General features: G+C 38.4%; 3 protein-coding genes across 3 annotated transcripts; 2 read left to right on the top strand and 1 right to left on the bottom strand.

Moving 5' to 3' along the window:
* Window positions 1–10052: 10052 nt before the first annotated feature.
* CISD1 (CDGSH iron sulfur domain 1) lies at window positions 10053–33570 on the bottom strand. Its single transcript, XM_031956962.1, has 3 exons — window positions 33319–33570; window positions 26916–27121; window positions 10053–12470 (listed from the first exon to the last, which is right to left on the bottom strand). The coding sequence occupies exons 1-3, from the start codon at window positions 33347–33349 to the stop codon at window positions 12381–12383; spliced, it is 327 nt and encodes a 108-aa protein (XP_031812822.1). The 5' UTR covers window positions 33350–33570; the 3' UTR covers window positions 10053–12380.
* Window positions 33571–41881: 8311 nt separating this feature from the next.
* IPMK (inositol polyphosphate multikinase) lies at window positions 41882–112940 on the top strand. Its single transcript, XM_031956963.1, has 6 exons — window positions 41882–42353; window positions 69346–69431; window positions 81681–81777; window positions 97756–97928; window positions 107666–107747; window positions 109693–112940. The coding sequence occupies exons 1-6, from the start codon at window positions 42197–42199 to the stop codon at window positions 110313–110315; spliced, it is 1218 nt and encodes a 405-aa protein (XP_031812823.1). The 5' UTR covers window positions 41882–42196; the 3' UTR covers window positions 110316–112940.
* LOC100913212 (transcription initiation factor TFIID subunit 7-like) lies at window positions 43877–68487 on the top strand. The gene is given in 4 exon segments (XM_031953243.1): window positions 43877–43932; window positions 67163–67254; window positions 67571–68080; window positions 68083–68487. Coding segments are annotated over 4 exon segments (918 nt in total). The 3' UTR covers window positions 68343–68487.
* Window positions 112941–144179: the final 31239 nt, after the last annotated feature.

The following is a 144179-nucleotide window of genomic DNA, read 5'->3' on the forward strand; positions in this document are numbered from 1 at the left end:
GGTCCCTGTTCTTATTTCCTTTCCACAACACCATGCCCATATCTACAATAGGAATGGCTATATTTGTTCCTTTGTATTTCTGCAGCATGAAAAATCCTTGCTTAGAAAAAAAAAACTCATAGGCTTGCCCTAGTTACCATTTTTCAGCCAACACAGGGAAGACGTGATGTTCAGGTTCCTTTTTGCTTTCTTTTCCCACCTTCTATACTTCATGACATGTCTCTTTCTCTAGTATGACTATACTGTGGTTGTACAACAGATAATAAAGGATTAGAAAACAAATATTTGCTATTAACATGTAAAAACAAACAAATAAACAAAACAAAAACAGTTGTCTTTAGTGATATGCCTGCCAAGAGCATCACAGAATATAAACTCATTTGAAAACTCCTAAGGAGGATGGTGGAAGATTATGAAACGGAGATACATTAGAGGCAAAACCATTTCAGAGAAAATAAAATGAGCAAACTGATCTCAAGGGCAGTTAAGTGGATGTTAAACAACAAAAAACACCAAAAATGGAAAAGATCTTCACAGATTTTAATAACAAGTTATTTTCATCAAGGAAAACAAAGTCCACACACTTAGACTTTAACATCAGTCTGCCCCGTGTTTAATTAATAGAAGGTAGAAATGACAACAAGGAGAACAAAGAAAGCAGTTACTTTAAATGTACCTGAAGGAAATTTGTGTTGAAGACATCCCAGTCTTAACAGGGATTAGTTCAAGGTATTTGAAGGAGGGAATAATATGAGATATAGAATATCTGATCTTATTTATTCCAAGAAAAATAAGTGGAAAAGAATATTAACTACCAGCCTCTATGGCTACTTTTTGGTCAGGTGTGTATGTGTGTGTGTGTGTGTGTGTGTGTATTTGTTGTTATTAAATATACTTGTTTATCAGTACATACATCTTGAATTTAAAAAGGACAATAAGGGATGGTCATATGGCTTGCCTTTGGCAAATTGAAAATTTTCTTTTAATGATCACAAACTTTTCATTGAAATAAAGGCTCATCTGGGGGAGGGGGTGGGGGGGAAGAGAGGAAAAATTGGAACATGAGGTTTGGCAATTGTCAATGCTGTAAAGTTACCCATACATATAACCTGTAAATAAAAGGCTATTAAATTAAAAAAAAGAAAGAAAGAAAGGCTCATTTTTTAAAATAGTATTTTATTTTTCCAAATCCATGTAAAGATAGTTTTTTTTTTAACATAGTTTTCAACATTCGTTTTTGGTAAGACTTTGTGTTCCAAATTTTACTCCCTCCTTCTCTTGCCCTCCTCCCCCAAAGACAACAAGCAATCTGATAAATTACATATGTGCAAATATTTTCATATTTGTCATGTTGTACAAGAAAAATCAGACCAGAAGGGAAAAAAGAAAAAACATAAGAAAAAAAACCAAGCAAATAAATAAACAAAAGGTGAAAACATTATGCTTTGATCCACATTTTAGTCTCTCTCCATTGTTCCCTTTCTAATTGTGGATGGCATTTTCCACCCTAAGTCTATTGGAATTAAGGCTCATTTTTAAAAAAAAAATGCCAGTATTCTTCCAGTAGTTTTTGTATGGCTATGACTCATGAAGCACTAGAATCTTGGAATAATTAAAAGTCATTCTCATCGAAAGGGTAATAGAGACATGCATAGGGGACAAGAAACAGACTGTAACATCACAAACAAAGAACTCTTATAGGAAAACAGAGCATTCAAAGAAATATATAATCAAAAAGACTCAGCTGATCTACTGGCGAGAAACAGGGAAACCTAATAGACAGATTCCTGCCATAAGAAGAAAATGAGGAAGCTCTCTAGTGAACTGGGCAGACCCACGGTAATGATGTTATGTGAGGACATGGGTAAAGGGGTGTATGGGATGTGCAGACCTAGACAGATCTGCATCAGGATCCAGTGAGATCACAATTCCACTGACAAGTTAGATTACCGGAGTATTTGAGACTATAGACAAATTTTGCCCTAATGCAATACAATTGTGTTCATTTAATTTAAGTTAAAAGGAAATGACTCTTGTAGGAATAGAAATTTAGTGGTCTCTCATTCCCATGATATTTAGTGACTGGAAAAAATCCTTAAATCTTTTCCATAATTAACCCTATAATTTAATTATATGTGTTGTCTGCACTGCTATAGGAAGCGATGATTAGGTAGCCTAGCTTGATGCGTTTTCTCAAGTGTTTTTATCATTTCCCTTGCCTCTTCCCCACTCCCCCAACCATTTTGTGTCTGTGGACAAGTTGTTTTCCCTCAGCAGTCTACACAGGGGCATACTGGAGCCTGTTAGAACTGGCTCATGAGATCATTGTACATGGCAACAATATTATGATGATCAATTCTGATGGACGTGACTCTTTGCAACAATGAGATGATTGAAGCCAGTTTCAATGATCTCATGATGAAGAGAGCCACTCTTTTTGTTATTGTTCATTTGCATATTCTTTTTTTTTTATCTGATTTTTCTTGTGCAACAAGAGAACTGTATAAATATGTTTACATATATTGGATTTAGCACATATTTTAACCTGTATAACATATATTGGATTGCTTGCCATCTAGGCTACGGAGTGGGGGAAAGGAGGGGAAAATTTGGAACATAAGGCTATTCGAGGGTCAATGTTGACAAATTATCTGTGTATATGCTTTGAAAATAAAAAGCTCTAATTAAAAAAAAAAACTGCCTCATGAGAGTAAATCCTTGCAATTGTAGTATAAGTATCTAGCTTGGAAATCAGCAAATACTACAAATCAGGACTTGATTTATTCTTTTTAATTGTCTGGACTTAAGAATGTGATGGAGAAAATGTTAACAAAAAATTAAATTAAAAAGTAAATGTCCAGTATTGAGAACATAATATGTAAGTTTGCTTTATCTCTGGTAGACCTTTTCTTCTCTCTTATAAGAGGAGGAGGAGGAAGATAATGATGATGATGACACAAGGAGACCGAAAGGCAGTTGCGTTCTTTGACCTCCCTCCTTTTCCCTCTGCCTCCAATTTATTTCATTCCCAGTCCACAAGCAAAACCTGTGTCAGTACAGGCTGCTTTGCATCTCCTTCAGATGTTCTGAATCACAGCTGTGGGGGCTCTCGGAGAACTGCCCTGCCCTTCATCCTTAACAGCATTCTAGTTGAAATATAATTGGGATTAGATGACCACATCAAGGTCCCTTCAATTCTGATATGTTATGAGACTCTCTGTGTGATTCTGAAGAAGTCAATTCCTTTTTCTGCGCTCAGTGTCATCTTGTGAAAATAAAGTGGTTAGTCAAGCTGATTGGTCAAGTCTCCGGTAGCTCAGATACTTGTGTGTTGTGCTATAACTGACTTCTGTTCTAAAAAGGAAGTTGGGATAGCCCCCAAGGCCTCTGTGATCCAGTCCTTCACCTCCATGATCTTGGTCATACCCAAATGAAGAATGGGTGACTTGAAACAAACGGAGAGCTGTATGCACTGTTGTCTAACTGAGCCCCAAATCAGCATTCATTTCCTGGCTGAGAGAAGGTGTTCATTTACACACAAAGCACCTTGATTTGTACCAGAGCTTATCTAACCATGGAAGACCTAAGAGAAAACAGCTTTTTAATATACTGTGCATACCCTTTGATCCAGCAGTGTCTTGATTGGGCCTGTATCCCAAAGAGATCATAAAAAAGGAGAAAGGACCCACAAGGGCAAAAATGTTTGCAGCAGCTCTTTTTATAGTGACAAGGAACTGGGAGCTGCTGAACAACTAATGATATATGAATGTTATGGAATATTATTGTTCTATAAGAAACTAGATGGCGCAGTGGATAGAGCCCCAGCCCTGAAGTCAGGAGGACCTGAGTTCAAATTTGACCTCAGAGACTTAACACTTCCTAGCTGTGTGGCCAATTGCCTCAGCAAAAAGAAAAAAGAAAGAAAGAAAGAAAAGAAATGATCAGTAGGATGATTTCAAAGAGGCCTGGAGAGACTTACATGAACCAATGCTGATTGAAAGGAGCAGAACCAGGAGATCATTGTACATGACAACAACATTATGAAATGATCAGTTGTGATGGACTTGGCTCTTTTCAACAGTGAGGTGATTCAGGCCAGTTCCAATAGACTTGGGATGGAGAGAGCCATCTGCCTCCAGAGGGAGGACTGAAAGGACAACTGAATGTGGATCACAACATAGTATTTGTACCTTGTTGTTTGTTTGTTTGTTTGCTTGTTTTTTCTCATGTTTTCCCCTTTTTGATCTGATTTTTTTTCTTGTGCAGCCTGATAAGTATGGAAAGATATTTAGAAAAACTGCGTGTTTAACCTATATTAGATTGCTTGTTGTCTAGGGGAGGAGAAAACTTTGGAACATAAGGGTTTGCAAAGATGAATGCTGAACACTATCATATATATATATATATGTGTGTGTGTGTGTGTGTGTGTGTGTGTGTGTGTATGAAAACAGGTTTCAAATATTCTCTCTCCAGATTTTCCTTCCAGACCCACTTAACTTTCTCAAAAGAGTCACAAACTGAGCTCTAAGACAACCATTCCTTTCTTCTGTTTTTGTTTTATGAGAGAGGGGAAGGGAGAGAGAGAGGGAAAAGAGGGAGGGAGAGCGGAAGGGACGGGAAGCAGGGAAAGAGGCAGAGAAGGAGAGAGGGAAAGAGAAGTGGAAGGAGGCGGGGAGGAAGAGAGAGAGGGAGGAAAGGGGAGAGGAAAGGAGGCAGGGAAGGAGAGAAGGAGGGAGCGCGGCTGGAAGATTCCGATTGATAAACGAGTTCAGCTTCTCTTTTGCAACATCCAGTCTATTTCCCACGGGAGACAGTGCGCCGAGGGTGGGCTTGGCTTGGAGCTTGGCGAGCCCATTTCTCTTCCTCTCCCTTCCCCCCTCCCCCTTTCTCCCTCTCCACCCCCTTCCCCCTCTCCCTCTCCACCCCCTTCCCCGAGCCCCGTGGGCCCGGGCTCTCAGATTTCCCGGCTTCTCTCCGATCGGACGGAGGACGGCAGAGGCGGCTCGGGGAGGGGGATCTGTCGGAGTGGGGCCGGCCGCTGGGCCCTGCTTCTCCTCGCTCCCCCCCCCGCCCCCGGCGCGGCTCTCCAGTCTTATCTCCCGTCAGCCCCCGCGGACAGCTCTCCGGGTGCGATCTGTCCCTTAGAATGCGGCTGCTGGAGAGCAGGACCAGGGGATGGGGTGAGGACTGTTAATCTCCCCCCCTCCCCCCTTCCTTCTTTAGAGGTGGGCACTTAGTCCAGGCTTCTGGACTGTCTGAGAACGGAGTCCCGGAGAGAAAAGCCGGCTCTCGGGCTGCAGCTTTTCCAGCTGGGACCGCCTGACCCTCAGTGGGGGTTTTCATGATAAAAGAAAACTATTACTATTTTCTCTCCATCTCACACAGATGAAGAACCGAGGTTAAAAAAAAAAAAAAAAAAAGCTGGGGACACTTGCCCAGGGTCACTTAGCCACTAAGTGTTTGAGGCTGGATTTGAACTCAGGGCCTCTTGACTCCGGGCCTAGCATTGTGGCCTTACCCCGTGGCCCAAATTTAGACTTCTAGAGTTCAAATTAAGTCTTGATACATCTTGGGTGGATGATCCTGGGCAAGTTCTTAGTCTCAGACAACGGGCTTCAGGGGATAAATTGCAAATGCACATGGGGGAGGGAGCTTTCTGCTTCCATAAGCCCCAGGGCTTGTGATGGATGGAGTCTAGATTGACATCTGGAACCCCCAGCAGGGAAAGATTGGGACTTGCCCGGGATCACGTGGGTTGTAAATTGCACAGGATAACCTTAGAACTCAGGTAGCAGTGGAGAGAGCATCTGGCCTGGAGACAGGAAGGCTTCTCCTCTTCCTGAGTCCAAATCCAGCTTTTTACTGGCTGTGTGACCCCGGGTCAGTCATTTTACTGTTTCCCTCAGTTGCCTCTCCTGTAAAATGAGCTGGAGAATAGACTTGTGATGGAGAGTTTTCTACATCCAGAGAGAGAACTGAATGTGGATCACAACATAGTATTTTTACTTTTTTTTATTGTTGCTATTTGTTTGCTTGCTTGGTTTTTTTCTCTCATTTTTCTCCCTTTTGGATCTGATTTTTCTTGTGCATCACAATCCATGCGGAAATAGGTTTAGAAGAATTGAACAAGTTGCATCTAATACTGAATTACTTCCCCCTAGGGAAGGGGGAAAGGGAGGAGAGAGGGAGAAAAATTCAGAATACAAGATTTTGCAAGGATGCATGTTGAAAACTGTCTCTGCATGCATTTGGAAAATAAAAGGCTATTATTATACAAAAAAACCCAAATAAATCAGCAAAATGATGCAAAAAAAAAAAAAAAATTGGAGAAGGAAATGCAAAAATGCAAATGCAAACCTCTCCAGTATCTTTACCAAAAAAAGACCTGATGAGGTCATGGCTGAAAAGTACTGATAGATCTTAATCTCCAAAGCCAGCTAACATTTTCATCCTTCCATGCTGCTTCTTGGTGACTAGTTTAGATGCTAACCACTGAGAAAGTTGATAGAACAGCCATCGATAAAGACTTTTATCTCCTGCAAAAGAAGGCAAGATTTCCAGGGCAGGTAGGTGGGAGAATGGCCAGAGCTTTAGGCCTAGGAATTAGGAAAACCTAAGTTCAGATCCTGTCTTAGCATACACTAACTATGTGACTCTGGATAAGTCATTGAAGCTCTCATGTTTCTTCATCTGTAAAATAAGGATTAAAATAGCCTCTACCTCCTAGGGTTGTTGTGTAGATACAATGAGACATTTATAAAGAGCTTGCCAAACCTTAAAACATTATGTATGCTATTATTAGTATGTTGTTGTTGATAATGATGATGATAAATGGTTGAGTAACTCCTGCTCTAGGCCTTAGTGATTAGTCCCTCAGACCGCACAGCAGGTCCTGGAGGTTACTAGGACAATTTGGGGATGAACTGTGTGTGCTAATAATTTCCATCTTCAGGACTGAGCGCTGTCCACCAGGTGGCGCAACTGGCCAGGCTCCAACCCGCAAATAAACTCTTGGAACCTGGACCATTAGGATGGTTGATGTGGGAACCACATTGCTGGGACAGCTCAATAGTTAAACTGGCTGAAATCCAGAAGGATGGCCCAAAAGCTGTTACTCATCTTCCCTTTGGACTCACAGAGCCCCTTTTCTGATCCTCCCATCTCATGAGTTATTGAACAGGACAGTCATTTAACATATTTTAGAAACAGAATTAAGGCAGCTCAGATCTAGAAGGGCCAAAAGGCTCATCTAGCCTCTTCTCCAAGACTTCCATTACTGTTGAGGACATCTATTCTTCTCATGAAGGCCAGAATCAGATTTGGGACGACCAGAATTAGGAACGGACTGTAAAGTTCCACTTCCTCACCCTACAGATGAAGCATCTGAAGGCCAGGGCTTAAATAATCTGCCCCAACACCATAGAGCTCAGAAGTGGAAGAACTGATATTTGAACCCAGCTCTTCCAACTCCAAGACCAGTGGTGTGCTTCCTTTTACCACAGTGGCAAGTCTCTTGGCAATGAAAGGCTGGTCACTGGACAGAGCTAGAAGTAGCCATCTTTTCATCTTCAGCTGTGGTAAATGTCAGTTGTAGTGGAGGTTGACTGCTGGGTGGGACTGACATGTTCCTGGAACACTAGCAGGGTGGCTTAATGGGGAAAAAGTGTTTCCCCTGAAGGTGTAGAAGGCAGCCTTTAAATTTTCAATCATAGGACAAAGTTCTATTGGTCTTACCCTCCTATTAACTCCTCTAGGTTAGTGAGTGGTCAACAAATTGTAGTCTAAATCTTTCTAGGGTGGTGTAATCTGCCTAATGCTGTGCTGGCAGAGCTGAGTCTGCTTGATTCCTAAGTTGATTACCTGGTAGCCTTCCACTGATTTTGAAAAATATCCCATTCTCTCTAATGGATACAGCTGTTGTATTATATGTCAATGTCAGGTTATGAAGATGATTGTGAGAGGGCTGATGGGAGATTTCTATTATCTAATGATATTGATTATGTAGAAGATCAGACTTAAAAAGAATAAACCAAACTGAATTATCTCTGGGTTCATCTTTCCAGATAAGTTACTTTTTCAGGAAGGCAGGGAAAAAAAAGTTTGAATAGCCAGGATGAGAAGGGATTTTTCCTATTTTCCCTGTACAAAGGGAAGGGGGAATGGAACAATTAAATGTTTATTATACCAGACACTTTGCAAATATCTTCTCATTTGATATCACTGTATGATTATTTGAAATATTCAAAATCATAGAGAATTTAGAAGACTGAATACAGAGCACTGATGTCTCAAAGTCATCAAATTAGAATCTTATTCCAAATTTTAATTCTGAGCCAGGAAACAGTGGACAAGAGATCTGGGTCTGGAATCAGGAAGATCTTAATTCAAATCTGGTCTCAGACATTAGCTGGACAAGTCACTCACCTGCTGTTTTACTTTTCACATTTGTAAAATGGGAGGCACCTACCTTCCAAGGTTATTGTGTCAAATGATACCTGAACCTATATAGCTCAGCATACATTAGAACACAAATGGTGCCTAATAAATGTTTATTTCCTTCTTTTGGTCCCATGTGACTTAGTCTCACAGAAGAGGCCTGGAGTCGTTAAGCAGCTTATTCAAATGTCACAGAGCTAACCAGGATAGGCCTGGGACTGGTACACTTTAACTTCATACTTTGCACTATAATAATTGTGCTGTTTTGCTTTTACAACTACCCTTAAAAGGAAATACCATTATCTTTTCATAAATGAGGAAGTCCAGGGTCACTGAAGTCAGGTCTTCTCCAAATTTTACCCATTGCACCACTTTGCTGCCTTCAAACGGGATCAAGGGGATCTTTGATCCCAGAATGGAAACTTTCATCTCAATTTCATTTTTTTTAAACCTAGTTAACATAGTATCCAATCATCCTATCACTAGTGAAAATAGCTTTGATTCCCAACTCCACCAAGAGGCTAAATTTAGAGAAGGAAAACTCCACATAGTACATGAACACCAAGTCAGCAACTGCTCGCTGCAGTTAGGAAAGTGGCAAAATTTTCCACTCCCAAACAAGTTTATAAAATGACTGGTGCATGCTTACCCCAGGAAATCTATCTTCCTTTCTGATGACCTTGAAACTTCAAGTCAAGGCAAGCTGGAGGTACAGGCTGTTTATATATGCTACTAAAATGACTCAAAGCTGAAACGTATTATATTTGAAAATAATAATAGCTGCCATTTTCCTGGTGCTTTGGAGGTTTGCAAAACACTTTGACAGAATAACTCCAAAATCAATGAAATTTTAAGGTAGCATAACTTTTGGGTCTTTGTGTAATATCTCATTTGAATTTCACAACCACCTCTGGGCAGGATTTGAACCTGTCTTCCTGACTCCAAAACCAGAACTGTTGTCTCTCAATATATAAATGTTAGTTTAATCAAGATCCCAAAACTCCTATTTTTGCAAAGGATCAACCATGCTTGTTTTCAACCTAGCACTAAATGCCTACAGCTAACAGGAAAAAAAGAGAAGAATTTGACCTGAGCCTTTGGGACTTGGAATGTTCATAATCTGTTAGGGCCTGTGGACTCCCCTTTGGCATCTAATGAGATTCTGAACCCATTTTCAGAATTGTTTTTAAATTTACAAAGTTAGATGGAATTACAAAGGAAGCTAATTATATTAAATATAATTATATAAATTAAATACATATTACATGCTATATATTAATTTCTATGTCAATTTTATATTATAGACTATGTGTGTATATATGGGGGAGAAGGGAAGAGATTGAAAAATTGAGACAATGTTTGTGAGTGAACTCAAGGTAAATTATTCCTATTATAGAGAAAATGATTAAAGAGGAGAAACTGTTTTCCTAATGATAAGCTATCAACAAAAGCCTTTTGGAACCCGTTTCTACATTCAATTTCTAGGAAGGAAAGGAGGAAAAGAATCAAGATGCCTCCTCCTCACATGTGATACTGTGCATGTGAATTCCCATCAACATTGATGCCATCTCAGCCAGTTCTCCAGTTCCTAAGTAAGCAAAGAAAGAAACACAATATTTCACAGAATGAAGTAACTTTAGTTCAAAATCTTATAACAAAATGTGAACATGCCCTTGAAAGTACATTTAGCATATTATATTGCTACTATCAATGACCTGTGATCAAGAGCAGATTAAAAAACCCCTCCTCTTTCTACTCAACAGGTATTCTGAGAACTATGACAGAATTATTCTTCGGTAAAATTGTAAAAACACCTGTCTGACCAAAGTCACAGTGTAGGACACTTCCAAGTTAAAACCACAGACAACTGAATTAAGCTATACTCAATTTAGGGGTATATGTTCATTCATAATTTGGGGATTTAATCCAAGAAGAGCCGATTTCTTGGATGAGGTTTTCTGATTAAAGACAACTTGTAAGCCTTTTAAAGATCACTGCTGCCTCTACTGAACTCACTTCTAGGAAAAACACAAAATTGATCAAAGAAAATCTAACTCATGGGAAAAGTGTTATGGGAAGCTATGCTGGATTTCCATGTATTACACAGGCTATGTTTAAGGACATTAGATCAAGATGGCTATTCTGCATGCATATTGCAGTGTGTATAATACTGCTTGTATCAGTAGCAAATAGCTCCAGTGAGGCAACAGAGCGACATCTGTCTTCATCACGGTATTCATGATAGTGAGCTGGTCACTCACTGGCCCTTAGTAAATATCAATTCAAGACACTTCAAATCACAGAGAAATACTTCACTTAAGAATCCAATTCTATCAGGAGGAATGGCTAAAAGTCACTTTTCTGCCTCTATCATGGATTTGGTCAGTTCAGATTAAGTTCTGACATTTGGAATTAGCACGTTTTCTGAACCAGGTTTACGTGAAACTTGTTTCTCTCTTGTCTTCAAACATTTATATTTCATATGTGGCATCTTCTCAAACTCCTCCAATTAATAATGTCAGTAAACTCCTAATTTCCTTTATTTAAATACACTGATCCAGAAAATTCTCATCTGTCTACTTTAGATCTTTGGGAAAAAATCTCAAACTCTGTTATTTAAGATAAGAAAGAACTAGTTTTAACACTTGTATTATTAATAGTTATTTTCAATTTCCTATTTTCTCTCTCTCCTCCAAGAATCTGAAATGTTTTTCTTTGGTCTATGTCACAAAAATCTTATTATTCTGAGTTTCTGCCTCTTTTGAAATTAAGAAAAAAAACCCCACACAGTTAGAAGAATATGATTTAATGCCTATTTTCCTCTTCAAATAAACGTCCTTAACATCAGCCACATGTGAAACATGCCTTGCATCTCAACAGAGTAGATGTAGACTTCAGGTACTGAATGAGGCATACATTGTCTACACGTGGCAAATTTACTGACTCGTTTGACCTGATGACCTATGTATTACAAGGGAGGGTTCCAATGGAGGTATGAGAGTGCATGTGTCACTGAATCACAATGATATTAAATAGGACCATCAGTAGAGCAATGAAAATTCCCCTCAATTATCTAGATGGATGCTCTCCCCATTCCCAGCAGCAAGGGCCTTTCAATGCTCTGCTTTAACCAACAAGCAAGAGGTTATGAAAGAAGAGATACTGACCTCCCTTTCTAGCCCATCTGTCCTCCCCGACTACAGTTTTCAACAGCAGCTTGTAGGCAAAAAAAAACAACACCTTGACATTTCAAGGAATCTTAGTGCTTGCTCAACTATTTTGCATCTAGTAATTTTGGATAAACATTTCCAGGATTGGTTTCTGCCTCCTAAATATATGAAGTATTGATTTGAGAGGAAATCAGCAAGGACATGAATTAAATCATCTCAAAGATCCCTGTAAATCTGTCTCTCCATTCCTTGAAGACAGTCCAATTTATGTGCAAACATTAATAAAAATGGAAGTATCTTTTAGATCATCAACTCTGCAAATAAATTTTAAATTTCCTCATCTATTGTGTGCCGAGTAAAAAGCCAAATTTTCAACCAGCCACGTCAGGCCTTCTAAGTTTTAAACAAAAACTATACTCTTTTTGGAAGGACCTTTGTGACGAATCTGTTTATGGCATGCAATTACAATTTGCATATACATGATTTTGAAAATAATTTAATATATTAACATCAACATACAGATCCAAGAAAATCCTGTCATTATTAGAAATTGAAGAAACCGATGAACACAATCCCTACAAGACAGAAGAACAACCCACAGGCCAGAAGGATGATTTACAGCGAGGGTCACCATGGTGTTTGGACAGGTAGTAAGGCAGAGGGTACATCAATGAAAGCCTTAGCTTATTGGGGGAAAGGGAACTGGACAGAAGCAAGAGAATTCCTTATAAAAACAATCAACAACAGGACAAAGTAGTCTCCGCTGGCTACCGATCACGCCTCCTTCTTCTTGATGATCAGTGGTCCCACATTGTCTCCAGTTTCTTCATTGTGTTTTGTGTGGGCACCATCACAATATGGGAACTAGAAAGGAGAGAGAGAAAGAGAGAGATGAATGCATGGTGATTGTGGGATCAATTAAAATGATAATCCCAGCTGACAGCTGTGGGCACTTTCCTGTATTATTATTATTACTTTATAATTCACATATTATATTTAACATCTACTGGTCATCCTGCCATTTAGGGGAGGGTGGGGGGGGTAAGAGGTGAAAAATTGGAACAAGAGGTTTGGCAATTGTTAATGCTGTAAAGTTACCCATGTATATATCCTGTAAATAAAAGGCTATTAAATAAAAAAAAAAATTATATATATATATATATATATATATATATATATAAAATTCACATATTATTTCATTTGATGCCCATTAGGAGAATAGGCAGATCAAATTCAAAACTCAGCTCAGTCGCTTAATAGTTCTTTGACCCTGCACAATTATAATCTTTCACCTTCTCAGTTTCCTTATTTGGAAAATGGACAACAAAAACTAGTATTGTTCTTAGTTTATCTTTTGAGGTATCTGTTCACATACAACATTTTTATTATCGTGACGTGTTCAGGAAAGGACTTAAGTTTTCAACCACTGAACTTTATCATATTAAATGCAGGTCACCAAGAATACTTATTGCTTGGTTTTAGAGCAAAGAGGAAACTTAGGCTATTTAGTCCAGCCAGAGCCCTACTGCAGATGATGTGACTTACGGGAGTTCACTTAATGAGAGACAAGATTGAGATATGGCCCAGGTCCACTATCGCCAATTCTAGACCTGTTTCCCATGACCCAGTGAGAAAAAGCACCCAAGCTCCAGCTCAGACCTCAATCTCTGATAGGCACCTCACGGAGTTAAATGTAGAGAGAGCCAGTTGATGAAATCCTCAAAGTAAGCCCACAACTGAGAAGAGGAAGACATTTCACTCTGCCCTTCCATCATGGCAAAGAAACATGATGAAAAACAAATCAAACTCTGCTCCCTCTCACAGGAGTCACAGAGGTCAGGCCCAGCAACTCCAAATGAGACCCTTTTACATTCACATCATCAGTGGCTCCAATTTTATAAAAGGGTAGGAAAGAAGGATGCATACAATCCTCTCACCCAAATGGAAATGAAAAGGGTGCTCATCAACTAAGGAATGATCAAACAAATTATGTTATTTATGAATATGATGGAATATAATCACACAATTAAAAAATATATAAAGTGGTTTCAGAGAAACTTGGGGAGCCTTGGTTGAGTAAGCAATAAGGAATTGCAATTAGAAACTGTGTCATATAGACAAACAATTCTGAAAGACTCAAATGCTATGATAAACTTAATGACCAGCCGCAATTCTAAAGGGCTTTTGACACTGACAGTGAAGTAATGGACTCAAGGTACAGATTGAAACATATTTTTTTTGGATATGTCCAATGTGGAAATCTGTTTTGTCTGCCATTGCATATTTGTTTAAAGGGTTTTCTTTTTTCTTTTTTTTCTCCTTCTTCAAAGAAGAAGGTAAAAAGAAAAAAATAGGATTTTATTAACTCAAAAAAAAAAAAAAAAAGAATGCTAGCATGCCTGGGATTCAATGATTTAGAGGGTTAAGCCCAAAACAACAGTTATAAAACTTACAAATTAATAAACATTTATTAACAGCCTCTTATATGATGGACACAGAAGCAGATCTTAAGGGAACAAAAGCAAAACCACAGATCCCTGCCTTCAAATAGCTGACATTCTGCTGGGGGAGGAGAAGAGGGGTAAAAACTGAATGCATGATTGGCCAACTTAATGTTTTCTGTAGAACACATTTGCTCTCCTAACTCCATGACACATCATAAGTTGCATGTACTATGTTGGAATGTACTTTCTCTCCCCTCTATTTCCTTAAAAAAAATTAATTTGTATTTTTTCCCCTCAATTACTTGTAAGCAAAAATTTTTAATGTGCTCATTTAAAAAAAACTGAATTCCATATCCCTTCCCTTCCTCTACAGTTTGATAGATTATACATGTGCAGTTATATAAACCATCCGTATTAGCCATGTTGCAAAAGAAAAAAAAAAAGGAAAAAAACAAATCAAAATTAACATCCCAACCAACCACTCAAAAATAATAAAGTTAAGTTTAAAAAGTGCTTCAATCTACATTGATTCCATCAGTTCTTTCTTTGAAGGCAGATGATATTTTTCATCATAAGTACTTCAGAATTGTCTTGGATTCTCATATGGCTGAGAATAGCCAAGTCATTCACAACTGATCATCCTTACAATATAGCTGTTACTGTGGACTGGTTCTGTTCACTTCACTTTGCATCATTCATGTGAATCTTCCCAGATTTTTCTGAAAGAATTCCACTGGTCACTTATGTACAATAGTATTTCAACACAATCATGTACCACAACTTGTTCACTCCAATGGGTGGGCATCCCTTTATTTTCTAATTCCTTACCACAACATAAAGAGCCAATAAATATTTTTGTATATATTGGTCCTTTTCCTGTTAACTTTGCGGGATACAGATCTAATAGTGCTATTGCTGAATCAAATGGTATGCTGAGTTTTATTCTCATTTGAGCATAGTTCAAAATGCTTTTCAGAGATTAGAAGGGAAGCAATAAACTGGGAAAATATTTTTACAGTCAAAGGTTCTGATAAAGGCCTCATTTCCAAAATATATAGAGAATTAACTCTAATTTATAAAAAATCAAGCCATTCTCCAATTGAAAAATGGTCAAAGGATATGAACAGACAATTCTCAGATGAAGAAATTGAAACTATTTCTAGTCATATGAAAAGATGCTCCAAGTCATTATTAATCAGAGAAATGCAAATTAAGACAACTCTAAGATACCACTACACACCTGTCAGATTGGCTAAGATGACAGGAAAAAATAATGATGATTGTTGGAGGGGATGCGGGAAAACTGGGACATTGATGCATTGTTGGTGGAGTTGTGAACGAATCCAACCATTTTGGAGAGTAGTTTGGAACTATGCTCAAAAAGTTATCAAACTGTGCATACCCTTTGATCCAGCAGTGTTACTACTGGGATTATATCCCAAAGAGATTATAAAGAAGGGAAAGGGACCTGTATGTGCACGAATGTTTGTGGCAGCCCTTTTTGTAGTGGCTAGAAACTGGAAACTGAATGGATGTCCATCAGTTGGAGAATGGCTGAATAAATTGTGGTATATGAAAATTATGGAATATTACTGTTCTGTAAGAAATGACCAACAGGATGATTTCAGAAAGGCCTGGAGAGACTTACACGAACTGATGCTGAGTGAAATGAGCAGGACCAGGAGATCATTATATACTTCAACAACAATACTATATGATGACCAGTTCTGATGGACCTGGCCATCCTCAGCAATGAGATCAACCAAATCATTTCCAATGGAGCAGTAATGAACTGAACCAGCTATGCCCAGAGAAAGAACTCTGGGTGATGACTAAAAACCATTACATTGAATTCCCAATCCCTATATTTATGCCCACCTGCATTTTTGATTTCCTTCACAAGCTAATTGTACAATATTTCAGAGTCTGATTCTTTTTGTACAGCAAAATAACGGTTTGGTCATGTATACTTATTGTGTATCTAATTTATATTTTAATATATTTAACATCTACTGGTCATCCTGCCATCTGGGGGAGGGGGTGGGGGGTAAGAGGTGAAAAATTGGAACAAGAGGTTTGGCAATTGTTAATGCTGTAAAGTTACCCATACATATAACCTGTAAATAAAAGGCTATTAAATAAAAAAAACAAAAAACAAAAACAAAAAAAAAAAGCTTTTCAGAATAGATGGTTCAGTTTACAACTCTACCAACATTGCATTAGTGTCCCTATTTTTCCATTTGTCATTTTCTTTTCCTATTATATTAGTAACTGATAAAGAGTGAGGTGGTATCACAAGTTTTAATTTGCACCTCTCTAATCAATCATGATTTAGAGCATTCTTTCACATGACTAAAGATAGTGCAGTCTTCTTCTCAGAATTGCCTGCTCATTTCCCCTTATTTTTTTTTGCTTTCCTTCTGATTGTGGGTACATTGGTTTTGTTTATGCAAAATCTTTTACATTTGATATAACCAAAATTATCCATCTTACATTAATGTTCTCTATCTCATTTGGACAAAAATAATTCCTTTATCTAGATACAATCTGTGAAATATCTCATGGTTCCTTATTTTTCTTATCACCCTTTAAATTTAAAGAATGGACTCATTTTGATCATATTTTGGTATAAAAGATGTTTGTCTATGCCTAGTTTCTGCTCAACCATTTTCCAGTTTTCCCAGTAATTTTTCCTCAGTGATTTCTTGTCCTCAAAACTTGAGTCTTTGCATTTGTCAAGCATTAGATTAATAAGGTATTCTATTATTGAGAACTGTATATCTAATCTATTCCAGTAACCCACCACATTAATTCTTGCTAGCATCAGAGTGTTTTGATGATTATTGCTTTGTAATATAATTTGAATTCCAGAACTGCTAGACCACTTTCCTTTACACATTTTTTTCAATGATTCCCTTAATATTTTTGACCTTTTGTTGTTCCATATGAATTTTTTTATTTTTTCTCATCCTATGAAATAGTATTTTGATAGTTTAAGTGGAATAACACTAACGTGAATTAATTTAGGTAAAACTGTCATTTATATCATATTGGCTTGGCTCCCAAGTACTTTATATTGTCTACAATTATTTTAAATGGAATTTCTTTTTTATTTCTTGATGCTGTTTATATGGGTTTATTTTATATCCTGCAATTTTGCTGGAGTTGTTAATCACTTCAACTAATTTTTTAGTTGACTCTCTAGGATTCTCTAATTATATTATTATTCCTTCAATTATATATATATATATATATATATTATATTCCTTCAATTTCTTTTTCTTGTCTTATTACTCTACCTTCCATTTCTAGAATAATACTGAATAGTGGTAACTACAATGGGTATCGTTGTTTCACCCCTTATATTACTGGAAAGAGTTCTAAGGCTTCTACTTTATTTCCCCATTATATATAATACTTGCTGATGGTTTTAGATAATTATTACTATCAATCTTGGAACTCTTTAAAAGAAAGCTCCATTTGTTTCTATGTGTTCTACTATTTTAAATAGGAACGAGAATTTTATTTTATCAAAAGCTTTTTCTGTATCTATCAAGGTAATCATGCTATCTATTGGTTTTGTTATTGATATGGTCAGTTATGACAATAGTTTTTCCAATTTTGAACCAGTCCTACATTCCTGGTATAAATCCCAATGGGACATAGCAATATTCTGGCTAGTGTTTCATTTAAAACTTTTGCATTAATATTCACTAGGGAATTTAGTCTATTCTGTTCTTACTCTTTTGGTTTTGGGTATCAGCACCACATTTATGTTGTAAAAGAAATTGGGTAGGACTCCTTGTCTATTTTTTTCCAAATAGTTTATATAGTATTGAAATTCTTTAAATGTTTGGTAGAATTCACGTGAATCCATTTGGTGCTGAGAATTTTTTCTTAGCTCGTTTACAGCTCATTTCTAAAAGAGAGTTATTTAAATAATCTATTTTCTCTACAATTAATCTGGGCAAATTAATATTTTTTTAAATATTCACCGATTTAATTTAGATTGTTATAATTATTGGCATATGACAGAGCAAAATAATTCCTAATAATTGCTTTAATTTCATCTTCATCAGTAATGTATTATTCTTTTCATTTTTTGATACTGACAATTTAGTTTTCTTCTTTCTTGTTTTTAATTGAATTAACCAATAGTTTTATCTATTTTACTTAGATTTTTCCCCTTCATAAAATCAGTTCTTAGTTTTTAAATTTTTTATTAGTTCAATGGTTTTCTTACTTCATTTTTATTAATCTCTCCTTTGATTTTCCAGGATTTCCATTTCTGTGTTTAATTGGGAAATTAAGTTTTTTTTAAATTGTCTGTCCAAACCATTGATCAACTGTTCTTTCTCTATTTTATTGATATAAGCATTTAGAAATTTAATTTTTCCCCTAAAACTTTGACTACATCCCATAAATTTAGGTATGATGTCTCATTGCTGTTATTCTCTTTAATTATTGCTTCTATGATTTCCATTTCCTATCAAGATCCAGCTCCAGGCTCCCTCCAACACCAGGCTTTGCCAATTCTCTAATTATTAGCATTATCCCCAACTGAACTATTTTATATTTATCTGTTTCCCCAAACAGAATATTAAATTCCTTAAGGGAGAAACTGGTTCATTTCTGTATTTGTTCAGAGCATCCAGCCCAGAGCCTGGCACATGACAAGTGCTGGACAAATATTTGTTGAATTAAATGAAAATATCCAAACACAAAGTATATCCTAAATAAATAGTAAAGTCACATAGTAGGAGCTAACAAGTTGATAGGATATCATAGGTGGCAGCTAAGCTGGGCTTGAAGGGAGGTATGGACACTTAAGAAGTGGAAGAAAAGACAAGTGTGAAGGAGAGAAAGCATTAGAAATGAACAAATTGAGTTAGCATCGGGCAATTCTTTGATTTCTAGCCCATTTATGGGCTGTATGGTTTTCTTAATCTTCCAGGAACATTTCAAATTAAACCAAGTTAAACTATCAGTATCCCACTGGGAAAACCTCAAGCTGGAAATGAAAAGGAAGATGCTGACATTCACATCAATGAAGTGTGTTCTTTACCCAGGCTAACCCGTGGGTGTTTCTTAATATAGTACTAAGGGTTGCTTGACCATATGTTAAAGGGCAGGGTCATTGGGGTTCAGCTTCAGACAGAAACGGACATGATATTTAATCATTTTCCAGACATGGTTTTGGTTATTGCTGGGCTCAGTTTGTGGAGGTAGGCTAATGAAATTCAGAAAGAGGAAGATAATTCAGAAGGGTTCCTTTGTCAAAGTGCTCAAAAACTGTTAGCATTTTGTTAGTGAAAATGACACTCAAGAAGCATTTACAATCTGCCATTTCTTTTTTAACTCAACAGCTGTATATCAAGACAGGCGATTTCAGTTACTTTGATATACACATATCAGCTTAAAGTGTGAAAATGAAATCTACCCAATTTCCAAAAATTCCAATAAGGTGCTTCTCTTCCTCCAATTAAAAATATTTTCGTGCAGTTTTAAATACAATCCCCTGACTGACCCTGACCCATCCTATCACCATTTAATCTCAGTTGTTGGACAAATATGATTTCTCTAATTCTTTTCCATTTTCAAAAAATGGATGATTCAAGCATTTACTATGTGCAAAGCACTATGCTACACTTCAAGGTGATACAAAGAAAAAAGCAAGACAGTTCCTACTCTCAAGGAGGCCACATTCTAATATAGAGAGACAATCTATTTAGGAGATTTCAACTCCAAAATAGCTGGAAGTTCCCATGATCCTTAGGAAACAGAAGGCAAAAGGCATTGCTTCTTCTATAGTGTCATTTCCAAAGAATTTGTTATATGTTATAACAATGTTATAAAACACATTTCCCAACTATTGCCCATCAACAGCAGCTTTAGCCAAGAAACCTCTAGGGATGGTTGCTTTGAGCTTAGGAAACTGCTGAGATCAACACCATTCTTTAGTCCATAAAGGGCATTTATATTAGGAAGCAAAGAGATAAACAACAGTATCTCATTTCCTTCTAATCTCCTGCTTCCATCTCAACAAATGCTGGTCCTGCATTCAGGTTAGTTCAACAACCTAAAAAACCTCCAAAATTCTATCCACCTTCTCCTGCTCCCCATTCAGACCAAAAGAAAAAATCCTGGATAAACACTACTAATTTGAAACTATATCTAAGAAAAATGGGCATTGACAGACTACAAAACTCTTGCTTATAACTCAGAATGGGTTTGATTCAAATCACTCCAAAGGCAAAGAGGAGCTTACAGTCTTGCTTAACAAAGTGTAAATTTCATTTGATCAAAGTAATGCACTCTACATTTCACAGCCGAGACGAACTTGTTTTAATGATGACTTTTCCTCCTGTAGTTTCCACCTCTTTTTCCTTGTTCATATTTTGAGTCTGTCTCTTCATGTTAGTCTACTTCTGTTCCAGTAATCATTTACCTTTTTGTGACCATGTTTTCTTAGACAAAGAATTTATTCTAGATATACCTATAGATTGATCACAGGGCTGACCAAGCATTTCCCACTAACTACTGTCATGAAGCTTGCTTTCTTTGGTGAGAAGTACATAGTCTAAGCTGAAATTAAGCATCTATTAATAACAAAGGCTTGTAGATCAGGAATTCTTTACTCTCTGGGATCACGGACCCTTTGGATAGTCTGATAAAAATTATGGGCCCCCTATAGCAATCATGTTTTTAAATACAGATTAAAATACATATTACCAAAAAAGAAAACAACTATCAGCAGACCCACGAACAAGTCAGTTCATCTCTGTCTTAGTTTCCTCATTTGTGATATGGGGTTAATAATGGCACCTACCTTCTAGGGTTGTTGTGAGGATAAAATAGGACAATTATTTCTAAAGTTCAAGGTAAGAATGCTTAAGGATGGAAAGGGATGCATGGTGACTCAAATTTCTAAAAAGGAAAAAGATGGCTTCTTCAAGTTCCCTAGTGCTTAATGTGCTTAGCACAGGGTTGTGTACACAAGGGTTTTTTTGTTTTTTTTTTTTCATCCTACTGACAAATAAACAATTAGAAGAACATGAAGTACTCATGGGTAGGCCAAGCTAACATAATACAAATGACAATTCTGCCTTGAATTAATCAACTTATTCAGTGCCATACCAATCAAAATGAGAAGAAATTACTTTTCAGAGCTAGGAAACAATAATAATAAAATTCATCTGGAAGAACAAAAGGTCAAGAATTTCAAGGTAATTAATGAAAAAAATGCAAATGAAGGTGGCCTAGTTGTACCAGAGATAAAAGTGTATTAGAAAGCAGTGGTCATCAAAACCATTTGATACTGGCTAAGAAACAAGAGTAGTTGATCAGTGGAATAGGTTAGGTTCACAAGACACAATAATGAGTACAGGAATCTAATGTTTGATAAACTCAAAGACCCCAGCTTCTGGGATGAGACAAGAACATTGTACAAGAACAAGATTATATGAAGATCAATTCTGATGGGTGTGGCTCTTTTCAAAATTAGGCGATTGAGTTCCAATGGTCTTGTGATGGAGAGAACCATTTACACCCAGAGAGAGGACTGTGGGGACTGAGTGTGGATCACAACATAGTATTTTTTACCTTTGTTGTTGCTTGGTTTTTTTTTTTTCTTTTTGATCTGATTTTTCTTATGCAGCACGATAAAAATGGAAATATGTTTAGAAGAACTGCACATGTTTAACCTATATTGGATTACTTGAAGTCAGGAGGGAGCGAGCAAAATTTGGAACACAAGGTTTTGCAAGGGTGAATGTTGAAAACTACTTTGCTTGTATTTTGAAAAATAAAAAGCTATTATTATTAAAACAACAGCAACCAATCCTACATACTACAGGTTGGTCAACTTGCCAGAGAACTGAGGCAAAATTCTACAATGTAACATGAAAAGAGTTGATTCTAAATACTCAGAAAAGGAAGCAGTCGCCGCCACAAGCCATGAAATCCAATTCCAGTTTGCTTTATTTCCTAATTAAAGCAGCAATTATGTGATAATTAAAATGATCTTCTAAGTATTGTATATATGTATTAATGTGTATATACATATTAATATGTGTAACATCATCTCCCCTGAGAGAAAGTAAGCTGCTTGAGATGAGGGAATATTTTTGGTTTTGTGTGCCCAGACCCTACTATGACATCTGACACAAAGCAGCATTTAATAAAGGTTTGCTGATTACAGTATCATAAAGAAGAGCTGGAAAGGATCTCATAGCCCATCTAGCTCAATTTTCATTTCATATGGAGGAAACTAAGGCCCCAAAAGACCAAATGACTGCCCATTGCTACAGAGTTAATAAGGGGTAAGGTCTTCAGAAAGTCTGCCTGTCCCCGGACCCTGGTGCCTCCAAGGTGAATGGCACTGAACATCGTTATAAGGAGAATAAATGAACCTGGGAACTAATCTGACTCAGTAGGGAAGCTCCATACATGCACGATGTGACAGATCAGAGGAGCAGAAAGCATTCAGACTCAGCAATGTCCTAAGGAGAACCCTTCAGGGAACAAACTGGGGCCACTGTTCCCTCTCTGACCCTGCAGCCTCCAGCCCAATTCAGGATCTAGTTTTACAAAGGCTCATTCCCAGCCTTCCTGCCATACCACACTCCCAGCTCAAATAGTCAAGGACCTGCCAAGGCCTGTTAAGTTCACCTTCTCAACCTCTCTCCAGCAAAGCTTCTGGTCTTCCTTGAAACCGCCTCCATCCTGGTGAAAGGTCCTCGTTCTAGCCCTGAACTGCTAAAAGAGGGGAAAAGAGGATGTCTGCCTGTCTCAGACTTCTCCCCACTCAACTGTCAAGCAATCGTCCTCAAGTGCAGATGCTACCATGTCACACCTTCTGCCCCCACTATCTCCAGGATCAAAAATAAAACCCTGTTTGGCATTCAAAGTATTGCTTAATTGTCTCTCCCCACAACTTTGCAAATCTCACCTCATGTAGACCCCATCATTATTTTGCAATGCAGTGACATGTTGTTCCTCAAACAAGAATCTCTGTGTCCTTAAGAAGTTTTCTTTGGCTATTTCCCATGCCTGGAATTCTCTCCCTCTAGAACAGGCTACCGTTGCTACCTTCAAATGCCAATTAAATCTCTCCTTTCTACAGGAAGCTGTTCCTAATCCGCTCAATTCTAATGCTTTCCCTTTGCTGATTACCTCCAATTTATCCAGTGCATGTTGTTTATGTACATAGTGATCTGCAATGTGGCTCCCTCATTAGGCTAAAACTATGAGGAAAGGGTCTGTTTTCTGCCTTTTAGTATCCCTGGCACTTTGCACTTGCCCTAAAGCATCTTCCATTCCAATGAAAGAGGATATCACATACAGAGAAAAACAAAGACTGACTTTGAGTCATTGCTAAAAGGAAGCTTTTTAATAATAAGGCTAATTTCAAATTAAGTGGCTCCCTCTCCCCTCCTACCTTCCAGAGCTCCATCAGCTCCTGTCCTCATTTACCACTTCTCCCTTAGTTTCCAGTCTGTTTTGATCTTCAGTTGGGGTTACGCAGTATCAAATCACAGAACTCCTCGTCCACTGTTTGTCATGTCTCCTGCTCCAACTGGTCAGATAGGAAGAGCCAAGGCAGGCTAGCCAACTAACTCTAACTATGGGATTCTCCATCTTGTTATGCCAGTTCTCTTTTATTGTCCTGCCTCAGTTTCCCTGCTTCTCAGTTCTGCAAAACCTCCCCTCCCTCTTTATCAGAATACTTGATAGAACATCAGATATTGTCTTATCAAGATGCCTCTCCCCATGTCCAGGGCGCTGCCCCCGATTACATCATCCCCTCTCTCTCGAGGGTCACCCCACCTTGTCAGTCCTGTTCTGGCTCTCAGCACCCTGACTCCACCCCTGCCTCAGTCTGAGCCATGTGTATATATGTCATTGAGAACTCTAATTGCTGGATTCTTGGAGACATAGTCTCATTCAATCCTGGGACCAAACATGGATCCATTGGTTCCAGTATAGCTCTCCATTTAATAAATTATTAACTATTTTCTAATCTCTGGTTCAGTTTCTCTGGCATTACAATCTCTCCTCTATCTTCTAGTGTATAACCTGTGTCAAATTGTTTCATGGTTATTTTTACTCTTCTATAACCAAATACCTCCAATCTAGGATGCTTAAAATGGAACCCATAATCCCCCAAAGTCCAGCTTCTCAGCCCGAAGAATTCGCGTCTGTCCACCACCACTCTTCCTTGGCCATCTCCAACCTATCCTTTTACCTATGTCCTCATATTTGAAAAGTTACCAAAGGCTGATGATTCAAACCCCTTAAGATTCGTCCTATGTTTGCATCCCTCCTCATGTAGCTAAGGGGCACAGTGGAAAGAGTGCTAGGCCTGAAAGTGGCAAATCTCAAGCTAATCCAGCCTCAGACCTGTACTAGCTGTGTGACTCTGGGCAGGTCACTTCTTCACCACCTGCTTCAATATCCTCATTTGTAAAATGGAGATAATTGTAATTGAGCCTCCCTATTTATGAAGATCAAAGGTGATCCTCTCACAAAGTTTTTGGCAAAGTGCCATATAAATGATAACTTATCAACACCATCTTCCTCTTTCTAGTCCTGGCCTTAATCTAGCTTTATCGCCCCCTAATTATGCTCCTTTATGCTCCTATTTGGTCTTCCTGCCTCTGGCTTCCATACTCTCCACCTGTCCTAGACACTGAAACCAGATGAATCTTGGCACAAGACTCAGAGCTGGCAGAGCACTTGGTGGTCACCGGGCCCAACCTCCTGCTTTGTGTCACAGATGAGCCCCAGTGAGCCTGAACAACTTGCCTAAAGGATCACAGAGTGTTAGTGGCAGATAGAGATTTCAAATGCAGGTCTCAGTCCCAGTTCTAGATCCAGAAGGGCCTTGAGAGATGCCTTATGTTCATAGTCCTAACTTGTCCCCACCCTAAGTGCTTGGCACTTAATGGCCCAAGCTGGTTTTACTGACATGATGTTACTTAAATCTCACCGCCTCACGGGCCATGGGAGATGATGCTGGGGACACCTCAAACTCTTAACTGTCTGTGACACACCGATCCCTGGATCTGGGAGCTGGATGGGACCTTCAAGGCTCCAGCCCAGAGCTAGTGAACAGAGCAGCAGAGTCCCTCCGAACTACCAATCTCTCTCACAAGAGACTGAATTGGATTGTGCAAAAGCACAATTCAGGGTTAATGTTCACTTAAATTTTCAGTAAAACCACAGGAGGAATGACTATTCAAGCCCTTCATTCTTGTTGTATCTTCTAGTCATCAAAGGGGCCTCTTCTCTCTGTTTGATCTTCTATTATTATCAGAGTTACAGGAAATGGGCAAAGGGGGTCCTGCTCAGTGGTGGGGGCTCCCAATTAGAATCCTCCTGGGGTGAGAGAAAACAGCAGAATTTACTAGACAGGAAAAAATTTTCCCTCTAACCACTCTTTGCTTATTTTCAAAGACTTGAATCTTTAATCACAAGGGTGAGGGGAGAGGTCTAGAAGGGTTTTAAGCTGGAGAAGTGTTTGTGTCTAATATTTTCAATTGAGCCAAAATGATGATTTGAAATAACCTCCCTATTGTCTACCCTTCCCCACCCAGGGGGCTGTCCAGCCTCCAGAAGTCTTCCTTGGAGCTTTATAAACCCAGGTACCCCCAAGGCCAGAGCCCAAGTGTTTCAGACTTCTAGAGCACTTTAAGATATACAAAGTAATTCCTTCACAGCAATTCTGTGCAAGGGAAAGTGGTACAAGCATCTGTAACCCTATTCTACAAGAAAAGAGTGAGTCTTGGAAACTAAGTGACTCACCTATGATCATGCCAAATCATCATCCATGTTTGTGCCTTTTTTTTCATTCCCAGCACAGTGCCTAGTATATAGAAAGTACTTAATAAATGCTTGTCAATTGCCCAACATTATTTAGTAGCTCTCATATAGCACTATATTTTTCTTACACACAGAGTGAGATGGGAGTGGGAGTGGGAAGAAAGGGAGGACCCTGTGCTAAGTGCTGGGGACACAAAGAGAAGCAAAAAAGAGAAGTGAAGCAGCTTCTTGCTGGGAAGGGGCTTCCCAGTCTAACGGACCACAGAGCTAATATGCAGTTAAGGCAGACGTAGAATTCCAACTTCCCAAGCCTCAGGTTCTAGCCCCTGCCTCATGCTGCCTCGGCCTTCTTGGCAGAGAGTACTCCGTCAGCCTACTCAAGCCCTTTGTCCAAAGAAAGAGAGCCATGAGGTGACGAAAGACAATATTAGACTTTGGCAGGCCCAGCCAGTCGGTGTTTTTGCCAAGGATAATTTTCTGTTGACATGAAAGTTCTCTTCAGTGAAAAAAAAACAAAAACAAAAAAACACATTAATAGGAAAAGAATCAGGAACATGGCTATCTCGGTTCTCTAATTTTTTTCTAGCCTTTCAAGTGTTTGCTTTAGTGAAATCTATTTTATTTGTTAATTAATAATGACAGTACACAAAGTTCTTTCTGTGACCACAAAAATCACCAGAAATGCTGAGAAGTCCCTTGGAGTGAATTTATCTCCTCTTCCCCTCTGGCTTCAGGAAAGTATTTCACCCATTTCAAGATCCCTATCTCTAATCTTGGGCCAATACGGTTGGTTAACAGCTGCTGGTATTACACAGGACATTTCAAATTGGGGTCTGATGCTGTGCATTCCTCTCAAAGAAGTTATGTTTTTATCATGTCCTGTTAGTACTAAGCCTGGCACATTGCAGCTGAGCTAAATGAACCCTTTATGAGCTGATCCCACTTTTTGAAAAGGGTGAACAAGCAAAAAATATCTGATGACAAGGATTTCTGAGAATGGCCCCAAATCTGCTGATATTCAGGAAGGCCCTTATCTCCTCACCTTCTTGGACCTCCAACAGCGGCAGTACACAGCTTTTTCTCCCAAGTCTTCCATGTCAAATGCGTGCACTATCTTGGGGTTGTCTTTCTGGATGGTAAGGTTGACCATGGACCTGTAGCGTTTTTCTTTCACCACAAACTTTTTGTAAGCTAGGTATCCTACCACAGCAGTCCCAGCAGCCAGTGCCACAGCTGCGATGCACTCCACTAAAATAAGGAGAAAAAGAAAACCATGATCAATAGAGCTTGTGCATTCTGGTTAAACAAACTGTAGAACATAAATATAGTGGGAATAATGTCACTCCTTGACAATGAATTTGAAAATTTCAAAGAAACATGGGAAGATTCAGGCGAAGTGATAAAGAGTAAAATAAGGAGAAATAAGAAAACAATCTATACCATGCCTGCAAAAAAAAAATGTAAATGAAATTAGAAGCCAACAAAAGCTAAAAAGTATAATTAAAATGATCCTAGAGAAGGAAAAAAGTACACCTCCCTCTCTTTGAGAAAGGGAAGGACCATGGATACAGAAAATTCTAAGTACTAATTAGACACAAATAATTTGTTGATTTTGCTATCCTGGCTCCCCCCCCCCCCCCTTTTTTTTTCAATCTTTGTTTCAAGGAACAAGTTACTGGATCAGGAATGGGATGGGATATATTGAAACTGTGAGAGGGATACTTAAAAATTGTCCATTTCCTTTTTTCACTTAAAGAGTTTTAAAATTTTAAAAATAGATGGATAGGCCCAATAAGCAATGGTTTTGTCTTTACAATGTTTTCATTTTGCATTCTATCACAGCCCTTTGCAGGGGAAATCCTGAGAACATCCTTGAGCCAAGGCAATTAATTTAAATAGAAATAGAAGAGAGAATCTAGAAATCCACTTGAAGGCTCAAAGGGAGAAAGACTATTCACAGAAACCTTGAAAAATGCTAATCTTCAGATTTACATTAAAATGTTAGATAGGCAAACACAGATGAAACCTTCTGTTAGCTAGCAAATGACTGCAACCTAGCTGCCGCTGAACTGCCAACCCTGGAGTTCCTTCCTTTCTTCTGACAGAAAGGAACCAGGACAGTTCTTGGGTTCTCCACTGCTGCCCATGCCACAGGACCAATTCTCACCCTATCATCCAATTCCTTGATGGTATACTTTACCCTCCTTGTATTTAATATTAAAATTTAATGTCCTTGTATTTAAGAATACAAACATGAGCCACAACACAGGCCCTGCTCTTAAGAAGCTTACATTCTAAAGTTACCCACGCATATAACCTGTAAATAAAAGGCTATTAAAAAAAAAAAAAAAGCTTACATTCTAATGGCAAAGACAACACAGCAAAGAAATCTGAAAAGGTGGACTGGGCTCCAGAAGGGGCAGATAAAGAAAGAGAACATGAAACATGATTGGTGGATCTCCTAGAAGGAACTTGCCACTGGGACACAGGAGCTCAGGAAGTTGAGGGAGAAGACAGAAGAAACATGGTAACCAAACCCAACTGTACTGTCAGATATATGGCCACACATCCAGGATGTTCTGGGTCACATACTGCTCAATGCACACAGACGGGGTAGTCTTGTATCGAGGTGAATCACAGTCTGACAGCTGAGTAGAGCTCCCAGTTCCAGATATTTAGGAGAAGGTACTGGCCTGCCTTGGTAAAGGGCATTTCCTCACTGGGAAATCAAAGGCCAGGGCCTCTGGGAACTACACTGTCCAGTTCATCTGACTCTTTCTGAATTTCCTCCCACTCTGCCCTGTACATTTTTGTTTCCTTGTTCATGTGGCCTTTCATGATCCTGCCTTGGAGAAATTTTGAGAAGCCAGCTCTGCACCACTTGGTAGCTTCAATACTAAACAAAAATAACTGGCTCTCATGAATACTTACAAATTTGCAATTGCCTTACATATAGGCTCTCATCTGAATATCACAACTCTATGAGGAAGGTATACACTAATATCATTACCTGCATTTTTCAGATGAGGAAAACTGAGGCCCAGAGAGGTTACCCGGCTATCTAGGGTCATAAAGCTAACAAACACCAGAAGCAGGCATTGCACCCCCTGGTAAGCCAGCTCCCAGTCTACCAAGCGATCCCTAAATACTGTGACTATATTTGGTACACCACACATGGGGCAGCAGGGGAAGATGGAAAGAGGTTAAAAAAGGAAGAGGGGTGCTCCCTGGCATCCTCCCAGTATGCCCAAAGTACCACAGACAGACACCAATGCCCAACAGAAACCCAGCTCTCCAGGTAATCCAGGATTTACCAGACCACTATTCCCACCTGTCCACACATTCTCAAGTCTTTTTGGTCCTTTTTCTCTTGTTGCCACTGATTACCTTGTTCCAACTCTTAAGATGGAGTTTTTCCAACCTTGTGGTTCTTTCCATTTTGGGCAGGATTTTGTGGCTCTGGTGGCACAGGATCTGGCTCTATGTGCTTCCAAGGATGATCTTGAGCCTCTTCTGGAAAACCACAGGGCTAAATTTGAAGTCCTCCCATGTAAGTCCCTGCCAGCTCCAAAAGCATGATCCTACAGTGCCTTCAATGATTCTAATTATTCTCCACTTTCTTTCAGTAATCGGGCTCTTTCATATAATAGTGCTAAAACTAATCAAACTTATCAACTTTACCTCTATAACATCTATTCTTTGGCTCCTTTCCTTCTGGCACCCTTCCCATCCCCCAACCTCACCACTACTGCAAGAGAATGCTTGCTGTTCTCCAGGGCAAGTTACTTCTAGCCTATTCTCTATACTGCTGTAGAAATGATCTTCCTACAGGGTAGGACTGACACTGAGTCAATTCCAATGCCTTGTTATTACTTTCAGAATGAAATCCTATGGCATTCAAAGCATTTGATAAACCTAGTCCCTTCCTATCTTCTGGTCTTCTCAAACCTCACTTACCCTTTGGCCATTTTAATCCCAGTGATCTTGACTTCTTTGCTGCTATTCAAAAAAAGAAATGTCACCTCCCAAATGTAGTCATTTTCAGTGACTGTCCCCTTGTCTAGAATATTCTGACTCTGGCTTTCTTCAAGTCCTAGTTACATTCCCACCTTCTACAAGAAGCCTTCCTGATATATGTATGTATGTATGTGTATGTATGTGTGTGTATGTGTGTGTGTGTGTGTGTGTGTGTGTGTGAGTGTGGCCTTTTGGGACATACTCAGAATACAACAGTGTCTGGTACACAGCAGTAAGTATTTGTGGGAATGACCGACTTATTCCAAAGCATAGTTGTTATTTACATATATAAATTTGGCCTCTTATTCAATTTTGCTACAGTTCTTCAAGCTCTTGTCAAAAGACTCTTCTTTCTTGATCCTTATAAAGGGGAATTGTGGAAATATAGTTTTCTCCAATCATGTCACATTTATGAAGTGCCTGTTGTGTGAAAGGCTCTGGGGACAGAAAGATAAAATAATTTGTTGGAATGGCCAGGCTCTCACCTTCCATTCTACCTTCCTGTCCCTTTGAAGAGCTAAGGCAATAATGAGGAACTGATCTGGCTCTGAGCAAGATTATATTCAATAGAAGGGAAGATGCAAGACAAACTCAACTAAGTGAAAGCAGGACATTGGACAGAGACAGAGAAGGGGCTGGACCTGTGGAGAAGTCATCTTTACCCTGCTCTTCAGAAGAAAAATCTTTCCCCGAACATCCCCCTACTTCCTAGATGTCTGGCTTATGGATAGGGTTTGATCTTGTCTACTTTCCCATTCCACTCCAAACTCTAGTTCCCTTTTTTCTTCCCCTTGCTCCCTCCAAACTGCCTTATGAGCATTAAAATCTAAGCTCTTTTTCCAATTCCATTACTCCAATATTTAGGAGAAGGACCAAGAAACATGGAAGGCTGCTGTTCTATTACTACAAACAAGGACCCACAGCTGAAAAAACTAGATAAGATTACATGAAGCAAAGGGAAGCTTCAAATCTACCCAGGAGGGCAAATGCCTAATTCTACAAGATGGTGTGAGACCTGGCAGCAGCCTGGCCACCACAGTCCAGCAAGAGTGCCTAGAGCAGCCAGGAGGCACCCCAATGTTCAGAGCCTAGAGTCGGTGAGACCCCGAGTCTAGTCTCAGACACCTGCTGTATGGCCTAGACCTTCATCTTCTTCCTCTGTAAAATGGGGATGACAGCACCAATCACACAAAGTAGCCATGAAGATCGAATGGGAGAATAATTTGTACAACACTTGGTACTAAGCATGGCTTGCAGGTTAAGTGCTTAATAAATACTCTTTTCCCCACTTCCAAGAAGACTTGGGTTCAAGTCCCATCTCAGATAATATGTAATCCTGCGCCCCAGAGACTTGTATCTGATGACCTCTACCTAGTGTTTCCCCAACCCGAGATACAAATGAAGCAAGCACACAGTGCTTCACTGGCAGAGAAAGACCAGGGACCCAACCAGGACAGTTGGGATGTCCAGCCTCCCCAGTCTAGGAGTCAAGCCTGCCTCATTAAGCCCCAAGAATGCTGCTGAGATTGTGGCCTCCTTGAAAGCCATCTAAGTCCGTCTCTTTCTTTTGTAGATGAGGACCGTCCCCAAAGTCACGGTCAAATCGCCTCTACAGTTTGATGGGATTCTTCGGAGAGAGAGGGACAATAATTGGCCTATTTATTCCTGGAGACATTTAACAGCAGCTTGCCTCCGAGGTCACACCCAAATCCAGGGACCCCTAGCTTAAATAAACCAGTTGCTTTTCCAAGTATTTATCGAACCAAAATAAACAAAGAACACAAAAACCACCAGCTGTATGCCAGTGTAAACATGATCAAAGTTCACATGGCTATATTCGGGTGGCTTTAGGAGCAACAATAAAGTTCACATTTTAAAACTATGTCACAATAACCTGGGCATGCAAACAGCAACAATAGAAAGCCTCAAGGTAGCTTTTGTGTCACAACCCAGAAGACAATGGATCTCCAGCTGCAAGGGAACCAATCCCACCAGATGAGGAAACTGAAGGTCCACAGATTGTTCAGTCACACAATCAGGATCTGAAAAGTGGGCCCTGAATCTATCCAAAGCCATTGTAAGGCACAGCCAGATTGAATAGAGAAGTTAGGTAGGACCTTCTCCAATCTGTAACTCAAGCAAATATTGACAAATTTCACTTCAGAGCACAGTTATCCCCAAGTCATTTGCTTCATTGGGAAGAGTATGGATAGCCCAGTGTGCCAAGGTGAGGACAAGGTCGCCTTTTTCTACACCAGGGCCCCTGGCTCAATCACATAATCTATCTGCACCCATGTTCTGTAATCTGTAGAACAATGATATTCATGGTACTTATCTTTCAAGGTTGTGGAGCTCAAATGAAAATGTAAGTAAGTGCTTGGCAAACCTGACAGCATGTTAGCTATGATGACTATTTAAAAATTCAGGTTGGAAGCAGTTTTCTTACAGGTTTAAAAAAGCAAGTTTCCTGTGGATTTCCAAGAAGTAGGAAAGCTTTGCTAGTGTCATTGCTAAAGACTTAACGATGCTTTTACACACTAGAGATGCTCTCCAAAAGCGCATTCATTCAAACAATAGTGAATAAATGAAGAGCTAATTAAATTTGAATACCTATAAATTGTTCACTTTAAAGGAAATGGGGCCACCTACTTAAGGGAACCACAAAAGGAAATTTTTAATAAAAAATGTACTTAATATTCTCTCTCCCTTGTCCTGGCAGCCTCTCCCCAGCTCTGGCTGGGGCCACGGCTGCTTCCTAGCCAGCGCACTGCTGGGGGCCGGGGTCCTTCTCACTCCGGCGGACACGAGCCCCTCCAGCCCGGGGGGCTGCCGAGGCACAGGTGTTCAGGCGGCCAGGCCCGGTTTCCTCCCTCTCCCTCCGGGCGACAGCACGTAGGGCCCGGGAAGCCCGGGAGCCCGCAGCCCCGCCTCGGACCTCAGCCATGGTGGCCAGGAGGGGCCGACTGCCAGCAGGGCTGGGTTTAGCCTCCCCGGCCTCCCCGAAAGGGACGGATTCGCCCACCCACGGCTCGGGGAACTTGTAGGGCGCAGGGTCCGAGATTCGGCCTCCCAGAAGACGGGGAAGGGGCTCCGGCTCAGCGGGGGGGTCGGAGCCCACCTCAGAGCTTCCAGGGAAGGGACCCCCCCTGCAGGGGGTCCCAACGTGCCCAGAGGCGGCCGAGGCTCGGCCGGAATGGTGTCGGGACCCCCGGCCGAGGGTCTCGGGCCACCTTCTCCCCATTGGGTCCGCAGACGGCCCAGGGCGTCACGGCAGCAGGTGGAAGTCGGAACCTGGCTCCCAGGGCCAGAGAGGGCGGGCGGAGGTGCCCCCCCCCCCCCCACTCCCGGCCCCGGCCGCGGCCGGCCCCTCCCCCGGCCCGCCTCGTCCTTGGCGCCGCTGGCTCAAGGTTAGGCGGCCGCGCGCTCACCTCGCACCGACAGGTTGGAATGCAGGCCCATGGCGGCGCCGGCGCTCCGCGGGGAGGACACGGGCGGGGGAGAAGCGGAGCCGCCGCGAGCTGGAGCCGCCGGCCCTCAGCGCCCACCGGGGCTCGCTCCGCCCGCCGTCCGCGCACCCGACGCTCCGGAGGCCACTCGAGGGCCAGCGATGCCGGCGGGCCGGGAGCACAGCGCAGGCGCAGCCGACGCACGTGGAAGGGGTGCGACAAGGGGCCGGAGACCGGAGGCAGGGGGCATGCGCGCTCCCCGAGCGGCGCTCTCCGGTCTGGCCTGGGCCTGTTGCCCGGCTTTTATCCCATTGGCTCGGACCCCTCCCCACGTGACTTGCTCCTCGCCTCCCTAGTGTTCAGTTATCTGCTATCCTATGGGCGTGAATGAGCAAAGCAGAACTGGCAGTCAGTACGCATTTAGTAAGCACCTATGGTCTACCCGGCCCTGAGCTAAGCTCGGATGTACACTAAGGCCAAAAGACAGCTGCTGTCCTCCTGGGGCTTACAGTCGCATCGAATGCCAATAAATACATACTAAACCGTAACCGAGGGAGGCAGGTGGGCTTTTAGCTGGGGCTTGAAGGAAGGCGGCGATGCCGGGGAGAGCGAGGGCAGCTGGAAAGGCACCCGGGGCATGGGTGGGGTTAGACGTCCCTGAGGAGAATTGGAGGGGCTTGTTCATGGATAGGCTGCGGTTCTCAGATGCTTAAGGGCTGGATCCGGCTCTCCAGGTGCTCCCTTTCTGGAGCAGAGGGGTTCCCCCCCCCTTTCTGGAGAGGGGGAACCACAAGCACAGTGGCGACCAGACCAGATTAATGCGCAGCTCCTACCTCCAGCCCTGACCCCTCTGCAGACCCCCCCTCCCCTTCAGGAGGCCCGGCTGCTTCCCCTTCAGGACCCCTGGTCTCTGCAGAGTCTACAAACACATTTCTCTTCTCTGCACAGTGGCCTTCTTAAGCTCCATCTCCTGGTTGCACTCCCAAGCTCTGCCCTCTCACCACCACCTCTTGGGATGCATGACTTTTTGACTGAATAAGTACTAGATCCTTTTCCTGGACTTCCTTCTTTTTTTAAAAAATTGTTTTATTAATTTTTATTATGGTAACTTTTTATTACCAGAACCCCTGCCAGGGCAATTTTTTACAACATTATCCCTTGCACTCACTTCTGTTCCGATTTTTCCCTCCCACCCTCCACCCCCCTCCCCTATATATGTTGAATATGTCGTAGTAAATCCTAGATACAATGTATGTGTGCAGATCCAAACAGTTTTCTTGTTGCACAGGGAAAATTGCATTCAGAAGGTAAAAATAACAGGGGAAGAAAAACAAAAATGCAAACAGTTTACATTCATTTCCCTGGACTTCCTTCTATCTTTTTATTTTATTTTAAAAAGAGACAGAAAGGGGAGATGCTTGAAGAAAGGAGAAGGGAAAAGAAAATAAAGTATCAGGCAATTACCATAGTCTGAGTGGTACAGGAAAAGGGAGGTGGAATGTCCAGCTTTGGCTTGCTTTTATGTTTCCAGATGGGCAAGTATTTAGGAAAGAGGTTCTTGGCAGGTCCATAAAGAACGTCTTCTTGTAGCACCTGACATAAAATCCCAACTTCAAGATTTCACTGTGAAGAAAAGTGATGAAATCACTGTGTTTTCATCAGGTGTTGCCTCGGCCGGTGAGGCAGAGTGTGTGGACCCTGGAAGAAAAGAGATAAGGGCAAGAGAGAGGGGACGCAAAATGGAGGTAAGTCAAATCATTCTGATCAAGCCTCATTTTAATGGGTGCAATAGTACAGATATATATAGCAGTAGAAAAGAAGGCAGGGTTGTTCAAACACAGTACAGGGTGGGGGTCCTAGACAAAGGGTTGGTATCCTGCCCAAGGATGAGCTGCTCAGATGTTTCTGGTGGCAGGAAGCTCTATGATGTGATTAGAGGATGCCTAGATATCTGCCTATTCAAAGTTAGGATGTGATTAGGAGATTCCTATTCAGGAAGTCTTTGGTATGATGTGATTAGGAGATTCAACCTATTCAAGGTTGGCCTTATGTGGCTGTAGAATAGTGCCGGCTCCCCACAGGATGTCTCAGAACCTTGTGAACTGATTGTTAAATTTTGAGTATTTACTTTCAGAAATGGCTTGTTTTATTGGTATTAACCCTGATCTATTCTTCTTTGTATTTGCAGTGCTTACTTAGCATGCTGCCTGGCCTATAGTAGGTTAAAACTTTTTGAGTGCAATCTAGTCTAAGAAATAACATTAATAAAATATTTCAAAAAAGGCAGAGGCAAAGGAAATCTAAAAAAGAATTTGGGAAAGAACACAATAATGGAAATGAAATTTTAAAATGTACATAATGGAAACTCAGTTCAAATATAATCATTCCTTTTTTAAATATTGGAATGATTATATAGTTTGATTTTTTTTCCTTTAAAAATGTATTATTTTAAACATTATTTTCTTTTTACATTTTAGGCTCCAGTTTCTCTCCCTCCTACCTTTTCCTCCACCCACTGAGAAGGTAGATAATATATCAATTAGACATGTGAAATCATGTAAAACATATTTCCATATTAGCTATATTGCAAAAAAAAAAAAAAAATTCTACTTCAATTTGCACTCGGAGTTCATCTATTCTTTCTGTGGAGATGGATAGAATTTTTTTTGGAATTATTTTGTATCTATCAGGGTAGCCAAATCTTTCACAGTTGATCATCATTAAAACATTGTTGTTACTGTGCACAATGACCTCCTGGTTTTGTTCACTTTGCAGCAGAAAAGTCTTGTCTTAGGTCTTGTAGTAAAATTCTAGAAATACCTTTTATAATTTCTTAGATCATAAGCATATCACGTCATAATCATATGCCACAATTTGTTCAGCCATATCCCAGTTAATGAGTATCCCCACAACTTCCAATTCTTTGCTACTATAATATAAAAAGTGCTACAATTACTACTTTGTATATTTTTTCTTTGCTCTCTTCTGGTTACAGATTTAGTAGTAGATTGCTGGATTAGTATATATACAATTGTATAGTCCTTTGGGTTATTGTTGCAGATCCAAATTGGTTGGATAAGTTCTACTACTCCACCATCATTTTATTAAGGTACCTAATTTTCCTTTATCTCCTCTAGCATTTGACATTTTTGATATGCGATGTGACCTCGGAGTTGTTTTAATTTGCCTTTCTCCAATCAATAGTGATTGGATATTGGTTCAGAGCATTTTAAAAAATGTTGTTATTGAGTCGATTTCTTCTGGAAAATGTCTGTTTATATCCTTTGACAATTTATTAAATTGCTCTTATTTTTATAAATTTGATCAGTTTCCTATCTGAGAAATAAGGTTTTTACCAAAGAAATTTCTTGTAAAAGTTTTGATATTACTTCATTGTCTGTGATACCTTTTAGCAACATCTCAATAGCAACATGTTAATCCTTGATTAACTCTGTCAATTCTTATTTTTTGCTTTTGTTTGAGGTCCTGATTACAACCCTTGCCTCTTTTTTTTTTTTTTTTTTTGCCTTCTGATACAACAGATTTTGCTTCAATCCTTTATTTTCATATGTGTATCTTTCTTAAAAGTGTGTCTCTTGAATAGAACATAATGTTGGATTCGAGTTTCTAATCTATTTTGCTTTCGTCTTCCTTTTTTATAGGTTGGCTCTCATTCCATTTGTTGAGGTTGGGAACGGGGAATCTCAAAAGTTTGGTATTCCAGACCAGTGTCTGGAGGTGTCTCAAAAGAATTTGCAAGCTTGAACCCATGTCTTAGTCAAAGGGCAAAGTTTATTGAAAGTAATTGTAATGCCATTACAAAAGTAGGCTGGAATTCTAAGAAAATTTCAGCAGAGAATAAGAAGCAAGGAGACATATTTATCCAGCCTTTTAGCATCGATATGCTAATTCTGTGGCTCATAGATAGGAAGGAATTTGGTTCTCACTGATCAGATTATTACCATTATGTCAGGACAATAGTGAGATTATCCTGAGGCCAGAAACTATCAAATAGCAATGAATTGAGTAGTCTTATTCAAAATCAGACAAATTCTTCTTAGATTGGGAGTGTGGGAATTCCTTGAGACAGATTCAAAACCTGGAAGATTTAGGATTTCCTGACTTGTTAGAACAGAATCCTCCCCCTTCCCCCTAAAATCCGGGAACCACAAAATCATATAACATCACAGTGACATTCACAGTTATGATTACTATGTGTTTCCCTCCACCCCATTTTCTTCTGTTTTTCTTTCTTTTTATTCTGTGCTCAAAAATCTGTTTCATTTCCTTGAACATTGCCTCCATTAATACAATAAGCCTTTTATCATCTCCTACCCCACCCAGTCCTTTGCCCCCTACAAATTTACATTCTAATGTTTTTGTTCAGTTATGTCCAACTCTTCATGACCCCATTTGGGATTGTCCTGGCAAAAATTTTGGAATGGTTTGCCATTTCCTTCTCCAGTTCCACCCCCCTCCAAAAATGAGGAAACTGAGGTAAACAGGATGATATGACCTGCCCAGAATCACATAGTAAGTGGAAGCGGCCAGAGTTGAACTCAGAAAGATGAGTCTTCCTAATTTTAGGTCCCTGATTCTATTGATGGTGTTTGAGTGGTCTAGATTAGTGGCTATAAGAGAGTTGTTAAGAATCTCCTTTAAATTGGCCGAAAGTTTTAGGAGTGAAAGAATTCACTCATTCCCAACTTATTAGTTGCAAAATGAAAGTTTGTTAGATAGAAATTCGTTGATTTCTATAGTGGCAGATCTATGGAAAATTGAGTTTCGCCCTGAGAATGCAGTTCTTAGTGGACAGAAGGTCCTGGCAGCAAAGGGAGCTACCAAACTCCATCTGCAAAAGACCTTCATTGAAGGAAGCTGTTATATTGGGTGTCTTGGTGGGGGCTGGGACAGCCTGAGCAGATCAGACCTGGTGAGGGTTAGTGGGTAGAGTCCCAAGTTGGATCATCTACAAGCTGGTTCCAGCTAGAGCTGGAATTTGAATAGAATTGAATGAGTTTCTTTAATTCAATAGGGTTGGAATTCTTTTGCTCAGGACTGACCCAACCCCACCTAGATAACAGAATGAAACTGTCTTGTTTCCATTGGGCGGGGTCCCTCACTGAGGCAGAGTTGAAGGAGATTTTCTCCTTCTAGGAGTTTGAGTTTCGGGGTCCCTTTTTCACTATTGTCCCACCTAGTTGCCCTGAGACCTGTTAAACACCTTAGCTTAAAAAGGCTAAGTTGTCCTTATCTATATCTTGCTACTGTGCTAGTATCCAGATGACTCTGGAGGCTGGTGCCTTTGAATAGCCCTCTCTCATTTAAACCCAACTGCTCGATGTCATGGTCCTCTTCAAGAAGGATGGGCAAACATTTTACTCCACTGCCCCCAGTCTCTTATTCCCTTCTTTTCCTGTTTCTTTGTTGGACAAAATAGATTTTCATGCCCAACAATGTACATAGATATTCTTCCTTCTGAATCAATTCCAACGAGAGTGAAATTAAGGTATTGTTCGCCCTACCATTTTCACCTGCATTATAAAAGGTCTTCCTTTAACAGTTATTTCAAGTTAACTGTTTTCCCTATTCTACTTTCCCCTTCCCTTTTCTCTCAGAATATACTACTTTCTCACCCCTACATTTTATTTCTGTGTTTGGATATTAGACCAACATAATTGACTCACACTCATGTATTGCTTTTGAAGATTTCTTTTAATAACGATAAAGTTCTTAGGAGTTACATATGAGTGAAATGGGAAACTGAGGATTTCTCAGAATAATCATTTGATAATTCCAGACTTAGAACTAAGAGTCTGTTAATCATTAGGCTCTGAGAAGAAGAACAGAGACTTTCTAAGAGAAAACATTTAGGAAATAACTGCTTAGGGAAGAATCTGACTATTCAATGGCCTGGAGATATTTGAGAAGTCTACAAACTGGCTAATCTCTATTTATTGATTGAGAAAAGCCTAAGGTAAAATCAAGTCTCCTTAAACTATTTTGATTATTAACCTTAGATGTAGAACAGATTCTTTCTTTCTTTTGAAACGTCTTGCATAACCAAGACCCTTGTGCCACAAAAGCCCACCTATATTCCAGAGACAAATAAAGGAATAAAGGTTGAGTGTGCTAATGATTGGATTGGGGGGGAGGGGGAAGATAGTTTCTCTAATTTTTTTTTTCTCACTGAGCATTTAAATTACTTCACAGCCTTTGTGAAACTGACCCTCCTCGCTCTGGGACTCCAGTGAGAGGACTGTCCATTTCTCATGTGGTCCTAATAAAGCTTCTGTTCTTCACTTTGAAATATCTCTGAGTATTTTTGAATTGGGTTTTGCCATCCCACACACATGTTTTTATGGGTTACATGTTATTTTCTTTCCATGTAGGAATTTAAACAATTTAACTCCATTGAGTTCTTTATGATCCTTCTTTCATACTTACATTTTTATGCTTTTCCAGTCTTCTTTCTATTTGTCAAAATTTCTATTCAGTATTGATCTTTTCATCAGTAATGCTTGGAACTCCTCTATTTCTTTAAATGTCCATTTTCCCTTTGAAGAATTATACATATTCAATTTTCTTAGATAGGTTTTTCTTGGTTGTACTTTTAGCTGCTTTGCCTTCTGGAAGATCATATTCTAACCCTTCTGCTCCTTTAAAATGGAATATTGTAGGATACTAACTGTAGCCTCCAATATTTAAACTTTTCTTGCTGCTTGAAATATTTTCTTCTTGGTTTGAGAGCTTTAAAATTTAGTTATATTCCTGGGAATTGTCATTTTGCCATTTTTTACAGGAAGTAATTTGTTTAATTTCTATTTATTCTGTAGACTTAAAATATCAGAGCAGTTTTCTATTGAAAACACTAATTCTTTGAAATAAAATATCCAGGCTCTTTTTGAAATGATGGCTTTCAAGTCATTTAATAATAAGTAAATTATCTCTTGATCTTTTTTCCAGGTCAGTTCCAGTGAAATATCTTACATTTTCTTCTATTTTTTTTTTTCATTATTCTGGCTTTATTTTGAGATGAATGAAAAGTCCAAAGGACAGTTTCCAAATAATAATCAATTTGTTAATAAGACTACCCTATGATCAACAAATTGATGGTGGTGCCATTGGAGACACTGAATGCCTTAATATACTTTTAGAAAATGGATTATGCCTTACAGATGAGAATCAACACTGATTAGTGACAATTAATGAGAGGTTGGGTAAATTAATGAGTTGGGCTAACGTTTTTCAGCTCCTCCTGCTGAGAACATGGCTTGATCATGAGTCTTCAGCAATCTGGACAAAGGAATCCATCTCTACCCAGATGACTTCTGTTGTTTTTCTCCTTCATGAGCTGGATTACCTTATCCAATGGAAGAATACAATAACATGGACTTAATTCCATTCCATTAATTCAATTCCATTAATTCCATTGGTGGAATTTACCTAGATTGGATTCTATTTACATTCTAACCAGAAGTAAGCTCTCTCAGTCTGGTAGAGGGTCCTGCCTAAGATTTCCAAGCCCGTTCCCCAGAGCATTTTGGGCAATATCATTTATCAGTGACGTCCTCCAGATAGAGGAAATAAAAGAGAAAAAACCCCTTAATTCTACTTTTATAATTGCTCATTAAAATAACGGAAAAACAATTACTTATGCCTTTTCATTTTTTTTCATGGAGTTGCTGGTTTCTACCTATCAAATTCTAATTTTTAAGAAATTTTCTTTTCTTCAGTGAACTTTTCTATTTTCCCTATTTGGCCAATTTTCCCTTTAAAAAGAAAGAAAAAGTGACTTTTTGTGCCTCATACCAAGCTATTCTCTTTTCATAATTTTCTTGAGCCACTCTCATTTCTTTCCCCAATTTTTCCTCTACCACACTCTTCTTGCTTTAACTCTTCCAGAAATTCTTATTAGCCTTGGGTCTCGTCCGTATTTTTCTTGGAGGCTCGTAGTTTTTCCGAATTGTCTTCTAACTGAGCCGTAGTCTTCCCCGACACGGCTGCATAGTAGCTTTTACAGGTCAAGCTTTTGTCGTTTGCTCATTTCCCCCAGCCTATGCACTACTGATAATCGGCGGTTGTTACCAGTAACAATAAATGCTTGGGGATGGAGCGGGCGCGCTAACTTCTGGGCACGCTTGGAAACCAGTCCTCAGGGATGCTCTGGGAGCTCGGGCTGTCCCTCCCCTTCACCGGACCGAGGCGGCGCGCGCTCAGGGGCCGCCAGGTGGCTGAATGTGTCCAGAGGACTTTTTTTTCCTGGTCCTTTTAAGAGGGACCAGGCGACTCCCTTAGGCATGCTCAGTGGCCACGTCCCCGCCCCCCGGGCGTGCTCGGAGGCCGCAGGGCAGCGGCGCGCGGAGGCAGGGCTGAGGACGCACGCGCGACACGCCCTCTCGCGCTCTCCCTTATTTCCTCCCCTTCTGTCCCCCTCCAACCGCCGCCGAAGGGGCGGGGCTCGGGCTGCGCGCAAGGGCGGAGCCGTCCCGGACGGGGGCGGGGTCCGTGCGGGCGGGGGCGGGGCCTCCTCCGCGGCCCTGAGGGCTATCGCGGGGCCGCCCGTGCAGCTGCTTCTGGTCGATTCTCCTCGCGGCGGCGGCGGCGGCGGCGGCGGCAGCGACTTCGGCGGCGGCGGCGGCAGCAGCGATAACCCCGCCGGCGGCCGGAGCCGGAGCCCCGCGGGTGCCAGGCACGTCATGGGCGCCGGCCCCGCGCCCCAGCGCGCGCCTCAGGCAGCCGAAGCGGTAGCGGCGGCGCCCGTCACGGTCCTGGCCCCGGCCCCGGAGGGCCCCCCGGGGCCTGGGTGTCGGGCCCCCCCGCGGCGCGGAGCCTGAGCTCCCCACGCCCCTGCCCCGCCATGGCCACCGAGCCCCCCGCCCTGCGGCCGCGCCAAGCCGCCCCCTCCCCCGCGCCCCCCAGGCCGCCGCCCCCGCCGCCCCCGCCGCGCCTCCTCAACGGCTGCGTCCCGCTCTCGCACCAGGTGGCCGGGCACATGTACGGCAAGGACAAAGTGGGTGAGTCTGGCCCCGCGGCGCGCCCCGAGGCCGCCGCGCCCCTCCCCCCGGGCCCGGATTTCCTCCTGGGGACGGCCCGGGCCGAGCCTCGGCCGGAGCCCCGCGCCCCTGGACTCGGTACCCCGCGGGCTGCTCCCGACGCCCGGCCACTGGCCGAGCCGGGGGGGAGCCTGGAGCCGAGGCGAGCCACTGCCCCTCCCCCTCCGAGACCCCCGCTGCTTTGTCAGGGTAGGGCTGGGGTCCGAGCCTTGGGGCTGTAAGACAGAGAGACGTGGACCGGGGGTGAGCCTGGGGGTCGGCGTGACGCGGGTTGTGACTGGTCCAGTCCCTGCGCCTGCCTCAGTTTCCTCTATAAAGTGGGGAGAATCACCGCCCACACGGTGTCCCTTGCTCCGGTGGCCGCGGATCTTTGCCCAAGTATCCTCTGGCTTAGCATCGTGCCCAGTACCTAGTAGGCGCTTAATTAATGCTTATGGACTGACCACTCTGGTCGGAGTATCCTGCTCATCTCCAGCCTCCTGAACCGTAAAGGTGAGGAAGCCGAGGCCCGGGAATGAGAAAGGGGCGTTGGAGTGCAGAGGAGCAACCTCCTTTTGAGGCTGGGAAGCCTGGGATTCCACCTCGTAGACACGGAGGGCATCTGAGAAGGGAAAGAAGGACCAGGATTCGTGGGGTACCCACTTGCTGCCTGCCGGGCTGTGCTAATTTATCTCTGGTCACCTGGCTGCTTTGCAGTGGAGGAAACTGAGGCAGAAGCGCGGAGGGGGATAGCCCGCGCAGGTTCCTATAGCTTGTAAGTGTCTGAAGCTGGAGTGGAGCTCCAAGCTGCTCCCGAGTCACCTAGTCCTTACACGGGAGGAAACGGAGCGAGGAACTTACCTTAGAAAATGGAGGTAACTTCCCCGGCCTCGGATATTGGAGCATAAAGCGGGGGGAGGGAATCTAGCTCTCCCCCAGAGAAGAGGGGGTGGGGAATTAGTTCTGGTCCTAGTTGTGACAGGCAGGAACTTCCCTTTACTGGGCTGGGTAGGGAAGTAGCTTCTCTCGGAGCCTGTAATCGAGCTGGGGATGTCCGTCGCAGCTGCTAGCCCGAGGGGCCCTTTTTTTTTGGGGTGGTGGTGGTGGTGTTTTTGTTTTTCAATTGGGTGACTCAGCCTTATCTTGGCTTCTCCAGTCTCTTCCCTTCCACCTCCTCCTTTTCCAGGGTATTCTTAGTAAAGCCTTGATTTCCCCTGTAGGGGTAGTTGGGGTGGAGCCGAAGTCCCATTCATAGTTTGTAACACCCTCTCCTTAGGTAGCATTTACTGCCATGAGTTGGCCGGAGTGAGAGAATGGAGATCTTAATGGAAGGGCTTGTTCGACTTCTGATCAAAGTGGCAGACCTTTGGCAAACCCGCACCGCGTTTCATTTAATCTCCCGTTGTCTGACAAATTTGACTTCCAGAGCCCAAAATTATACATTGTTGTTCCCTCTGGGGAAAGGTGGGAGGAGTAGGATTTAAAGATAGTTATTAAAAGAAACAATGTCGGTATATTTAAAAGTAGCAACTTCTTGCTACCCCTCCAAGTTCATCGCTTGGTTAGTGTTAGAGTTAAAAGTCCAAATAATTTTGTGAATTTAAAACTTTTTCCTGTGTGGAAAACAGTTTATTCCTTTTCCACGTGGCCTTTGTTATCAAAAGAAGGTAAATTTTGCAAAAGTTCTTGCTTGTCCACAGTGATGTTGTTCCTGCCCCAGCTAGCTCTTTTAATCCGACAAGCTTGGGTTCCAGGGGGCAGAGAGCGGTTTGATTATGGATCTGGATGAGTTATGGAATAGAATTGGACCACACTTGAGATGTAAATGCAGATACCTGCAGCCAACAGCTCCACACCTGTGATCTTTGAGTCTCAGGTCACAAGCTTTTGTCTGAGTCAGCCTCCCACATCGAACATGGTTTTGGAAAAGGAAAACTGAGTGGGCTGTTCTTGACCATGCCATTGGGAACCTCATGTCATGACTTTCAGGTCAGTTGGATTTCCTTGAGGAAGGCCTGTGCAGAGTCATCAGCCTCATTCTGTCCTTCTGAGCCATGTGGGCCCAGTGGCCAGATAAGAGATCAGGATGGCAGCAGATGGCTTGGTGTGCAGTGAGAGACCTTGCAGGTCATAAGCAGTTTGCCTCCCTGTCAGCCTTGCATCTGGAGGGTGGTAAAGGGAAACTAAACTTGATCCTTCTATGCAGATGATTAAATCAGATAAGTTAATCTCTTCTGGGTAAGGCAGAGCCCTGAAAGGCCTGATTGCAGACCATAATACTGAGTCAGATTTGGAAGGCAGCCCGATGTTGTATGTAGGCTAATTAGACGTTATTCCCCGAGCTTATATCACCAGGTAATCAGGAGAGGGCAGGTGCTAGAAGGGGTTGATTATAGAGTCTATATCTACTGTGTCCATGCAGAGAATCCATATACAGCTGGGGTTTGACTAGAATTTGATAGGGGAAAAAAAAAAAAAAGTTCTGGTTAAATGATTATGGAGTAAAATCACTTAGTTTAATTCTGTAAAATGAGAGTTATCTTATTTGTTTAGATCTTATCATCATGGCCATTTTAGTTTTTGCATTGTCTCTCAATATCAATAATCGGCTTCTGAGACTATCTCTTCATTTATTATTGATATAATGATTGATTTGAGCCTGACATGTATGTAGTATATGTAGCACAGGCTTAACAAATGCCTGTTGACTTGATAATTCAGCTACAAATTGAAGATTTCCAATAGCTAGAATATTGTACCTGGAGTCAGATTACATCTCTGACTATAGCCGTGTAACCCTGGCAAAATTATCTAACCTCCAGTTCCTTATCTCTAGAAAGATACAATCGGACTAGCTGGCCTTGAGGGTCTTTTCCATCCTGAAATCAGTGATCTGTGGGCAGCTTTGTTACCATCTGGAGGCAGCCGACTTGATTTGTGATCGGCTGTAATTAGGTCATTTTTCCTATATTGAACCCAGATCTGCTTCTCTGAAGGGCCCTTTCATCTGTTCTTAGTTTTCTCCTTTGGCATTAAGTAAAGCTGATCTCTGTATTTGAAAGCAGCTAACATGTCCCTTGTTCAGGTCCCTCTGACTACCATTTGTGTATAATCTTTTAACCTCTGTTCATAGTGAAATCAAATTACTGTGGTAGCTTTGGGATGTAATATGTATCACCTTTTTAAAAAGAAATAGAAACTTGTTTCTATTTCATAATTTTATATTAGAGGTTTTCCTCAATTTGTTTCCATTTAGTCTACCCATAGCTTGTATGTATTCAGTTAAATGTATGTTGGTAACAAGCCCTCTCTCTCCACTCTCCTCTCCCCCAGCACTTAGCAAGCACCCAATAAATACAAGCTTGTTGACTATTACATAAAACTGTTTTGTCTTCATTAGGAAGGCATTTTCATGATGAACTGGAAGGCTTTGAAAAACAGGACCTGCTTTAATAGCTGGTTTTTAGTGGTTTGAGCTCAGGCCAGAGCAGTCTTAGTCTTTGATACCATATATTAGGTTCACATCCTGTTAGTTTTACTTGTATAAGATAAAGATGGCGTTATGTTATCATACAGATATTTGTAAAAAAGTAAAACCATGTATGAAATTCCTCCTTTATTTTAAAATAATAGGTATTCCACATTCAGATTTTTTGTCCTCCTTTTGAATGCAAAAATATCTTAAAGAGCTGTCAGTGTAACCTGGACGCAAAACTCAAACTCATACTTCAAATGTACGTAGCTTGGAGCTGTGTCCAAAGAGAGAGGGTGAACATGCTCATATGCCCCCTCCCTCATTGTAAAAGAATCCTCCGCTGTTGTTCACTGTGGTCCAGTGGATCTTACCTTGGGACTTAACTTCCTTTGGGGGACTCGCTATAAGATACCTTCACTTCTCACTTTCTTTTTAAATCTTTGCAGTCTGGTTCCCAACCTTATCATGCAACCTAAACTGCTTTTTATAAAGTTTCCAGAAGTTAATTGACAACTCTAAAGAACCATTTCTTTATCCTCTTTGATCCCTCCAGGTTTTGACATTGTCAATCATCTTCTTTTTGATAGTCTTTTCTCTAGAATTTCAGGGTACCACTCCTGGTTTTCTTCCTAGTCAGATTGCTCCTTCTCTGTTTCCTTGGCTAGATCTTTTCTAGATCAGGTCTGCTAACAATGGGAATCCCCCAAAGGTCTATCCTGGACCCTCTTCTCTTCTCCCTCTATTGTATTTCACTTAAATGATCTCATCAACTCTTGTAATTTGAAGGAACATGTCCAATCAGATATATTTAATGTTTTAGAACTTCCTGTTCTAATAGATGAATGCAATTTTGGACATGTAAAATTACATATACATAATATATTACATATATTATCTTTATTCCAAAACCCTCCCCCTTTCCTGACTGTAATTTTTAAAATTGATTTATTTTTTTAAAGCTTTTTATTTTCAAAAAATGCGTGGATAAAATTCAACCTAGCAAAATCTTAATGTTCCAAATTTTTTCCTTCTCTTCTGCTCACCCCCTCTCTTAGATGGCAAGTAATCCAATATATGTTAAACATGTGCAATTCTTTACATATTTCCACAATTATCACTTATATATTATTGTTGAGGATGCAACTATTCTCCTAGTCAATCACACTCACAGTCTCCTGGAGCTTATCCAGTTGATCATTTCCATCTCTTAATGAGAATTTTAATCTCCCAGCTATTAGGATCTTCTACTTTACTACCTTTGGACTCTTGTCCTTCCTGGCTTGCTTCCAATTTCCCTCTTTTTTCCTTGGCCTTTCTGTTTTGTTTTTTTTTTTTTAAATTTATGTGACATTTCTAATTTTCCTTTGCCCTGTCTTGATCTTTCAGTTCCCTCAGTGTTGCTTTCCCCAAAGCTGTCCTAGGCCCCTTTTCACTCTTTACAATCTGTTTATTAGATTTATTACCTGTTTATTCAGATTCATTTATCACCTCTTAGTAGATGACTTATAAATGTATATTTCTAGATCTGATCTGCCTGAACTCCATCCAAAGTTCTTCTGGGCATGCCCATCTGACCAAATGTCAAAACATGTTATACATCAGATTCCTAGCATATCCAAAAGTCAGCTCAGCCTTCTCTCTTCAAACCAGTCAGTATTCTTGATGACCCCTTTTATCATTTCATAATCCTGGTTTAAAACCTTGGAATCATTTTTGATTTTTTTCTTTTTTTTTATGTTCCGTATCTAGTCACTTCCCAAGGCCAGTTGATATACCTTCCTTACTTCCCTTTTCCTAACACTTTACAATCACTACAGCTAAACACTCCCTGTATCTCACGTGGACTCATAATTAACCTCTCTGCCTAGATAGTGTTGACCTTGCAGTGTTGGCCCTTAACTTATTTTTTCTTCCTAATTTATTTTATCATTTTTAAAAGCTTTTTATTTTCAAAACATATTCATAGTTTTCAACATTCACCCTTGCAAAACCTTGTGTTCCAAAATTTTCTCCCTCCCTTCCCCCACCCTTTTCCCTAAACAGCAAGTAATCCAGTGTATGGTAAACATGTGCAATTCTTCTATACATATTTCCACAAATATCATGTTGCACAAGAAAAATCGGATCAAAAAGGAAAAAAAAAATTGAGAAAGAAAAAAAATGAGCAAACAACAACAAAGGTGCAAATACTATGTTGTGATCCATACTGAGTTCCCAAACTCCTCTCTCTGGGTACAGATGGCTCTCTCCATCACAACTGAAACTTGATCCTTAGTTTAAAACCTCCTCACACACTTAGCTGTATGACCTTGGGCAAATTATGTAATTCTGCTGCCTCAGTTTCCTTATCTGTAAAATGTGGTTACTAATAGCACCTGTCTCTGGGTTACTGAAGATGAAATGAGAACATGTAATGCTTTAAAGCACTAGTAGTTCTAGCTGTTGTTATTATTATTATTACCCATCACTAATACCTCATTTACTCCCTTTGAGTATAGGATAAAATTGTTTTATTATTGTAGTTTTTCCAGTCCCGATTAGTCACTAACTCCCCCAATCTTAAATGCCAGGTTAAGAAGTCTACGGGCAACAAGGTGGGCACTGATCCCTTAAGTACTTCTTTAGCACATTCTTTTCTGCTATTATGTGGGTGCCAGCTACCTTCCCCTTCTGGAATGCCCTTCAAATTTAGTCCTTTGGACGCTATTGTCATCTTGTCATTCAACTTTACAAAATCATTAGAAGAATATGGTTAAAAAGATGGGTTTTAGTTACAGGGAGAAGCTTAGGGTCATTAATAGTGCTATTCAGTTTCCCAAAGCAGTGGAGTCTCTTCAGTATGTTCAGATCAATTCTGGGCCCATTTGCTGTTTCTGTCCATGATGTGTATGTGCTTCCATGCATGTGGGCTTATAGCTTACATACAAGCTCATATCCACTCATGTCATTTTCTGTATGACAGACACCTTTAATTTGTTTTTTCTTGTGGGAATATTTGTGCCCCTTTTATTTTTTGAATGTGTGGATCTCATTTTGGGTGGTCTGCAGAGCTTTCGAGCTTAATGCAGTGCCCCTCACAACCAAGAAATCTGGAGCATCTCACCATTTAGAGGAATGGGGAATGTCCTAGAGTCCTTGTCATGAGCATTGGTTATCTGCCTTTCCAGGCTTGTTATACATTAGGCTTCTTTTGTCCTGTAACCAAACTGGTAGTCTCCTTCCTCGAGTTCAGACATGGTACTCCAGTTTCTAGGTTGGTGCTTTGCATTGACTATCCCAGTGTCTGGAATGGGATTTTTTTCTGACTTCTTTTAAAGCCCAGAGTAGCTGCCACCTTCTACATGAAGCCTTTCTTAGAACTCCATGGCTTCTACCTGCTAGTACTTGGCCATCCTGAGTTACTTTCTATCTGTGTTGCACCTGTCCATGGACTTGTTTTTGTCTTCCATCTTTAAATTAGTGGCGTTTGTCTTATCCACAGTGTCTGGCACATATTAGCTACTTAATGCATGTTTTATTAATTGATGATTAGTTAGTCTGAAGAAAAAAAGGCTGGGATGGATGGGGCCAGGAGCATCTCTTGTCATTCCGTCTTTGAAGGGATGACATATGACTAGACCTGTTCTGCTTTTAAGGGCAGAATCAGGAATGGTGGGTAGAAGTTGCAAGATACAAGTTTGATACCAGGAAAGACTTCCTATTGTTTTTTTTAATAGCTTTTTTATTGACAAAACATATGCATAGGTAATTTTTCAACACTGATTCTTGCGAAATCTTCTGTTCCAACTTTTTCCCTCCTTCCCCCCATCCCCTCCCCTAGATGGCAGGTAGTCCAGTAAATGTTAAATATATTCAAGTACATGTTAAATCCAATATATGTATACATATTTATACAGTTATCTTGCTGCCCAAGAAAAATTGGATGTAGATAGAAAGAAAAAACCTGAGAAGGAAAATAAAATGCAAGCAGACAATAACAGAGAGTAAAAATGCTATGTTGTGATCCATACTCGGCTCCCACTGTCCTCTCTTTGGGTGTAGATGGCTCTCTTCATCACTGAACAAGTGGAACTGGTTTGAATCATCTCATTGTTGAAGAGACCCACATCCATCAGAGTATAATCTTGTTACTGTGTATAATGATCTCCTGGTTCTGCTTATTTCACTTAGCATCAATTCATGTAAGTCTCTCTAGTCCTCTCTGAAATCATCTTGTTGATAATTTCTTACAGAACAAAAATTTTCTATAACAATTGTATACTACAATTTATTCAACCATTCTCCAATTGATGGGCATCCATTCAGTTTCCAGTTTCTAGCCACTACAAAAAAGGCTGCCACAAACATTTTTACACATGTGGGTCCCTTTTCCTTCTTTAAGATTACTTTGGGATATAAGCCCAATAGTAACACTGCCAGGTCAAAGAGTATGTATGTACAGTTTGATAATATTTTGAGCATAATTCCAAACTGCTCTTCAGAATGGTTGGATTCATTCACAATTCCACCAACAATGTATCAGTGTCTCAGTTTTCCCACATTCCCTTCAGCATTCATCATTATCTTTTCCTGTCATCTTAGCCAAGAACTTCCTACTTTTCAGGATTGTCCCAGAATAGAACCTGCCCCTTTGAGGTGCTGGGTTTTTGATCAATGGAATTATTTAAGAAGAGAATGGATATTAAAAGGATTTCTTTGGCAGTTAGATTAAATGGCACCAAAGGCCTTTCCAGTTTTAAATTTTTGTGACTTTGGAATCCCTCTTCAATTTAGATTGTAGAATGGACATCCTGTAGGATGGTGACAATTGGGAGGATCTTTACTATTTTATTTTATCACAAAAACAGTATAGAGAGTACAAGATTTCACTCCGTACATTTGGCTTCACAAAGGAATTTCATTTGCTAGAACAATCACTGCTTTGAAGGTTTTGTCTGCCATGCAGAATATTTATACACACAATTCCATGACAGAGGTAAGAAACTTTTTTTGATGATCTTCTGTCAAGGTTGAGCTTGGTTGATACTTCCTACAGGAAGTGTTTTCTGATTCTTTTTGGTACTGAAGCTCTTTCATGCTGTATCAGTTCCATTGATACAATGGAAAGCTGGGCCTGTTTTCCATTTCCCTTTTGTATTCCTAGTGCTTAGTATGGAAGAAAAATATCATATTCTGTTTTGAATATAGGCCTGCCAGAGACAAATTTTATTAAACTAATTCTAATTCTCAGTATGTTTGCTTAGAAAATTCAAAGTGACAGAATTCATGAAAATCTATCATATAAGCCATTTTTGAGTTACAAAAAGTCTACAATAAGATAGGACATAGTTAACAGTTCAGCAAACACTTTGCTTCACCAGAGCCATGATTACCTAGACACATTTTGAAAAATCATTTTCCCCAAACTGTCTAACTTTCTGTAACTACTCCCTCTAAGCTGCAGAGTTTAAAGAGTCTCCTTTCCATATAGTCAAAGGTGAACTCAGGAGATATAAACTTGTATAGACAGAATTAAATAGATTTCATCCTTAGTCTGATCATTACTCACTTAGAAAGGTCTTTAGGCTAATCAGGCCCTCCTTTTAAAAACTGGTTAAACCTTCAATAAGAATTATGGAAAACAATTTCATTATTTCAGAATTGATATGGGACTTCAGATTAAATGGTTTTAATATTTTGTAATATATAGTGTAAGGAAGGAAATTGAGGAGCAGTGCTTGGTATGCTTCCACATTTGCACAATACAAAAGTGTAAAAATAAAATGTAAATTGATTTGAATATTGATTCGATTTGGTGGGACCTAATTAATTTGTTCATGCCTCCTCCTCTATAAAATTATAAAAGTAAATAAGCTGTAATTACTTTCATGACAGCTGTTTGTAAGTCCTTATTACAAGCACTATAATAGGAGACCACCAAATGACTCAGGACCAAGACTCTGTCCTTAGATTCGATGAAACCAATTCCAACTCTGAGGAGAAATGATTTGACTTCTCTAAGTGCATCTCCATTTTGCCTGGGTGTAGGCCATGTTTCATTTAAAATTGGACTATCAAGATTGGTAGGGCTCAGTTCCTCTAATACTATGCTTATTTCTTGATCTCTGGGACAAGGATCTCAAGAGTCCCCGCCTGAATATTAACGTCTTCAGCCAGTAATTCTTGTAGTGTTCTCTGACTGGGGGCTGACACTACCCCTCCTTATCCCCCCTTCCATCTTCCCTACCTCCAACAATCACTGTAGGAGCTGATTCATTATGTGATATTCCATTGTGTATGAGTGTGTGCTGCTTGCTAAGGTGCTTAATAAATTTAGCTAGGTTGAATTTTAGTTAAGAACAAACTTGGATCTAAGAGATAAATTGATCTTATTCAGATGAGCTAAGTGCATCTGCTTCCAGAATGATGCTAATTACAGAAACTCTTAGATTCCCACCACTTTTTGCTAATAGATGCTAAATATTGATTACTCTCAGAGATAAAGAAGATACTAAATCTTGTGTTCTTTGTTCTTAATTCAATTTTTTCTGGTTTGTTTGAAGTTCTAATAAAGATGTTAAATGAATTATCCTTCATTATTTCACTATCTTGCTTAACTTTGTGTGTGTGTGTGTGTGTGGTTGAGCATTAGAAATTAATAACTTTACCATTTTTAAAAGGACAGCCATATGTTAGAATAGGACTTCCTCCAAAATGCTAAATTTTGAGTTACCCTTGGATTTGCTGGTAACGTTTTGTGAGGATACATGGGCAAAACTGTTATCCAGTAGATTTTAAAAGTTGCTTCATATGTCATATTGCATTACATTGTACAAAGCTTTGGACCCAGTAGGTGCTGAGGTTATTTAGTGATTACATTTCTTAGCTATTGATATCTTTGGGTATTTCCAGTAAAAGCATACTTAGACAAATAATCTTCACCTTTTGAAATTAGGTAATTGCTGATAACTAAATTGTCATGATTCAAAGTACAACAGTTATGGTATACTATCATCAGCCACTCCTCATTTTAAAGGGCCATATTTTATCTTTATTTCTTTGGTTTGCTGTGGCAACTGAATTTATTCTTTGAGTGATTTTGTAGATGAGACTAATTTCAGTAAAATGTTGATAATATTACTTCAATAAATTATTAAAAGTAATTTAAATATTTATCAGATTTTTAAATGTCCATATTTTTGAGGCAATCCTTGATGGTATGGTATACTTTCCTCCCCCATAGCTTTGATAGAGGGAGAGAATAATTTTTTTTTAAAATGCTTGATTAACTGGTTGGTTAAATACAATTGTATTTGTTGCGATTTAATAATCTAGGAATTAGAATAGGATGATTAAAAAAAAATCAATAGGTGGAGAAGGTTGAAAAATAGGCCTCTCCAGCTGCTTCAGATGAGTAATCTTCCTTTCAGTGCCCCCTTGACCCTCTAAAGAGTGTGGTGAGCCATAAAGAATAGTAAGTGAACTACCAGTTATTTTAGAAGATTTAAAAAAAAAATTGGTTCTAGAATTCTTTTAGAAAGGATGCTATAAAATTAATGTGATATTACTCTTGGAATAAAATAGCTTCTGGTTTCCATTTGCTGAATATATAAAATATTTCAATGGAATTTGATTCCTAGTGGCAACTGTTCCATTTCTCTTCTCAGAATTATATATATATTTAATTAAAGCTTTTTATTTTCAAAACTTGCATGGATAATTTTTCAACACTGACCCTTGTGTTTCAGATTTTCCCCTTCTTTTCCCAATCTCCTCCTCTAGATGTCAAGCAATCCAATATGTTATACATGTTAAAATATATGTTAAATCCAATATGTGTAAACATACAATTCTCTTGTTACACAAGAAAAATCAGGTCAAAAATGAAGGAAAATGAGTAAGAAAACAAAATGCAAGTGAACATCAAAGAGTGATTTTTCAGAATTTTTAAAAGAGACTCTATAAATGCTTCTTTTGAGCACGTGTTGCCAGAGCTAGCTCAGTCTTTGGAAGGTTCTGAAGGAAAGTGAGGGAGGAGAGAGATTAAACTGACTATTAGACTGAAGGTCTACAGAGCTGTTGTACTGGGCTCATTGTGTATACCTATGAGACCTGGATGATATACCAGTGCTATGCCAGGAAACTGAATCACTTCCGTTTAAATTGTATGAGGAAGATTCTGAAGATCTCCTGGCAGGGTGAGATACCAGACACTGAGGTCCGTTCTCTAACTAAACTGCCAAGCATTCCAACTCTTGCAGTGAACACAACTCCGTTGGGCTGGCCACATTGTTCGAATGCCAAATGTATACTTGGCAAAAAGATTGTTTTATGGAGAACTCAAACAGGGCAAGCTCTCACCAAATGGTCAGAAAAAGTCACCCAAGGTCACCCTCAAGTTCTCTCTTAAGAATTTCAGAATTGATTATATGACATTGCCCAGCATGGCATACCCTCCTCAGAGAAGGTGCTGTGCCCTGAGCAAAGCAGAATTAAATTAGCCCAAAGAAACCGTGAATTACATAAAATTAGAGAAGCTACTCCAAATGTTTACATAGAGTATTTGTGTCCAATTTGTGGCAGAGCATTCCAAGCTCATATTGGTCGGATCAGCCACTGTTTCTGACATTTTGTCATTTTGGTCATCATCAAAAATAAAGGACAGTAACAGTGTTTGGCGTTCCTATCAGTCTTTCCACATGCCTGTACCTTCCTAGACTGTAATCCTCCTTTGTGACAAAAAATAAGCAAATACAAATGATACAAATACTGACCAAATCTGATCCATCTACATAGGATTCTCTGTCCTACTCCCCCATTGAGTTTTCTGATTTTTGGAACTTTGACTATTTTTTTTAGCTAACTCAGAATTAGGTATGCCATATTTTTATGATATTATTGCAGTTATTGTTAATTATAGTATTCTTAGAATCTTTGTTTTCTCCATAAAGTCTTTTGCCAAATGCACATTATTGAATGCAGTGCCACACAGTAGGAAAAAAAATGGGAGTTTATACAAGAGGAAATCTATGAATAGAAAGAATTTGTCTTAGTATTTGTAGTGGCAACAAGAAGCCCATGGCCCAGTAAAAGTCTTCATAAATTTGATGTCATTGATTTACTTAATGATGACTAACAGTTGAATTCTTTGACTTTTCAAGTGTTTGTAACCACTCTTAGCATCTTCCATTTTCCTCTTCTGCTCTGTATTTGTATTACTTTTATAGCCTTCCCTCTTTTCCTTTTTAACAATAAATAACTTCCATCGGTTTTAATGTTGATATAGATTAAGAGATTCTCATTTTCATTTTCTTTGTATTTCAATTTCACCTTGATTTTCTATCAGCTGCTCATGCTTTTGAAAGATTCAGTGTTTCAGCAAGATCTGCTTCTTTTTACACGAAGAGGAGTCTCAGAGATATGAAATGGGGTTCTTGTCTCCCTATAAAGGAGAATTCCAAGGGAAATGAAACTGACAGTAATCTCCTCTGGGAGCAAAAGTAAGATCTTGAAGCCAGGAGGCTTAGTGAATACTGCTTATCAAAAGTGGAATGGAAGCAGAGGGCCATGATGAAAAGTTCTGGAATAAATGTGTTATAAACAATAATGTACTATAACTTATGTTCTTGTGTTTATCAAACATTGGATCAAAGGTTTTTTTAAAAATAAATTTTAATACTTTTATTTTTCTATCATCCACATTTTCATTTTTATCACTTCTTTGCCAGAGAGTCACCTTTTATAAAAAAGAATAAAGGAAGAGGGGGAAAAAAAGTTCAGGGAAATTAACCAACATACTAATTGTATATAAAAACATATTCATTGACCCTCCCATATAATTTTTCACTTTTATGAAGGAGATGGGGAGACTTTCTTACATCTAATCTTTGAGGCCAAACTTCTCTATAGATAATACATAATATACCTATACATATATCCATAAATAAACACATGGACATATAATATGCATGTAAGTGTTTTTATTTTGAACTTTACACTAAATAAAATGAGCTTTTCCATATACTTAAGGAGAAAAGAAAAAGAGGATCGAAACTTCCAGCTTTAGTTATGTACAGCTTTCTTTTCTTTTTAAATTTAATTCAGCACATGTACTCTGTAGCTATTCTGCTTGCCTGGGATTCCTTCTGTCCTAATGTTCTCTTCTGTGTTTGTTTTTTTTTTAAAGCTCCAATGATCTTTTCTCTTTTTAAACTTTTTTTTTTCTCCTTCTCTTCTCAGGAACTCTGTCTTTAACCTTCCCTTTCCTTTTACCTCTATTCCCCTAGCTGGAAAAAGTAAAATCTTTGTAAAAAATATGTAGAGTCAAACAAATCCCCACACTGGACTGACTTGCTGTTGTCACTTTTTTTTTTACCCTGTTTCTTTTCTCATCTGTTCCATTGGCCTATTTTTCTATTTCTGTTCTTTATTTTAAGCAGTACTCAATAATTTTGGTGGGTGCTGCTTTGTAATCTAATTTTAAATCTGATAATGCTGTGTCCCCCTCATTCATATATATTTCAGCATATCCCTTGAGATTCTAAGGCCATTGCTTTCCAAGTGCATTTTCTCATTCTTTTGATTAATTGTGGCCTAACTCCGAATAGTGACTAGTACTCCAGCTATTTAAATCTCCTTTTATTTCTGCAAAGAGTATTTTGTAGTTACATAATTCTTGCATGTACCTTGATAGTACTGACTCCCTGATTTATTTATTCATTTTATAATTATTTTGAATTAAAATTTCCTTCCTGTTTGTTGCTGTATAGAAATGCTAATGATTTATACATTAATTTTGTATCCTAACTTATCTTAGTTTTCCTTGCTTATTTTTTGTATGAGTAAATTGTCTTTTGTATCAGTAAATGTGGATACTTTTGTTGATTTTTATATTTGTGGTTTTTATATTTTTGAGTTTTTTGTTTGTCTTATTAATGCCATAGTTAGCATTTCGAGAACTACACTGACCAGCAGTGATGGAAAGGATCATCATTGCTGTACTCCTGTTTGTATTGGGAAAATGTCTACGAGGGTAGACTTGCTGCATTGAAAAAAAATGTGAGCTTTTCTTTTTAAATGGCTTTTGGCCATGCTGAAGGACTCTTCCATACTCTTGCTTTTAGGGGTTAAATGAGAGGCAGAATGGTGTAATGCATAGAACTGGCTTTGAAGCCTATGTGACTTTATTTCAAGCGTTGCCAGTGCTACATACTAACTGGATGATCCAGGGCAAGGCCTTCTTTGTTGGTGCTTGAGGCCTATGCCACTCCCAAGGTATAAACTTGACAGGGAGTAATAAAAGAAGTTTTCTTGCCTAAGAGTTAACTTGTGCCAGTGAAGTCACAGATCTCAGTATTTTATGGATTTTGTGAAAGTTCTTTCTACACATCTATTGTAATATAACATAATATAATAACCTTGTAATTTTTATTGTTTTTCTTGCTGTTATAATTATGCTAATTATTTTCCTAATGTTGAACTACTTTTGTATCCCTGATTTGAAGCCACTTTGGTTATAGTAAATGGTTTTCAGGCTATATTGCTGTGGTCTTAGAGTCTGTGAGGATTTTTTTTTTTTTTTTTTTTTTTTGCATCTGTATTCATTAATGAGTTTGAGCTATAAATCTCCTTATCTTTCTTGTTTGCATATCATCTTTTTTTCTCTTGAAAATTTTTATTTATTTAAATTTATTTTTTTATTATATTTGCTCGCCCTATCCAAGAGCATTTAATATTTTTCCAATTGGTTAGATCAGACTTACTTTGTGTGAAAAGTATTTTGTAGTTTTAAATTTATTTTTAACATTCATTTTTGAGTTCTAAATTCTCTCCCTCCTTATGGTCTCTTGTTTCCCCATTGAAAAGGTGATCAGTATGATGTTGAGTCATGCAGAAATATTTCTATATTAGCCATGTTGCAAGAAAAATAAAGTGAAAAATCCCATGATTCAATCTGCCTTCAGGACTCATCAGTTCTCTTTCTGGAGATAGATGGCATTTTTCATTATAAGCCCTTTGGAATTAAAGGGAATGGAATGGAAAGTACCATTGCACTGATCAGAGTAGTTAAGAATTTGCATTTACAAAATATGCATGGGTAATTTTTCAACATTGACCCTTGCAAAACCTTCAGTTCCAAATTTTCCCCTCCTTCCCCCTTCTCCCCTAGATGGCAGGTAGTCCAGTACATGTTAAAATATATGTAAAATATATGTTAAATCCAATATATGTATACATATTTACAGTTTTCTTGCTTACATATCATACCTTTGTCTGATTAAAGGACTTTGAAATGCCTTCTTTATTTTCAAGAATAATATAATATAGATTATTATTTAAATGTCCAATAGAATGTATTGATCTATGAATTGAGAGCCTTTAAGGAATTTCCTTAGAGAAACAACTTTGGAACCAAAGATGTACAGAATAAAATCTCTGCCTCTATTCATATAATGTCATTATGTCATAATAAAACCCAAATAAAGTCATATAATTTCTTTGATCCTTAGTTTCCTCAGTAAACTGAGTATCTCAGTATTTACAGTTTCTGTTTCCTAGGGCTGTTGTGAGGTCTGTAAAATTCTTGACAAACCTTAAAAGTCTCTTTGCAATTCATGTCCTTTTTTAAAAAAAATTAACAGGAATTTATATTTTATTCTTCCCAAAGAATAAAAACAAAGTCTTTATCAAATATGTAGTCAAGTAAAACAAGTCTCTTTATTTCCAGTCCCTGCCAAATTGATATTCTTAAAGTTTGAATCTGATAGTCTTATCACTTCCCTGCCCCTAAAGTTTCAGACTGAGGCTGTCTCTAAGATCAAATACAAATTCCTCTGTTTATTACTTGAAGCCCTTTTCATTCTATTTCCAATCAGGATTTTCAGGCTGATAACAAATAACTCTCCAACATGCCTATGGCCAGATGAGTGGCCAAGGAATAGAACATCCACCCTGGAGTTGGGAATACCTGAATTCCAAATTGAACCTGGTACTGACTGTCACTCTGGGCAAATCACTTAACCTGTTTCTGCCTTAGTTTCCCTATCTGTAGAAGGAAGATAATAATACTATCTACCTCCCAGAATTGTTGTGGTAGTAAAATGAGGTGATATATATATATGTACTTTTTAAACCTTAAAATGCCGTAATCATCATATCATTATGAACTCTTGTCTAGGCAAATAAACCTTTTTGAGTTTCACCACTTAAATGCCATTAAAAAAAATAAACTTTAGTCTTTTCATTTGATAGTAATTGCTTTTCTCTTCTTTCTCCCTCCCTTGGGAGGTGGGGAAGAAAATAAAAATTGTTATTAATATACATGGTCAGACAAAAAAAAATTCTACATTATCCATGTCTAAAAATATTTCTCATTCTGCACCCTGAGTCCATCACCTCTTAGTCACAAGGTAGTTAATGTGCTGTATTACGAGTCCTCTGAAAGAGTTCTTATACCTCTCAGTTATTTGTTTTTGCAGTGTTATATAAAGTGTTCTGCTCATTCTGATCACTTTGATTCTCATCACTTCATGTAGTACTTCTGAGTTTCTCTGAAATTGCCTCCTTTATGTTTTCCATTATATTTATAAACCATAATTTCTTCATCTCTTTTCTAATTGATAGAGTACTTTTAGTTTCCAATTCTTTGCTGCTACAAAAAAAAGCTGCTAAAACATTTTTGTACATTTGGAGCTTTTCCTCTTTCTTTCATCTTTCATATTTTTTTTTTTTTGAGGTATATCTTTATTTATTGGTATTACCAATGGTAGTCGTAATCTAAGCTCATTGCAAATTGTAAAGTGCTAGTAAATGCTGGCTATTTAGGGTAACTTTTAGGGCCTGGTTGCAAATTGCTTTATAAAATGGTTGTATTGATTCACAACTATATCAGATTGGAGTGTGCATCTGTTTTCTTGCAGTGTCTCCAATATGTATCATTTTCCTTTTGTCAGCTTTGCCAATCTGAGATGTGGAATCTCAAGAGTTGCTTTAATTTTCATTTTTCTAGTTCGTAGTGATTTGTAACGCTTATTCATGAGCATACTGATAGCTTGAAATTCTAACCTTGAAAACAGCTTATCCATCTTCTTTGTCCACTTGACATTTGAGGAATAGTTCTTATTCTTATAGATTTAAATAGATTCCTTACGTATTTTTGAAATGAGACCTGTATTAGAAAAACTTGTCACAATTTTTTTTTTCCATTTCCTTGTTTCTCTTTGAGTTTTTGCTATATAGGTTTTGTTATTGCAAAGTCTTTACAATTTTATGTTATCCAAGTTGTCTATTTTATCTTCTGTGGTCCTCTCTGTACCTCTTATGATCATGAACTCTTTTCTTCAAAGACCTCAAAGATAATTTTTTACTTTGTTCATGATGTTGCCCTTTTATGTGTAGGTCAGTATCCATCTGGAGTTTCTATGGTCTATGCAGGGGTCCTCAAACTTTTAAAACGGGGGCTGGGGGGGTGGAGGGGCAGTTCACTGTCCCTCAGACAGATTATAGTAAAAACAAAAACTTTGTTTTGTGGGCCTTTAAATAAAGAAACTTCATAGCCCTGGGTGAGGGGAATAAACGGCCTCAGCTGCTGCATCTGGCCCAGTAGTTTGAGGACCCCTGGATGGTGTCAGGTATCAGTATTTAATTTCTGCCAGACTCTTTCCATTTTGCTTGACAGTCTTTGTTGAATTGTGAGTCCTTGGCCCAGGAATTCAGGGGTTTGGGTTTATCAAAGATAGCACTTCCAAACTTGCATGTTTCTTTATGTTGTCTACTCAAACTGTTCTTCTGATTGGATTGATCGGGATCTTCCATTTTTTTATCACCCCAAATGATTACTGCTTTGTGGTATAATTGGAAGTCTGGTATTGCTAGGCTCTCTTCTTTCCCACTTTTTTCATTATTTCCCTTGAGATTATTATTATTATTAATTTTTTATTTTTATTTTATTTTTTTGCTGAGGCAATTGGGGTTAAGTGATTTGCCCAGGGTCACACAGTTAGGAAGTGTTAAGTGTCTGAGGGCAGATTTGTCTTCCTGACAAATCTGCTGAGCCACCTAGCTGCCCTTATCCCTTGAGATTTTTGACATTTTATTTCTCCATATGAATTTCAATATTTTTTCTAGTTTTGCAAGGTAATCTTTTTTTTTTTATTTTGTCTTGGCATTGCATTTAAATGTTAGGATTTTTATTATTTGCTGGGCCCGCCTGTGTGTTGTCAATATTTCTTAAGTTGTTTAGGTTTTTATTTCCTTAGTAATTATATTCTTTGGTCTTGGTAGATATTTTGTATGTTTTGTAATTATTTTAAATGTGGTTTTCTCTCTTCTCGGTTTTGTAAGTATATAGAAATTAAGTGATTTTTCCTTATTGCTACAATTGCTACAATTGCTAGTGAACCCCATCTACTTGCTCCAGTCACTTACCTCTTTTTTTTTTTTTTTAATTTTTATTTTGAAACATCATGTATATATTTCAAGCAGGGACTGCTTCATTTTCCCCTTTGTATCTCCTATGCTTAGCACAGTGCTTGGCACATAGTTGGTAGTGAATAAATGCTTGTTCATCGATTATGCTATAGTCTGCTCAGTGTCCATCATGAGCTTGCTTTTCTTTTGGTTGAACTTTACTTTTAGCAGTTTGATGACTGGTATTCCATGATCTACAGCCAAAAAGATATTGCTAGAAGAATATAGCATCTGCAGAAAAACGTGAAACTGTGATCTCATGGATTTGAATGCTTTGTCCAGTAATGTAGATTTCTATCTATTCATGCCTTTTTATCCTATATAGCTCTGACCCATTCAGGAATTCTGTAAATGTTCCACCCAATATTTTCTAGGCCTTTCTTCCCTTTTACTCAATATTAAGAGAAGAGTGATAGAGTTTTTGGGTTGCCCATGTCTTCTCACTGTCTTCATGATAAACCCATCTTTTCTTCCTATGATACATTTATCTGATAGCTTTTTACAACCAGAGGAATATTATTAGAAACATGAACCTTTGTTTCAGGGAGATCATCAGAATCTTTACAAGTCTTGAGGCTACCCAGCTCATTTGTGTTCAGTGTATCACATTGTCCATTTGCAGTTGTTGATGTGTTGATGAGCTACCTGCATATTATAATCTGGGCAATACTATTCTTCATCTATTTGGGTTTTTCCTAAGTGGATATGTCAAATTCTTTTGAGTTATTATGGGTTTTTACTACCTATGGGTTTGCCATCTTCCTGGACTTGAAGAACAAAGTCATCCATAAACAGGTATATCTTGAGGGGATTCATCTTTTCTAAGAATTATTCTTCCGTGATCAGCTTTATAAAGGAATTTTTTATCATTTAGATTTATGTGTGTGAGATACCTCATTGAAGGAGGGACTTCATAGTCCCTCCATAATGTGTTATACAGAATCAAGAGTTCTTCACATTTTTAAGTTAATTATGTGACTATAAAGATGTAATCTGTTATAGAAGTACATATTACTTATCTTATTAATATTAATAAAGGTAAGCTTGCTTCATTTAGGGGTGTAGGTATGAAATAATTTCTTGCCTTGATGGGGTTTATGATATTATTAGTTAGATAATACCTTCTTGTTTTAATCTTTGTGTTGATTGAAACAGGAATAACTTCATAAATTAGTCTGTTAATAACATAGCTGCCATGTGTTGATTCATAAAGCTTTCCACAGCAAATTTCTAAAAATTTTATTGATTTTTTTGGGTTTTTTTTATATCGACAAAATTTCTTCTAGTCTCTCCCTCTCTTTCCTCTCAGAGAGCCAGCCCATAATTATCAGTTGTACATGTGAAATCAAGCAAAACATTTCCATATGATCCACATTACAAGAAAAATAAAGTGAAAAAACTATACTTCAGTCCCCACTCAGTTCCTTGGTTCTCACTTTGGAGATGGATAGCATTTTTCATCATGTGTCCTTTGGAATTGTCTTGGGATTCTTGTTTTGAACAGAGTAGCTAAGTCTTTCAGAGTTGATCTTTGTTAACATTATTGCTATGTACAGTGTTTTCTTGGTTCTGATTACTTCATTTTGTATCAGTTCATGTATTGTTTCAGATTTTCTAAAACCATCCAACCCGTCATCTCTTATAGCATGTGTTCCAACACAATTCTATATCACAACTTATTCAGCGATTCCCCAATTGGACATCCCTTCAGTTTCCTATTGTTTGCTATTACATAAAGAACTGCTTTTTCTTCATATAGATCCTTTTTCTTTTTGTTTGTTCTCTTTGGGATACAGACCTAGTAGAGATATTTCTGGATAAAGGTGTATGCTGTTTGATAACCTATTGATTATAGTTCAAATTATTCTCCAAAATGGTTGGACAAGTTAGTAACTTCACCAACAGTATATTAGTGTCCTAGTTTTTCCACATCTCCTCCACAGAAAGAAATTAGTAAAAGCAATATTATGTGAAAAAAAAAAATGACTGAAGATAACAGTAGGTTCCACACCTGTGAATCTTACTTTTGCAAAGGTGTGAACTTAAAGTTGTCTTCTTTTTTCCCCAAAGATATTCTTTGTAATTCTATAACATTCACTTTTGTGATGCTTGATTTTCTGTTTACATTGATTTATATTGTCTTGCCCCTACTGACTCTTCTGCATCAGTTCAAGTAAATCTTTCCATACTTCATCATATTCATTTTTTATTGTAACATAATTCCATTACATTTATGTATTACAATTTTTTAAAGTTATTATCTTAGTGGCAAACACTTTGTTTATACTTTTTTGCTACCAAAATAAAAAAGGTATGTATGGGTTGTTCAGGGAGAATTTTACACCTCTGGTTTGTGTGCTTGCAAGCCCTTTTTGGAACTCCTCATCCATCTTTGGTGACCACCTGTCACTTGTGGCTCCAAGAAGCTGTAGTATGTGCAGTAGCCGCACCCTGGTCAACCATCTTGGCAGATGAACTAAACCAGGTTGAGGGTGATAGATGGGCTTGATATCTGTTGGTGAGTTAGTTCAATCATTTGAAGACTTCCCCTGGCTGAATGAGTGGATAAGAACAATTTGTTCCAATGACCATGTAGGAAACTGTAGAATGTTCTGTGGAGCACTTAGAGCTTGGTCGGACATTGAAGATGTGAAGGTCGTTTGCTGCATCCTGGGTCATCCACTGGCTGTCTTGACAAAAATCTTGCTTCTTGACTTTGACAACTCTAGAAGAGAGGATGAGGCTAGCAACTTTGTGCAACTCTGCCTCACTCAAATCCAATTCATGTGCTAGTCAAGACATCACTCATTATGTCATTGGCCCTTTTCCAAAGCGAAGAACAAACAACATACCAAAGAAAAATATTGCTATAACTATCTTGATGAATTTGAATTCCATTACATCGCATTCATAATATTTCAAATCAGTTCCTTAGACATATATTATTATCTTCTTCCAGTTATCCATAGGAGCTAAGGATGCTGAAAAATATGTAAAACAAAAAGTTTTGCAATGATTGTCTTCTTATTTCATGTATTCCACATATCAGTTATAAAGGATAAAAAGGGTAGAAGAATTCTATAAGACTCTCCAAATTAAGTCAACAAACACTTTGATTGTCTATGACTAATGCAATGATGGGAACAGTATGGAACATGGTTCAGGAAAAAGGAATGAGAGAGTCCAAAGACTTATAGACTAGATAGAAGCCTCATGCCATATACTTTGAAGAAAATCAGTCAGTCCTAGGCTTAGGGCTTATTAAGGAAAACCAATAATATCACAAAATATAAAATTGATCTTGTTATTGGATTCATCTCTGATTTAATTGCCTGTTTGCACTCTGACCACTTTGCTAAAACAAAGATACATAAAAGCTACAAGAAAGAATAATAACGGGAAAAAACTATAGCATGCAATTGAAGCAACTCATTCTTGAAATATTTAACACGTAGTTGATAATGAAAAATAGGAATTGATAGCAGAAATGACATCGAGACCAATTTTGTAAGGAAGTTAACTGACCTGAATTAATTGTCATTACAAGAACTTCAGTAGAGCCTAGGTCAGCAGTTGACTTACTTGCCACGTGATAGAGATGGCCGCTAAAAGCAACACAAGTTTTCAGCACAATTTTTTAGTAAAATGTTACAAAGAAAGCTTGGTTGATAGATCATCAATATTGCTTCACATAGCAGAGAGAATCATTGAAAGGTAATGTTATGGGCCAGAACTTGAAACAAGGAGAGTTCACACATTAGTTCACACATTAGAGTTCACACCTTTAGAGAGCCTATATATGCTAGAAGCCTCAACTAGGATGGACTTTGGGAGATTCACAAGTCAGAAACCCACAAGCCCACTAGAAGCTCATTCAGGAGGAGCTCTTGGAATCAAGGAGAGAGATAGGCCTCTAAGAAAGCCAACCGGGCTATTTTGAAGGAGACAATAAAGGATTTGGACTTTAACTCCTGACTGCATTTGAGAGGATTATTACTTTGACCTGAAACTAAGGCTGCCTCCAGAAGCCTCCCAAGAAACCTGCTCCCAGAGAACATATTTAAGAGAAGAACATTACAAGGGAAAACCAATCTAAAGAAAGTTTGGCAAGTGATCCAGTTCAGTAGCCAAGAATTTAAAGGTGAAAATGAAAGGATGAAGACTTTAAGATTTTCATAACTGTATTCATCATCAAGGACAGAGCCCCTGTATTTGGTCTCTTAGATGTAACATCTGAATTCTGTGTATAGAAATGGTGCGGAAATGAATGAGGAGGAATGCAGCAGAATTGTAGTCAGAGTACCTTTGCAGAGGAGTCAAAGAAAGAGAAGACATAACTGCAAGGGAATCAATTCACAAGATATCTGAAGGGGAGATGAAGATACCAAAGGAATGGGAAAAAAGCCTTGGCCCCCCCCCCCCTTTTTTTTTTTGACTGAGGAAATTGGGGTTAAATGATTTGCCCAGGGTCTTATAGCTAGGAAGTATTTAAGTGTCTGAGACCAGATTTGAACTCGGGTCCTCCTGACTTCAGGGCTGGCGCTCTTATCTACTGTGCTACCTTGCTGTCCCTACTTTGGGCTTTATTAGTACTGAAAAACTGTTGTTTGCTCTTCATTATTGAAAAGGCTACCATCAGGGAGGTGATGCCATGATGTACAAGTGAATTTAAGTGGATTTTTGTCACCTGCCTCACATTCTTCTCCAGTGTCCTTGGAATCCAGTGGCAAGATATAGATTAAGATGACTGGAGATGGCAATGGGAGACCTGGGCCTAAGGTCTTCAATAAGTCTCAGTTTGACTGAGGCTGAATCTTTTCAGTGATTAAGGCTCAGTAGGCAAAGAATCTCCTCTTTCATCCAGTCCCCCCCTAAAATCTAAATAAACAAACAAATAAATAAGTAAATGAATCTAAATAAATAAATAAACAAATAAATGAGTAAATGAATCTGGGAGGGGAAGACCCTCAGGTTTTCTGGTCAAAGCAGAAATAACTGCTATGGAGAAAACACCTATAAGGTCTGACCTATATGTATATATATGCTTTTATCCTTCTATACCAAATCTTTGAGACTTAGCTACATGTGAATAGTTCATGAATGTTGTTTCCGGGAGTCACATTACTAGGGTGTGACTGCTCAGGGCTGGGACAGTTTTCATTTATCTTTGTATCCTTATCAGATAGCTCAGTGCTGACTCACTGGATCATAAATCTGGAGCTGGAAAAGAGCATCTATTTCAGAGTCTTCTTTAGACCTAACAAGTCCTTGGTAAATACTTGTAAACTGAATCAACCATAATCCTCTTCTGCCCTGTTTCTTCCTTTTGCAATGTATTTGACCTTCTGTTAATGTTATTGATTCTTTTTCTTAGTTTTTCATTTTTCGGAACAAGACCAATGTCATCATGAGTTGATGTCTCTATTAGTACGTGAATCAGAGGTGAGAGGCAGAGTTGCACAAAATAATCAACCTCACTCTCTCTTCCATCAAAGTCCAGTGGTAAAACAAAAGTCAAGATGATGGGCAATAGCGTGGAATGCAGTAGATGATCTTGGCTTCTGATCAATCTCTTAAGTCAGGGGTGGGGAACCTTTTTTCTGCTAAAGGCCATTTGGATATTTATAACATCATTTTTGAATCATACAAAATTATACAACTTAAAACAACACAAGTAGAGGGAAGTTGGAAGCTAGGTAGCTTTCAACTCATTGCTTGTGGTTGATGATATAAATGATTTCATGGGCCTTACCTTCCCCCATCTCTGTTTTAAGTCTTGGTTATTGGAACAAATTGTTTTCATTTACCCATTCAGCTGGGGAAAGAAAGGCTTCACATGATTGGGGTAGACATCCCCCTATCTCACCAGGTTTGAAGCCTGTCAACCTAGGTTAGCTCACCTGCCAAGACGGTTTGCTGTGGATGTGGCCACTGCCTATGTACAGCTTCTTAGAGGCACAGGTGAGAGTTGGGTAACATGTGGACACCAAAGATAAAAAGCCGTCCAAGCTGGATCTTGATAAGTCCTCATGCCAGAGGCACTAGTCTTCCTTGTATACCCCATACTCTTGTTGATGTCTTTTAGTTTTTCAGCACCACTTGTTTCTGGATATAACTGTGGCTTTCCTGTTATCTTGCCCTCTTGCAAAGAAAGACATTTAACTAAAGAAACAACAATTATGTGAGCATGTTTGCCCATATTTGCCATGGCCATGCTTTCTGACTTCTCTGTTTGTCCTATACTCTGCTGAGTTGATTTGATTTCTTCTTGGCTGAGGATGGACAAGGGAGTTGATCCAGGGCTTATTAGTAGATAAAAAAATCTTTTACAAGACAGCAGATGTCTGCCAGATGCTAGTGTGCAGTGTGGATGGGGATCTTTACCCACCTCCAGAAGAGCCAGTTGCCACTACTGATCTGAAAGCAAGTAAGAAAAAAGATAAGGACAGAGAGAGGAAATTCATCTGGAACCATGGTATCACTATGCCACTTAAGAATGTCAGAAAGAGAAAGTTCCGTAAAACAGCCAAGAAGTACATTGAATCACCAGATGTGGAAAAAGAAGTAAAGAGGCTTCTCAGTACAGATGCAGAAGCTGTCAGTGCCCGATGGGAGGTAATTGCAGAAGATGAAACAAAGGAAATAGACAACCAGGTTTCCTTAGCAGGTCTAGATATTTCCTCTCCAGGAATGAGTGGTCATAAGCAGGGCCATAGCTCCTCAGAACATGATGAGCTTAGGGAGATATTTAATGATATTAGCAGCAGTAGTGAAGAAGAAGAAGAGATCCTCATGATGATGAAGATATAAACATCATTGACACTGAAGAAGACCTAGAGAGGCAACTACAAGACAAGCTTGATGAATCTGATGAGCAGCGCCAAGAAAATGAGGAAACAAATCAGATGGTCGTGGGAATTCAGAAGCAGATTGATATAATGAAAGGTAAACTCCAAGAGACCCAAGTGAGAGCAAAACGACAAGACCTCATCATCAAAGTAGAAAATTCTTCCATTCACCTCCTCTTTCCTCTCATTGAGCTCCATTAGATCTTGCCTCTACCCCTTCTTTTCTTCAACCTCTCTAGATCCACCAGCTGCCTGTTCTGAGGATTGGGATAGAATGAGCCCATTTGAGTCCATATTCTGCCTGTGACATTTTCTAGCTGTGGGACCCCTGGCAAGTCACTTAACTTCTCTGCTTCAGTTTCCTTATTTGCAAAATGGAAATAATAGTATCTACCTTAGTTTGTTCTGTGTATCAAAGGAGAAAACATAGAAAGCACTTTGTAATCCTTTGATTGCTTTGAATATGCTAGCTATGATAATGAAACTGATACTAAAACTAATGGGGAAGGGCTATTAGGATTATTAGCACTTACTGCCTTGCATTGGACATATTACTTCTATTTTTTTGTTTTAAATCTTCATTTGCTTCATTTGTAAAATGAGAATAATCCCAATTCACCCAAATGGGATGTGTGAGTGAGGGCTTTGCAAATTTTATATTCAAGCCTTTATAAGGGAAACAGCCTTTATTGATTTTTTTGGAAAGAATTCTAACTTCCCAAATACTCTTGTTTATAAATTAGTTTGTAGATTACTGCTATTTCGAAGGAAATTTTTAATAATAGAGGGTTAATTTGCAAATATATTGTAAATAAAATTATTTTGGGGTAAGGCATTAATCTTGGCATAGTGAATAAATACTGGACCTAGAGTGAGGAAGATCTTCATTTAAATCTTGTTGAATTGACAATAATATGTTCCTTTAACTCCTCAGGCACTATCTGTGGCTCTTAAGTTACAGATCTCTTGCTGATGTGCTTGGGTAGAGGGAGTGTCCATAATGGGTACCATCCAGTGATGAAATCATGGTTCTGAACATTTCCCTCCCCAAAAAGCAAAAAATACAAATGTATACTATTGTTGGGGAGAGAGGGAAAATGAGAGCTATACAAATGTTACATTTACTTTTTCAGGAGCAAATCTCTACATGAAAGCAAAATATATCTGTATTAAACTGTTGACAACCTTGCCTTTTGCCTCCTAGGCATTCTGCAACACCCAGATGGCACAGTCTTGAAACAGTTGCAACCGCCACCTCGAGGCCCAAGAGAGCTGGATTTCTACAGCACAGTAAGAGACCTTGAAGGGGATGGGTTTTGTTGTTTGGAGGGAATCTTTCCACTTGTCTTCTTTTATCTGTTTGTAGAATGGTTCAGATCCTTTTGTTATTAGAAGTTCAATTATTTTGGTCACATATCAAGTAGAATTGAAAAGTAGTCCTTCTCCTGGATTGGGATTGAGCATTGAGCTAGTTTACACCTAAAGTGAGAGCAGGGGAGTTTGGTCTGTGGGACCAGAATCAGGAGATGCCATCAATGAACTTGGTGAGCAGAATTCAGAGCACCTTTGCTCCTCTTACTTTATTTGGGAAGCAATTGAAATTCATGATCCCTCTCATCTGAAAGTGCTTTTCTCCAACAGCAGGACCGAGAATGGTGTGGGATGTTAAGAGACATATTTTCTTGAATATAGTTAAGTTGGTTCTCAGAAGTCATGAGACTCATCATGCAGCTAAGGTGGATAGCTCTGGTTGTCTGAGTTGTGGTTTTGTTCTGGTTGTCTGTCTCCATGCCAGAAAATGTACTTTCTACTCGCTTGTCTTTTAGAATTGCTAGTTTTCTTTATTAACTCACTTGAAGCACCATCTCCTGCAGAATACCTTAGTGTTCCCTCTGCCCTCTCTCCAGAATGACAGGGAATTATTTGTATATGCTTCTGTGTATGTGTGGTTGCATGATAGAATGAATGTAAAACCCCTTGAAGACAGGGAATGGTTTTGGTTTTTGGTCCTTAGTGCCCAATAGTGCCTGGTTCATGGTAGACATTTAATAAATCCTTCATTTATTGACTTAGCTGTAATGAACATGAATGACCTTGAATAGGTTATTTAATAATAATTGCAATAAGCACTACTTTGTTGCTTAGAAAGCTCTTTATGTTTGTCCAGCACTTTTACTTACATTATCAACCCCTTTTACATGCTGGGAAGAAAGGCAGCATTGAGTAAGGGAGGGCTGGCTTTGGATTCAGAAAAGACCTGAATTGACATCTTACTTTTTACATATATTAGTTCTGTAGCCAAGGAGAAGCCATTTCACCTGTTTTTTATTCTATTGTTAAGAGGGAGTGGTTAAATTGTTTCAGTGGAGGAAACTCCCACCTTGGGAATTCCCTGTTAAATAATCTAGCCTTCTAGGAACCAAATAGGTGAGGGAACTGAGGCTAAGAGAGGGGAAGAGTAGGAAGGTAGGAAGACTCAGAGGCACCAGGAAGGCCAGGTCTTTCTGGTTTCTGATCCAATCCCCTGCTGTCGGGTCATCCTTCACACACCTCACAATCTCTTCAGAGCCCAGGGGCCTCATTTTCAAAATGAAGGGATTTGGACCCTTGTGGAAAGCACTATGCACGTCTGATTTCATGTGAGCATCACGGCAGCATTCTGCTCTGACATTATGAATGAGGCAGGAGGACAGTGTGGAGTCATGTGTAGATGCCATGAGGCCATGGCAGATCACAGAGCCTCAGCTGTTTCCAGATTAGTTACTTAAGGGCTCCCTGTTAGCGGCATGGAAAGTGTTGGGATGGGGAGGTTTTTCTACTGATACAATCACAATTGTGGACCAAACATTGTTTCTGTACTCCTTCTATTGGAGGTCTGTCTGTATGTCATGTATATCATCATACGTCCAGATCAGGTCTAGCTGTCAGGAGCCTCACCTCCAAAAGGAAATGACATCCTCCTTTTACTCATTCTTTCTTTAGCTCATTACACTCACACCCCTGATATCTTGGGAAGAGTTCTATAAAGCTTCTGGACAGGTTGTCCCCAAACCTGTGAGGAAAAGAAAGGTACTCAGAGGCCAGTGTAAACCAGGCAGAATATTACTGTTTTTTTTTTCCACACAAAGGAGTTTCTGGACATAGATTCAGAAAAGTGTCCGCTGCCATTAGGAAACTTACCCAAATGACAGGAATGGCTACAGCTCCATTTTCCTTTAAAGCTGAGATTTAAGCATCAACATAAAGTAGTTTTTATGTTTCACCCTTCTATGCACTAGTCCTCTCAAGGTCAGTATCTTATGGCAAGCCAGATTAAAGATTGGGCATATCTTCTGGGTACACATCATTTTTGGGAAGACCAAAAATTCCTTGCCACCACTCAGCTGTAATCAAGGGACTCAAGATCTACAATCAGAGCTTGAATTCACAGGATTGCCTCCAAGATTAGGATCACTTTTCTGTCTGTCACCTTTACTTTGGAAAGGAGAGCCAGTGACCCAAGTTTAAGATTACTTGCTGCAATCCTCTTCTATAGCTGCCATGTGGGAATAATTGCTATAGGGCCAGTGTTGGGGGAAGAGCTTCCATTTCTTGTTCCTCAAGAAACAAAATTTTACTGCATCTGCATCCCAGAAGAGAAGTTACTGAGGGCAGGTCATTCCTTTTTACACAGATTCACTGAGTCAGCATTTCTTCCTGGGTAGTGACCAATAAGGAGATTGCTTTGTTTTCCCTAATCCCAGAGTCCTTTAGTACCAAGTTTATACATGGCTGGCCAGGTGCAAGGGAGGACTTTACCATCCACAAAATTAGCCCATGTGATTGGCTGGAAGCAGGCTGATCTCCTGCCTCAGCATATATGTTCCTAATTGGAATTCAGCTCTGAAGCATAAGTCAGAAGGGGATGTGATTCAATATGTATACTTGATGGTTTTATACCGAACCTCTTTTGGGGAATCTTAAATCATGTAGAAATCATCTCTGGTCAGTAAGTATTATTAATACAAGCAGCTAGCTATTGGAAAATTATTTGTAAAACACCACAAGGCACAGAACACGTTTTATTGCTTATTTATGAATCTCTTATCAGCAATTTGCAAAGTATTTTTCATTTGGAGATTTATCCTAAAAATTAAATGGGGAAAAGGAAGAAAGAACTGATTTTAGTATTCTCTATTTCATTTCCTATCACTATTATTTGCTCTTTCTCTATACTTGAAGATATACTAACATATTATTCTATTATGATTGACTTTCCTTCATTAGAGGTAAAATTAGAAAAGGATCAGCTCTGCATGCCCTTGGGCCTCTAAGCAGGCATTTGGGCTTTCCAGAAAATCTAACCTGGGAGGGCGATTGGCCATCTGTTCTTGTAACTCTGACAATGTGACTGGTCCATCTGGGCTTGGTTTGTACATTGCCTCCCAGTGCACTATTAGAATTAGATAAGATTCTTGAAGGAAATATGACTCAGTTTCTTTTCTCTTGAGCTTTTTGTTACTTAGAGCTGTGGCTAATGCTTTACATATTACAGATGGAACAGTGGGAATTTTGTAAGGCCTTTTTACTGGTAATTCATTGTTTACAAGGCAGGGAAATTTAACTAATGCTATAGCTATATATCATCCTGTGAATTACCGAGTCTGCCATACCCCAGATATATTACAAGTCATTAAGCATTCAAATGATAGGTGAGATGTTGACCTTAGAAGACTTTTTTAGAAACTAAACTCTGAACAGTGAAGGTAAATTTTGGCTTGAGAAGCTTTTAATGAGAATTATTAGACACGTGGGGTAATTCTTAGCTTAGTCACAAACATAAACATAAAATTAGAATCATTCCTTTTAGTAGAAATGGATTTAAAATTTTTTTCTGATGCCTTTTGTTTTTACTTTGCTATTCTTTGTGGCCATCTTCATTATATGTCCTTCATTCTTTGACACTCTCCCACCCCCTTTCATTAAGCTCTCTCTTATAATAGAAAAAGTAATGGAAATTAATGGCTGCTTCAGGCAGTGTCCACAGCATTTCAGTCTTATGGTTTTCTACTTTCTACTGAAAAGAAGATAGAATTCTTAACAATAACCACTTACTACCAATATGATTTCTTAGGCATGTGGTTTAACTCCTTTGAGCCTTAGTTTACCCATCCATAAAATGAGGAGTGTTTGATTATAGACAAACTCTGCTATGATACTGTCTCTAAAAATAAGAGAAATAATGATTCCTAAAAAGATGACAGTGGGCTACCACTTGATCTCTTTTAGTTTAGTGGTCCTGCCCTGTTGCTACCTAGAGAGTGGAAGAGCCATTTTCCTTGCCCACTGGAAAAAAGGAAGGATCAGAATGGCACACTCTCCTATGGCATAGCCATTCTGGAAAAGAGGAGCAAAGCCTTTCCTCCTGCTTGACCAGAATTGAATACACAGAGCACCAAAGACCTCAACAGAAAACCTTGACCAAGCCTCAAGTTCTGCTTCATGGGACTCCTCCCTTTCTTTATTAACCTCAGGGCTCAGCTGTCCCTCATAGAATAGGATAGGAGAAATTGGACCTGTTTGTTTACTGGTTTTGGGGAGCTCTCACTTATGAGCAAACTCCCCTCAGTGCATCGAGGTTTGGCTGTTACTTCCTACATGAGCCTTTCTTGGGCCATTTCTGTGCATCCTCTCTCCCACTCTTCCCCCCCCCATCGAGGTTTGGCTGTTACTTTAATTATCTGTCTTCCTATGTTGACATTCCACAAAACCCTTCCAAATCCCAAGATCCTTGAGGACAAGGCCTTTTATTCTTTTTTTTTTTTTTTTTTTTTGGTAACCGGGTGCTTCACGCATTGCTCAGACACAGCACGTACTTGATGGATCATTGTTGAATCAAATCCTGACCTTTAAAATGCTATTTCTAACCCATCCTTCTCTCATGTTTTATTGATATTAAGCCACCTCCTTGAAATTATTGTGACTCCCAGACTACATCTCTTCCCCATTTTCTTCTTTGAGATTTTTCCTCTGTACCTATTCTTGACTCAATGAATCTGCTACTTGAATAGCTCATTGGTGCCCCCTCCCTAATTGGATTTCTTTGCTCCTTAATTTTCCATTGTTCCCTACATAGTAATCTTTTTATCTGCAGATGAGGACTTCTGATCCTGACTACCTCAGATTTACCTTCTGATTTGGCTATAGTAGAGTGATAAGATGTGTAGATGGGGAAAGTCATAAATGAGGCTGAGTTTTTAGACTATCCATTGATGGAATAGCGTCTTAGGAGACCCCTTACTGCTGTTTGAGTCTTCTCAATATATTCCTTCCTTTTTATTCTTAAAATAGAGACTGATGAAACATTTTCATCTTAACTCATGGGCTCATCCTTATCCTTATTCCCCCAGAAATTTAAAGACAATCTGTTTCACTGATCTCTTACGTTCTGTACAGTTTGGTGAGCCCTGGCGAGCAGGGGCCATCCAGAGGCCTGAGGAGGGGCAAGCCAGATCAGGATGTTTCCATCCTGGTGCAGGTCAGAACTATGCTGATCAGCAGTAGAGTTGGGGCTCATGGTGGTTGCTGTTCCTGTAGGCTGGATGAGACAAGGAGGAAGACTTGATGTCCCCAAATTCTCTGAACCCAAATGTAACAAATGGAAAATGATAGTTGAAGTAAGCTTTTAAAGCAGACTTGGGTGGATGAGATTAAGGACACATGTAGAAGGATTCCTTGTGTTAATGAGAGCCTCTTAATCCTGGAGTGAGGCAAGAGGACAGTTGTAGTTGTTGAAAGGTTTTTATAAGGAAGCTCATTGGAGATGGTTCAGCTTTTTTTCCCCCCTCCCTATAAAATAAGAAGTCAGGTTCATCTTTGGAGATGCTTGTATTGGAGCTTGAGAAGAAATGATCATTGGATGAAGAATACACATCAATCAGCAGGGGCGAGATTTATATTGGAGAGTGTGAATATAATTTGTAGCGGGATCTTTGAATCTTGCAACTATTGGGAGATAGATTCCCTGTGGTCTTCTGTTTTCCCACTGTTCCCGCAGTAGCCTTCTTTCTATACCAGTTCAGTCATATCTCCCTCTCTTCTATCCAGAAATATTCAGTAACTTCCTACTATTTGTTCATTCCTAAAAATTCAGACTTTTTAAAGAATGATTTGTTGTGTAGTAATTAATCATGTAATTAGAAGGCATTTTCTGGTGTTCTTTTCTTTTTCCAGGCCTGACTATTATTATTTCTCCCTCTCCTCCTCCAGGCTCCCTAGTACTTTATTGCTTCTGTGGGTTGTTTTTTTGTGACTGCTATTCCCTTTGGAGAATAGGACCTACTATGTGTCAGGAACAGTGCAATGTGCTTTGCCACCAAGTGCTATTTGTATATGAGGAAACTGAAGCAAACAGAAGGTATGCGACTTATCCAAGATCATACAAGATCTCCCTGAGATCCCATCCCCATGATCTGTCTGCTGTAGTCTCTGGTTGTACCTTCAGGACCTCTGTTCTGGTGAAAAGAACACAGAGCCAAATTTTAAAAAAATATTGTTGGTGGGAGTGGGCAGTCTCTTGTTATGGAACTAATCTCTTGCCTCTTTAGGACAGCATTTCTATTTTTGGCCTGCAAATGAGAAAGACTAGTTCAGGCTTTTTTTCAGTGTAACACTATTGGATTGTTATTACTCAGAACAAAGATATTCCTTACGGTAAATTAAATCACTGGATTTGATGATCTCTTGCCTGACTAAATGATGGGAGGATATGAGTTCTAATAAATGAGTGTAATCAAGGTGGCAGATGGGAGTTGTAGTCAGTTTTTCATAGGAATCAGTTATGAGAGAGTTGTGGAGCATGGATGGGGGATTGTGTCGCTCCCCTGGGACCATCCAGCATGCTGAAGCTTGGGTTGATTGAGTTAGCAGTACAGCTGTTTGGATAGATAATGAAACTTGAAGCCTGGGTTTTTGATTTCTGATCTGTCTACATTCTGATCTGAGCCCAAATCCTGGTGAGGAAAGACAGATTTGCATTTGGATGAGTCTATTATTGTGATCTGAGCTATAATAAAACCTGTAGAACCAAGATCCTTTGGTAGTCAGGTTTGTCATGGATAGGATAGAGCGTTTCTACCTCGATTTACTTAATTTTTTTTTTTAAGTTTTTCTGGTGTGCTGCATTTTCAAAATGATCTTTTTATGCCTCCTTTCCCAGTCTGTCTATTCTTTCTTCCTCTCTTGGACGACCTCCTTTTTTTTTTTTTTTTTTAAATTGTAGCTTTTTATTGACTAAACATATGCATGGGTAATTTTTCAACATTGACCCTTGCAAAAACTTCTATTCCAATTTTTCTCCTCCTTTCCTCTCCCCTTTCCCCCTAGATATGGCAGGCAGTTCCATACATATTAAATATGTTAAAGTATATGTTAAATACATTAATTGTATACATATTTATGCTGCACAAGAAAAATCGGATTTAGAAAGAAGGTAAAAATAACCTGAGAAGAAAAACAAAAATGGAAGCAAACAATAACAGAAAGAGTGGAAATGTTATGTTATAGTCCACACTCATTTCCCAGCATTCTTTCACTGGGTGTAGCTGGTTCTATTCATTACTGATCAATTGGAAATGATTTGGACCCTCTCATTACCAAAAATAACCACTTCTATCAGAATTGATCCTTATATTGTATTGTTGTTGAAGTGTATAATGATCCAGGCTCAACTCTTGAAGAATAAAAAAGAGAAAGGGATAATTTGCCAAACACATGACATTGGTTTAAGAATGTATTTTACATGAATTAGTATTTCTTACATCTGAAATAGGATTTGATAAGGGAATCTGATTTTGCTTATATAACAGTTTGTTATAATGTTTAATGCATTCTCATTAAAATATAAAGGGAAAGTTTGTATTGTTGTGAGGCTTGACTTTTCCTTTTATTTGTTGTGTTGCTATTGAGAGGAATTTCGTCTGCTCTTCTCATTCCTAAAGTAGGAAAAAAAAATAATCCCCAAAGCAGATTATATGGGCTAAGGCTTTATCTGAAAATGGTTTTCTGCACAATGAGTCTTAGATGAAATTGAAAAGTCTAAGTGGAACATTAGGGGCTTGTAATTTTGAAATTTTTTGTTTTCTTCAAAGCTCTTCTAACATGTCCATAGTTTTTTCTATGAAAAACACATATTTTCTGTGTTTCGGAATCTAAGCATAGATTCTGCCTGGGAGCATTTTTATCAATGACTTGATGAAGTCATTTCAGATTTGTAGCTGATAACTAATAGATTCAGAGCTTGTTAACCTTGGTGTTCCCTCAAGCAAGACAGATTTGAATTCTATGATCCCAGCTGCATTTGCCAATCACTGTGGCTCATTCCATTGGGTTAGGGTCTATCTTCATTTTTCTTCTGAATTTGAGAATGTGCTAGTTGAGCTGTCTGACTACCGATCCTCCCTTACTTATCATGTGACTTGTCCTTTTTGTAAGATGTCATAATTTCCCTTGTTCAGATAACCTGACCAGAGTTATGTGGTTCGCAACATGCACCTGCCTACTTCCTTCTGTGGGACTCTTCATTGTCAGTACTTCAAAGCTGCAGTCCACATTTTGGGGCTATTGGAAGAGTGTTCAAAGATGGGTTGTGGTTTCTTGGAGAAGTTGGGCTTATTAAAGGAGCTTTGCCATTTTCTTAAGGCAATCCAGCTGTTCCTCTTCCTTTAGGGCCTAGCTCCTTGGTCATTTAGTACTTAGTGCCAGACCCTGTGCTAAGTATTGAAAATACAAAGAAAGGCAGGGACAGCCCTTGCTCTTAAGGAACTCAGACTTAAGGGGAGACAGTATATAAATAAAGGCGAGAAATGATCATCTTCAATTATATTAATGACTAATTATTAAATTAAGATTGAGATTTTTCCTATTAATTTCCTCACTCAATGACTGCCCCAGTAGTCCAATCAGTTTCTGAAGCACATGGCTGATGGGTGCTACTTCAGGAGCTCGTTCCTCTTGGGAACATGCTGCTCTGTTTTGGGCAGGACCCACTCCAACTAGGAGAGTGTAAACAAAATGTAATCTTGTTGAATTCCAGTCTTTACACACCCCCTTCCTACCCCACCCCATTAGAGTTCAGGGTGACCCAAGGAAAAAAACAGACAGCAATCTCCCTCTGTCCAGCTTGCTGGAGGTGACTAAGATTCCCGATTAAGCCATCTTCTCAGCAGGTGGGGCTGAAAACTTTCAGCCCACAGCCTTATTGAGTGGTCTACCCCATCACTCTTTGTTCACCAATTGGAATAGAAGCTAACATTTTCTTCAAGCATTCTTTAGTTCTTTAAAGCTTCTTTAAGCAGCATTAAGAGGTCTCAGGAAAAGGTTTTTTTTTTTTTTTTTTTTTTTTTTTTTTTTACAGAAGTTTAGGATTTTGAATGGGACTTGAAGTAAGCTAGGAAAAACAGGAGGTACAGATGAGAAAGGAGGGAGAGTGTGCCAGGCAGGGGGGGCAGCTGGAGAAAATGCCTGGAGTCAAGAGCGGAGAGTCCTTTTTGTAGAATGCTCAGAGTTTGGGTGTTACAAAGGATGGGCAACTGGGGAAGCAGGTGGAAGAAGACCAGAAAGGGAGAGAGGAGCCAAGGTGATAGCTTTGGAAATCAAACAAGGACTTTCCCTTTGATCCCAGGGCTGATAGGGAACCATCTGCAGCACTGTGGTGATATTGGCTGCTTCAGTGGAGGCTGAGCATTCAGCCAGGGCCAAGGGTCTCATCTCTTCTCAGCTTCTCATCTTCATTCTTTCCCAGCACAGCCCACATCTGAATGTTTTGGGGCCCTGGGGGAGCTGAGGGAATTAGGGGAGAGTGATGCAGGAGGAGGAGACTGGGAGGAAGGAGAAAGGGAAGGGGACAAAGAAAAACATGCAATGGTGGCAGCAGTTTCAAGACTTAAAAAAAAGACCTATTAGTTGCATTGCTCATACTAAAACAAATTAGTGAAAGCAAATATTTTGGCATTGTTAATAGTATTATAACATTTATTTTTCTATTTTTAATTTTTTTTTAATAATATGTGTAATACTCTAGTACAGTATTTCATGTTTAGTTTAGGGATAGGGGCCTCCCAGGTGAGGAAACTCTCCTTGTGCAGCCTGGAGTATGGAGAGCTTAATGGACCTGTGCCTACTTAAGATGTCTGCATCTGGTCTGATTTCCAGAACATCTCCCATTTCCGTGGTGCTTGAAGGTTTGGGAAGCACGTTCCAGGCACTCGCTCATGTGATCTTCTGGTCAGGGATAGCAGACAGAGCTGGATGAGAAAACAGGCTTGGAGAATCAGTGTCAGAGTTGGGATTAGAACTCAGGTCATCTTGAGTCTGAGTCAGAAAGGCAGCCACCAGTGACTTCTGCCACACCATGATGCCTCTTAGCTTGTCCTTTTTATTTTGAAATGAGGTTGTAACTAATTTGCTCAGACTTGGCTTAGTAGTAGCAAGTCTTTCAGCGATAGAAGCGATGGCTTCTGGGACGCTGTGGCTTAGAAGAAACCTCGGCTGGTGAAATTGCTATGACGTTGAATGTGATTGGGTCTCTTGGAGAGCGTGTGTTCTTGTTCACGTGAAAAGATTTTTATCTGTGTTGTAATTGTATGATACACATTGGCTTCAACATATTTTGTTTTGAAAATAAATGGAAAGCAATTTTATCACCATATTAATGGAATTTGAACGCAAAAAAAAATTTCCAAAAGAAATTGGGGTTTTGGAGATGTTGGATATAATGCAACAGTTAGATAAACTCAATTAGAACATGGCATTTTTTCCAAGGGGCCTAGCACAGTGCCTGGCTAAGTGCCTATTGATTCAGGATTTGGCCCCAGGTTCATGGACTCAGAGCCATACTTCTCCCAAGTTTCTGTGCCCCTCTATTGGATCTTCAGAAGTAGCTCTGCTCTTTCCTGTCACTCTTAACATTCCCTTAGAACCTTGTTTGGCAGGGGATATTGCCAGGAACCTAATGAAGAGAACTTCTTTCTGGGTGTTTATCATCTCTCTTATGTTGCAAACCCATGGAAGTCATAATTGTGTTTTTTATAACAAGCATTTGTGAAGGGAGCTGCTGGGGCTCAGATATTGTACTGGGGATTGGGCATAAAGACAAGGAACACAATCTCACCTTCCCTGCCTGCAGGGAATTTGGAAGGTTTGCCAAGCGCTTTCCAAGGATTATCTTATTCCATCCTCACCACAAGCCCTGAGAAGGAGATGCTGTTATTTATTGTATCTCTTTTAGAGAGCAGAAAATTGAGGCAAGCAGAATGTTAAGTGACTTTCTTCAGGCTCACTCAGCCAGTGGGTGCCAGAGAAGCATTCTAGAGATGGCCCTACCCAGCTGGTAATGTGACCTGGCTCCCAATGGGTGTGCGTCAAGCCGGTCAAATGCCTTGTCTGTGCGGCGGAGATCTCAACAGCTTGTTCTAGAACAATATGAGGAGGGAGAGAGGACTTGGAGCTGGCTGTCAGCATTCCAGCCAATATTTGTGCAGAGGGCAAGGTCCTGGGTTAAACTATGAAGGTAAAAGATGGATTTTAATGGCTTCCAGAAAAGGATGAGCCTTTTAGGCTGGCAGCGGGGGAGAGAGGCTCTAGTTCTGTGGGCTTGGGGCGACTGAGAGGGCTTCCTGTAGTCAGAGGGTGCAGACTTTAATTAGTAGTTGGTAATTCATTCAATGGGTTGTGACATGGGTAGGCTGACAAGAATTGTGGGATAGAGAAAGCTGAGAGGTAAGAGGTAGGGAAACCAGGAGGCTGATAGCTGATAGACAAAATGAGCTGGGAAGTTCAATTTGTCATTTCTACTGCATGCTATATTCGTTTGGGAGGGACCAGTGCAGAATTTAATTGAGAATCAATTGGATTTTCAAGCACTAATGAATAGGTTTTTTAAATTAATAATTTAAATTAATAATTAAATTAAAATAATTTAAAAATGAGACTTGACTGTTGATGGTATACTAATTCTCCTAGTTTAGAGGCAATTAAGATTTGTTCTACTTAGATTAAAAAAAAAGTTCTAACACCTTTCCAAACAGAGCTTTTAAAATAAATTTGAAAAATGAAATTCATTTTTCATATTTTTGGATATTCTTGTTGTCCAAATGTAATTTGATTGATTAGCCAATTAATTGTGATTAGCAAGGAATTTGATGAGGAATAATTAGACTTCGACTGACTTGAGTGGATAAATGGATCACTGAAGGAGAGTCAAAAGGGACTCTTCAGTCAGCTCCCCTGTTTTACATTTGCCTAAATTAAGGAGCAGATAGGTTTAGGGACTTACTTGACTTTCCACAGAAAGAGCTGGGGGTTGGACTCTCCCCTGTGACTCCAATCCTAATACTGTTCCACACTGGGCTGGTTACTCATAAATTAAGACAGCAGCTATCTCTGACAAGCAAGGCTGGCAAGGAATTATGGGTATATGACCTTATTCTTTTGGGCTAAATGGTGGTCTTGATCTATTAGAAAGCAAGATAAAAATGGTATTTTTTTCTTATTGTTTTCTAGGTTTATGCTGCTGATTGTGGGGACAATGTTCTCCTAGAGCTACGGAAATATTTGCCAAAATATTATGGCATCTGGTCACCACCTACTGCACCAAATGGTAATGTATTTTTTCTTTTTCTTTTTTTTTTTTATTCTATTTCTGATTGCTAAAAATAACTTTTGGAATTAGTATGGAATTGAAATCAAACCTGAGAACAATTGGAAAAGAAGGAACTTTAATAGTAAACTTACTCCTTTCCTCAGTCAAAATTTGATTTAATAACGAGTTTTTACTGTTTTATTTAAAATTTCTTCAGTGACATACATAAAAACAAATGATCAATTTTCTAATAATTGAACTCAAGGGCATATACTGGCTACTCATTCCAGATTTACTCATTCACTTTCCATGACCACTGCTGTTCCCTGCCTTCAAGCAGAATTGCCTAAGAATCTAGAAATTCTTAGTTTAATGTACTTCCTAGTCTTCCTTCTGAGAATTATTTTCACAAGAAGCACTGTGTGTATGATATTCTTTAGGGTATTACAATTACAATTACAATTACAATTACAAGGCTGAGAGCCCATGGATACCTGCTTGGTCCCCAATAATACTGAACAGAAACAGGGCTTGGAGGTTAGGCACCTGGAGTGGAGAGAAAAATGAGTGGGCTAGGGGATTCTTTTCTGAAGTTAACCATTGACAAAAACATGTCCACGTTGCCCTTGGATTCAACTATGTATCTGCCCTAGAAAGAACCAAGTACATATTGTTTCTTGTGAAAAAGGATTACCTAATGGAAGAATAGTTTTATAACTAAAGCAAGTAAGTCATTACTTTGTAACTTGGGATGAGTCATGTTTACAATAGTAATAAAATGCCCTGTTACAGAGTATTTTGTTAGATTAGTAGTCATCAACATGATTTCCTCCTCCTTTAGCTTGCCACCCAATCTGGCTTTTTCAGAATAATTGTCCAGGGCAACATTGTGAGCAAATGTGATGCTATTGTTACTATTTTAGAGTAAAACAAAAAGGTGCCTTATGGATAAAGGAAATACTTTATTGCATTATAATTAAGGGAGGGGTGAATTTTTGGCAGCACTTCAGGGTAGATACATTGTGTTTAGAAAAGCCGCTCCTGCCTCCTGAAGTGTGCATTCTGATGGGGGAGACAATATGCTTAACTGACTCGGTATGTAGATGCTAGAGATGATAAGCTTTAATAGCATCAAATTGCACTAGGATTGGTGAGAGGACTTATCTGTAGAGGAGATGGGAGGTAATCCGAAAGGGGGAGATATTATCAGCTTGTGGACTGGGAGTGGGGTGCTTATCACATAAAATAGCTTTGAGCTGAGTCTTAAAGAAAGCCAAAGGGAAAGGTATTCTAGGAGGCTACCATACTTGGTTTGCAATAGAGTATTTTGGGTGGAATAAGGTCTACTGTATAAGGAGACTCCAGCCTGATTGGGAGAGATTTAAATGCATTATTTGTTCCCAGGGGCCACTAGAGACCATTGAGTGACATGATAATTAGCTTGGCAGCTGAGGAGATGTTTTGGAGTGAGAAGAGGTCAGTAAGAATATTCCCATAGTCCATGTGAGAGGTGATGAAGGCCTGTGAAGCTAGAAATGACAAAGAGTTGGGAAAGTGGATTGGATTGGATATCATGGAGTGAGTAAGATGAGGAGGGAAAAAAGGAATTGTTTTCAATAATCATTTTAAATAATCAACTTCTCATCTGGAGGGAAGGGAAACAAAGTCCATTTGGACTGTGACCTCTATTAGGTATACCCTTGATCCATCTTTTTAGATCTCCATCTGTTGACCAACACAGTGCCAAGAATGGATCCCTGGAGCACTCTTCAAGATTTCTCTTCAGTTTAACCTCATCCACTTAATGACTGTCCTTTGGCATCACTCATTTAAACAATTCCAAATCCATCTGTTATCATATCAGTCACATCTCATTACTTTTAGTTGTCTCCTAGGACATTAATATAGCATGTATCTCCTGAATGTTTTTGATAACTATCTTTTTCAGAGTGTTGAGCTTGTGATGTTTGAGAGGGCCAGTGAATATCCTAAATGGCAGAATTGGGATTCTTTAAAAACTTTAACAAAATGTGGACTGACTCAGTCAGCTATTTGGATTTTTTAAAAAAGAACACATTAAAGGCAAAGGAGAGACAGGTAGCATGAATAGTGTGCTAGGTTTGGATGTGGGACAAAAACCTGAATTCAAATTTTGCTTCAGTCAGTTACCAGCAAGATTGGTCTTAGTCTCAGCTTCCTCCTCTGTAAAATAGATTTGATGATAAAATTTACACCACAGGGTTGTTGTGAGAATTGAAATATACGTTATGTAAAGCACATTGCAAACCTTAGAGCATATACAAAAGCAGTTATTATCATTTTTAACTGGCAAGTATGTATACAACTGGGAATTTTAGCAGAATGTCAGTTCATTGTAAGCTATAATGTGAGACGTGATAATAACTAAAAAGTGTGAAACAGTGTCCAGGATGAGTGCTTTATAGAGGCCCTCTAGGTTTCCTTTGCCCTGGTGTTTCTTTATGGAATTGTGAGTGGGGCATTTTTAGAGAACGATGACAAGATGGAGGATGACCTCTGAAGGAGGTTTATCTAAGTGGTCATATAGAAGAAGGGTTAGCCTTGGTCCACTTGACTGAGAAGGGCAAAATGTAGATAAATGGTAAAGTTGTAGAAGCAGAGTTTGGCTTGGGTTAAGAGGGAAAACTTCCCACTTTCCCATAAAACCTATGCTTTTCTTTCTAAAGTTTTATTGATGTATTTTATTTTTTATATTACACCCATTTACATATCACTTATATTTTGTGAGAAGTCTCTTGGAACAAAAGTAAAGCTATTTTGGTGGAAAGGAAGGAGACAATTGGGATTAAGTGACTTGCCCAAGCTTACATAGGTAGAAAAAGTCTGGCAGGTCTTCTGGACTCCAAGGCTAGTGCTTTATCCACTGTACCAAATAGCTGCCCCCAAATGAAACATTTAAGGAAAACTAAGAATACAGCGACTTCATCTTTCACATCTGTTGCACTCTTCTATTTGTTTTTTTAATGAGCATATCTTTTCTCTGGCTTCTCTTTCTCCCCTCCCCGCCATCTTCCCCAACCCCTATCTCTACAGGGGGAGAAAAATAAAAGCATATTTCTTGTAACCTGCCATGCCAAACAAAATTGATTCCTACAAATCTGTTCAAAAATGGCTGTCTCTCCACCCTATTCTGACATCTCTCTTATCTTAGTAATTGGTGGCTTATTTCATCATGTCAAGAGTCCCTCAAACTTATCTTCAGTTATCAGTTCTTTCAGAGTTGTTTATTTTTATTAATGTTATTGTATAAATTGAAATAAAAGGTCACATTATAGACAAATTAGAAAAATGTGGAAAAAATACCTATTAGATCTATGTATAAGAGAAATAGAGAAGGATCAAATAAAAAATGGAGATGGCAGATGAGAAAATAGATGCTTTTGAGTATATCAAATTTAAGTTTTTATACAAACAAAATGAATAAAGCTAAAAATAGAAGAGAAATGGTTAAGTGGGTAAGAATGTTCACAGCAAAATTCTCTGACAAAGATCTTCTTTCCAGAATTTATAATGAACTGATTGAAATTTATAAGAAAAAGTTCCCTAATTGATAAATGGCCTAAGATATGAATGGATAGTTCTCAAGGGAGACAATGTAGGTGACCTATGGAATATGAAAAAATGTTCCAAGCCACTACATTAGAGAAATGCCATTCTCTAATGGCATTAGAGCAATTCTAATGTCAGGTTGAGCCTGACATCTATCATAGTGGCAAAGATGATAACAAAAGGAAAAGACTAGTGGTGGAGGGATGCTCTATTGGTGAATCTGTGAATGGGTCTGGAAGGCAATATAGCACTATGTGTGAAGTAGGGAGATAGCAGTGACCTAGGGTCAGCAGTAGTGAGTTCAAATCTTGCCTTAAGACCTCCTAATTTTGCCTTTTGACCTGGGTGTGTCATGTAACCTTTGTGTGCCTCAGTTACTTCATTTATAAACTGTGGATAATAGTAGTTAGTAGTAGCTATCTCCCAGGATTGTTGTGAGGATCAAATGAGATAATATTTGTATAGTGCTTAGCACATTGGAGATGCTCTATTTAGTGATTTTTAATGATTATTATTATTAAAAAAAATGTGTGCCCTTTGATCCAGCTATACCATGACTAGGTGTGTTTCCCAGAGAGATCAAAGAAAGAGGAGAGAAGATCCTTTATGTACACAAATATTGATTGCAGCTCTTTTTGTGGTGGTAGAAAGCTGGAAAACAATCACTCCTCAATCAAGGAATGACTGAAGAAGTTGTAGCCTGTGAGTGAGAAGCAATAACTATTATATTTGAAAGAAGTGAGGAAAAAGATGATTTCAGAGATATGAAAAGATTTAGATGAATTGATGGAGTGAAATGAGCAGAGCCAGAAGCACTTATAATATCAGTAGTGCAAAAATAAACTGAAGTTTTCCAATAGTACAGTGACTGAGTCTCAGAGAGGAGTGGATTCTTCATCAGTGGAGATGTTCAAATAGAGGCTTGAAGTATTATAGATGGGATCTGTATTTCAGTATAAGTTGGACTAAAAGATCCTTGAGAATTCCAAGAAATACTTATACTTAGGAAAATAGTCTTTGTATGCTTTACTACCAGAAGAGCAGTATTCTTCTCTTCTTCACTGCCTGTTTATAAATAGTGTATTAGCCTCTGTGATACAGCAGCTGCCCACATTCACAGCTGGAGAGTTGCCATGGTTCTTTCTGTTTTCAGTGTCTCCCTCCTCTTTCCTCAGGCTTTCTCTTTCTCCTGATGGGGGAGCTTTTGCATTGTGGCCACCCCCATAGCCATATGTGGCAGGAACAGTCTAATATCCCATGAACTTTCTGGCCACTTTGTTTAAACAAATTTTCCCTAAGTATCTAAGGAAAAATAAAACATCTTCATTATAAGATGAAGATTCTGAAAGGCTTGTATCCTTCAGTCAAATACAATTGGAGGGCAGCTAGAGGGCGCAGAACATCAGGAATGAATTCAAATTTGGACTCAGATAATAGCTATGAGACAAGTCACCTTCATCTTGTGTGGATTTTCTCATCTGTAAAATGAGCAGGAGAAGTAATTCTGAGATGGAGCCTAGCATCCATTACAGTGGTAAAGAAAAAAAAAAAAAGGAAAATGATAAATGGTGGATCCTTCTAAGAGAAGGAAATGGGAAACCTCTCCAGTGTCTCTAAAAGAAAATGTGATCACAGAGAATCAGATATGTCTGAAATGACTGAAAGACAACAGCCAGGGTTTGTAGAGTCCAAGGCTTTGCATTGTCCTGGGGTCATTGTCATTTCGCCGAAGTGCTTTGCCACAGTGGGTCTTGACAGCGTAGTTTTAGAGGGTGGTCTGTTCCCTGAGACTTGTTCAGACCTGACTTGTCAGACTCCTCTTTCCTGGCTTGTAGATTCCATCTGACTTTGTGTGCTGATGAGGCCTTGTAGGGATTGCTTCACAGTGGGTAGCCTTGCCAGGACCTTCTCTGGGATGCCCCAGGATAGCTTGGGGCTAAGAGAGGCTGGAGAGTTTAGTGCAGACAGCATTGGACTGTCAAAGGAGAAACCAAGGGAGCAGCCAGCATTGTCAGGTTAATCATCTCTGCCTTCCTCTCTGAGATTACCTTCTCCCTCTCTGTGAAGGCCATGTGGTTTTCCCCAAAAGATCATGAGCTCTATCAGGACAGAGAGACCCAGTAAACGTTTCACGAATGTTTGTAGACTGACTCCTTTATAGCTACCATCTTGTCTCTTCAATAATATGTAGATTTCTATAGAACAGTAGGACTTCTTTTTCCAAGTTTCATAAATCATGGCCTCTTCAAATGCTTTCCAAATTACTGTATCTATTAATTGATCTTGCTTTGTGCCCAGATATCCTCTGGGCTTTCTAATATGTACAATAAATCACTATGGAAAGAAGTGGGTAGTGATTGTAGCCTCCTGGGCAAAAGACATCGGGTATTATCTCATTGGCTGAAGGATAGTCCTTCAATTGTTTTTCAGTTGCATGGGACTCTTCATGAGCTCATTTGGGGTTTTCTTGGCAGACACTGGAAAGGTTTGCCATTTCTTTCTCCTGCTCATTTACAGATGAGGAAACTTGAAGCAAACAGAGTGAAGTGATTTGTCCAGAGCCACCCAGCTAGTGAGGGTCTAAGGCAGGGGTCCTCAAACTTTTTAAATAGGGGTCCAGTTCACTGTCCATCAGACTGTTGGAGGGCCAGACTATAGTAAAAACAAAAACTTTGTTTTGTGGGCCTTTAAATAAAGAAACTTCATAGCCCTGGGATAAATGTCCTTAGCTGCTGCATCTGGCCCGGGCCATAGTTTGAGGAACCCTGGAAGGTTTCATTTGAACTCCAGGCCTAGCTCTCTAGCCACTGTGCAAACTAAAGCTTCCTTACTAAAAGACAGAAAAGATGTCATTAACCCCTTTTGGAGAGTATTGCCTTTTGGACTAGCCTGATAATTGTAACTTTTAAATGATTTGAATTTATGCAGATCTTTTTGTGTGATGCTTAATTTTGGGGGCAGGATATGATTATGAATGTTTATAAATTGCATTTAAACTTAATTCTGTCATAATAATACTTTCTTTTAAACAACAGGACAAATGTGCATTTCAAAATATTAGCATTATAATGTGTTCAATTGAGCAGGAGTATGAGGGTGTTATTTAAAAAAGAGAAAAGGAAAAAAAAAGAGAATGGGGTTGAGGCTCTGAGTCCTAATAACAGAGAGCTTTGCTGGGGTCCTATGGCTTGCCTCTCTAGAAAAGATGTAGTTCATGGCCCTGCTCTAACATTTTAAGTCTTCGGGACCAGACACAAGTCACTTCATTTCTCTGAGCTTCTGTTTCATCATTTATAAAGTGGAGATAAAGCTCGCACTCCTGCCTTTCCAGTCCCTGAATGTCACACCTTTTCCTACTAGCCCATCATCCCCAGTTGGCAAAGGTGTGTAAGAAGTTCATTGGCTCTTACTCTTGCCATACGTGCCATATTGGACATCCATCAGGCTTCTTGGACTCTGTCCAAAAGGGGACTTGTTTTCTCTGTCCGCCAAATATCCTAATTTCTGTTGAAGGCACTACTAGTCTTCTGGGCACAGAAGTTTGCTATCTTTAACTCCTCATTCTTGTTTACCCCACTTAGTCCCTTAATTGCCAAATGCTGTTGTTTCTGCCTCCTTGACATTCCTCCTGTTTGATTCCTCCATGGCTACCATCTTGGGGATATCTCATCTATATTATTATTTCAGACTTCTTATTCATCTTCTGCCCTAAATCTTCAGTCTGAGCCCAAGACTCACAGCTGAAGTACCTCTGCTCTGACTGACCTTCTCTGGACATGCTCTTGGCTGCTTCTTGCCTTGAGGCAATCCATACAGTTAGATAAGCTTCTCTTTGTTTTTAAAGGCATCTTACTGGGTCTCACTCTACCTTTTGAATTCTGTTGTTTCTAGCAAACTAGGCCGCCTGCTGTTCCTCACACCTGCCCTTCTACCTGTCATCTCTGTGCCTCTGACACCCTTCCATTGAGAGTTCTTTGTTAACTCCAAAAGTCTGCTCCAACAGCACATTCTGCAAGAAGCCTTCTGGACCTTCCCACTCCAGTCCCCGAATACCTCTAGAGTATAGGGGCCTCGTTTATGATTGTATCTTTACCACCTAATAGAAGTGTCCTGGATCCAGCAGTTGCCAGTTGTGCTCTTAACCAGATTGGTTACTTCTGAACTGTAGTGGAATCTCTTAGAGGTGATTGTTATGAAGAAGACAAGGAAAATACCAATTAGGAGGCAGAACAGAAAAAGCTCAGAACTGTCATTAGGATCTAGACCAGATGTTCAGTTTGAAGCTGCCAAGACCAGAGCCTGACCACAATAAAACTGCCCGTTCAAGCTGAGTTCAGACAAGAAGCTATTTATAGGTGCTGCTTTCAACTTAAAAACCGTGACTTGTTTTCTTTAGCTTGATGATGTCCTAATTATTTCCATGGTTATTTCTTATCATTAAAATCAACAAGTTGATTACCTTATTCAGAGTAACTTTATGCCAGTTTCCAGTCTGGGAGCCACTGACAAGGCTTGTGGTGTCAGGGCCTTTTAGTGGAAGAGTCCCCAGTGCCCATCATAAGACTCTGGTCTGGTCTGATGACCAGGAGGTGAAGCTGCCCCTGAGCTGCCAATGGACCACAAATGGGTCATGGGCCTGTTCTTAGTACAGAATGGCTAACAAGTTTTTGTTTGATCTCAAGACCTGAAAGTAGCTGCACAAGCCACACCAAGTTTCTTTATTTAATATTCCATGGGAACAATAAGACCTTTTTTCTAAAAATTTTTCTTCTCTTCCTTTCCTTTGCCCCTTCCATTTCCCCCTTCTCTGCTTTGTTCTCTCTTCCTCTTCCCCATCCCTTCTCTTTCCTTTGCTTTTTCCTATTATTTTTTCTTGCATCTCTAGTACTGTTCCTCTCACAATTGTCTCCTCCAAGTAAAAGCTCTCCCTTTTAAGAAATAAGTATACAATGATGAGAACTCTTAAGACTTATAAAAGTTTTCTTTTCTTTTTTATTGTAATTAAATAGAAAAATATCCATGTTCACTGACAGTTCTCAAACTGAGTAGAACATTAAAAACAATGAATGGAAATTGGGATTCTTTATGTAGAGCTTGTTAATAAATATTAAATTGAATCTGTTCCAAAACTGCTCAACTTATCTGTGTTTCTATCTGAATTCTTCCTACTCTTTTCTGTTTTTCTTTAATGTATTCACACATTTTTGGGGAATCATCATTGCCCTCCTGTTCCCCCTATAATTCTTCAAAAAAAAAAAAGATAAAATTCTTTCCCGGTAACAAATATGAAAACCAATTGATTGTATCTGAAAATGTATGTTTCATTCTTTATCACGGTAGCACATCCATTATTTCTTTGCCGAGAGGTAGGGATTCATCATGGGGCTTATGAAGTTACTAGTGATCATTGTATTGATCATAATTCTTAAATCTTCCACAGCTATTTTCTTTTATGAGATTATCCTTATTGTACAAATTCTTTTCCTAGCTCAGTTGACTTCACTGAGTTTATACTATATTCCCAGGTTTTTCTGAATAAATCTCTTTTGTTATTTTTCATAGTGTGCAAATGATGTTTGGTTATGTCCCTAACCACAGTTTGTTCAGTCATTTCCTGGCTGGTGGGCACATTATTTGTTTTTAATTCTTTGCTACAAGACAGTGTTGTGCTACAAATATTTCTTGTACAGCTAGATCTTTCCCCTTTTTAGTTCATCTTTTTGAGGTAGTATTGCTAGGTCTAATGGCTAGCGTATTTCAGTGACTTTTTGATATAGTTCAAAATTGCTTTTCAGAATCATGGAACCAATTTATAGCTCCACCAACAGTGTTAGTGTGCTTGTCCTTTCACATTACTCCCAGGAATTGTCATTTTTCTTTTTGCATCCAGATTCTCAAGAGTTGTTTTTATTTGTATTTTTCTTACTACTGATGATTTGCAACATGTTTTAGTAGAGTTCTTGATAGCTTGTATCCAGGAATTTGTTAGAGGTTGAAAGTCACAGAAAGAGCTTAAAGCGATTAATAAATTGACAGGCTGGGAAGGCAGCTGTGGTGATATGGAAGAAATGGTAGGGTTAAAAGGGCCCCTGGTCTGAGATCTTGAGCAATAATCCTGAGGCTTTTTCCTTGCCTAAAAACAGGGAATTAGAGCTAAATGATCACTGAGGTCTTTCCTAAATTTTCTTAAAGCTGTGACTTTTAAACATAATCTCATCATTAAAAATGATGAGATTAGAAATAAACCTTTAGACAAAGGTAAATACTTGATTGTTCACTTTTCACAGGTTAAAAAACAGTCTTTGGAAAGAAAGGTGATTAAGCTGGACCTTTCCCCTCCTGGGAAGACTTTTTCACATGATTTGACCAATATAATATGCATGTGTCCTCATACATAATCACACATCTACTCTCTCTGCTCCTCATGTAAACTGTTTCAAAACTTTCTAATTTAAAAAACCCTACCTTAGGGATGTATTTGATCTTTAATTTCTCTCACAGATTGTCTTTTGTCATATCAATGCAAATGATTTGCCTAGCTTTGGCTTTTGGGAGGAGACAAAGAACAGCAGATCATAATAGCAGCCTTTATTTTATTTTGCATGCCCTATATTTTCTTCTGTTTATATTATAAATTTATAGGAACATAAACTCAGAACTGGAACTGCCCCCTGAGGTGATCTGGTTTAATCTATGAGATGAATTTTAATGGGTACAAATTTCTGAAGGGGAAATCTTTTGTTATGATATACTTGATCTCTGCTTAAAGATCTCTACCCGTTTGCTCTTGGACAATTCTGAACATTGTAAAGTTTTTTTTTTTTTTATATTGGACCAAAATCTGCCTCTGTAGTTCTTCAGTTTTGCTTCCTGTAGCCAAGAAAAACAAATCTAATCTTTCTTCTGAGCGACCATCTTTCAGATTTTAGGGGACTGTCTTTTCATCCTACCAAAAACCCAAACCAAAACCCAAACAACCAACCAAGTCTTAGCCTTGATTAAAGTTACTAATGTTGAACAGAAGAAAGATCTGACTTGAAGATGGGCATAGATCAGATTAAGATTATTTTTGAGATGAAAGTTGACACTGATTTATTTAAGACTTTTAATTATATTGTCATTTAGCCTATGAACTTTTTCATCTTCCCAGCAAAAATTACTTGTTTTTTTGTTTTGTTTTGTTTTATTTTTTTTTTTTTTTCCAAATTCTTGTCTAAAATCCAAGTATTTTTTATCTGTGGTATTCTGTGGATTTGTTGGCAAGGCTGTTACCTTGTTAGAAAAAAAACAAATAGGGTTTATCTGATTTGAGTTCTTATTAATGAACCATTGTTGGTTCACATTGATAACTACTTTTTTTCTGAGGGGTTCCAAATGATTTTTTAGTATTATAATTAAAATTTTTTTTTGGGGGGGGGGAGAAATTAAAGTTAATATCACTGGCCAAGAAAAAAAAAAGGAATAAGTTAGAAGCCTTTTTTTCTTTTTTTATTCATTCATTCATTCATTTATTTGTTTGTTTGTTTGTTCGTTCATTCATTCATTCATTTATTTATTTTTATTTAATAGCTTTTTATTTACAGGTTATATGTATGGGTAACTTTACAGCATTAACAATTGCCAAACCTCTTGTTCCAAATTTTCACCTCTTACCCCCCACTCCCTCCCCCAGATGGCAGGATGACCAGTAGGTGTTAAATATATTAATATATAAATTAGATACACAATAAGTATACATGACCAAACTGTTATTTTGCTGTACAAAAAGAATCAGACTCTGAAATATTGTACAATTGGCCTGTGAAGGAAATAAAAAATGCAGGTGGGCATGAATATAGGGATTGGGAATTCAATGTAATGGTTTTTAGTCATCTCCCAGAGTTCTTTCTCTGGGCATAGGTGGTTCAGTTCATTACTGCTCCATTGGAAATGATTTGGTTGATCTCCTTGCTGAGGATGGCCAGGTCCATCAGAAGTGGTCATCATATAGTATTGTTGTTGAAGTATATAATGATCTGGTCCTGCTCATTTCACTCAGCATCAGTTCGTGTAAGTCTCTCCAGGCCTTTCTGAAATCATCCTGTTTGTCATTTCTTACGGAATAATAATATTCCATAATATTCATATACCACAATTTATTCAGCCATTCTCCAACTGATGGGCAGTTATGGGTTGTAAAGCTGAGCCTGTTTGTAGAGATAAGACTGTAGCAATGAGGAAACTTCACTGAAGGTTATTTCTCACACTCCCCAGCACTATATTCTTCTATCCAGTTCTGAAGTCTCCTGGCTATTACATTAACCAGACACCACTTCCTAACTCTGGACATTCTTTCTGCCCGTCCCCCATTCCACTCCAAATATTCATAGGGACTATTTGTGTCCAATTTGTAGTAGAGCCTTCTTACCTCATTGGTCTGATCAGCTATGGTCACACACACCATACCTTGGTTCCAACATAATGATGGCATTTTGGTCCTTTGCCACTCAGCTCCCATGTCTGGAAGCTCTCCTTCTTCTGCTCTGTTTGTTATCATCCCTGGCTTCCTTTAAGTTTCAACCAAAATTCCGTTTTCTAAAAGAAGCTTTCCTAACCCCTTTTAATTTCAGTGCCTTCTCTCTGTTAATTATTTCTAGTTCCTCTATATATCTTTTGTTTCTATGTTTGTATGTTGTTTCAGTCCATTAGATTGTAAGCTCCTTGAGGACCAGGATTGCTTTTTGTCTCTTTTTATATATTTAACATTGGCCTAGGGCACATATAGGTGTTAACAAATGTTTATTGCCTGACTTACTGGAAGCATGATTTTAGTTAATTTGTCTCCTTAACTATAAACCTGTAATTACTGCCCATTACCTACCATTTTGTTAAAGTTCCTTTGCCCTCCAAGGTTGGTAGAATGATTCACTTTTTGCTCTAATTTTACCTACTCTGCTGATCAGACTATTGTTAGAGCTTTCTAATTTGTTGCCCTGCCTCCCATTTTAAAATCCAGTCTTCCTATGGCTGCCAAAATAAATCATCATAAGAGATAATGCCTTTGTAATCTTCCTTCTTTATTTCCCTGCTCCCATGCCCATCTACACATAGCTCTCTCTTCAAGCATCCAATACCCAGAATTTGTACATCCTGCAATATGACCTTTTTAGTTTTCCTAGTCCATATGTCAGCAAAACCATTAGCTATCCCCAGATTTTACCGTAAGCTCAGGAAAAGAGAAGGACATTGTCTCTTTTCTTTGTCTAGATAGGTAGATGCTTGCTTACAGATAGAACATGTAGTATTAGTGCTATTAGTGGTTTGGTTATACTTAAGATAGGACAGCCATTTCATAATAATTTGGGAACTTGATCGATGTTTCAGTGGGAAAACTTGCTCCAATTTACTAGTAGCCAATTTACAAAGGAACTTGTAAAATGTGCCAATAGCCTTTTTAGGATTCTGTATAATGCTTTGCATTTACAAAGGGTTTATGTCTACTAGTTTGTGCCTTGCAATGGCCCTGTCAAGGGGTCATATTTTTCTTCATTTTACAGTGGAGAAAGAAAAGTTCCAAATATTTATGAGACTCAGTTTCCTTATTTGACTTTCCTAAATTCAAGTAGGTGGCAGAGTTAGGATTGGCATTGTTTTGTGCTATCTTCCTGCCATTCTCCTCAGTCCCACCCTTATTGCATCTCTAGCTCTAGGAGCAATGAATCAATCCTACTCTTCCTGGAAAGGGCAGAGTAGTCATTTGCTGTCTGGCTTAATTTACTGTCCTTGTGATTTCCTAGACCAAATACTCCCTTTCTGGCCCCAACATGGATTATCTTCTTTTACATGGTATAAGCTTCTTGAGGTCAAGGACTACCTTCTATCATGTATTTGTTTCCCCATTATTTATTTAAAAGTGCCCGGCACATCATAAATGCTGAATAAAGTTTTGATTTTTTTTTCATTTATTTGTTATTTCATTCATTCCCCTCACATCTTTCAGTATTGAAAGGAACAGCATAAATATAGCTGCTCAACCAGACCAATAATTGTTTGCTCTTGTTTTCCTCTCCTTATTAGTTAATAAAGAGTAACTGACCTTCCCTCCCTGGGCCTGCCATATTAGGAGAACCTCAGCCATTCTTCACCTCATTCTTTTTCACTCTTGAGACTAACCACCTTTGTAAAAATTGCCCTCTTCCCTTCCTACACCACAGTATATATTATCTTTCCCTATTAGAGTGTAAACTTCTACACCCACAATGCCTGATACATAGTAAGCATTTAGTAAATAGCCTTTTTATTTGTCTTTTCCAACCCATATTCTTTCCCAACTATTGATGTCTTTTAGTGAAAATTCATTTATGTAATAGTGCTTAAATTCAGAATCAAATCTTTCTTGCTTATTCTTCTTCTTTCCCCCAAAAAGAAAGTTTTTGCTTCCTGTACCACTTTTCTCTGTTCCTCATTTGCTTTTTCCTATGACTTAAATTCTCATTTCAATGAAGATGACTTCCAGATCTCATTTTCAATCTCATTCTTTCAGGTGTTTCTGGGATCTCATCAGTTGCGTGTCCTACAGGCATCTCGGGCTCAAGCTCCAAGCTGAAATCCCCTTCCCTCAAAGTCTTTGCTCCAGTATCCTTTCTGTTATTGACACTTCTGTCTCATCTCCCACAGGCAGTTAGACCTGAGGATTCTCCTTCCATAATAAACAATGACTGTCTTCTTTCTACTCCTTTTGTGACCACCCTATTTCTTTTTTTCTTTTTGTTTTATTAATGAAATATTTTCATCCTGTCCCCTTCAGGAAAATCCCATTCATTTTCCTTTTCGTCCTGCCCCCAACAATCCTCCCTACCCTTCTGTATTTCAAAATTCCGTGCTAATTGGCCATCTCAAAATGGATCATCCTTTTTCTAAGAGGCCTTTCTGAAAGCTTTAATAGAAAGGCTACTGAATTATGGCTGCCTACGATTTTCTAGTAGTGTGATTATGGGCAAATAATTTCCTTTCTGAACCTCCGTTTCCTCATAGAAAATGTAGGTATTGAACTACATAATCTCTAAGGTACTTTCTAGCTCCAAATGTGATCTATGACTTTCTGATTTCACCTAGATTATTATAATAGTACCTTATCTAATAAATAAAAAAAATCTAATCTATTAAATAAATAATATCTATTAAAATAGTATGTAACTGAGCTTCTTGTCTCCTGTTTCTCCCTTTTTCAATTCATTCTTTATGTTGCTGCCAACATGCTTTTCTTCATTCATTGCTCATGACATGCTGTCATTCTGCTCAAAAGCCTGTTGACTTCCTATTCTAATAAGTACAGCATCAATCTTTCATCCATAAACTCAGGGCCTTCCCACAGTCTGTTTCTAAATCAACTTTTCCAGCCTTGCCTTATATTATTCCTTGTCCAATTCAATGTTCTAGGTGAATTAGACAGTTTACTGCTGCCCCCCCCCCCCCCCCCCCCCATTCTCATCCTCTGTTTTCCATTCTTTGGGACTTATTTTCATCTTTACAGTGTCTGTGTGAACCTCTCCCTCTCTCTTTCAGTCTATCTGTTGATAACCTTTGAAATCACCCCTCTTTCTGCCCTCCTTCTCACAAAGAGGAAAGACATCTCATTTCCCATTACCTGGACCTCAGTACACATATTCTTTTGTATCATGTTTACTTTTGTATATCTCTTCCCTCCACCCAATTCGATTAGATTTGAGAGGTCTGTGTAGTATATAAGTAACTCAGAGTTTCTGGTGCCTGTCGCAAAACTCTTAAAAAATAGTATAAAACCTATATGCCTTGACGATTTATAATGGATTTGCAGAGGAACAGGCCTAGTCACAGCTTTTTAAATGATCCTATTGCTTTAAAATGAAGCTGTTAGTGTCTTTTGCAGGCCATACAGATTGGTTGTTGGATGCCTTTCACTTCTGTTTGAGCATGATTTCATCCATCCTTGGCAAACAGCCAGCTTCAGAGTGTGCTGTTCCTGACTAGACCTGCTAGCTCACTTGGGTGGTAGAAAACCAAGGTTTTTGAAGTTTAGGCTTATTATACCTGATTGCTGTTGTTTAATTGTTTTAGTTGTGTCTGATTCTTCATCATGACCCCATTTGGGGTTTTCTTGGCAGACATACTGGAGTGATTTGTGATTTCCTTCTGTAGCTGTTTTTGCAGATGAGGAACAGGCTGATTTGCCCAGGGTCATACAGCTAGTAAATGTCTGAGGCTAGATTTCAGTCTTTCTGACTCCAGGCTTGGTGCTCTAACCACTGTGCCACATAATTGCCCCCATTATACCTGAGTAGTCACGTTAATTTCACTATGTACTTCTTTCTTTTTATTTACTCTTCAACAGCATTTATATAGTGCGAAAGTTTTGTGCATTGCTAACTAAAATTTTTTTTAAAAAAACAGATTTATACCTAAAACTGGAAGATGTGACGCATAAATTTAACAAGCCCTGTATAATGGATGTAAAAATAGGGCGGAAAAGCTATGATCCATTCGCCTCTTCTGAGAAGATTCAGCAGCAGGTCAGCAAGTACCCATTAATGGAAGAGATTGGGTTCTTGGTGCTTGGCATGAGGGTAAGCCATATTTGTTGGATTCAGATTAACAGTGTAAAACATTTCTGTTTCTCTTTATTTACCTCATGTTGACAATAATATTGCCAGAGTGGCCGTGAAAGGAACTTTTTGGTATATTTGAGGAAAAAATAGACAAAATATTTGACTAACTCATATTTTTGGAAGTGGCAGGAATTTATATGAGGATATGTCAATGCTCAGAAAGCAGATATAAATTTGGTCTGCTTTTTAATAAACCTCATCATAAGGATCCTTGCTTCCAGGTTATAAATGTGGTTGAAAGAGGGAAACATTGTATGTGAAGGAACCCAAAATAAGAATTCCCATCTTTGTATCTGGGAGGAGATGCAATGTTTTTTTTTTTTTTTTTTATGTGAAGCATTGTGATTCCATAATTTCATTCCATCCTAAACTTTGATTTTTCAAATCTTTTTGAATCAGACTTGGCTGGTTCCCATGCTGAATTGGAGATGGTAGACCAGTCATAGGGGTACCTCGAGAGCAGACTGTAATTTCTAGCACTGCCTTCCCTTTAAGAAATTTCCAGACATTGAACATGTCACCAAGCGGTGGGCATCCATTTCTTTTATAATTGCATTTCAAAAGCTGTGAATCATGGGGGAACCATTTGCTTGACTGCCAACCACAAACCATGGTAAGGTACAGTGTATATTGGGTACCCCAGAATAAATAGAAGAACTGTCTAAATATCAGATAAAAGGAATATTGTGAAATTAATGTGGGCATATATTTCAAACTTTATTAATTAAAAAATATAAAGAATGTCACATAGATCACAAGAAGAATAGATTTTTAAAAGATTTTCAAAGAATGGTTTGAGTGATTTTGTGATTTTTCGGGAAAGCACTAATAGTAGACAGAATCATTTTAACAAACCTTAAGGAGTCATTTACAAGTCTCATTAAGAGGTGAACACCATGCCTAGAGTGATTTGTTTATTGGGATCCTTGTCTATTTCTATTCTTTGCCATGTGTAATTCTGACACGTGGTATACTTGAGGACTCCTGGAACTGCTGGAGTGACCCCCAGCTTGTCAAGAAGTCTAGATCATTGATTAAAACCAGAGAACAGATGTTCCCTAATGTACCAGAGAGAAAGCCATGACTTGTATCCTGTTAAGACTTATATATCCCATGCTATTCAGTTATGTTTTATTCCAGCATTTGCCAGCTTGTGTTTAACTTGTCACCAATTCAGAAATTAGTCTTTTATGTGGGGTTTAGTTGTACAGAATCTGTTACATTAATTAGATTTGGTAGATTTGGGTTGGAATTCTGTCTTCTGTATCAAATAAAAAATTTGCATTAAGATTCTATTTGTATATTTAAAAGACAGTTAACTTTGGTAATTCTCGGGCAGATCAGCAGTTTTCTGTTTTCAGTGATTCATAGAGATATCCCTGCTGTAAACACTACCGTTTCATTGACTCATCATCATCATGATCCTTGTCAATGAAAATGGCTTCTTGGAGAAGGGAACTTTTGACCTTGCTGCTGAAGCATCTGGGGGATTTCAGCTGACAAGAGTGATGGAGGGATAGTCAAAGAAAGGCGGGGGAGAGATAAAGGGAACATTCTGATCAAAGTCATTGAAGTAGGGGGTTGTCCACAGGGGATGGTTGGCAGATGGTGCAGTTTAACTGGAATATAGACTGGGCCTATCCAGAGAGTAATTGCAGCAAACTAACATTATAATGCTTAAAAGATTTTAAACAGTTTGTTTCTTCTTATTGTGACAAAGATATTTTTTTGACTGGGATTAGCTATGGAAAATTTTAGATAGGATTGAGTCTAGATTTCCCTCACTTGTTAAATTTGTATATGTAGTACTATGGATTGCTACATCCAAGATTCTCAAAAGCATATATTTGAAAAACAATTATTCATCCACAAGTTGTTAATGAATGAATATTCTTTCATTTTTTTTCTTTGTAGCCTCCTCACTTACCACTTTATCTGCCATATAGCAAACATTTAAGTGCCTGTTGACTGCATTTCAGAAAAATTGAATGGAACTAGAACTATACATTGAAATTTACATGTAAAGTGTATATACTACAGTTATGTCATAAAGAGAAGTAAAATATGAAGTTAAAGTTACTAATTTCCAGTTAAGCCTCATTTACTATAAATAATGTGTTACATTAAATTTTCTTTTTTAGTATTTATAGGTTCAAAGAAAGGTAGTCTTGGAAAAAGAGAACTAATTCTGCCTCTTTTATTATTGAAGATAGAGGCCCAGAGAGTTAAAAAGATTTTAAGATCTGGAACCAGAAAGGGTTTTTGAGTTTGGTGCAATGACTGGAGAACCATGCTTATAGTTGAGAAGATTTGATTTCTGATCCAGTTTTATAGTCACCTTAACTATGTATGTCTGGGGAAGTTAACTTCACTTCTGCCTCAGTTTCTAAATATGTGAAGTGAAGATAGTATAGTAGCTATTATAATAGCAGATGTCTCGGTGTTGATGTGTGACTCAGATGTGAGATATAAAGTGCTTTATCAACCTGCAACTGTAGGAAGCTGAAGGAATTTTAGTTTTTGTTATTAGATAGTCTATCCTCATCAATTTTTTGATAAAGCAACTGTCTCTGAGAGTTAAAATAATATGTTGAAAGGTCACACAAACAACATACTGCAGAGCCAGAATTCTCACCAAGAGATTAAGGGATTAATCCCAGTGCACTTCCAACCATGATCATTGTAAAATAAAACATTTAGCTAGTATGTTTTTGCTCTCCTTTTTGTCATTGTGGTTGCATAGAAGTAGAATTCATTTGTTTATTCTTAACTAATTTTTGACCTGTAGGGTAACTTTAATTTAGATGGAGTTTGACTAAGTAAATTTTTGGGAAGTGTGCTTGGGGGCTTGCTGACTCTGTAGGGCATTTGGGGACCCATGATAGAGACTACATAAAGTGGTCTCTCTCTTCTTGCTGGAGCAATTGGGTTTAAGTGACTTGCCCAAAGTCACATAAATAGGGACTATTAAGTGTCTGAGAGGTCAGATTTGAATTCGGATACTTCTGACTTCAGAGCTGGTGCTCTGTCCACTGCACCAACTAGCTGATTCCCAGTGAGGTCTCTTCTTAGAATTTAGAGTTGAAATTATGGCATAGAAAATTAAAAGAAACAAATATGTTTATTTTGTCATAAAATAATAAGAATTCGTGGCGAAATCTGAAGAATAGCACTCTCTAATTTGAAATGTTCATTTTTCCCTTGGAGTTTAGAACTGATTCTTTTGAAGTGGGGTATAGTTTTTATTTGAAAAAAATTAAATAATTTTAAATTCTTTCCCAGCCTCTCCATATCTCTTGACTTGGAACAATAATTTTAAATCCATATATAAATTGATCACATTTAGGATTTGTAAAATATATTTTAAAATTTAATTTAAAAAATTAAAAATCTTTTACCAAATAACTTTTTATGTGCAATTCTTTGATCCCTTATTCAAAAGCCTTTACCCACTACCAAGTACAGCTGCCTTGGATTTTTCAAATTCCTAATTCCTCCAAAATTTGGTTCTTAGCTACCTTTCCAGTATTTGTGTCTCTTCATAGACTAAGGGAGGGGTCCTCAAACTTTTTAAATAGGGGGCCAGTTCACTGTCCCTCAGACTGTTGGAGGGCCAGACTATAGTAAAAACAAAAGCTTTGTTTTGTGGGCCTTTAAATAAAGAAACTTCATAGCTCTGGGTGAGGGAGATAAATATCCTCAGCTGCTGCATCTGGCCCACTGGACATAATTTGAGGACCCCTAGACTAAGGATTCTTGACAAACTAGATTTCTTAGCCTTCTCAAATCTTATTTCTTTTCTATCTTCCTAAATAATTTTTGAAGTTCCTTCAAAGATTGAGATTTTTCTTTTTGATCATACCATTTCCCATAGTGTGTGGCTTCTCATTCCCCCTTTTCTTCATTCTGCATAATAAAGTCCTTTAAGTCGTTGTTCAGATTCCTCTTTCTGTGAAACCTTCCTTGAATTTCACCCTTACCCTTCCATAAACTATATGTGAGCACTCTATTCTTTTCTTCAATTTTTGATTTTCTTTGGACATTTCCTTTATTTTTTATTTTTAAAAATATGTATATATTTGTATGTATATGTGTGTTCCCAATTGGATATAAAAACAGTTAACATTCATTAAAAAAAATTCTAAACTCTTCCTCCTCCTCTTCACTCCCTGAGACTGTAGAGAATTTGATATAGGATATACATGTACAATCATGCAAAAACATTCCCATATTAAGTCAGGTTGTGAAAGAAAACAGTCAACTCTCCCCCTCTCTCCCTGAAAAAAAAAGTCATGAAAATAAAAAAAAAAACTTTGATTTACATTCAGATTTCCATCTGTTCTTTCTCTGGAAGGGGATAACATTTTTCATCATTTGTCCTTTGGTATTATCTTGGATCAATATTACTGAGAATAGCTAAATCACTCACAGTTGATATAGTATTGCCATTACTGTGTACAATGTTCGGCTTACTTCACTTTGCATCAGTTCATGCAAGTATTTCCAGAAAGCATTTTGCGTGTCATTTTATTTTTTATGGCACTATACTGTCCTATCATAAATCATGTACAACCCCCCCCCCCCCCAAAAAAAAAACAAAAACAAAAAAAAAAAAAACCCTCCTAACAAATCATGCATTACAACTTACTTATTTTCCAAATGTTGTCCCTTCAATTTCCAATCCTTTTCCACCACAAAAAAAGCTATTATAAATATTTTTGTACAAATAAATAGTCCCTCCACTCTTTAGTTTCACAGTCCTTTGGGCATAGTTCTGTGCTATGAAGGATGCTCTGCAGAATGGTTGGATCATTTTACAATTCCATTAACAGTGCATTACTGTCCTAGTTTCTCCACATCCCATCCCATCCAATATTTGTCATTTTCCATTTCTGTCATATTGATCAATCTGATTAGGTGAGTGGTAGTTTTAATTTGCATTTCTCTAATCAGTAATGAGTTAGAATATATGATTCCTTTATCTGAAAACTGCCTGTCTATATGTTTTTTAACATTTGTCAGTTGGGGAATGACTTGTATTATAAATTTGACTCAATTCTCTATATAATTGAGAAATGAGTACTTTATAAGAGAATACTTACTGTAGAATTAGCTTTCTTCCTTCTCCCTCCCTCATCTCCCAGTTTTCTCTTTGCCTTCTAATTTTGGTTGTTTGGTTGTATTAGCTTTGCTTTTACAAAACCCTTTTCATTTATTACAATCAAAATTATCCATTTTAGATCTAGTGATGTTCTATATCTTGTTTGGTCATGAATGTTCTTCTATATATCTATAAATTATTCTTTGTTCTCCTAATTTTTTTATGATGTCACTCTTTTATGTTTAAATCATGTTTCTATTTTGACCTTATCAAGATTTGGTCTGTGCCTTGTTTCTGCCAAGCCGTTTTTGTAGTTCTGAACAATTTTTCTTAGTGAGTTCTTTTTCCAGAAGCTGTGGTCTTTGGGGTTATCAAACACTGAATTACTATTTGAAGGAAAACTTCAGCATAAAATTTTTGGAGTGGAGGAAGGCTTTATTATGTTTCTTGCAAGAAGTGGTTGGCAATACCCCTTTTAGAAAACACACTTGCAATTTACAGAAAGCAGTTTTATTCCATAATCTCACTGCCTTTATCATATACTTTTTAATAGTTTGATTGATATGGCACTAAATAAGTAAATTAATTTTGGTAAAATTGCCTTTTTAAAAAAAAAATTACATTGGCTCAGCCTACCTGTAACAATATTTTTCCAGTTGTTTCTATCTATCTTGTGAAACATGCTTTATAATTATGTTCATATAGTTCCTGATTTAATCTTGACAGGTAGTTTCCCAAGTATTTTATCTTGCTTACAGTTATGGGAAATTCAACTTTTAAAAGTGGCATGTATAATAACTTGGTTTTGTAATTCTGTCATTGAATGATTGAAGTAAGATGATGTGGTGCCTTATAAGGATAGCAAGATGCTTGAGCAAATTCTAATGATGAAGTAATTATTCACAGAGCAAAGCCAAGAAGTAGTGTGATTTTTTTTTTTTTTTTTGGTCATAATAATATCAATATTTTAGAGAACAATAAAGTCACACACGGAAGATAAATTCTCTACAGAGAGAAGTGAACAAGTTTTGCTTGATGCAGACTACTGTATCAGTTCTTTTTTTCTCATGATGTCAACAAATGCATAGATGGAAGAAAAATAAGGAAGTTTTTTGGTGCAAGATATTTCACTAAGCCTCCAGTAAAGATTCTTCATTGGTAAATAGGAATTAAACTTTGTATACTGGGCAAAAATTGTTTCAAAAACAACAGTTTTCTATAAATAAGGAGTTTTATTCAGTATTCATTCTAATCATATTTACATTCCATAAAGTGTCCCCCTCAAAAGATGAAAAATTATGGAGAAACAAAAAATTCCATTATTTGGCACAATTTGGCAATTGCAGTATGTCTAGTAAAGCCAGTGTAAGTGATGGTGGCAGTGGCTGGGACAGCAGTGGCTGCTGCTACTATTACTTCTGTAAATGGGGTTGAAAACTCTTGCCCCTTTCTGAGTTCAGTTATAGGCCATGATAGTGCTTGTTTTGAGGTTGGGTCCTTCTTTGCTCCCTTTGAGGAATTTATTAATACTTTCCCTTTTGTAGGATTATTTAATATGACAAGAGGTTGAACACAAATTTATCCATCAAAATTATAAACTTGTTGCTAAATTTCCTGGTTGTGGAAATTTTTACATTGTATAATAATAATTTTTTTCAACTTTTAAAAGTACTTTTGTTTAAAAGTTTTGAGTTCCAAATTCCATTCCCCTCCCTAGACAGTAAACAGATATAGGTTATATATGTGCAGTTATGTAAAACATTTTCATATTATTTTGTATAAAAAAACACACAACAAAAAAGGGAAGTGAAAGATAGCATGCTTCGGTCTGTATTCAATATCAGTTCTCTCTGTGGAGGCAGATAGACTACTTTGTCATGAGTCTTTTGAGATTGTCTTAGATGATTATATTGCTGAGAATAAGAAGTCATTTCCAGTTCATCGTATAGGATTGCTATTATTGTGTACAATGATCTCCTGGTCTTGCTCCCTTCACTTTGTATCAATTCATGTAAATCTTTTCAGGTTTTTCTGAATTTCTCTTGCTTGTCATTTCTTATAGTACAATAATATTCCATTACATTCATATTCTATAGCTTTTTCAGTCATCTTCCAATTGATAGGCATCCCTGTGATTTCCAGTTCTTAGCCACCACAAAAAGAGATTCTACAAATATTTTTGTACAAATAATTCTTTTCCCTCTTTTTGGATGTTTTTTTTTTTTTAAAGTTTAACTTAAGTCTAACTTAGAAGTTAAACTTAGCAGTGACATTACCAGATCAAAGGATAAACCCATTTTATAGTCAAGTTTCTTAAATCCCCTGAGCCACATTTTTCTCATTTGTAAAATGGGCATAATAACACTTGGAATCCCACTTGAACAGGGCCATGAGGAGGATCAGATGAGTTCACCTGTAGCATTCTTTGTAAACCTTCCAATTCAATATTGGTTGTGATGATCTCACGGCTCTCTTCTAGTTGTAAGAAATGATTCTGTGCTTTGAGGCAGTATGATGGCATAATACAAAGAGTCTTGGTGATTTTAATCATCTAGGGGGAGAGGGGATGAGGGCTTGAAGCAGAGGGCTGGAGAGAAGTTACTGAATAAGATTGGGGGGGAAGGGAAGAAGGCATAAGATTTACATAGTCAGCAGTAGTGGGTGAGTAGAGGATTAATCAATAAAACATCATTTATTAAAGTACCTAATATGTGCAAATATTTTGCTAAGCACAGGGGGTAGGGGGGAAAAAAAAAGGCCAAGGACAGTGCCTGTCCTCAAGGAGCTTTTATTCTAGTGAGGGAGACAATAAATGTTCTGTACAGGATAATTGGGAATCTTTAACAGAGAGAAAGCACTAGAATTCAAGAGGGTTTGGGATTTTAGTTAAGACTTAAAGGAAGCTAGGGAAGCTGAGGCAGAGGCAGATAGGGAAAGTATTCAGGTATGGATGACAGAGAGAAAACCAGGAATGAGAGGTGGAGTGTCTTGTATGTGCGCTGACCAGGAGGCCAGGATCACAGGATTAAAGTGCGTGTGATATTAGGAGATTAGAAGGGATAGTGATGCCCTCTATAGAAAGAGGGGAGTTCTGAAAGAAGGCTAAGTCTCAGGGGAAAGACAAATTCTGTTTTGGAAATGTTAGTTTGGAGATGTTTATGTAATATTTGCCTTGGCATATTTGATAGGCAGTTGGGGATGTGGGACTAGAGCAACTGGGGGCCTTGCCCTGTAAACCCAGGAGAGGGTGGTCAGCATCTGATGCTCTTGAGATCAAGGTACTTGTCCAGGGTCACAGGCTGCAGAGCCAGATCTCCCTCCACCACCTCTGCCTCTAGATCCAGCACAATTTGGGGTCTTGGTTTTCTCACTTGTAAAAGGAGGAAGCTGGACTAGGGGATCTCTTAGGTCACTTCTCACTGCTAATATTCAGTGCAGGAAATGTTGGGCACCTCTTTCTATGTGGTGCAGGGTCAGTGGGAGGAGAGAGAAATACGCACAAGATTATTTGAGGAAGAAAGAATGAACAATTGGGGGAAGGAGGAGAAGACAGCAATAGGGATTCCTGTGTCTTCATGGAGGGTGTGACATTTGCACTGCATTTAAGATGAATAAGGATTTGGAGAGGCAGAAATGAGATTGTGTGTGTGTGTGTGTGTGTGTGTGTGTGTGTGTGTGTGTGTGTTTTGAGGGGGTAGGAAGTGATGAGGTAGGTAGCCAGTGTAAACATTTGGAGAGAAGATCAGAAGGTCATTTTTGGCTCAATCGGTCAGAGCTTCAGTTGATGCTCAGAGAATGGGAACATGAGTGGTGTCTCCTCCATTTCTTGCCATTTGTAAAGCTTGTTCTCCTCATCCCTGTATGACTCATAACTGTCCTATTCCCACTCTCAGCTTCAATGTTTCTAAGTCAGTGTAGCTTATCATAGTAGTTATGAGCCTGCTGTAATTGGGAAGGTGTTTTTGGGAAGGCCTCCCACCTCCACATCCCACCTCCATCCCTGTGGTAGGCTCTCTTGGCAGCTTCAGGAGCTCCTTGGAGAGCAGACTCTGCATTGAGGGCAGGAATTAGTAAGATCCCTACAACTGCCCTTTTTGTTTTGTTAGAAGAGTATCTTCCAGGAGGGGCAGATACGGATGTGTTATGACTCTTATTACAGGGCTTACTACATTATTTTCTTCCCCAAACTCATTCCTCTCCAGTTGATGATACTATTGTCCTTTGAGGCATTCTTAGTGGCATCCTTCTGGCATTGGTGCCATCTTTGATTCCTCCTTTTTCCTTGTCCCACATATCCATTCACATAATGCATCTCATTTCCATTTCCTCCTCTCTGTTTCACTGACATCAATTTCAGGCCCTTATCATCTCTCATCTGGACTTTTGCAGTAACCTCCTGACTAGCCTCCCAGTCTTGTATCCACTATATCTAAGAGAGGATCTTTGAAATTATTCATTGGCTGGAAGCATTGGAGAATGATGTTGACTCTTTTACTCATGGAGTAAAGATTAGCTATTTATAATTGAGACACCCCCCCCCCCCCAAAATGCTTATTTCTAAAATACATATATTCTCTTTCTTTTTCCCTGGCAGGTTTACCATGCTCATTCTGATAGTTATGAGACACAGAACCAGCACTATGGAAGAAGTTTAACTAAAGAAACCGTCAAAGACGGTAAGGGCTCAAGGTGTCTAATTAATTGGATTTTATGATAATTTCAGTATTCTTGAAGCTACATTAACTGTCTTATTTCCTTCTCCAGTGAGAGTTAGAAATTATTGTCAAGATGAATTTACAGTACTTGAGGGAGAGACTTTCCAAAATAAAACATGGATGGGCAGTGAATGGAAGAACTTCCTAAGAATTGTATGTTCACATACCAGCTCTGCTAATTTTAATAGCTGTAAGATCATGGCCAAGTCATTGTATACTTTTGACCCAATTTCCTCAGAGAGAGGGAAAATAAGGGCATGTCCCCAGGTGATTTCTAAGTCTCTGCTAGCTCTAAGCCAATAATCATAATTTTTAGTGAGAATATTCCTAAGGTACAAGTTGCTTTGAACAGATTTTTTTTTTTTTTTTTTGGCTAAGTTAGGTATTTCCTCCATTCAACCTATCTACAACTTGATAGGTAAGTTTCAGGACTTTTTTTTTCCACAAGTGATTGAAAACCTTTTTATCCTTTAGTCAACTTGCTAAAGTCTTGTTAACTAACCTAGTCCAACAGAAATCCAGGCACCCTTGGACTCTTGAGCTTGTGTCAACTGCACATCACCTTTTAGAACCCTGGTTCATAATGAACCTTTGATTCATAAGGATGAATCAAAGTAGGACTTCAGTGTGGAGAAACTATATAGTAAAGGTATTGTAAGGATTTTTCTCCTTCGCCTTCTTGTGCCATATTTAATAGTTGTGTTGAAGGCTTTTTGAGTTTTCATTTTTTTCTTCTTTTTTAAGATTGGAAGCTGTCTTTGCCAGATACGTGTATAAAGTTTTTGTGGAAAAAATATTATGCATACCTACTTTCCTGATAAATGTCATTGGGAATTCAATCTAACCCTAGGGTAGAGGAAAACTTAGAGAATTTAGAGGAGTTTTTGTGAGAATTTTCCTTGTATGTGCAGGAAACATATATCCATACTTACGACCTGAAAGGTAAGAATTTTGCTTGGTTTGTTTGACTACATTTTCTTTCTTGTACTACAATGGTAACATAAATAATAAGCAGACTGGCTTCTGCACAAAAGTTGATTAAAATAATCCTCCAGGCTGAATAGCTAATATTCTATACATGTTATTTTCATAGTTCATATTTTAGAATACAGAAACTACTTAGTATAAGTTAATGATGAGTATGTGTGGCACTTGAATCCCAAATGGGCACAAATGGGGAATAGTAGAAATCTTGAAGTATGGATAATGAACGATCTAATGAGTCTAATTTCATATACTGCACAGACCCTAAACACTCTTGAAAGTTAGCTGAACCTTCATGACACATAATATTGTTTTAATTAGAATAAATAGATTAAAAATCAATAAAGATGGCAATATCTGGAAGTTAACATTCCAGATATACATCTGCATCCATTTACAAGCATTTATCAAGTGCCAGCCATGTACCACCTATCATTTTGGAATGCAAAGAACCAACTGGTTTTCACATTCTTTTCATTTGAATCTAGTTTCGATGAATAGATACTAAGAAAGTAGGGATTTTGGGTTCTTCTAAATGTGAAATAAGCTGCTGACTTTCATTCAGATTCTACTAGATTCTCTTATTTAAAGTTTCTCATAATGGTGTTTGGGATCAAGTCCTCTTGAAAAAGAGGGTGGTTGAAAGACTGTGAATAGAACTGTTTCTTTGTTCCACCTTTTTGTCTGAGGAGCACATTTTTATTTCTTGTGGCTGTGATTCTGACATTTTCTACTAGCCCCAAATATTCTAAAATAGAAAACGATGTCTGAATGTTATTCTTATTTTTCTTCCTCAAAAGTGAGGGACTAGAATAGGGAGGAATGTCGATAGTTTTCTCTGGTATGTGAGAGGCTCTTGTAAAAAGTGATTGATAGCTTTGTTTATCATTTTCCTATAATGATCTTGTTTTCCTTTTGGCAGGAGTGTCCAGATTTTTTCATAATGGTTATTGTTTGAGAAAAGATGCAGTTGCTGCCAGCATTCAGAAGATTGAGAAAATTCTTAAGTGGTTTGAAAGCCAGAATCAACTTAACTTTTATGCAAGTTCCTTACTCTTTGTTTATGAAGGTTCACCTCTGTCAGCAGCTAACAAATTGGGTGATGGAACTTCATCACAGAAGACCATTTGGGCCAAAGGGCAGCTGCCAGACACTGAAGTACTTGAGTATAACAACAACATTCATTTATTGAGTTCTACAGAGAATGGAAAACGAGGGGCCTCTGTAGGCAAAGTGTATGTGCGTCATAAAGAAGCATATTCCAAGAATCATCCTGGTCAGACTTCATTAAAAGTTGAAAACGGGGAGCGAGGCAGTGTATGGAAAAGCGGCAGTTGTATGTCACAGGAACACTTGAATGGGAATGTTCTTTCTCAACTGGAAAAAGTCTTCTACCATCGTCCCGCAGAACTCCCTGAAAGTACAGATGTGGAAGTGAGGATGATCGACTTTGCTCATGTATTTCCTAGCAACACGAAGGATGAGGGATATGTTTATGGACTGAAACATCTAATTACTGTACTGCAGAATATTTTAGATAATTAAATTCTTTGCTACGTTCTTTTTATGGGGCCAATGATAATGAAGAACAGCAACAAATCTCCCTCGTAATGTTATGTAACAAATTTGTATTGTGATTCAACTACATTTTATTTGTCTTTGTACTTTTTGGTAGAAGGGTTCACTTTTTTATACTCTTACTCAGGAAAACTAATTAATAGCTGTTCATTAGAAAACTATGAACAAAGGAAAAAACATAGGAAATGTTAAGCAGGGGATGTGGTGGTACTTGTCTTATGTCTGTTTGGCCTAAGTTAAATAAAAACTCTTGACTTTGAAGGGTTCAATTTTAGCTTCCTGTAGCAAATTCATCAGTGCATCCCTATCCACCCCGCCTTACCATTGAGCCATAGTGATTCGAAAACAGACTGAAAACTAGAAGGGACAAGTTGATGTCCTGAGCCTCATCTGTGGCCCTGGACCAAGTTACTAAACTGGAGAAAGTCTGAGTTGATGAAGAAGTAATATGATAGTCTATATTCTCTCTTCCATGTTCAGACCAGCAGATCATAGGTGCTAAGGTGCTTCTTTCTCAAAGTGGATAATATTTTTGTTGCATTTTAAAAAGCTAATCCCTTTCATTTTCATAATGGCATGTGTGAAAGACAATGACGGATTTCTTATACTGTCTATCTGAAATAATAAAAATAGTTTAGAATCTGAAGGGCATTTGCGCCCAAAGCCAAAAAAAAAAAAAAAAAAAAAAATCTTAAAAAAATACAACTTTTGCATTTCAGAGATGAATGCATTTTTATAGCTTTCTTTTCTGAAAAAAATCAAAACTCTTACTCAATGGAGGTTAGAGATTTTGTTCTTTATAATTTTTTTAATATGTTTTTGCTCTTAGAGGCCATTGCATTTTACCACCATTTGTTTGAGAGAAACCCTATGGACTTGTTGCTAAAGTCATGTCTCAACATAACCAACGACAGTAGTCATTAATATTAGTAATTATTCAGTAACAGATTTTTTTTTTCCTTTGGTGTATTATGATAGGATTCAATTTTTTTCCATAAAGTCCAACTTTAGAGTTTAGAGTTTAACAATAGAGTTTAATTAAATATAGTCTTATATTTTAGATCACATTTAATGATGACTTTCACCTTTAGAGTTGAATTTTTTTGAGGGAAGATGCCACTTTGCACACATTCTTAGGTATTTTTGTATCAATTAAAAAATCGAATTCTTAAGTATTTGCTGTAAGTGAACAAGAAAAAAATTTCATGATGCCATAATTTTTTTTTTTTTTTAATTGCATACCTGAAACTTTTTCACATTCATTTTTGGAAGAGGGAGTGCTATTTTGGTTCTAGTCTGGTCAGTCATAATTTGAAAGCCTAGTTCATAATTGAAAAATGTCATCTGAGTTTAGTTTCAGTTTTGCTTAAAGGAGAAAACATTAGACAAAACACACAAGGTTAGTTTTCCAGCATCTTGCAAACTGTATAGTTAGGGTCTATTGAAAATCAGTCAGAAGTACTTGAGTCCTTTTGTATTTAAGTCCTAGACTAAGTTGAAGGGGAAATGTTGATTGTATTTGGGGTTTTAAAAAATCTTTTCTATTGTAATCCATATACTTATTCTTGTATTTTGATTCGTTTCTAAATTTGCCACATTCCAGGAAAATACATGCTTGGCTGTTGGTTATTTTTTAGTCTTTCCACATGATAGCTTTTAAAAGAAAATATTTTTAAACCACTCGTAAGGGTCAGAATTATTTGTGCTTACAAACTCCTATGTCTTGGTCTTTCTATCTTTCTCTTTTACTCTGTTTCTCTTTTTCCCCCTCTCTCTTCCTTTTGTTCAGATAGGTGCGGAGGATCAATAGGAATACTCATGACTTCCTAATTCAAAGAGCAGGATGTTAAAATGCCTGAATATGAAAAAAAGCTGCTTTATAGAAATTCATTTTGTGATTGAATGTACCTTAATAAATTCTATTGCATTTTAAAGTCCCATTGCATTTTATAGTTTCATAAGCAGGAGAAAAATTCAGTTGCTTGTGTGGTTGTTTAGGAGTTAGTTTTGAGAGTTGGTTTCTTTCTGTAATAGCAGTAATTGGGCTTTTGTCATGTGTTATAGGATACCACCTCTTCTCTTCCTCCATCTTCTTTGTCCTCCCCTTACTCCCATAATTTCTATCTTTTTATACACACACACATGTGCACACGTGCACATACACACACACCATATACCATATGGCCAGCAGAATAATGGTGAAATCTTTGGGCTGAAAAAGAAAAGCAAAGAAAACCAAATCAAGAAAATTACCACTTTTTTCCCCTATTAAAAAAGGTCATTAATATTATGAATTCATTAAACCTGAAACTCATAAGATTAACATTATTTTTAAATGTCATTTCAGTTATATTTTTGTGAAATCAGTATCCTGTCTTTGGCTAGTGAAATCCAACTGTTATGTCAAAACAGTTATTCTTTTTTTCAGGGATAGGATTAGAACTTTTTGTTTATATTTTTACCTCTTTCTCATCTAACTCCTTCCTTTTAAGTTCCTTATCTAGCATAGAGAATCGGAATAGACATGGTTAAACAACATAATGGGTAATAGTTAAAAAAAAAACAAACAACCTATCGTCAATTAGAAATTTGTGCTAAAATTAACCATTGTTAATTAACCAGTCATGCTTACTATCAAACATTTAAACTATAAAAACAAGAGTTTTTAAACACTAAGCATAACAAAGACCTTTTATGTTAACAGGGTTGCCATAGTTATTAAAGGCATTACAGATACTGGTTTTAGCGTATTCCCTATGAATGCACCTGCTCAGAGGACTTTCTGAGAATTGTGATAACTATGTAAGTTTCTAATAAAATTGAAAATTGTATAATAGTTTTTATAACAAAGTATTTATGTTAATTGGTATTTTTAATATGGATGGAAGTTGCTTAGATTGAATCATAAACTAGTAAACAATTATAAAAAATGTTCAATATTTTATCTAAATAGTTTTTCAAAAAAAGAACCTATGAAAACATATATTAAATGGCTTTACCATGAAGCTTGTATTTTCAACCCATTGTTGGTTAATTGTTACGCATGTACAAAAAGAACTTATTTTGTTTTCTTTGTTTTTACACATTACCAGTTCACAATTTCCAAGTTTTAGATTGCATTCAATGGAGTAAGACCTTTTCACCTCTCTGCGTGGATACAGGTGAATATTTAAGAGGATTGCTATTACCCAGGTGCTGGCTTGCAGTTCTTTTCATATATTTGATCTATATAAAAAGATTTAGAGTGGAGGAAAGAAGGTAGAAACCATTAAGGAATTTGTTGTCAATAACATCGAAATCTAATTTAAAGTGTCCATTTTAAAGAGTTGCCATCATTTTAGTAGTAGCCTTTGGTCAGTACTTGCCATTTGCTAATGGTTTTGTTTGCTTTTCACATTGTTTACATTGCTTTGCAATAACCTTCCTTCTTGAGTGCCTTCAACTCTTGATTTGGTATCTTTGTAACCTTATTTATAGAACTGTTGACGTCTTAGGATGGAGTTGTCAAGAGGCTTTAAAATGTCAAAGCTAGTAGGTAAAAACATGTCAGATTTCAGAAACATGAATTAGCTAATGTGATAACAAGTGAAAATTCACATTAAAGTTTAGCCACCATTTAAAAGAAAGTAATTTTTAAGAATATGATTATTTTACTTTGATCTTTAGAGAATATACTTTTTTTAAAAAAAATCACCTTTAAATATATTTGTGTGAAATACAAACTATATCCATAGTTTAAATATGTCCATATTCAGAGTTAAGATGGCTTCTAAAACAGCTGGAAATGTTTTGTGTTCATATTATACGGCAGCATTTCTGCTGCTCAATCTTGGAGTTTATGTATTGATGATAGATGACATCCAAAGGCCTTAAATTTTCTTATTTCTTATCCGGATGGTACGTTTTACTTGGATGTTCATTCAGTGACATATAAAGTAGAATTAATGTAATAAAATTAACTGTGAAGTACATTCCATCACATATCCACAAGCAAAATACTACACATTTTTCTCATATAGAACAATTTAATAGTAGTATTGTACTAATATTTATTTTAGACTTTGATCCTAGGTTTTCAAAGTATGAAAATGATAGTGAAGATAAAAGTTCCTTTTGAAATGTAGGGGAAATGACTAAGTTGTAATATATACTATTAATATTTTGGAAGGATAGAAAGGCTCCTCTTTTTGGAGTCAAAGTCAGTTATTTCCAATTATTTTGATGACTCCCATATAAGGAATCATAGAGCTTAAGTGTTTAAACAGTAAATTAGCGTGCTTTCAAGTCTCTTTGAAATTTTGTAGTTATTGAGGTTGAGTTTTAATATGGTGTTCACCTACAGTATGTATTAAGTTTTAATATGTCGTGAAATATTCTATAAACAATGTATATTGCACCTGCTTATAAAAGAAAATGGAGTGCACAAAGACACTTTATTGCTCTGGGAACTGGACTGGAAAGTATATGAGAACATGTGAAATTGCACCTAAACTTTTTTTTTTAACTGATGATTATAAAACTGAAAAGCTAAATTTATTGTACTTGAATGAATGTACGTAGTCTGGTCTTAGTTTCTTTGATTTAAATGTCTAAATTATGTCTCCTTAAAAATGTGTTTGACTGTAATTCATGCTGTTGGGCTTTGGGGGCCATTACTGGACTACGGGCTTGATGATATGTAACTTGTGTTCATTATTTTATAGAATCATCTATACCAGTTTTATAATTTAAGTGATATTTAGATAATCCTAATAACTGTATATTTGGCAAACTATTAAAAAATTTCAGTGATGCTTCTCCCCTTGATTTATAGAAAATACCTTTCTCATTTTATAATAACACAACTGGATAAGATGTTTGTACTTTATAGACCTATCATTTCCCTTGTACTTATGTTCTACTTTGTTAGCAGGCTTCTGTTTCTTTTTGAAAAATCACCACGCAAAACACGACACCCTATGTCTTTTTGGTAGATTAATCTCTTGGGAATAGATAGACCCTAGAATGGTTGTCCAGTTGCACTCGAGTTTGAAAAAGCTATCGTTTAAGGATTTATGCTAAAATTAACCACTGCAGGGACTCTCTATTGCTATCAAACAAGTGTACAAGTGTTTTTAATTTAGACAATAAACATGACAAGGACCTTTTATGTTAATAGGGTTGTCAAAAGAAACATTACAGATACTGGTTTTAGCATATCCCTGGGAAATGCATACACTCATAGGACTTGCCGAGAATTGTAATACAATGTAAAACTTTCTCTAATAAAATTTAAATTGTACAGTAGTTTTTTATAATGGTACAATATTAGCATCTTTTGGGAATAGACTTATTTGGTTTCTAAAATACAGCAAATTCTAAGACCTTTGTAAATGATGTGTCTGGGAAGGAAATTTAAGGTCTAGCCACAGCTAAGCATTTTCTTTTTTTTTATCCAACTGGTCAACCTCGTTTGAAATCTAAGATATGTATTTAAGTATTTAATATTAAGATAAGTATTTAATTTCTAAACATTCTTCAACAAAGTGTTCAGTACCTGTCATGTGATTGGTGCTTTGCTATTTATTGGGGGAGGAGATTTGTGTAATGTAGTCCCTGTTTCTCTGATGATAAATCACATTTTTAATTCCAAAACTGTGACTGGCACAGAACTCTGGTGGAAAGCCTTTGTGAGTTTTAGGAAGTAGAAATGAATGTTGGGGGAATATTTCCCCTCTCCAAAGAGAGATGTGGGGAGTCCTTGACTAAGCCCCTCTCCAGTTTGGCTCCTGGAAAAAGTCCTCTGAACTGAAACCCCATTAATGTGGTCACAGGTAATAGTTTCAAAAGGAGAGCAACTATTGGAAGTTGCCGTTGAAGACCGTTATTCTCAGAGCAATCCAGACCACAGGCTGTGCCTGCTTATTCTTAAAGTTCTGTGGGGGGGGGGGGGGGGGGGGAATGAAGACATTGGGGGACTTTCGGCTTTCCTGATGGAAAGCAACAAAGATTCTCATCCTAGAAATGGAAAATGATGAGTCTCCCACCCTCCTTCTGCCCAGTAAAGGGTGTGTGTGCATGTGTGTGACAGAGACACTGCACTACATCATCTACATCACCCACACAAACACCCCTCTCATTTGACGCAGCTGCGGGGCGCCACAATTCTGGGCCTGCAGTTGTGAAGACACCACCCAATATGGCCTCAGACACTGGCTCTTAGACACCCTGGCAAGTCATTGCACATTTCACTTTGTCTTTTCCCTCTAATATAAAGTGTGGCGGCGAGGGAAAGGGCTGGTATTGGCCGCCCAGGGCCCAGATGGTTCGGGCACGGTTGGACAGGACTGCCTGGCAGCAGCAGCGAGGCCCGATTTGCGGGGGGGGGGGGGGGGGGGGGGGGGGGGGGGGGGGCGGGCGGGGGGGGGGGGGGGGGGGGGGGGGGGGGGGGGGGGGGGGGGGGGGGGGATGCTGGAGGGTGTGGCCGTTATGTGGGGAGGGCTTGGGCTGGGAGAGAGACCTTAAACGTACGGAGGTCAGCAGGCAGCCACCACAACGGGAGGTGAAAACTGTTACCACCAGAAATGGGCTTCGTGATCCATGCCGGTTTGCACATTTGTCACAGGACAAAAGACAGAGGGGGAAACTAAAGGTAACGGGGGAAGGTGGAAAAAGGCGCGCTCCCAAGCGGAAGGGGCAAGGCAATGGCAAAAGTCAGAGAGTGACTGGCCGTGAAGATGGGGTGAAGTGCTCTTCCGCAGGGCCAGCGGCACGAGCTGTTTCTCAGCCTCCTGTAGACTGACACGGACTTGCCTCCGCTCCCAAGGACACCCTGGAGTCCAGCTTGGGATGCAAACAACACTCTTCTCAGCTGGGGGGAGAGGAGGGAGGTGAGGGCCTTCCTATTTGGCACATTTAGGGCTTGCCTACTTTGGAAATAATGGAAACTCAAAAAGACAAGTGCAGGGGACTTCTTGATATTCCTTACTGTGGATGATTGGCACAAGTATTACAACTGGAGTCAGCGGTCTGGGTTCAAATCCCCTGTATCCAGGTGGCCTTGGGCACACCACCTACCTTTACTGGGCCTGTTATCTCTAAAATAAAGGGGGGTTGGACTATATGACTTTGGAGGTCCCATCTCTGGAGCTGTGATTCTCTTTGAGCTTAGTTTTTTGTTCCATTGGGCAATGATAGAAACTTAAGATCAGTAGCTTCCCTTTAGCCCTCTCTGTTTACAGCCTCCTTACCAACTTGACTTTTGCCAAGTGTTTGCAGACAGCTGATCTTGGCTTATCCCAACAGCCCTTTCTTGCAACCATGTGTGCACTCGCTTCACGGTACAACACGCTGCAGTTCAACCAGGAGTAATGAGAGACTCCAAATAAGTACATTTTAAAGCCAACATTTCCCTTTTAAGTATCAATTTTTAAAAAGAAATCCATAAAACTAATTTTTACGAAAATCTTTGTAAAAATGCCATCTTTAAACAGCTTCCCGAAAGCCTCTCGGTAACTCAGTATTGTGAACATAATGGTTATGTAGTGCAGTGAGTAAGTATCCTATGAACACAAATGGTTAGTAGTGCTATGAGACAAAGATGGCTGCTGGCTATTTAAGTTTATAAAATTTGTCTCTGAATTAGAAGGCCTGACTGAATTTCTTGGTCTAGCTTTGTGTTCCTTCTCTTCCCTTGTTGGTTGTAACAGATGTAATTATATTTGCTTCCATTTGCAACCCTTTTTTATACTGGTTGCTTCCTTTCCCTGGGACTGGAAAACCAGAACCACATCTCTTAATGTTGCTGAAAATTAAAACATTCAACTGTTGGTCAGTGGATCAGTTCTGTGACCTCAGGGACCAATAGTCGGAGAATTTTCTTGACAAAGATACTAGGGTACTTTGCCATTTCCTTCAGTCTGCGAAGTGACTTGCCCAGGATCACACAACTAGGAAATGACTGAGGCTGCATTTGAACTTGGGCCTACCTGACTCCAGCCTTATTGTTGCATCCATTTTGCCACCAACTGCTTTGACAACAATACCACACCTAGAGTAGTGGTCTGAGGGAATCTCTAAACTAACTCCTCTATTTTTGGCTCTTTGTTGTGATGGGGATGGGCCTTAAGTGAGGTATTAACATATTGTGATTTAGAAAGATGAGATGTTTACTTGATGTAAAAGTTAAAAAACTAACACATTTTGTTGCTAAAAACAAATTAATTTACTTGAAGGAGGGTTCCGATTTTCCCTGGGATCTATTCTGTAGCCCCATGACATTGAAAAAAAATTTCATAGTCCCTTGTATCTCCAAGCCAAGTTTATTTGACAATGTGTAGTGATTAGTTATATGAGAAAGAAAAGCAAGTTGGGGATTATGGAGAGTGGAAGTAGGATAGTGAATAGAGTTCTGGATCTGGAATTAGGAATACTTGTGTTTAAATCTACCCTTAAACACTGACTTTAAGCAAGTAACTCATTCTCTGTCTTCAGTTTCCTCATCTCTAAAATGGAGATAGTAATGTCTACTCAGGGTTGTGAGAATGTTTGTAGAGCACTTGTTACTTGTTACTATTATTACTATGTAATTTCAAATAAATGGAGATCAGAAAAGCAAATTTTTTTTTTTTTTTTTTTTTTGTGAGGCATTTGGGATTAAGTGACTTGTGTAGGGTCACAGCTAGGTAAGTTTTAAGTGTCTGAGACTGGATTTGAATTCAGGTCCTTCTGACTTCAGGGACAGTACACTATCCACCTCAGGCTCCTTCCCTCCTCTCCCACCTCCTCCCTCCTCCAATGACAGATAAATTACTCAAACTGTTGAGTAGGCCATTATTTTCTGAGTACAGAACTGGGATTCAGTGAGTCCTGAAGATAATCTGAAAATTAAGAACTTGATTCTAAGGACTTGGTGAATGTTGGCACTTGGTAGAAAGGACGACTGAGCTTTGTGGATTTGTGAAATGCATAGAGCCAAAGTGGGGCTGAGGAAAGCTGAAGGGAGTCTACTCTTCCATATTTCCTCTGACAGAATAGTTAAAAAATAAACCTCTCAGCAAAGAACATTTAGCTCTCTCCTTTCCTCCCTCTCTCTGTCCCCCACCTCTCTGTGTCTGTTTCTCTCTGTCTCGGTCTGTCTGTCTGTCTCTGTCTCACACATACTCTATCTCACACATTTGATCAGAGTGTGACTGTTCCTTTTGTATAGATGGGTGGAAATTCTATCACTCAGAGTCTACCATGGCTTCTATAACTACAGCCAGTGACCATTTCCGTGTTCCAGCTGAAGCTGTAAGACAATTCTTAGCCCCAGGATATCATCTAAGAACCTTCTAGGTAGAAGAGATTTTAAAGAAGATCATAGATAATATTGTTGATTCAGGATTCATCTAGTCTAACCTCCTACAGATAAAGAAATTGAGACTCAGAAAGGAAGTATTTTACCTAAGAATTGCTCATCTGTGGGAGTTTCCACATACAGATTTCATACCTTATCCTGCTCAAATCTCAGGCCGGAATGTTCCCCTTCCCACTATGTGTGTGTGTGTAAAATATGCACATTTTTCATGTAGCACAAAATTATGTTTGCAGATGACAGTTACAGACTCATTATCAGTGGGGCCTGAATGACCTGAAGTTTTTCAAAAAGAACAAATGTACTTGCAGTGATTTATTCTCAAAAAAAAAAATTCTAGTTTAATGATTGGCCCGGTTTATAGGGGAACAATTTGGGACAAACTTAGTTGGGCTGTCTAGGCCCTGAACTAATAACCTTTCATGTTAGCCTGGGTTCACCTGTTTAGTTGTTTAGTCATCCCAGTCATGTGTGACTCTGTGATCCTATTGGGGATTTTCTTGACAGATACTGGATCAGTTTGCCATTTCCTTGTCCAGATCATTTTACAGAGCAGCAAACTGGTTGAAGCTGGATTTGACTCTGTGAAGATGAGTCTTTTCGACTCCAGGCCCAGCACTCTATCCACTGCACCATCTACTCGCCCATAGGTTGTCTGCTAAATACCGAATGCTGATATGTGTTCATTATATAGACTGAGGAATACATTCAGGGATAATAGGGTTGTTTTTTTTTTTTTTTTAAAATTGCCAGAATGGTTAGCTGTTTAAAGGTGATGAGAGAGGCCAGCTGGTCCTGGCTGTGATGTGAAATACAAAGATGTATAAAAATAAAACAGTAACACCTCATTAATTCTGATTTTATTAACTTAGAAGAATTGATCATTTTGACAGTTTGGCTGAAGTGTACCTTTGTTTAAATGACATTTTATGGCTAGCACAAATTTAATCATATATTTAAAATTCAATTGGCACAGAGCACCCCCAGAGACCCGGAAGTGATAACCCTCTTTTTCATTACTCGCATGCAGATCCTGTCCGGCTGTCCCTAAAAATTGTCAGAGCATCCTAATATGATAACATGTCTCCTGGACTTGCAATTGTCTTTGCCGTTTTCCACACAGCTGCTGGATTGATAATCTTGGAACATCCTTCCCTTTGCAGGAATCACGGAAGACTCCCTATTGTTTCTAGAATCCTTTGCCTAGTATTTAAGGACCTCTGCATGTTGGGGCAGTTAGGTGCAGAATGGGTAAAGTGCTGGACCTGGAGTCAGAAAGACCTGAATTCAAATCCAGCCTCAGATACTTCCTAAATGTGTGACTTTGCAAGTCATTTATGCATTTGCTTTAATTTCCTCATCCGGAAGAGGGAATGGAAAACCGTTGCAGTATCTTTGTCAAGAAAACCCCATAAGAGTCAGACATGATTGTAAATGACTGAAGGACCATAAAACATTCTGGTGTCCACCCACTTTGATATTATTTCCTTTTAAGTATTCTCCATTTAGTCCAATGGTCTCCTAGCTGTTCCCCATGGACAGCATTCTATTTCGCTCCATGCCCTGTCCAGCTGGTCATTCATATCTAGCATGGCTGGTCTTGCTTCAACTCCACCTCATTGGATGAAGGCTTCCCTTCAGTGTTCTTCCAGGGAACAAGGATTATCTGTCTTTCTTGTAGTTATTAGCATCTTCTCCTTGAAATTATTTTCTATTGCTTTGTTATATGTTTTGTGATTGTTTTTCTGTGTATACCCCCCCTTCTCTCTTTTGTTCTCTCTCTCTCTCTCTCTCTCTCTCTCTCTCTCTCTCTCTCTCTCTCTCTTTCTCTTTTTCTCCTTGTCTGTCTTTATCTCTGCCTCTCTCTTCCTCTCTCCATTTCTCCCTCTCCCTCTCTGTCTCTTTGTCTCTCTGTCTTTCTTCCTCCCTCTATCTCTGTCTCTTCCCCCTTCTTCCTCTCCCTGTCTCTTTCTCTTTCCCACTCTGTCTCTCTCTCCCTCCATCTTCCAAGCAGAATGTAAGCTTCCCCTGGACAGGGATAGGATTGTTTTTAATCTTTATAACCCCATTGCCTAACATGGTGGTGTTCCCATAGTAGATGCTTAGTAAATATTGAATTGACTCTATCTGGCTTAATTCTCCTGCAGGATAAGGGCCTATTTTAGCTGCCTGGTGCATAATTGTCAGCTGGCCCTTTTGTAGAGTTAAGATACCCAGGAAACTTAGGTATAGAAAGTTTAAAAGCAGAAAGAAAACCTGCAGGGAACACCTAACTTGCTATTCTGCGTGGCTTTGCACTGCTCTGATTCCATCCCTGGTCCTTCACATATAAGAATGATACTATCTGCCCATATAGATGGTGAGGATACACATGTATGTATCTTTGATCCTTAAAGATGATGCTTCTTGTACAGCTGATTTCTGCAGAGAAGACGTGAGATTGTGTCTTTGTCAGAGACAGTCATGGCAACGAGTACATAGTGTGCCACGCTAGCAGTGACACGTCTTGGATGATTTGTGGAAATTCACTGAATGATTTCATAGTTGAAATGTGGATTTTTTAAGTGCCTGACTGGTGCCCAGCCTGAGCTTCTGGTCTCACTATGAGACTAATATAGAAAAGCTACAGGAAAGTAGAGGCAAGTGCCCGAGGGATTTAAAGAAGGGAAGGTTTCATATATTCTGGATTCTCAGACATCAAGGAGAAGTTGGATTTCAGGTCATAATAATGATATTTATATAATACCTTAGGTTTTGCAAAGTGTTTTACATATATTAATCCATTTGATCTGATGAGATAGATGCTATCATTATTTCCATTTTACTAATGAGGAAACAGACTAGTAAAGGGTCAATGACTTGAGGGAGATGTTGAAGGAGTTGAATTCATGTGTGTGTGTGTGTGTGTGATGTATGAATTGTGGGAGACAATAAAGGGACCAACCACATTAGAGGAAAGGAATGATAATCTTGGACTATTGTGGACAGAAAAATGGTGACTTGCCCATGGTCCACTTGATAAGTGGGAGATATGGGGCCCACACGCAGACGTTCTGAGCTTAGTTAATGCTTTTTGATTGTGTCTCCTGATCTTACCATGTCTTGGAGCTCTCATTGGCTCTCCTTTGCCTCCCTTCTAAGGCATACGGTGTCTTTCTTGGATCTCTGAATAAGAGATGGTATGGGGATGAATATACCAAGAATTTACTAGTAGTTCTTTCCCCTCCTCATTTGTTTAAATCTCTTCGTGATTTGAAATGGAACAGTCTCAGACATGATAGCCATGATAGTCATTTGTCATTATATGAAGCTCTAGCATAAAGGAAGAGGGACCAGGCTTCTTCTATTTGGTCCCCAAAGTTACAGAAGCATTTTTAGACTTGGTGTCAGGAAAAACTTTCTCATAATTAGAACTGATCCAAAGTAGAATGGATTGTGTGTAGAAATTGTGAGATCTGCCTTCTTCTGTTCTCAGGCAGAGACTGGACAACCAATTTTTTTTTGGGGGGGGCCTTTAGATAGTATTTTATTTTGCCTAGTTACACATTGACAGTTTTTAATATTCATTTAAAAAAATTGAGTTTCCAGTTTTTCTCCCTCCCTCTTCCTCCCCTTCCACAAAATAGTAAGCAATTTAATATGGATTATATATGTGCAAACATGTAAAACATAATTTATATTAGTCATGTGGGAAGCTTTTTTTTTTTTTTTTTTTTCCTGAGGCAATTGGGATTTAGGGTTAGGGTTAGGGTGCACAGCTAAGAAGTGTTCATTGTCCGAGATCAGATTTGAACTTGGGTTCTCCTGACTTCAGGGCTGGTGCTCTATCCACTGTACCACCTACCTGCTCCTAGGGAGGCCATTTTTTAGGGAGATCATAATGAGGAATCATTGCTTTTGGGAATAAATTGGACCAAATGGCTGCTGAGATTATTTTCCAACTCTTCAAGTTTTGTGATTCTGGAAACCTTGCTATTTTTTTCTTCCTCCTCCTTCCTCTTCCTTCCTCCTTCTTTCTTCTTTGTTTATTTTTAATTTTATTCTTTTTTTTTCTTTTATTTTGGAACCTTACTTCTTTGCCATTCTCATTTGTGACCATGTCCAGGAAGTGTGGACGAACTTTATTTTGGGGAATATGGCAAGGGTGAGGAGTGATGAGTTAGTGGGGCTTCAGGTAGAGCCCTCCCAGGTAGGTGGTAAGAGCTGGCCCAAGACTTAGCAAATGGGAACAAAGTAGATACATTCTGGGATACCACGGAAAGAACACACTATCTCTGGAGTCAGAGACTGTGAGCTTTAGCAACTCATACCTCCACGGGCCTCAGTTTACTTATTTGTAAAATGAAGGAGTTGTGGAACATTCCCACTGAGGTGCCTTCCAGCAATAATCCCCTGAACTCAAAATGTTAGATATTTATATGAAGGAAAATAGCATAATGCCCCCTAGTGGTAGATAACAATGATAATCTACAAAAGGCCTTGGGATTTTCATGTGAGAAAAAAGTTCTTATTATCCAGTGGGACCCTTCATGCAATTGACTGCATTGGGATTCAGATAATACTTTTTTTTTTCCCTGAGACAATTGGGGTTAAATAATTTGCCCAGGATCACACAAGCTAGCTAGGAAGTGTTAGGTGTCTGAGATCAGATTTGAACTCAGGTCCTCCTGACCACAGGGTTGGTGCTCTATCCACTGCTCCATCTAGCTGCCATTTTGAGCTGTCATTTTCTTCTTTACATATTGGTCAGTCAACAAGCATTTATTAGGGGCCCACTTCTTGGCAGGCCTTGCACTAAACACTAGGATATAAAGAAAGGCAAAGTCCATTTTCTGCCCTTAGGGAGCTCTCCCGTAACAGGGAGACAAAATGCATGTGCAGAGAAGATAATAAACAACAGCTGTGTACAAATAAGAGACAGATCAGTTAAACTGGGGTAATCTCAGGGAGGATGCCATAAGATGGAGGACAGGTAAAAGCTTCTGGTAGAAGTGGGGCTTAGCTGAGACTCGAGGGAAACCAGGGAGCCAGGAGGCAAAGGGGAGGAAGAAGGAGGACAGCTAATGAGAAGGCAAAGAATGAGGAGATAGTGTCTTGGATGAGGAATGGCCAGAAGACCAGGAGCTGGAGTAGCACTGATGATCACTGTGCAGATTGCCTTGCTTTGGAAGGTGTCATCTAGACCTTTGCAGAATTTCTCTGCCTCCTGAAGCCATAGTGAAGACATCATGGCACTGGGAAGAGGATGTCGGAGTCAGAACAAAGATTCAAATCCCATCTCTATTGCCTTAGCACCCTTGTGCTCTTGGACAAGTCATGTCTGAGTGTCCATTTCTTTCTCTGTACAAGGAGGATGTGGACACCCACCTCTTCCATATCCATAGCTGTAATCTTCATGATGGCCTTTTGTTTCTCAAAGACATAGCTTGTTGAATTATTTGTTTCTAATTTTTCTAGGGCAGCTACGTGGTGCAATGGATAGAGCACTGGGCCTAAAGTCAGGAAGATTTATTTTCCCGAATTCAAATCAGGCCCCAGACACTGAGTAGTTGTGTGACCCTGGGCAAGTCACTAACTTATTTCCTCATCTGTAAAATGATCTGGAGAAAGAAGTGGCAAACTACTTCAGCGTCTTTGCCAAGAAAACGCCAAATGGGGTCACAGAGTCAGACAGCTGAACAACAACAGCCGACTCCTTTTATTTATCTTAACAAAAAGAATCATGGGATCACGGAGAGGTATAGTCTGTCCCCCTTTTTATACACTTGGAGAAACTGATGTCCAGAGATATTAAGTGTTCAAGATCACATAGATATCAGTGGCAGTCCAAATTTGAACTGAGAACCTCAGACTCTGGAACCAGGACAGAAGAGGGACTCATTTTGTATTTCTTTTATTTCATAAATTGCCATAGCCTAGTAATTCACCACCTAGTGACCAAGATGGGTGATACACCTCTCCATATATATATATATATTCAGGGTAGTTTTTGGTTTATCAGTGAAGTCTATTATCAGAATGTATTTAAGGTTTCTGCTCTTCTGGGGTGATGACCAGCTGTCCCATCTATACTATAATGGAGAATTGGGGTTAATTGAAAGAAATCACAAAACCGTGCCAAATGGGGTCCACTACAAATTTGTTATCTAATTTCTTCCTTTTTTTTTTTTTTTTTTTTTTTTTTTTTTTTTTTTTTTTTTTTTTTTTTTTTTTTAATGAGGCAATTGGAATTAAGTGACTTGCCTAGGGTCACACAGGTAGTAAATACATGTCTGAGGCTGCATTTGAACTCAGGACTCAGGTCTTACCGACTCCAGGGCTGGTGTTCTATTCACTGTACCATCTAGCTGCCCCCTTCCAGTTACCTGGGCTCCAAACTTGGTGTCAGCCTTGATTCCTCCTTCTCATTCATTTCATATAACAATATATGGCTAAATGTTCTGTTTTCCAGCATGTTTTACATATGATTTCGAGCTTCAGGAACTTATCTGTTTCCTGGATTATTGTAATAATCTTTTAATTAGTCCCCCTGCCTCAAGTCTCTCCAATTTATCCTCCGCTCATTTGCCAAAGTGCTTTTTCAAAGGAATATTTATACTCGTGTCACCCTCTAGTCACAACTTTAATTGCTCCATTACTTACAAATCAAATACACTATCTGGTATTTGGCCTTTAAATTTCTGCAAAACTTGGACCCTTCTTACATTTCCAGCCTTATGCTTTCCTCCCCTCTCCACGGATGCTATGATCCAGAAACAGTGACATATTTTTCTGTATTAGTCATATTGTGAAAGAAGAAATAGACCAAAAGGAAAAAAAATATGAAAAAATAAAGTGAAAATAGTATGCTTCAATTTGCATTTGTAGTCCCTCGGTTCTGGATGTAGATTGCATTTTCCATCCTGAGTCCTTTGGAATTGTCTTGGATCATTGTATTGATGAAAAGAGCTAAGCCATTCATAGTTAACCATCACACAATGACCACTATTAGAAAAATATAGTACATAATAACATTTCACTTTGCATCAGCTTCCGAAATTCATCTGCTCATCATTTCTTATTGTACAATAGTATTCCATTAATTCATATATCACACCTTTTTTACTCATTTCTCAAATTGTGGACATCCCCTCAATTTCCAATTTTTTGCCATCATAAAAAAAGCTGCTACAAATATTTTGGTGCATGTAGGTCCTTTCTCTTTTTTATGATCTCTTCGGGATATAATCCTAATAGTGGTATTGCTGGATGAAAGGATATGCAGAGTTTGATCGGGCCCTTTGGGCATAGTTCCAAATTGCTCTCTAAAATTGTTGGGTGCATCAGTATCCCGATTTTCCCCCAGCCTCTTCAACATTTATCATTTTCCTTTTTTGTGATATTAGCCAATCTGATGGATGTGAGATGGTATGTCAGAATTGTTTGAATTTGCACTTCTCTAGTCAAAGCATTGCTTAGAGCTTTGCTTTATATGATTTTAGACAGGTTTGATTTCTTTAGTTGAAAACTAAGTATCCTCTGACCATTATCAATTGGGGAATGACTTGTATTTCTATATATTTGAGAACTGAGACCTTTATCAAAGATATTAGATGTAAAATTATTTCCCAGCTTTCTGCTTCCCTTCTAATCTTGGTTGCATTGGTCTTGTTTGTGCAAAACCCTTTCAATTTAATAATTAAAATTATTTGCAATTTCATAGTCTTCCCTATCTCTTGTTTAGCAATAAATCTGAATACAGGTCCTTCTGACTCTGAGGCAACTCTCTCTGATGGATATACTGGATGTGGGATACTGCATTGAAGTCAGTGAGCAAATTTTATTAATCTACCATGTATCAGCCACAGCGCTAAATGCTGGGAACATAGAGACAAAAATGGACCCTGTTCTAAAAGAGCTTACATTCTTTTCTGACTATATCCATCGGAGAATTCACTTCAGAGTCAGAAGGATCCGTATTCAGATTCTGCCTCTGCCAACATAATGGTTGTGGGACTCATGTCAGAAACCTTACCCATCCAGAGCATCCAGTGCTTATACTCTCCAAGAGTCTAAGTGGCCAAATAAGATTGGAGGAAATTCCTCATTGGGAGCCCTCCATAACAAGGAAATTACAGGTTAAAAAAAAAAAAGTATGCTCATGTAAACATATGAATACCTATCTATATCTGTATATAAATATTTGTGCATATATACATACATACATATTTGCACACGTATTTATACACACACACATACACACACAGGGTCTGATACTGTTCTAGGCACTGGAAACACAAAGAAAAAAATTGAACTAATCTTTATCCTCAAGCAGTTTGTGTTCTGCAAGGGGAAATCCCCTGTGTACACATGAGCACGTGAACAATAAATATAAGGATTAGGAGGAAGGCTCTGTGGCAGTGGGGAAGGAGGCTCAGAGAAGGCTTCATGGAGGCCACGGCCTTTAAGCTAAGTTTGGAAGGGAGCTACTGATTGTCAGAGGCAGTGAAGCCTCAGTACTTCCAAACCTCCAGAGGGGTGTTTGGTGCTCTCCAGCAGCCCTAAGCTGTAAGGAGGTGATTTTCCATGGGTAACCCTATAGCCCAAAAGCAGGCCCTCTGGGGCTCTCATGCAGCGGCCCCTTTGCTTTTCTGTGTCCGACACCTGCTGCTCTTGTAGCATCTCAGGAGTGAGTGCCAGGCACGGATCAAATGCCACTTCTTCTAGGGTAACAGCACCTTCTAAGGCCACTGGCAGTGTTCTAGAGGAGACACACACAGGACTCCACACTGTCGTGTCTGAGTTAGCACCTGTCCAGAAACAATCACTCTTGGTTCTGGTTATGTAGCTGTGCTCAGATCTTTGAAGGCTGTCTTTCTCTTATTCAGGGAGCCCAGTGCCTGGCACACAGTAGGTACTTCATCAGTGCTTGTAGATTGATCATTATTTTGCTTGTTGGATTAAACTGAATAAAAGGAGCTTAAAGGAGAGTGGCTGATTCAGTGCAGCAAGGTTACTTCAGCAGCTGGTGCCTCCACTCTGGGAAGGGGCTGCAGGTGTCTCAAATGATGCACTCCAGACCCAAGCAGACTCTATTTTGGTCAAAGTTCATAGGATCATAGGCTCAGAACTGAAAGAGAACTTAGCAGTCATTTGACACAGTTCCCACCGTCACCACTGATGGTGACCATGGGAACCATTCCGGAGTCATAAAGAGAAAGTTCCCTCTTCACTGCAGAGCTGGGGTTCTGTTTTTTCTATGATGCCCTTTCTGAGCAACCCAACTGAAGGCAGAATCCAGCTTCAAGAATGAAAGTTTGGGGAAGAGCAGATTTCTGAGTTCAGAAAAAGAATGGGTGGGATCTCACTACTCTGACCTCATATGATGTTATTTAGTTCCTGGAAACTAGTGCTTTATATTAGGATAATCATGATCTTAAGAGCCTCCTGATTGCCTTTTTTTAAATAGCTTTTTATTTACAAGTTATATACATGGGTAATTTTATAGCATTGACAATTGCCAAACCTTTTGTTCCAATTTTTCCCCTCCTTACCCCCACCCCCTCCTCTAGATGGCAGGATGACCTGTAGATGTTAAATATATTAGAGTATAAATTAAATACCAAATAAGTATACATATTCAAACCATTATTTTGCTGTACAAAAAGAATTGGACTCCGAAATTTACAGTTAGCCTGATCCTGATTGCTTTTAGGATAAAACTAAAGCCTGGCATTTCAATACTTCCTGTCTTCTCACCTCCTGGATCCTTTTCTTTTTCTTTCTTTCTTTCTTTTTCTTTCTTTGTTTCTTTGTTTCTTTGTTTCTTTCTTTCTCTTTCTTTGTTTCTTTCTTTGTTTCTTTGTTTCTTTCTTTCTCTTTCTTTCTTTCTTTTTTTCTTTCTTTTTTTTTAATGGATTCTTCATCCCACTCAAACTGGCCTGCCATATGTCCCTTGTATGTGACATTCTGCTTCCAGCACAGGTTGCCTCTCATGCCTGGTTGCATTCTGTTTACAATTTAGAATCTCTATTTTTCTTTTGTAATAGATGCAATACCTTGATCCACCAGACTGGGACATTTCATGGAACTTGCATAAGAATAGTCCCGGGTCTTGTTCCCTTGCTAAGCTCCTGAATGGCTCATGTAGTCACTATCAGTGGTGGTGGTAGGGACCGTGTCAAAGAGGATTGCCTATTAAGCCAAGAAGAATAGCTCTGTTATTTAGACTTTAAGAATGACTGACTCTTGGATAGAGCACCAGCCCTGAAGTCAAGAGGACCTGACTTCAAATTTGATCTCAGACACTTAACACTGCCTAGCTGTGTGACCCTGGGCAAGTCACTTAATTCCAATTGCCTCCACAAAAAAAAAAAAAAAAAAAGACTCTCTCTCGTTTCCCAGAACATACCATCTGGGAGGTTGGGGGCTCTCTCTTGGACTTCTCATAGGGTGGGGATGATAGGGATCACTTTCCTTTTCATCTACCCTCATCCTCAGCCCCTGGGCAGCAATGACTATAATGAGTGTGTGCCAGAAAGAATATGTGTTGTTTAATTGGTTTTGCATGGGACTGGTTTTCCAATCCCTAAATGTTTCTTTCCCTGACCATCAGTGACAAAACAGTGATCCTGAAATGGATCAGCTTTATCAGAGCAACCTCATGGTTTTGAGAGATTGGGAGTTCTTGGGTCTGGATACTGGTTGTTCAGAAAGAGATTATCTCTGTAATAACTTCTCAGGGAAGATGAGGACCATCACCAGAAGGATCTTAAAGATAAGAGGACTAAGACCGTCCAAGCCAGGGCATGGAAAATTCACATGTGTGAGTTGTGTCTAAAATGCACAGAAGTAAAAGGGAAATAGATAGTTGATGAGCAATCTCACAAATCTCCTGAGACTCTTCACCTCTTGTTTCACGCTTTACTTATTTGTCAATGCATACTTTTTTTATTATGTCTTTTTATTTACAAGATATATGCATGGGTAATTTTTCAGCATTGACCCTTGCAAAAACTTCTATTTCAACTTTTCCCTTCCTTCCCCCCTTCCTCTCCCCCTGATGGCAGATAGCCCTATACATGTTAAATATGTTAAAGTATATGTTAAATACAATATATGTATACATATTTATACAGTCTTATTTATTGCACAAGAAAAATCAGACTTTGAAATAAGGTAAAATTAACCTGAGAAGGAAATCAAAACCAATGCATACATTTTAAAGATTTTAAAAAATTTTTTATTTTTTAAACATTTCTTTTGGATAGAGGAAATAAATAGCCATCTTGTACCTGAAACCTACCATTTGTATAATGTACATAATTAGAAAATGTTTTGTATAAAAATGTATTGTTCGTATAATGAATCACTTTCTAGATTGAACCCATCGATTCATTTTGTAAGACTAAACATCCGCCCTACATAAGCTTCACTGGAGAGATTTCCTCTGGATTTCTTTTCTGGGATGGGGGCATAATGAAGCAGAGTTTTTAGAAAAGACTGATTCCCTTCCTTTCCAGGACTGAACTTGGTCCTTGGGAATCTGGATCTGGATCTCACAGTAGGAGGTCCCCCAGGCTGTAGATTTTATACTTTAAACTCACAGTTCAGGTGCTAGATTTTTCAAGGCCTTTCTCCTCACCCCCAGTCATTTGATTTCTCTCCCATTTGAAATGATTTTGGATAGAACTTTTGTTTACACATTTGCATGTGTGTTGTAGCCTCCCAATAGATAACACTCATTGAGGAGTAGAGCCAGTTTTGATTTTTTACCATGTATCTCCCTCTTCCCCTCCTGCAGGACTTGGCCTGGTACATTACCCTTAATAAATGTTTGTTGAACTGAACTAAAATCTGCCCAGAAGTTTGTTCTCTCTGCCTTGATTCACGGTCTCCAGACAGCTTTAGAGGGGAGGAGGAATTGCTGTACTGGCAATACTGAAAATGCTCTTGGATTTGGGGGAAGAACGGAGTTTTTAATAATAACTTTGAATTTGACTCACATGAATCTTCTCCCATCAAACCTGTGAGCTTCTATTTGTCCAGCACCTCTATTTTAGTAATATATACTTTGACAGGATTGCTTCCGAAGTCTTAGGATGTAACAAGATGGCAACATCTTCAATACTGAGGAGTTAGTAGCTGGATTAATCAGTGGTAGCAGCATTAGAGTTCCCAGAAGGAAAGTTCTTGCAAGTATATATTGCTTTGCTTTTGCAAAATCACTCTGGCTCGTTCTTAAATTGAAAACCTTAAAAGTTATAGTGATCTGAAGGTTCTGGCCCTTTGGCAACAAAGAGAATTTTTGGAAAGCTTTGACTGAGTCAGAATCATCACAGAGAATGCTCTTGTGGGTAGGCGGGCCCTCTGCTCAGGGGTTGAGACCCAGATGAGTTCTTTTTGCTTTGATATTGCTTTTTATTATCTTAAGGTAAAGAAATATAAGGAAAGGCAATATTGTGTAATGTACCGAGCACTGACTTGGTTTAAAATCTGATCTCAAAGACTAGTTGTGGGACCCTGGACAAGTCACTTAACTTGTCTGCCTCAATTTCTTCAGTTGTAAAGTGGGGATGGGGTGATGTTAGGAAAGATTGCAGACAAAAGGATAAGGGGACAGCAGAGGATGAGATAGATCAAAATGAACTTGAACAGACTTGGATAGATAGTGGAGGATAGAAAGGTCTGGTGTATGATGGAGTCACAGAGAGTTGGCCCATGAGTGAATGATACAACAACAACAACAAGAACAAGGTGGGGAAAATAGCATTTAGTTCCCAGGATTTTTGTGTGAACCACATGAGATAATAGCATGAGTACAGCACCTGGCAAATAGTAGGTGCCTAATAAATGCCTCTTTCCTTTTTCTCATCCTAAATGTGTTTTTCCTTACTCTCTTAGTAAGACTTTTTTTTTTTTTTTGTAATGAAAAAGCAGGAAAAAGCAGTGCCATTAAACTAAATAGTACATCAGCCAAGTACTCCCAACTTAAACCTCTCCTTCTATAGGAGACCTCTCAATTCTAGAGCCTTCCCTCTGTTAATTACCTTCTTTTATACTATATAGAACTTATACGGGTTTGCTTGCTTATCGTCTCCCACATTATATTGTGAGCTCCTTGGGAACCAAGAGCAGAAACTATTTTTTTACATCTCATTTTTGCCTCCCTTGCTTTTAGAACAGTGCCTGGTACATAGTATATGCTAAATAAATGTTCAGTGATTGATAAGTACAATACTCCTCACCCATAGTCTCCTACCTCTACAAAGAAGGGAGGAGCTTGTATTATCTCATCCCATCTTCAAAGATAAGTTTAGCTGTTATCATTACACAAGGTTAAGTTTTTTTTTTTTGTCCCCTTTCCAATTACACTGTTGTAGTTATTAGGGATATTGTATTTCTGGTTCTTATTTCATTCTGCATCAGTTTCTTTAAATCTTCTCATGTTTCTCTGTGTTTTTTGTAGCCATCATTTCATATTGCCCCGTAATAGTCCATTGCATTTGTGTACCATACTTTTTAAATCTATTCTCCAACTGGGTTTCCTGTTCTTTGAATGTTTTAGTGTATGTGGGGTCCTTCTTTCAGTTTTTGATCTCTCTGGAGTATCCAGGGAATCTTGAAGCCAAAGACAATAGGAATTTTAACCACTTTCTTAGCATAGATCAAAATTGCTTTTCAGAATGGTTGGACTAGTTAACAGCTCTACTGATGGCATAATAAGGTGCCTGGTTTTTTTCTACCCACTCCAACATTGAATTTTCCTCTTATTTATCATTTTTGTCAGTTTGTTGAATGGGATAGAAAACCTTAGAGTTGTTTGGCTTTGCATTTTATTATTAGTAGTAATTCAGAGCAATTTTTTCATAAAGTTCTTTATCTTTGACATGACTTCCAATTCCTTTACTCCTTGATTTTTTTAGCTCATCATCTCTACCTGCTCTGGCTAGACTTTCCTCCCTTACCTATTTCAGTCCCCCCGTAAATCAGTTTTACTCTCTCCTACTCTCTAAATTCCTTGCCCTTTGTCTTACCATGCCCTGCCAAAGCCCAGTGTTAGATGACAACCATAGTCGGCTCCTTCAGTCTTATTTACCTATTGCCAATGGTACTGAAGAAAATAATGAAATGATTCACTGTGTCCCTTAAAATTTATGCTACATAAAATCAACTGGGCTTTCCCTTACACTTTCCTAATCAGTTTGCTGTCTCACTCACCTTAGCCATGATTTCAAGCTCTTTTATCCCTCTGGAAACCTTTTATGGTGTCTTCTCCTCTCACCTGATCATTTTGTTTTGTATTTCATTGAAAAAGAAATGGAGGTCACTGTTGGTAGCTCTCTCTTCAGTCCTCTTCCTCTATCCCCTCTGATCTTATTCTTTATATATATATATTTTTTTCTGTATATATATTTATCCTTTATATATGTATCTATTCTTTATATTGTATATAATAATTATATAAGTATATATACATTACATATGCATAATAAATACAAATTTAAATAAAGAATATATATTTCATATGCCAATGATTGGAGAATGAATATGTGTGTGTATGTGTGTGTGTGTGTGTGTGTGTGTGTGTGTGTGTTTGTTATAACTAAGAAAACTTCTTTGAATATATTTGTAGCAGGACCTTCTGTCCCCTTGGGTTATACTTCTAGTCATGGGTTGATTGAGCCAAAGCAACTGTGCATTACAGTTTGGAAACTCTATTTGTATTCTGCATGGTGTGCTGTTCTTGGTGGCTGATTTCCTGTTCCTTTTCCTCACACTGGAACTCTGCTCCAAGGGATGACTTTCCTCATCCACATCTCACCTTCCTCCATGTCATTGCTCAGGCCATCTTCTTAGTGCACTCCCTCCCTACTCATTGCCATCTAAACTCCTTCATGCCCCAGCTCCAGTGCTACTTTCTACACAAGGCCTTTTCTGATCTTCCACCATTGTTTGGGTCTTTCCTTCCCAAATTTCTTTGTATTCACTTTGTTCAGATTTTCTCTTGATTTTCTGTGCACAGTATAATGTAAACTTCTTGAGCACAAAGGCCATTTTTATTTTTATCTTTATATTCCTAGCTCTGGAAAATGTTAGGTGCTTAATAAATGCTTGTTGAATGAATGAATGAACATATGGAGATGCTCCTTTCTGACTGTTGGATCAGTTTTTCTCTCCGAAATCAACTAGAAGAACTGAGAGCTGACATGACTAGAATAAGTCATTGTAATCCTTGGTTTGAGGTCCTGGTTGAGTCATCCTATATCAGCTGCTTGAGATCCAGATGTCTCATGTATTAAATGAAGGTGTTGGATTAGATTACGGCCATTGTGCTTTCCAGTTATATACATCAATAGTTTGAAGGAATCAACACTCTTATTACATTGTAATATAGAGGGTTGAGTAACTCCATACAAGCATAAAGAAAGAAATAATAGGTTTCATAATTCTTCTGTTGCTCTGAAAAGAGGATGGGCCATCTATGAAATGGAGTCTCACATGATAATTAGTGCAAATAATAATATCCTTTTATTTCCCCTTAGCAAATTAACATGCTAGATTGGCTTCTATCCCCACATCCATTCCCGCTGCAAGCTCTCAGAAGCCCAATTCTTGCTCTTAACTCTTAAAAAACAATTCTCAGGCTGGAATCTCATCACTTACCATTTATTCCTTCTCATCTTTTTCATGTTAACCAAGGTTAATTGGTTCTTTCCTTGACTATTGCAATATCCTCTTAATTTGATTCTGTACTTCCAGTCTCTCTCCTTTCCAGTTCATCCTTCACAGTGGCCAAAATAATCTGCTAAAGTGTGGGGTCTGACCATGGCATTCACTCCTTCAATTCGAGAATATTAGGCAACTTCGGGATTCCTCAGCTTACCATTTAAAGCTCATTAGCCGTCTTCCTAGTTTCCCAAACTTCATGCATGTTATTCCTGATGGCAGACTCTGTATTCTGGACTACTCTGTATTGGATTATTTTAATCATTATTCCTTGACACTGACATTCCCTTTCCATCCTTTGGGTTTCTGCACTGACTGTTCTTCTGACTTAAACAGACTTTATCCTCCCTTTGTCTTGGAGTCGCATCAAATGCTTAGTATTTTAAAACCCAGTTCAAGTATAAATCATCTATATCTATCCATAATCAATCAATCAATCTATCTCTGTATTTACACACACACACAAAGACACACACACACACACACACACACCCTTCCAGATTTCCCTGGTTATTGGTGTTTTCTCCCTTCTCAAATGAGCTAAATAAATGAAATAAATATAAGATAAATCAATATTTTATTATATTTATTTCATTTATTTTTATTTATATACATTTATTTGTGTGTCAGCTGAATGTAAGCCTTTTAAGGAAGCTTACATTCAGCCTTATTTACTTTGTTTTTGTAGCTCCATTATTTAGCACAGACCCTCACTTAGAGTAGGAACTTACCTGAATGCTACTGAATTAAGGAGACATATATTCCTGCTGTTAGGATGATGTCAGCTTCCTTATTAGAAACAAGTTTATCAGAAGTCAGATCTTCCAAAGGATTACTTTCCCTGCCTCTTGCCTATTTTCATAAACATCTAAAAAGCCCATCGTCCCCTCCTCCCTTTTGATGTGTCTACAGGGCTCTCTGTTTATCTAGTGTCTCTTTTGATTAAGAGGGTGGAAAGATCTAACCACATTTCAGACTGTCTCATCTAGTTGTCCAGTGACACATGATTGGTGCTAAAATGAGCAGCTTGGATGAAAGAATAATCTGAGTTCAAGAATTTATTTAGACTTCTTGCAGTAAGGTGATTTTCAAGTATGGGAAATTATACCACAAGAGAGACCCTGAGGGCTGAGTAGGATAGTTTTCCTAATAGAGTATGGGGCTGTTGATCTCACATCCATATTGTCCAATCAATATTTTCTGCAGATGATAATGCATTTCCCTCCAAGCAAATGTGCTTTTGCTTCCCATTTGCAAAGTGTAGCGGAATGATTCCTAGATATTTGGATATTTGCTCTCCTGCATAAAACCTGATCTTAACAGAAAATTTGAGAGCATCAGTATCTTTGAAGTATGGAAGAAGGAAGAAGGTTTTGGGACCTTTGATTTGCCAGTTTCCAGACCTGTAATTTCATTGGAATCAAGAATCTCTTTTAACTGAATCAATAAGACAATTTATAGTCTTAGAGAGGTGCCAGTTCGTACTGAGATGGTAGAACTAGATCTTTCTGACTCTCAGGCTGGACTGACAGTTTTATATGCATAATGACTGAATTGGTCATAATTTCTTAGGGGATACACCTGGAAGAAATCTTAGAGCTCACCTAGTCCAAGTCCTCCAATTTATAGATGACAAACCTGAGGCTCAGAGAGATGTGACTTATTCTGGGTCATGTATCTGAGTGGTTGCCATTTTCCTCATATATCAAATGAGAGAGTTGCATATTGTTTAGTCTTTTCAGTCCTGTTTTACTCTTTATGAGTTACTTTGGGATTTTAAAGATACTGGAGTGGTTTGCCATTTCCTTTTCCAGCTCATTTTACAGATGAGGAAACTGAGGCAAATATAATTAAATGACTTGTCCACAGTTACATAACTAGTAAATGAGGCCAGATCTGAATTCAGATCTTCCTGACTCAGACTCTCTACTTTATCCTCCATATCACCAAGCTGTCCCAATGCATCTTCAAGCCGTACAATTTCATAATTCTGAAGAGTTGGTAGTTTTAATCCATTGTAACATAGTGAATTGAATAGTATTCAAAAACTGGGCCTGTTGGCTACAAAGTTGTTCTTCCCCCATGCCATGTAAAAAAAAATACAACCACAAGTATTTGCTCTAAAGTAGACAAAGTTAATTTTTAAAGGACAGTCCAGTAGAGCTACTGTAACTTGTCTCCTCACAGGAAAGTCTCTTTATTATTTAGCAGAGAAAGATCCCCAGAACCCAGTGACTACAGTCCAAATTCACCAATTTGGATTAAGTAAAAAAAAGCTGTTTCTGACTTTCCCTTTAGTGTTAGTGCCCTACTCTCTTGTTTTTAAAAAAATAATTTAACTTTCACATCTGAATTCTCTTCCACTTCCCTCCTCCTTTGAAAAAAGCAAGAAAAACAAATCACATTACAAATGTGTATAATCAAGTAAAGCCATACTAGCCATACTATAGCCTCCCACTCCTGCTAGCCCTCTAATATATATGTTTTAAATTGCACTGTTAATCACTTCTCTATCTGGGCTTGGGTAGCTAATTTTATCATGAGTCCTCTGGAATTGTGAATGATCACTGTGTTGATCCTATGTCTTCCAAAGTTATTTATTTTTTACAATGTTGCTAACCATATAGATTATTCTCCTTATTCTGTTCATTTTACTCTGCATTGGTTCATATAAGTCTTCCCAGGATTCTCCTTTATTTTATTACAGCTCAATAGTATCTTATCACACTCATGAACCAAAGCTTGTTTAGCCATTTCCCAATTGATGGGAAATCATCAGTTTCTAATTCTTTGAACTGCAGAAAGACTCAGTTCAAGCACCACCTTCACAGTCAAACCTTACCTAATCATCTCAGTTATTGCTCATCAATTTTCCTCATGCTAGATTTAGTTGAGTATAAGGTATAGTCCTTTCAGTAGAATATAACCTTCTTAAAGGTAAGGTCTGTTTCGTGTAGGAGAACCTTTTCCAGTTGTTGAAACATGATTCATCATCTATGCTCTCCTCTTGCAATTCCTCTCTCCCCCATATCTCCTTCACCCGTACCTCTGTTTTCCTGACTTCCTTCAAAACAGCTCAAATCCCACATTCTGTGGGAGACTTTTCTAATCTCCACAGCTTCTAAAACTTTCACCTTTTGGATTTTCTTCATTTATTCAATATTTATCTATCCATCCATCCATCCATCCATCCAGTCAGCCAACCATCTATCAATCCATTTATCCATCCAACCATCCATCTATCCATCCATTCCACAAGCCAACCAATTATCAATCAATTTATCCATCCATCCATCCATCCATTTATCCATCTGCCTCCCTCCTTTTCTTCCCCTCTCTCTGTCTTCCACCTCAGTCCTTCCAGGGAGTGCTTAATAAATGTTTCTTGACTTGGAATCCTCTACCTTGCATGCAATAGATTTTTCATATATTTTAAAAAACAGAATTGGAGCTAAATAAAGATAAGAATATCCTTATGGAAACATAGAGATATTCAGTCTCCTTACGATAATGTTGAGGCTCCTCAAGGTCTATGGGTTACTGGCAGGGGTCCTCAAACTTTTTAAATAGGGGGCCAGTTCACTGTCCCTCAGACTGTTGGAGGGCCGGACTATAAGAAAGACAAAAACTTTGTTTTGTGGGCCTTTAAATAAAGAAACTTCGTAGCCCTGGGTGAGGGGGATAAACGTCCTCAGCTGCTGCATCTGGCCCACAGGCTGTAGTTTGAGGACTCCTGGCACAGGCTGGAATCTTGGCACCGACAGGATGTGAATTGCATGTGAATTAGGTACCTATTTGGTAAAACTTTGATGCTTATGTTGCAAACTGTATTTTTACTAATATGTTTTCCCAGGGTTTCCCTTTGTTATGGAGTGATCTGGGGTTCTGAAAGCTGATGACTGTGCACAAGTTCTGGTCAGTCTGATATAGCTGGAAAAGCTCAGTGGTATATTCTATTGTTGGAAATCGAATAAATTCAAAAAGGTTCAACACAAAATTTCCCACAGGATAACAGATGTTTTGGTGCCAGAAATTTACTTGGTCCCAGAAATTTACAAAGACTGTCTACTAAATCACAGAAAATTTTGAGATCTCTGTTGTTCAAAGTCAAACCTCAGATCCTTGAAATATTCTCTTTAAACTTCTAGGTAAATTAAACTAAATCGAACAAACATTTATTTCCTTGGAATTTTTCATTCAACAATTTTATTTGGAACAAAACAACATCCTTTTTACCAAAATTATTATCTAATAAAATAGACATTTATTAAACAATTACTATGTGCTAAGCCTACTTATCTTGGAAAATATTTCAATAGAGTTAAAATGTAGTAATTTACCAAATATCCCTCATAACTCTTAAACAAACTTGACACCACCTTTGTTTTCATTTTTTTGAAATTCGATTTTATTTTTATTTTCATTCCAAATTTCCTTCCTCCTTCCAGCTTCTCCCCTGCCCATTGAGAAGGTAAGACTCCAATATCCATTATACCCATAAAGTTATGCAAAATGTTTCCATGTAGTCATTTTCCAATACAAACAAAACAAGAAAAATAAAGGGGAAAAATTGTTAAATCTGAACTGTGCTTTCATCAGTTCTCTCACTGGAGGTAAATTGCATTTTTCCTAATTTTTAAAAAATGTATTTGTCATGAATCATTGTATTCATAAGAGTAGCTAAGCCTTTGACAATTGATTAACTCTACAATATTGCTGTTACTGTCTAAGTTGATCACCTCATTCTGTGTCAGTTTATAGAGGTCCTCCCAGGTTTTTCTGAAATCATGCTCTTTGTAATTTCTTATAGCACAATGCTATTTCATCATATTAATATACTATAACCTATTCAGCCATTTCTTAACTGATGGGTATTCCCTCAGTTTCCTTTTTTTTTTTTTTTTTTTTGCCACTACCAAAAGATCTGCTTTAAAAATTTTGTATATATAGGTCCTTTTCCTCTTTCTTTAATGACTACTGTATAGATCTAGTAGTACTGTTGCTGAGTCATTGGGTAGATAGTTTTATAGTTTTTTGCATATAGTTCCAAATTAATGTTTGGATCAGTTCACAACAGTGGTACAGTGGAACAATGCACATATTTTCCTCCATCCACTCTAGCATTTGCCATCTTCCTTTTCTGTCATCTTAGCTTATCTGATGGGTGTGAAGTGCTACCTCAGAGGTGTTTTAATTTGCATTTTGTCAACAAATACGAATTAAGCAATAACTATGTGATAGCCACCGGACTAAGTTCTGGTAATACAAATGCAAGCAAAAAGAGGTTCTCTGCACTGAAGAAGCTTATGTACTAATGGAGGTAACACTAAACTGTATACTAATGGAGTGAACAACATACTAAAAGATCTAAAAAATGAGGAGTGAAGAAGGTACACTTGTGGATGAGCCATAAATAGATGAAGTTATTGAAATCTGCAAACACCTAAATGTTTACAAATATTGTATGGCTTAGTATAGCAGAGATAGTAGCTGGAAACAGTACTGACAATAAGGGGATTACAGGATTATGACTTTATATTTTTTATATATTTATATTTTATATTATAGCTTTAGAATTGGAAGGGACCTTCGAAGTCATTGATTCCAACATACTTCGTTTATAGATGAAGAAAATGAAGTTTAATAATTTATTATATAATAATAATAAATATTTATTAATAATAAACTGAGGCTAAATAATTTGAAATTATAGAACACTTTCATTTTACAGAGAAAGAAATTGAGATTTGGTGAGGTAAGTCTCTTCTGTTTAGCAAGTTCTTCAGTCCTGACTCTTAAAGCCTGGATTCAAATCCTGGTTTTGAATCCCACCACCTCTTTGAACATAATGATTTTTACCTTGATTTAAAAGGGATGTATTGGATGACCCCCTCAAGTTCTCTCCAACTCTAAATCTAGGATCTGTCGTTCATTTGTAAAGTTGTGGAAATGTCATCATCTAGGAGGCTGGAGACATTCTAGAACTGACACTATTTGTCTAACCTTATAAATCCCTTAAATTCTCTGAACCTCTGTTTCCTCATCTGTAAGGCTCAGAAAAGCTCTAAAGTCCTTTCCAGCTTGAACATTCTATAAACTTGTAATTCTATCTAGGCAAAAATTATTATAATTAGGGTACATTAAAATCATAACAAGTGCTGATATTCTCAAAATGATAATGAGGACAGGAATTACAGTTATTAAGGGGACTCTGACAGTTTTTCTGTTATTTTCCCCATAATCACAGACTCTTGAGTGAAAAGAGGCTTTAGTAGCCAAAAAGCCTGACCTTTATCTGAAAAAAATTTTTCCCCTTAAGAATCCCCAATATATGGCTATCCAGCCTTTACATTAAGACCTCCGACAATGATAAATCTCTCAGATAGCCCCATCTCCAGAGGCAGCCCATGCTATTTTTTTCCAAGTTAATTGGAGTTGTGACTTGCCCAGAGTCACAAAGTTAGTAAGTGTCAAGTATGTGAGGCTGGATTTGAACTCATAGTCTTCCAATTCCAGGGCTGGTACTCCATCCACTGCACCACCCAGCTGCTCCTAGCTTAGCCTACTTTGGGGCAGCTCCATTGATTAGGAAGTTCCCCCATATCAAGCCTCATTTTGCTTCTCTGCCAGTTCTACCTGTGGTTCCCTTCTTTGGGGATGAATACAACTTTAATTCTTTTTCCATATGACAGTCTTTTGTTAAAGACGGCTATCATGTCCCCTCTGGGGCTACTTACTATTTTTTCCCAGACAAAATAACTACAGTTTCTTGAATTATTTTAAGTTCTAAGTGAGGCTTGACTACAGGAGAGGTCTCACATCCTTATTTTAGGAAGCTCAATAATAATGATGTCCTACACTCTGCCAGAGCTATTGAGACAGAGGCTCTGATTCTGGTTTGGGGTCAAGGATCCCTTTCTTATTCTGGTGAAGTCTATGGATGTCTCACTAGAATATATTTTTAATACTAATAGATTTTTATTTTTCAAATACATGCAAAGATAATTTTCAACATTCAACCTTGCAAAACCTTGTTTCCAATTTTTTGCCTCCCACCCCCTGATGTAAATGAACACATGCTCTGTTCACTCCTCCCCCCCTTTTTCTTCTGTTTCTTTTTTCTCTCATGGTTTCTCCTTTTTGTTTTGATTTTTTCTCTCACTATGATTCATAAGGAAATATGTAAAAAAAAGAATGGAGATGTATGATCAAAAATGTTTGTACATGTAAGTGGGGGAAATAAATTTTTTTAAAAGAAAGAAAAAATAAAATAAAAAAGTCTTTAAAAAAATTAAGCCACCACTAGTGAGGATCATTCCAAATAAAGATCATTTTAAAATGGAAAAGTTCAACATTGTAAGGATTGGGGAAGGATGAACATGGGCACTCATTCTGAAAAATAATTTACAATTATTCAAGAAAGGTTAATAAATACAACGAGTAATCCAGTATAAGTTAAACATGTGCAGTTCTTCTAAACATTTTTCCATATTTATCATACTGCACAAGAAAAATCAGATCAAAAGGGAAAAATGAGAAAAAATCAAACAAGCAAACAATAACAACAATAAAGGTAAAAATAAGTTGTGATTCACATTCAGTCCCATAATGCTCTCTCTGAATGCAGATGGCTCTCTCCATCATAAATATATTGGAATGGGTCTGAGTCATCTCATTGTTGAGAAGAGCCATATCTACCAGAACTGATCATTGTATAATCTTGTTTCTATGTACACTGTTCTCTTGGTTCTGCTCTTCACTTAGCATCAATTCATGTAAGTCTTTCCGGGTTTTTCTGAAATCATCCTGCTGATTGTTTTTTATAGAACAATAATATTCTATTACATTCATATATCATAAAAAAGAATAGTTTTAAATGCACAAAACAAAACTCATGAAATACTTGTGTTAATCATTTCAACATGTCATTAAAGCCATCATTAACTGGAGTAGTCTTTTTCATGCTACAGATGGATCTCCATCCAATTCTATATCTTGGAATCTTCTTGGAGAGTATAGCTAAAAGTGCCTTGTGTTTATATTTTGTCCGTTTTTGGCATTTATTTGGCATTATTATTGAATTCAGCTTTAATTAGAAGCAGTTTTCTGTCTGATGCTGGCCTTAAATTAATTACTCTGCAGGATTTCTCCTTTGCCATTTAGTACTTTTTCATTATAGCGCTAAGAATCTGCAGTGTGCACAGCAGCCAGACCTCAGCAAACAGTTTCAGTTGACAGGCTAAACAAGCTTGAGGATAACTGACACAAATCCATCTGTGAATTTTGGGGGCATGTGAAGACTCCCCTGTCTGAATGGATGATAAAACCCATTTGGTCCATTGGCTGTGGAGGTGGTTGAAGCAGGTTCTGTGGAGTACTTAAAACTTGATCAGACATTAAAGACGCCAATGCCATCCCCTTTATGCAGGACCATTGTCCGTAGTCTTGACTTTTGCCTTGTCTTTGAATTTTGATGAATCTGGAAGAGTAAAACTGATGATTTTGAGCAAATTTATTTGACTAAAGTCTAATTCATGCCTGAGTCAAGACCTCAGAGCCCCATGATATCATTAGTTCTTTTTGAAAACAAAAAAATGAACAACAGCTATTTCATTAAAACTATTTATTTACTTATAATTATTATAACTATTTCATTTAATCACAGAGAAAAGGCAATCAGTAAGGATGATCCTTTTCCTTCAACTTTTCAGTATATATCACTCAGTCAACAAGCATTTATCAAGTGCCGACTGACTTTCTTTGGATGCTCAGTGCCTGGCACATAGTAG

The sequence above is a fragment of the Sarcophilus harrisii genome, chromosome 2 (genome assembly GCF_902635505.1).
Source record: "Sarcophilus harrisii chromosome 2, mSarHar1.11, whole genome shotgun sequence".
Lineage (NCBI taxonomy): Eukaryota > Metazoa > Chordata > Mammalia > Dasyuromorphia > Dasyuridae > Sarcophilus > Sarcophilus harrisii.

Bases quoted from the DNA above. Each gene is read 5' to 3' on its own strand.
- IPMK (XM_031956963.1), top strand. From the start codon at position 42,197: ATGGCCACCGAGCCCCCCGCCCTGCGGCCGCGCCAAGCCGCCCCCTCC. The intron at 69,432-81,680 runs GTAAGAGACCTT...ATTGTTTTCTAG, and splicing joins AGCTGGATTTCTACAGCACA to GTTTATGCTGCTGATTGTGG. The intron at 107,748-109,692 runs GTAAGGGCTCAA...TCCTTTTGGCAG, and splicing joins TAAAGAAACCGTCAAAGACG to GAGTGTCCAGATTTTTTCAT.
- CISD1 (XM_031956962.1), bottom strand. From the start codon at position 33,349: ATGGGCCTGCATTCCAACCTGTCGGTGCGAG. The intron at 27,122-33,318 runs GTGAGCGCGCGG...TCCTTATTTTAG, and splicing joins TTCCAACCTGTCGGTGCGAG to TGGAGTGCATCGCAGCTGTG. The intron at 12,471-26,915 runs GTGAGGAGATAA...TCTCCTTTCTAG, and splicing joins GCTGTTGGAGGTCCAAGAAG to TTCCCATATTGTGATGGTGC.